We start from the raw sequence: 105272 nt of genomic DNA, 5'->3' as shown, positions 1-105272 counted from the left end.
GGTGGGAGAGGATTCTATACTTACTCCCAAAGTGCCTTAAATTATAGGGACTGTATTTATTTTAATTCATTTTTCTTGAATACCTAATACATTCAAATGATTGAAATTTTAAAACCATTTAAAGTAATTTAAAACCATTTTGAACCATCTCCCCCAATCCTCATATCTTACCTTTTGTAGCAGGAAATGTTATCAGTTGTATATGTCCAGAGATAATCTATGCCTACTCAAACAAATACACATAGAAGTTTTTCTGTAAAAGAAAGTGTATTAAATCCACTTCATGTATCTCAATTATTTCACTTTATATAACTTGTAAATCATTTATCTGTAGACAGTTTCTCTATTCTTAGGGTTCTTTGAAATAGAGGTAGCTTAATTTAACCAGTTCTTTATTGGTGAGCACTAAAGTTGTTTCCAATATATTGAATTTCAAACAATGCTGCAGAGCACAACCTTGAATATATATCATTTTGCAAATCTGCAAATATATCTGTAGTATATATTTCTAGAAGTGAAATAGCTGAGTCAAAAGATGTGTACATTGGTAATCCTGGTAGATATTACCATGTTGTCACCAATAAAGGTTTTACTGATTCATACAACCTCCAGCAATGTTCCAGGGCCTTTTTCTCCTCTCCCTTCCTGAAAGCATTTTTTTTAAAATTTTTTTATTATTGTAAACAAATGGGATACATGTTGTTTCTCTGTTTGTACATGGCGTAAAGGCATACTGAAAGCATTTTTTAACCTTCTTGATTGTTGCCAATCTAATAAAAATACACATATTTTAAATTTTTTCCAAATAACACAACTAAACTTTTAAGACAGAATCCCAAATTTTGCCCATTTCTGCAAATTCCCAAATTATTTCTGGCTTCAAAGAGACCTCCAGATGTTTGCTACTTTTTCCTCTCCCCCAAGATTTCTCATTGCAAAACAATATTGTAGAGGAACTAACATGGGCTCAGAGTCACAATTAATGACCAATTAATGTTTGTAGAATAAATGGCCCTTCCTGGCTGCACTCTTGGACCTTGGGATTCATACCCAAGGGGTCTGGTTTTATCAGAGGATTTGGCAGTTGCACGTACTAGGCTGTTTTTTTTGTTGCTGCTGTTGTTTTACATTTTATTTAAAATCAGTTAAATTGTCTCCATTTGAAATTGTACCAGTGTTCAAAGTTCACATTTTTCAAGGAAAGAATATGATAGGCATAATTATTATTTAATTATGGTTGTTTCATCTTGCAGAAACTTGAAGGAAATGTTGCACTAAAGCATTTTCTTTCCCTCTCTTCCCAGTTGCCTATAAATTGTACTCTCATAGCAGACTTCTGATGGGTATCTTTACCTTCAACCTCTGTCCTTTCTAATTTTCATTGTTTTATTTATTCAGCAAGCACGTACTCTATATCAAGTACTATAAGAGTTGAAGACACAAATCTTGCTGGACGTTGTGGTGCATGCCTGTAATCCTAGCAACCTGGGAGGCTAACACAGGAGGATCTCAAGTTCAATACCAGCCTCGGCAACTTAGAGAGACTCTGACTCAAAATTTAAAAATAAATAAGTATGCTATCTCAAAACTTCCCCAGAAACCCAAAAAGCATTTTGATTTCTCAAAAATAGTACTTCAGTGCTATGTCATATAAGGTACACGTAGGATAGTATCAAAAGGCAACTAGCCAGGTCACATTAAGGAGTTTAGATTTATCTTATAAATATGGAACAATTTCAAGCAGGGTCCAAATTGAGAATTAGTGTGACAGCATGGTGGCAGCTGTGTGTAAGAAGGCAGGCTGATAGGGAGACTAGAGGCAGAAATGCAGGTGGGGTATTTCTGACCTCTTCCAGAACCTCAAACCCATGTATCCATATGCACTAATCCAGGCGTGGATAGTGAATGGAGTGGAAATGAATGTGTAGGAATGAGGACAGAGTCCAGAGAAATTTGGCAAACAGAATGACTTCTGGTGTCTGCTGAGATGGAGGGGATACAGAAGAGGGCCTGTCTCAGGTTACCAACTAGGGTAGACAGGGATGATGGAGATAGCACCAACTAAGAAAAGAATAGGAGGAAGGGGAGGTTTTTGCTTAGAGGTGATCAGTTTGGTTTGGAGCAGTTGAGTTTGAGACGCCTACAGGACCTGCGGGGGTAGTGGGGGCTGTCTAATAGGCAATTAGATAAATCAGACCAGAGCTCAGAAGAAAATGAAGACCTGAGACTGAGCAGCACAGAGATAGCACTTAAATCCACAGGCATGGATGAGCCCCCACAAGAATGTATATAGCACACAGAGGCAAAGGATCAAGCATAGAACCATAAGAAGCCCAGATCTGTGGGAAGGGTTAGCCCAAAGTACCCAGAGGAAGGAGGTGGAGAAAGAATGGGCCCAGTGAGGCAGAAGGGGCAGGAGGGAAACCAAAGGAGAAAGAACTTCAGAGGAACCATAAACATCAAATGCAGCACAGAAGTCCAGAAGCAAAGGGAGCGAAGAGTGTTCATGAGTTCAGAGGGAAGCCACAGGTGATGTCTGTAAGAGCAGGTGTAGGGGAAAAGTGAAGGCCCAAATCAGACTGTTAGGTAAGGAGGGAATGGGGAAGGCGAGGAAGAGCAGGGCAGGTAACTCTGAGGAGGTTTGTTGAAGGAAAGGAAGGAACTTTTAGCTGGAGCTCCTTAACACATGATTAAGAATTGATTTATTTTATTTTGTTGGTACTAGGCATTGAACCCAGGGCACTCTAGCACTGAGCCACATCTCTGGCCCTTTTTATTTATTTTTTTTTTGAGACAGGGTCTCACTAAGTTGCTTGGGGCATTGTTTAGTTGCTGAGGCTGGCCTCAAACTTGTGATCCTCCTTCCTCAGCCTCCCAAGTCTCTGAGATTACAGGTGTGCACCAACACGCCTGGCAAGTTTATTTTTTAAATTAATTTTTTGTTATTATAATAGTGAGATATGTAAGGTAATAATTTCAAATCTTATGGAAGAGCAAAATAAAAAGTCTAAATATCCCTTTCTTCCCTCCAACAGTAGTCTAACTTCCAAAAGGCAGTCATCAATAAGTTTGTTGTCTGGTATTTCAGAACATATAAAGTATGTATGAATGAGGGGAAGAGAGAAGGATGGGAATAGGAAAGACAGGAGAATGAATCAGACATAACTTTCCTTTGTTCATATATGAATACACGACCAGTGAAACTCCACATCATATACAATCACAAGAATGGGATCCTAATTAGAATAAGTTACACTCCGTGTATGTTCAGTATATCCAAACAGGGCTGGGGTTGTGGCTCAGTGGTAGAGTACTTGCCTAGAATGTGTGAGGTACTGGGTTCAATTATCAGCACCCCATATGAATAAATAAAAACTAAAGGTCCATTGACAACTAATAAAAAATATTTTTAAAGATATCCAAATATATTCTACTGTCATGTATATCTAAAAAGAACAAATAAAGAAAAAAAGTCTACATGTGTACACCTATATCTTTTTAATCACTATGATCACAAACCACTATGCTTGGTTTCTTAATCATTTTGACAATGTGTCCCCGTAGCCCTTCCTTATCTTTCTGTCCTTATCTCCTGCCTTTCTGTCATGGAGCTCATTCTATCCCTACTGCTTTGACCTCCTTGCGGTTCCTGGAACACGCAGACACACTTACACCTTAAGGCTTTTGCACTTGCTGTTCCCTTTGCCTGGAATGTTCTTCCTCCAGATATCCTCTTGGCTCACTCTCTCACTTCCTTTAGATCTCTGCTTAAATGTCTCCTCCTCAGAGGCCACCTCTGTCATTCATAATACCTCATCCCACTTCATTTTCTTCCACAGCACTTATTACTGCAGATTTGTTTAATATCAGTGTCTCCCATGTGGAAGCTCCACAAAGGGGGGGTCTTTTTCTGCTTCACTACTCAGCACCCAGAGTCTAGAACAGAAGGGGACCCTTAATAGATACTCAATCAAATATGCAGAAGCATGGAGAGCTGCCATAGTACAGTCTTAAGGATAACAACATAGTGATTAAGAGTGCAAGCTTGCCAGGAGTGGTGGCACACGCCTGTAATACTAGCATTCAGGAAGTTAAGACAAAAGGAGCTTAAGTTCAAGGCCAGCCTTGGCAATTTAGTAAGTCTGTAAGAAACTTAGCAAGACCCTGTCCCAAAATAAAAAATAAAAGGGATGGGGATGTTGCTCAGTGGTTCAATCCCTAGCACCAAAAAGAGAAAAGAAAAGAAATGCTCAAGCTGGGCGCGGTGGCACATGCCTGTAATCCCAGCGGCTTGGGAGACAAGGCAGGGGGATCTCAATATCAAAGCCAGCCTCTGCAAAAGGCAGGCACTAAGTAACTCAGTGAGACCCTGTCTCTAAATAAAATCCAAAATAGGGCTAGGGATGTGGCTCAGTGACTGAATGCCTCTGAGTTCAATCCCTGGTACCCAACCCCCCAAAAAGTGTTCATTGCTGTTATTGGTAGTATTCCTTCTTTTTTTCCTCCTTCCTCCGTCTTTCTTTCTTTCTTTCTTTCTTTCTTTCTTTCTTTCTTTCTTTCTTTCTTTCTTTCTTTCTTTCTTTCTTCTTTCTTTCTTTCTCTCTTTCTCTCTCTTTCTTCCTTTCTTTCTTTCCTTCCTTCCTTCCTTCCTTCCTTCCACTTATCTATTTATTTTGTTGTAACCCAGGACCTCACACGTGCTAGGTAAGTGCTTTACCACTGCACCACACCCACCAGTCCGATTGGTAGTTTTCTAGAAAAGCAACCTGGAAGCTTTCCATCCATGGCCCCACTCACCCAATTCTTCTTCACCTCTTGGATGCCTCCTTCTCAATTTTCTTTCTCTGTCCTTCAACCTTAGACACTGGTGTCTCCAGAGTGTTTGTCATTTCTCTCATTCTCTTAGAATGATCTCACAGTTTTAACTACTACCCAGGCTGCAGAGTGCCATAACTGCCACCCCAAACCACACTGCTCCCTGGGGCCTCAGACTCTTGCATCCAACTGCTCTGAGCATTTCCATTCTAATTACTTGGTAGGTTACATGACTCACTAAAGTGTGGGTTCCTCAGGGGCAGGAATAGTTTCTTGGTTATCTTTATCTCTGCTCCTCCAGGCAGGTGTTCTTGGTAGGTCCGCTTTGTAGGTGTTCACAGTCTAGTGAAGGGAAACAAACGATAAATAAATAACTAGATGAAATCAGCTGGAGATGAGTGCTATGTAGGTAGGATAAAAGTAAAGAGCTGAGAAAAACTGTGGGGTGCAGCTGATAAAAGCTGGCCATGCTTCGGGTTAAGGTGATATCTGAAAAGAGTATCGAAGGAAGTAAGAGAGTGAGCTAAATGATGTCTAAGAGAAGAGCATTCTAAGTGTAAATCAGCAAATGCAGAAGCCCTGAGGTGCAGCGTGTTTGGGGGAAGATTTGGGGGACAACAAAGAGGCCCAGTGTAGCTGGAGGAAGGGGAATGAAGTGGGTAGGGCCAGTGAGATATGGGGAGATGGTTTCAGATCATACAAGGACTTAAAATTAGGTTAGAAAGTCAGGTGGTGCAGGCCTATCATCCCAGTGACTCGGGAGCTGAGGCAGGAGGATCACAAGTTCACAACCCACCTTGGCAACTTAGAGAGGCCATGTCCCAAAATAAAAAATAAAAAGAACTGGGGAATGTAGCTCAGTGACACAGCATGTGCCTGGCATGCACAAGGCCTCTGGTTTCAATCCCCAATATCGCAAAAAAATAAAGTTGAGAAGCCATTGGAAGGTTTTGAATGAAGGAGTGATATAAAGTACAACTTTGTATTTGAAAGGATCACTCTGGTTATTGTTAAGAATAGATCCCAATGGTTCAGGAGGCTGAGGCAGGAGGATTGTGAGTTCAAAGCCAGCCTCAGAAAATTAGTCAGGCCCTAAGCAACTCAGAAAAAAATTGTCTCTAAATATTTTAAAAGGGCTGGGGATGTTGCTCAGTGGTAGGCGCCCTTGGGTTCAATTCCCAGTACCCATCCCCCCACACACAGGAAAAAGAATAGATGATAGAGTTGGGGATGTTGCTCAGTGGTAGACACTAGTCATGCATTTAGCCCTGAGTTCCATCCCAGGGTCATTACCAAGAATAGACCATAGAAAGACAAGGGTGACAGTGGAAAGAGCAGTCAGAAGTTTACTGCAGAGGTCTAGGTGAGAGCTGATGGTGCCTTTGCCTTGGGTAATCTTTTGGTAGAAACGAGAAACTGCCAGACTCAAGATCTATTTCAAGGACAGAGTAAAGATTTGCTGAGATATTAATTATAGGGCAAAAGAGAAAGACAGGAGGCAAGAACAACTGGATCAGTAAATGAATAAGTGCACTGAACACATGCACAACACACACACACACACACACACACACACGTATATGTATAGAGTGATATATTACCAGACTGCTGAGGTCAGGAAATAAATGGAAGGGAAGCATTGTAGAACCAATCTAAGAAAAAGGATTCAAAATTATTCTCACAACTTCCATCCACTGACAGGGATGAAGGGTAATGAAAGGTCACTAGCATGAGAATGAAGGGAAGGTTGTTGGTTTTTTTTAACTTTAAAGATAGAGAGAGTTGAGTCTATCTAGTAGCTTGGACCAATGAAAAGGGAAATATAAATGGCTTAATAAAGATGTAGCCGAGTTTTTAAAAAGAATAACTTATATTCACAGGTGACTCTTCTATATACTATCCAAGTCACTATGATCTGACTGCCGCCTCCATTGAAACTACTGTCACAAAAGACACTAATGAGGGGCTGGGGATATAGCTCAGTCGGTAGAGTGCTTGCCTGGGTTTGATCTCTGGCACCGCAAAAAAAAAAAAAAAAAAAATATATATATATATATATATATATATATATATATATATATATATTTATATGCAGTGCAGAGAATTGAACCCAGTTGCTAGGCAAGCTCTCTGCCACTGAGCCACAACCCTAGCCCACCAATGATTTTTTATTTACCAAAACTAGTGGATACTTTTCAGTTCATATTGTATGTGACCTTTTTGCAGCACGGCTAATCTTCTGGAAGCTCTTGGTTTCTGTGACCTCACTCACTCTCTCCTACCCTTCCTCCTACTTCTCTGACTTTCCATCTCAAACCCCTAAAATGATGATTTCTCAGAGTCAGTTGTCAGCCCTCTCTATTTTCATTATTTCATTCGTTTATTCAAATACTGAATGCTTACCACTGTCAGGCAGTGTTAGGTGCTGGGAAGATAGTAATAAACAAAACCTACAAAAAATGCCTGCCTTCTCTCAGTCTGGGGTTTCCTTCTAAGTAATCTCACCTATTCTTGGGTACTTGTGACTTCCAAAGGGACATCTCCTGCACTAACTCCTCTTTTGAATTTCAGACACATGTAACCAGTACTCCATTGAGCCTCTTCACTTGTATGTTCTTAAACTGAATTCTTCTTTATACTGAAATTTGTCTCTTTCTGCATTTCTTGTTCTTCTTCTCTCTATTTTTTTTCTTTTTTTGCAATACTAGAGATTAAACCCAGACCCTTGTGCATGATTGAAGTACATCCTCAGGACTTTTTATTTTTACTTATAGTCAGGGTCTTACTAAGTTACCCAGGCTGACCTCAAACTTGTGATCCTCCTGGCTCAGCCTTCCTCAGCTGGGGTTACAGACATATGCCACCATGCCCAGCCTGTATTCCTTCTTCTAATTATGCCTCCGAATACCCACACTGGCTTATTTCTCTTCTGGATTACTGCAATAGTTCTCAGTCTTATGCATAGATATAATATTGAACTTCCTAAAATGCAAATCTATTAATTCCATTCTTAAAATACTTTACTATTCCTGGGCTGGGGAGATAGCTCAGTTGGTAGAGTGCTTGCCTTGTAAGCACTAAGGCCCTGGGTTCTATCCCCAGTACCCAAAAAGAAAAAAAAAAAAAAAAAAAAAACCTTTACTATTCCTTATCACCTTCAAGATTCTTTATAATTTGTTCTAACTCTCCCTCATCCCTTGTCTCCAAAACACATGTATTCCTTGTGTCCTTACCTTATCGAACCAATTTTATTGATTTCCTTGACTTCTCTTGTCTGATCCTACTTTGGTGCATGTTCCCTCTGTCTAAAATGTTTCTCTTTCCCCTTTTAATCTTAGTTGACTTCTAGACCCAGCTCAGTGCTATCCCTCCACTCAAGCATTCCTCAGTCTTTCTTGTGTGTGCCACCCTAGCATAAGATGCGCGCTTCTACCCAGGTCTGGTGGCACACACCTGTAATCCCAGAAGCTCAGGAAGCTGAGGCAGGAGGATCCTGAGTTCAAAGCCAGCCTTAACAATGTTTCAAGGCCTTAAGTAACTCAGTGAGACCTTGTCTCTAAATAAAATATATATATATATATAAAAAGGGCTGGGGATGTGGTTCTATCATTAGGTGCCCCTTGGTTCAACCCCTGGTACCACAAAAAGATGCCACCTTCTCTTGTTGATCTTTACATACTGTATTGCACTGGTATGGTTTGTACTTTAAAAAAATTTGTTATAACCTCTTCCAGTAGACTATGAGCCCCTTAAAGACAGGAAACATGTCTTTTAAAATTTCAGAAACATAAGCAATTAATCTGATGTTTAACAAGAACACAATAAATGTTTGTTAAACATGTAAGTAAATGAACAAATGAATATGGGGAACAGATATAAAGAGATCACTGAAGAGTAGGAAGGAAGAGAATCAAGTGTAAATGTAGGATAGTTTGGGAAGGAATTTACAAGTTGTGTTCCTCTGGGGTAGGAGGAAGGAGGGAAGTGACAGTAGGAGGAGGGATAATCAGAAGTAGATCAGTTCAAGGTGAAGGGGAGAAAATTAAAGGAGTTCACACTGATGGTTTATATTCTCTTTAACATAGTAGGTGCCTATTTTTTTAAAGACATTGCACACCAGTGAAGGTACATAACAACTTCTTTGAATCTCAAATTTCATAACTTTAAAATTCTTGATTGTTCTCCCTCCCTCCCCTGCCTCTCTCTCTCTCTCTCTCTCTCTCTGTCTCTCTCTCTCTCTCTGTCTCTCTCTCTCTCCTTCTTCTTCTTCTTCTTCTTCAGTACTGAGGACCAAACCCAGGACCTCAGACATACTCCACAAAAGCTCTACTACTGAGCCACATCCCCAGTCCCTTGGTTCTACTCTCTAGCCCAACCAAGTTGTGAGAACCAAGATCATACAGAATAGGGCTTCGAGGTTTTTAGATAAGTAGGAATGGAACTTTCGATCATCACTTAAAACTGAATTTAAATCTATGCAATTGAAAACTGCTCCATTCCAAAGCTCTGTCCATGTTATCATTCCTTTTAATTCTTTCTATGTATTGTCAATGCTGCAGGTCCTGGAACTGGATACATTTTTTCCTCCAAATTACTCTGAAAGAATTCACTAGACCCTAGCATTACCAAGTGATGTCTGGTTTTTTTATTATAGGGAGAAAAAGGATAAAAACTGAGGAATATCATCCCCCACTAAGATGTTTAGCTTTGTGTAAGTCATGCTTAAGTCTAACTGTATGATCTAAAATTGGTTTAAGATTCCTTTGAACCATCAGTGCCAACTTATCTTAGGCTAACAGGACTAGAGTTCGGTTGATCTAATTTAGAACAAATTTTTATCCATAGACGGGATGGAAAATCTAGGTGAGGATTAAGGTCATATCCAAGGTACAAGAGGAGGAGGAAGTCTGAGTTAATTATAACCTAGGTTCTGCAGTCTTAATTCCAGGAAGCTGTCCCTTAGCTAGATGGACAACTTGTTGATTGAGGGATATTCTTAGAGGAACTAGAAGCTACCAGTTTCTGAGTTCTGATATGAATTTCCACAAGTGAAGGTGTCAGTATTGAAAGACTAGAAATTCTAAAACTATGTCACATGAAAAAAAAAAAATTTGAGTAAGGGTTTAGTTATTTCCTTTCCAATAATCATGACTGGCCTGAAAGACTTCCCAAAGGTTATATTTTTCCTAGACTTTAGAAGATATTAATATTAGCTGGGCACAGTGGTGCATACTTATAATCCCAGCTACTCAGGTGACTGAGGCAGGAAGATCATGAGCCTGAGGCTAGCCTGGGCAACTTGGTGAGACTCTGTCTCAAAATAAAAATAAAGTCAGTGACACATGCCTGCAATCCCAGTGACCTTGGAGGCTGAGGCAGAAGGATCACAAGTTCAAGGTCAGAGTCAGCAACTTAGCGAGATCCTTTCTCAAAATAAAAAGGGCTTGAGGTGTAGCTCACTAGTAGAGCACTTGTCTAGCATGTGTAAGGCCCTGAGTTCAATCTCCAGGACCATTAATAATAACATTGTACAATGTATATGTGCATCTGAACATTATGTAGTACTTCATAAATACTATAATTTTTATGTTTTTGCATATTGGTTAAGAATAAATTTTATCAAAAAATACAGCAGGGAACAACTGTACAAAAATAAGATACATCTTTTGGAAGATAATAAAAAATACATATAGAGGCTGGAGTTGTAGCTCAGTGGTAGATCGTTTGCCTAGCACATGAGGCCCTGGGTTTGATCCTCAGCACCACATAAAGATAAAGAAATAAAATAAAGGTATTATGTCCATCTAAAACTACAAAAAATATTTTAAAAAAAGAAAACCTACAAACAAAACCATGAGAACTTGACCATCACTGCACAAAGCGAAGACTTCATACTCTAGTATAAAAATGTAAGACAAATTAAAAGCTAAATTTTTATTGTCTTTCACATGTGAAGTTATATTAGCTATCAAGTTTTAAAACCTAGAATTTGGGCTGGGGATGTAGCTCAGTAGTAAAGTGTTTGCCTAGCACATGCAAGAACCTGGATTCAATCCCTAGCACCTCCAAATAAATAAAAACAGTAAAAACGGAATTTATTTTGAAACATTATAAATAGAGACTAGTAAATTATCACTGACTAATTAGGCTTAAAGTGTGTGAATTAGGCATTAACTTCTTCTATTTTGTTTTATTCCTGTCTCTATTCAGAGTCCTATCAATATATAGCCAATCCTATTAAGACCCAGGAAGTCATGGTATCCAAGGCTCTGATACATACTACATGTTGTGAGTCATCATCTGCTCTCACTAAAGTTGAAATGGAGTGTTTTATACATGGTTTAGAGTTCAAATGTAAGTTTCCCAATAGAAACATAAAAGGAAACCATCCCCTTCCTCATTCCCGTCCCCCGGTACAATAACCAACTTCCATATCCCAGAGTAGGGAGGATGTGGTTAGAAGTAGGAAACCAGGAATCAAGTCCTACATTCCAACCCTCTACCCTTGTTTCATTCACCCCAGGCAAATGGTTCCACTTCATTTCATTTTGTACTGAAAACGAGGAGGGTAACATTTTGCTTCATATCTTTTTAGATGAGTGACTTCTTCTAACCTGCAAGATGCCTTGGCTGTACTTGAAGTGGAAAAATGAAGGAAACGTGCAACTATAGACAGTGTTTTAAATGGGGCGGGAGAGAATTTTGTTGCTGATTTGTATTCTTAGGCCTTTCTGCAAATAACTTTGAGAGATTTACTACTCAGACCTTAGAGGCAACTTCCCTCTGGGATGGTGGCTACTGGGTAGTGGGGTCAGATGGTGATGGCAGAGCAAACAAACTCAAGAGTCCCAAATCAAGGACCATTTGGCTTCAGTGTTTACCTTTAGTGCAGTAGGGGTGAAATTTGAATCTTAGGGTAAAGTGGAAATTACTTCCATTGTAAGTTGTGGTAGTAACTTGGGTATCATATAATATATCAGCATATTCAAGGTAGATGAAATCATAACAGGGTTCAAGATAAGCAACCATAAGTTAATGTTTATTTGCTCATCATTGATTTCATTTTTCTGTTAGTCCTGGGTTTACACAGATTTCTTTCCTTTGCTCTACTGAAGGTCGCTAATACTGGCACTCACTCTTCTACCATCACATTATCATTTACTACATCTGAGAACTATATTCATACGTTTTATTGAGTTCCCTACCCTCCTGAGACCCAAAAATGAGATGACAATGCACCAAAGTGAGGTGGAAATGCAGGTTGTCCTTAGGGGAAACAGTAGCTGTTTTAACAAATAGGTTATAATTCAAAACCACATAATAATGCTTTGGTTGTTTTTGGATTTGATGGCACTGGAATGCATTAAAATTTGGAGCCTCTGAAGGTAACCTTTTTAACTTCATGCAAGAAGTTCAAGGTGTAATTCTCATCAAAACCCATCTATAAGCCAGGGTTATGGTACACTCCTGTAATCTTAGTAATTCAGGAGGCTGAGGCAGGAGGACCATAAATTCAAGGTCAGCCTTAACAATTTAGTGAGATCTTGTCTCAAAGTGAACAATAAAAAAGACTGTGGATGTAGCTCAGTGGCAGACCACCTCTGGGTTCTAAAAAAGATGTATAGGTTGCATGTGTAAAATCCATGGGGAACAGTGTGCTAAGGCTATTTATAATGTACCTCTTTCACCTGTACTGAGGATATATATTTTAAAATGTAGACTTGCAAAGAAAAAGGGAGATGGTAAGTTCCTAAGGAGTTCTTGGCATTCTCAGGTTTCTGACTGTTCCATAGAACTTCTGCCATGGATTGCTGAGTCAGGTGCGGTGGTGCATCCTTGTTCTCCCAGCTACTTAGAAGGCTGAGGCAGGAGGATCTCAAGATAGAGGTCATCATGGGTAACTTAGAGAGATCCTGCCTCAAAATAAAATAAAAAGGACTGGGGATGTGGCTCAAAGGTAGAGCACCCTTAGATTCAATCCTCAGGACCATAATAAATAAATTAAAATTAAAATTAAAATTAAAAAAGAACTGCTGTCCACCTCCTGGTTCTTCCCTCCTAGCTGTAAAGCAAAGGCAGTTACCATGCTGGGGAGAGAAGGACAGCTCATCAGGGATCCAAATCTCTGTTTCAGAGAGAGATTCAGATGCAGGAGTGACTCAGCTGGCATCAACTCAGAGCAGTCTCAGCCTACAGGACTTCAGGAAGTGAGTCCCCCAGGCGTGCATCTCCCTCTGTGGCAAACTGCCACTAAACCCTGCTGTTTATCAGCCCAGTACCAAACACAGTAAGTAGTCTGCTGTTTTGTTGTTTGAAAATTTACTATATACAAGCCAGTTAATGTGATAGGCTAAGATTATGAAGGTGAATTAGATACAATACCTTTCTTAAGAGGCTTATAGATTAGCAAGGGAAATAAATGTAAATATAGCATTAGAGTTCAATGATGTGTTCTGTAAGGGGTATCAATGGGAGGGCAAAGGGAAGCAGTTTAGGAACATCAGAAAAGACTTCTCAAAAGAGGTGATTAGGGTTGAATGTGGAGCTGAAATGTGGCAGGTAAAGGAGCCAGGAACAAAGGCACAGGAAACGGCATTTAGAAAGGTAGAGATTCATTAATGGACAAGTTAATTTTATTCGTCACATTTGCATTGAGCGACTTCTGTGTACTGGGAACTAGGGATCCAAATCATCTAGTTCCAATAAGGTATACTACTTACTGTATTTGGTATGAGGTTGGTAAACAGCAGCATTTAGTGGCAGTTTACCAGAGGGAGATGCAGGCCTAGGGGACTCACTGCCTGAAGGCCTCCAGGCTGAGACTGCTCTGAGTTGATGCCAGCTGAGTCACTACCACATCTCTATATATATGGGTGCAAACAGTGGTAGGCGCATAGATGATGTGGTGGAAGTTCTCCAATTGCTTACATTTTCTTAGTTAAGTAGGAAGTAAGATTATCCGTTGATGGAATATTCATGGCCCAAAGAAATACAGTATGACTGGCAAGTAGTATGAAATGCTCTCTTAAAGTTCTGATTCTGATCATAAAGTGAGACTGGTCACCTTGATTGTTTTCTCCAGCTACACTCAACTTCATGGGTGCAAGTACAGAGCAGGTAGAGCTGATTTATGCCAAGGATGTGATTTTGACAAATGAGTATCATGGTGATTGAGAGGCAAGGAAGCCGAAGACATATTCAAGAGAATGATCATGATTGACTATGGACTACAAATAAGTTGGGTAAGGAGGGAAAAGATCAATGGGGTGGTTGAGGGAGACTGTTGGATCAATTAAGTGATGGTTGTGGCAAAACCGAATTAATGTAGTCAGGATATTGAAGGGAAAGAGTTAGCAACGGAATTGGTGGTCAGATTGAGAGAGCATACTTTTGGTACTACATGGGAATCAGTGATCAAGAAGGGTGAAAGACATAATTGTTGGAGTTTTTAAAAGAACTGAGAGGTCAGGCTGTAGAAAGGATCATTTATGTCAACAGTTCTCAAGTTTAAGTATGCATCAGAATTACACGGAAAGCCAATTAGAACATAGATTGCAAGATTCCACCCCAGGCTTTCTGGGGTAGAACTTGAAAATTCTCATTTCTAAGATTTCTAGTGATGCTGATGCTGCTGTGGTCCAGGGATCACGCTTTTGAAACTACTGACCTATGTGTATGTTGAAATTGCCAAGAATTAAGATAGAATTGGTATTATAGAGAGAAAACCAGGAGACAAAAAAGCGGGGGTGGGGGTGGGGCAGAACCTGGTGATTGGTAGAAAACTACAACAATCAGGACCAGTGGGTATCTAATCTAATTACATAATAATTGTTTGTTTTTTTACGGGGGCTGGTTAGAAATTGTGTAGCTGAACCAATGTTTGGTAACAAAATGAGATTAAGGCACCCAAAGGCAGTCTGTCAAGAGCCCTGCATGGCAATGTTTTATGCATGGGAACATTTGTCTGACGAGTAGGTCTTGTATACATTTCCTGCCAAGGTATTATCTCAGGTAGAACTCTTACTATACTCATCACAAGAGTGATCACAATCGTACCAGTTCATGTGCAGGGGGAAATTAAAACCACACTAATTAGGAAATAGTAAGAAGTTCCACAAAATTAAATATTTTCTTATAGAAGATGATATATATATTATCATATATATGTATATGACTATATACATATGACTATATAATATATGGCAATAAGGGAGGCTTCCATCATTACATACAACCATACAACATACAACTATAATACACCAATAAAAGAGGCTGAAAAAAAATAGGGAGGCTGACATCTAAAGGGACAGTTAATCTTCAACATCTAGGGGCTGGAGATGTGGCTCAGTGGTAGAGTTCTTGCTTAGTATGCATAAGGCCCTGGTTTCAATACCCAGTTCCACAAATGAAAAAACCCCACAAAACTTAACTAACTTGGTAGTAGAGTAAGAGGACTGAGAATATGAGAAAAATAATATTGGATGAACTGTGTAAATACAAAGTAGGGAGGTCTACAAAGTGGTCATGAGTAAAGAGCACAAACATCAGGGATCATTATCCGGGCCCCACTTGTGCATCCACCACTTGTTACTCACTGGGTTCTAGCCAAATCATTAATATTTCTTTTGTTCAGTTCCTGACTTGTTAAATGGGTATATATCATTTATGCCATGCACTTCAGAGGAAAGTTGATGGCTAAATGAGATAGTGCATGTGTCTTGAAAATATAAAGAGCTATACAATATGAAATATTGAAAAAGAAAAAAACAGTGGGCTAGAAATACAGGCCAAAAGAATTTGTTATCGAACTAGAACAATGAGGAGATATATAGAGCCAAAGATTAAATATGCAATGTGAACAGTTTCACATTAACTTTTGCCCTATCATCTCTTTTTGTGGTGTTGGTGTTCAGACCCATGGTCTCATTTGTGCTAGGCAAGCACTCTCACACTGAATTGTACCCCCCTAGTCTTACCTATTAAATCCTGAAATGATGAAAGACTCAACAAAAAGCCTTTGCTGTTTATTAACACTTATGTTGAATGTTATTTTTATACTTTCCTTAGGAATCATACTTCTAGATCATAGTGACTAATATTTGTAACTATAATCTTCCTTTGCTTCATGTGTACTACTATACTTACGTTACTTACTGAGAAAAACACAGGACCATATGCTCTTGATTTATTTTTTATTTTTATTTTTTTTTGAGATGAGGTCTTGCTGTTGCCCAGATTGGTCTCAAACTCATGGGCTTAAGTGATCTTCCTGCCTGTCTTTTGAGTAGCTGACACTACAGGTATGCACTGCCACACCTGACTCACCCCATGAATTTTCTTTCCTAGCTTGATAGGTGGAATTGAATTGCCTGCTCACACCGCACATTTTAATGGCTTTTTCTTCATTGTGCTTAAGTTAGTCATACACACACACACACACACACATCTATTTTTTGCAGTGCTGGGGATTGAACCAGGGGTCTCTGGCACACTAGCAAAGTACTCTACCACTAAACTACAGCCCCAGCTCTTTTATTGAGACAGGGTCTCACTAAGTTGCCCAGACTGTCTTTGAGCTTGTGGTCCTCAGTTTCAGTCTCCCAGGTAGCTGGGATTACAGGTGTGTGCTACCTGGCTGGCTGACTTAATACTTTTTGCAGAGGTTGTTCCAACTGCCTAGTATATCTCACTCCATTCTTCTTGGCTCTTCTCTCCTGGTTTACTTTAAATACACATCTCTTCTGACAACCTCCCTTGAACCTTCTTCTCAAGCCTGCGTTAGCCTCTTTCAAGCATATCCCCCACTTCCTCATAGCACCAGACTAAACTCTGAACAGTAACAGTCTTATTCATGTTTCTACCATTTAGATAGTGCCCAGAATTAGGAGATATACACTGAACATCTGAGTCATACTTAAGTTGCCAATGACAAACACTTGGCATCCACATTGAGTGAAAGATTGCTTAAACAGTTCTCCACTAGGAGATAAGTTATGTGGAACTGATGAAGGCAAAAAAGAAACAAGACTGGTGAAGTTGTCGCCACTTCAAGGAGCCCACTGCTATTTTAACCTCCTAAGAAAATTCTGTACATGCATTATTAGTCATAAGGGAGATTAGAGGTGCTCTGTAGGGCAAAGGAGGAGGAAGTAGCAGTGAAGTGAGTAGTAATGTTTACTTTGAGGACTTTCTGGTGTGACTGTGGTTTAAAAAAGTAACATTATATATCATGAATCAACTAGGCCTGTGTGTGTCTAAGGAGAGCTAGCTGATTTCATACCTTTGTTTTTCTGTTTAATACTTCTGCACTACCTGAAACAGAGAAACACACATCATCATGGTTGTACTTCTGCAATCTTTTGCTCTGCATATTTTAAGTTACGGAATACTTTTTAAAAGGTTAGTTTCAGTTTTGATCATCTGTGTTTACTGCAGATGCAGTTAAGTTGGGCATTATTTTCAGGAGAAATCTCTATGGAAACTTCCTTTTTAAAAAAAATGTTTTTTTAGTTGTAGATGGATCTTTATTTTACATGTGGTGCTGAGAATCAAACCCAGTACCTCTCACGTTAGGCAAGCGCTCTATCACTGAGCTATAACCCTTATTAGGGTAAAGAAGCAGTGTTCTAAATGTGGTGGGTAAATTTGGGATTGACAGGATAAAGGCTAACACTATTAAAGGATTAATACTATATTGTAAGCCATTCTACTTTCACAATAAATATGCAACAACCTTTTGGCTATCATTAGATGGCACTGCATGTTTTGCTATGGTGAAGATTAGGAATAGACTAGAAACATCAATGAGTCGACCAAGGACTTTAAATTTCCCAGGCAAACACAATGATCAGTTATCTCCTATATCCCCAATAAAATGTTTCAAGACAGGGCTGGCAATATAGCTCAGTTGGTAGAGTGCTTACCTCACATGCACAAGGCCCTGGGTCCCAATCCCCAGAACCACACACAAACACAAAGGGCTCAAGACAGATTGACACTAATCACTTGCATTTATTTCAAGACACAATATACTAATTTAGACCCATGGATGATATTGTCATAAACTTGTGTAATTATCTGTGGGGGTCTCTATTTTTGCAAAAATAAGCTCTAAAAATCATAAAACCAGAAAGATTAATAATACATGTGAAAATTATACTTAAAAATATAGGTTACCACTCTGTATTACTTTTAAAGATGTTATGAACATTCATATTTAGAACACCATCACTGTTATTCTCTCTTGGGAAAGCAAATATTTTAGTAGACAAGTATTCCAACATTTACAGACACAACTGTTGTCAAAAGGGTCACTGATTATATAGCACAAACAATCCAAATTTTCTTTGTTAACATGTTTTCTTTTAAGACAGGATCTTATCATGTTACCCACGTGGGCGCTTCAAATTCCTGAGTTCAAGCAATCTTGCCTCACTCGAGTTGCTGGGACTGTAGGTGTGGCACCAACCCCAGCTTTTACCAATATGATTTAACTACATTACTCTGGCACTTGGTATTACTATTTCTCCTACTGTAGTGTTCCACTTTTCTCAAGACTTTTCCCCTTAAGTTTTCTGGAAATAAAGTTTAAATATCATTTTTTTTTTTCCTGTTGATATTGGGGGTGTAATCTAGGGATGCTTTACCACTGACCTACATCCCTAGTCCTTTTTAATTTTAATTTTGAGACAGGGTCTCACTAAGTTGCTTAGGGCCTTGCTAAGTTACTGAAGCTGGTCTTATACTTGTGATCCTCCTGCCTCAGCCTCCCAAATTGCTGGGAGTAGGTGTGTGCCACCACTTCCAGCTTTAAATATATTTTATATTTATATTTTAATTTATCAATTAATATGTAATCCTCATATATTCATGTACTAGGTTGGTATATTCACATATCTTTTCCAGTTTCAGCATAAATAGACATGTATTTAGAACTATATTAATATATCACCCAAACAACGAAACTGAATATCAAGAGAAACTGCTGGGTGCCAGTGGTGCAGACCTCTAATCCCAGTCACTCAGGAGGTTGAGGCAGGAGGATTACAAATTCACGGTCAGTTTCAGCAATTCAGCAAGACCCTGTTTCAAAAATATAAAAAAAGATTGGGGATGTAGCTCAGTGGTAGGGTGCCTCCCGGGTTCAAAGACCCCCTACCCTTCCCCTCCAAAAAAAGCCCCAAACAACCCCCCCCCAAAAAAAACAAAACCGTGACTTTTATATAGTATTTGACAGAGAAAATACTGATATCTGACACATCTTATTTTATTCAGATAGCAATCTGATCATATATGGTCCAAGAAAACTCAAACAATAAATCAAATATAATCAGATGTTAAAGATTGGTCTTCAAACGTTATAGCCAACGATGCCACGCTTGCCTATGATCTCTCCGATATAAAACCACATCCACACTTCAGTGGCCACCAAACCATTCAGCACAGCTTCCTGGAAAAAAAAAAATAACATTTTAAGGCACCCTTTTTTCTGTATATATTTAAAACTATTATTTTCCAGGATTAAGTGACAGAGAACATAAGGGCACTATTCAAACTAGAGGGCAATTTTAGTCAAAGCTGAGAATTTACTAATGTTAACTTTGCTTAACTGCTGAGAACACTTGAACTTTCAATTTTGTAAGTTAAGTAGTACAGAGCTTATAAATTCTTTCAAAGCATTCTTTAAAGACCTGAACTGACTTAACCCTTTCATTATTAGTTTATGAGACACTTTATGGGCCCTAAAATGACCCACATCCTGGAAATAGCTGACACATTTAGACAGGGTATTGATATGAGAGAATGGTTAGAAGAAAGCCAAATCTCTGAAAAGACATTTCTGTCTGGCTAAAGATAATCTGCTCGAAGATGGACTGTTTTTCCATTATATTTCCTTTTTATTCACATATTATTTGGTGTAACCCTTTCCAAACAGTCAGTACTTTCACAAATCAACATTTTATTGCCCTGAAGAAAAAAAATTATATGGTTCCAGAAAGCAATATCTCACACAAGCACAAATATGGACCTTGAAAGTGGTTGAGAAAAATAACTTTACAAAAATTGAGCCTTTTCCTTCTAGCGCTCTGGAAGTGAATTTTCCACTACAAAATTAGACCAGAGGTTTTTAGAATTCTTCTGATAAATAACCGTATTTCCCAGGATATAGGTTCTCAAGTCAATAGCTATTATTGAGGCTTTTTATATCCTGTGCTCATTTCACTTGTGAATGGCAAATTTAAGTGAACATAAAATTTAAGTTCTAGGCAGGGAAGGAGTAAGGGAAGAATGGAGGAACGTTGGATCATGTGGAGGGAACTGAGGGGTGGGGAGGGGACAGAGGGACGGAAAGATAATGGAATGAGAAAAACATTATTACCCTATGTACATGTATGATTACACAAATGGTGTGACTCTACATTGTGTACAACCAGAGAAATGAAAAGTTGTACCCTATTTTGTGTACAATGAATCAAAAACCAAACCAAACCAAAACAAAAACTATTTCCTGGAGGGGGGGTTTCAGTTCTAGTTTTTATGGTCTTTAACGTTCATGTAACATGATAACCCAGATTTTAGCATCCCCCCCCCACCTTTGTTTAAGTGTTAGCTTCCTAATACGGTTCAAGAGGTATTTTGGTTGAATGACTAAAGATGAATAAAAAAGTATAAATCAGCAAAGTAAGCAATCATTTTAGTATAGTAGCCAAAATTGGAAAGTTCTCCAGTTTTAAACGACACTTACTTTTCTGCTATAGTATAAGACTACTAGGAAACTAAGAAATAAAATAGCCAAATTATTTCTATATAGATAACAAAATTAGAAAAGTAAATATCTTCCAATGGGTGCGGTAGCGCACACCTGTTATCCCAGTGGCTTGGGAAGCTGAGGCAGGAGGATCTAGAGTTCAAAGCCAGCCTCAGCAACATCGAGGCACTAAGCAACTTAGTGAGACCCTGTCTCTAAATAAAATACAAAACAGGGCTGGGGACATGGCTCAGTGGTTGAGTGTCCCTCCTTGAGTTCAATCCTTGGTACCCCCCCCCCCAAAGTAAATATCTTCTTTGGCAGACAAAAAGAGATTATCTCTTATTATGTTGGATTCAGTCTCACTGAAAACACATATATTAATCAAAACAATCAGAAAAATCCCAAGGGAAGACATTTTCTGTTATGTACATACATTTTCACTTAGCCCATAGTTACCTTAACTGTGAGCTGTTTGAAGCTACCAGTTTGAGCACTATTGATTATTTTCTTCAGGCTCTGAATAGCTGTAGGGATCTCAGCAGGGGTTGGAGGAACGAGCTCAACCTTGGCATAATGCCAAAATGTGGCCAATCGAGGCTTCGAGTAAGTCACAGCAGCTGGAAAACAAAACAAAACAAAACAAAAAAACCAGGATGAACTCACTAGAGACTGAAAGAAGCAGATGTGTGGGTTGGACACAAAAATTTATTCATGCATCACATTCATTCACTGCTTGTACCAAATGTGCACCCGGTGTGAAAAGTCAAAGCTGCTCCCTGGTAACAAGAGGCTTTTAAAGATGCAGAACACCTGTGTCACAGGGAAGTTCAATCAGGCAGGAAACTATAAGCACATTCAATTATGCTGGGATTTCACTAGTGGCCAGCTAGTATGCTACTTCACTTATGAATGGCAAATCTAATTAACTGTAAAGGTACCAGTGTTTGGATTCAAACAGAAGAAAACAGCAGAAATTTATTCATATTTTATTGGTTAGAGAGATTAGAAAGTCAAGGGAAGAGGTCCAGAAGGGGAGGGAAGGAGCTACACAGAACAGCACCCTTAAGAACAAGATTAAAATTTATCATAATATTGGCTACAAATCCAGACAGAATTATACCAATTAGTATCCATTTTGGTATCCTCATCAATATGTGCTGGATTAGATCTTTCTTTAACAAAGGCACAGCTGCTCCCTTTCAAAAACACCACAAATATTAAAAGTAAAACCTACATGTATTGTTAAGAGCAGCCCTAACTAGACTGTTACTAAACTCAAATTCCTCAAGGCATCAATATTCAAAGAGAGAATTTTTTTTTTTTTAATTTGGTGCTAGGGATTAAACCTAAGGGCACTTTACCACTGAGCTATATCCCGAGTTCTTTTAATTTTTTATTATGAGGCAAGGTCTAGGTTACTCAGAGCCTCAATAAGTTGATGAGGCTGGCTTTGAACTGGTAGTCTTCCTGCCTCAGTCTCCTGGGTCATTGGGATTACAGGAGTGCACCACCATGCCTGGCAAGAAAAGAGAACTTTAATAACCAGGGTAGATGTTGAGACTAGGGACTCAAGCAAGGGGTGGGGGTGGAGGAATCAAGCCAAATGTGGGTGATGCATGCCTATGATTCCAGCAACTTGAGAGGCTGAAGTAGGAGGATAACAAGTTCGAGACCAGCCTCAGAAATTTAGTGAGACCTCAGCAATTTAGCCAAATCCTGTCTCAAAATAAAAAATAAGAAGGGCCTAGGATACAGATCAGTGGTAAAGCACCCCTGGGTTCCTGTATAAATAAAATAAAATCATAAGAGGAATACAAAAATAATAAGAGGTTGGGGGGTGTAGCTCGAAGAGTGCTTGCTTAACATGCATGAAGCCCTGGGTTTGAGCCCCAGTGCAAAAAAAAAAAAAAAAAAAAAAGACACAAATCCAAGGATATTCATAAAATGTCTAGTATTTAAAGATGGGTTATCCAAGGTCTTTGGTGCTTTTTCTATTAAATGCCTGTATTCACTATTTCACTATTTTCACTATGGGTATTTCACTATTCTTAGAATCACTATCTCCCTGCCGAATGAAGTGATGCTTGCCTCACACGCCTGAAATGCCAATAGTTCAGGACGCTGAGGTCCTAAGCAACTCTGTTTCAAAATAAAATATAAAAAGGGCTAGAGACGTGGGTCAGTGGTTAAGCACCTCTGGGTTCAATCCCTGGTACCAAAGTGGGGAAACAACAAAAAGAATCACTATCTTCCTTATCCTGTGTTTGGAGCCATGCAGTAACACTAGGTAGACACAAAGCACTACAAGACTGTTCTAAAGAGAACTGCCAGTATCTGCAAAATGGAACAATCAAAAAGTACAATGTCTTATGGAACAGTCAACCAACTTTTAAAAATTACCTTCAACGCAGATATTTTGTCCTTTAAAAACAAACAAAAACCCACACACAAACCCAAATAACTGGGGTCTGGGGATGTAGCTCAGAGGTAGAGCCCTTTGTTTAGCATATATGAGTCCCTGGGTTTGATCCCAGCACTGCTAACTGTACATAAACTACTACCTGAGTTGGTAAATGTTTCTTAGGAGCACAATAAGCTTGAAACTACATGTATATAAGGGAACAAAACAAATACATGAATGGTGATGGTGGATAGTTCAAACCAGATTTCTCACTGAAGGAAAGGGAATTTAGAGATGAGCAAAAAAAAGAAATAAGAATAGCCGGGGGTGGTGATGTACGCCTGTAGTTCCAGTGACTCTGAAGGCTGAGATAGGATGGTTGCTTGAACCCTGGAGTTCAGAGCAAGTCTAGGCAAAAAGTGAGACCCCCATCTTATATAAGAAAACAAAAAGTAAAAAACACAATAAAGTTGAGAGGTTATTTAGGGCTGGTGGCACACAGGGTAGAGCATCAAGTGCTTAGTGTGTATAAGGTCCTGGGTTCAAGCCCCAGCATAAAACAAACAAAAACAAACAGTGCTACTGGATTAAGAGTTAGAAAAATCCACATGAACTCATGTTCATTTTAATATCCATGTTCAGGTGGATACAGAAACAGTTGTGTGTATACATGGGGTTAGTATGTACCCCGCCCCATGGATTTGTATCTGTATCCCTGTCAACTGACAGGACCTAGAAGCACTGAGAGTCTAGTAGCAAGGAACAAACCAAGCACTTAGATCTGTTTCTAAATTCCATTATCCAAGAAAATAAACTAGGGTTCCTTGGAGAAATGGCCAGTACTAGGGTTGAGCAGAACAACAAAACAAAACTCAAGATGAGTCTGAAACACCAGATAAATCCGGACTGAGGGATATTCTTCAGGATAGAGATAGACACCCCAACATGGTCAAGGTCATGAAAGATGAGGAAAGACCGGAAACTTCAGAAAGTAAGGGGGCGTGTCAAAGGGACACAAGTGCCAACTGAAAACAGTTCCCAATGGCCAGGGCAGGAACAATTTGAGCAAAAACAAACACAACAACAACAACAAAAAAGAATATTGGATAGACAATGTATGAAATAAATGTAAATGTGTCAATACAATAAGTGATTGAATAAATAAGTCGAGAAGAGACAAATCTTTCTTACAGAAGAATTCCATTTAATATTTGCAGATATTCCCTCCTACAGAAGATGGACCACCCACCACCCTGGTTTCTGACTGAAAACCCTTCTGCTTCTAAAGACCAGGTAGGAGTGCCAGGCATGCCGTGGCACATGCTTGTAATTCTAGCTACTCAGGAGGCTGAAGCAGGACCTGAGTCACAAGTTCAAGGCCAGCCTGGACAACTTAGTGACACCCTTTTCAAATTAAAAATAAAAGGGGCTGGGGAGATAGCTCAGTTGGTAGAGTGCTTGCCTGGCAAGCACAAGACCCTGGGTTCAATCCCCAGTACCTCAAAATAAAATAAAATAAAATAAAATAAAATAAAATAAAAGGGGCTGGGGATGCAGCTCTGGGAAGACCAACCCTGGGCTCAATTCCCAGTACTGAAAAATAAGCAAAAAACCACTACCACAACAACAAAACCCAAAGATATGGAAAGGGAAAATAATAACCCTACAGAGGAGGAACATATAAAACTCTACCTTAATCAAGCAATGAAAGCTCTTATCAGCAATACCATATGGATACACCTCCTTATATATTACTAGGGCATCTCATCTCTATGGTATTCTTTCTCAAAATCCATAGTCCCAGACTAATCACAAGAGAAACACCAGATAAATCCAGATTGATTGAATAATATTCTTCAGGATACAGAGATAGTTACCTCAAGATAGTCAAGGTCATGGAAGACAAGAGAAGACCGGAAACTTCAAAAATCAGAGGAGACTAGGGAGACGTAACAACTAAATGTGATGTGATAACCTGAATTGGATCCTGGCATTACATTTAACATTCATATTTAACACACAGGCCTATGCTAAATAAAGCAAAAATATATTTTCATTTCAACATCTGGAGCCCAGTGAATTCCTCCTTTCTGAGTACTTTTGGAAGAATAAAAAGTTATTATTAAATTTTTCAAGATAATAGTGGAAAGGGATTTTCCTATTTTATGTGTGTGTATAATTTTTTTTTTTTTAAACACACACACACATTTTCCCTTTTCTTTGGTGGTACTGGGGATTGAACCCAGGGCACTCTACCACTGAGCTCCAGGGTCTTGGTAAGTTGCCAAAGTTGACCTCAAAGTTGTGATTCTTCATCCTCATCCTCTAGAGTTGCTGGGATTACAGGTATGCACACCATACTGGACACGAATTAAATATTTTGTAGCAAAAATTTATTTTGGTAATACTTTTCCTTTTGTATTTTATCATTAAAACTAGTTTATTCCCAAACATGTACCACCTAAGAGATGTGGAAGTCACCAAGAAAAAAAATTCATTTGAAATTATTAAAAATTGTGCCTCAAATTATCTACGAAGTTCAAAGATTGAAGCCTTTCCCCCCCTTTATATTTATACAAAAGTGCAGAGCTTTTTAAACAGATAACTCAAGGATCTCATTAAAGAAAACACTGCAAATAAATTGGGAAAATGTGTAACGAGTTTCACTAACAGACTGTGGGGTTCACAAACAGACCACAGGAAGAGGGAATCAAGTACACTATCTGGCACTGTAAGAGTTTCATTAACTGTTTGGTAATGCAGTGAAGAGAGAATGAATAAGAAACTCAAACAGCATAATAGGCTTAAAAATATCACAAGTGTTTTTCGAAATTCTGCTTTTCAGTCACATTTCATCACCAAATTTGAATGAAAACTATTTAGCAATCTGACCTTCAACCACTTACTACAATATACCACAACTGGTGAAGAAACGTCAATTTAACTCATCTCACTTTAGGAATAAAAATGAGTAATTTACAGAAAAGAGCTGAATGTTTACTGACAGAACGGACTATTACTCAGGGTTGTGAATATTCGGGATTGTTCTGAAATACAGGGGGCTACCAGTGAGGCTCTTGGAACTGAAAAGATGTCCATGAATGTTGTTATAATAACAAAGATTGCACTGTTTATATGAAAATCTTTTTACGTTTATCGGGAGGCGGATACTCCTCCGTAAAGTCTAATTCCGCCTAAAATTTCTCTCGAGTTAAAGCGGAAGTATTTAAAACACTGGCCAGGCCAGAAAGCAAAGGTACCGTTCAAAAGCTCATCCATGCTTAAACATTGCTATTGACTTTTCAATACTCTCCACTGAGAACCAAACCACCCGACGAGGTCTAATGTCTATATTTCTACACGTTTCTGCTCCTCCTTTTCCCACTCTAGTAGAGCCATCCCCTCTGCATTCCTGTTCTGGGGGACATAAAGGGGCGTAATGGCGATAGCAGGGGGGGACTCCAGGCTTCCTTCATACTATTCCTCTTCACTGTCGTAGTTAGAATTCAGCACCTTCTAAGTGGTAAAAAGTAACCAAGCTGCAGAGCAGGCGAGATGCGGGTTAGAGGGTCACAATCCTTTCACCCGCTTCCTGCACCGCCTGGCCGTCCCGCCCCGGTTCCTGCAGGTCCCTCGGGTCACCACAGCCCGCTTCCTCCCCTGGGGACCTCGCGAGCCTCCCCGTGGCCCGTGTACCCGCCCCGGCAGCCTTACACCGCGCTCACCATTCACCAGCCCCGGGGCCTTCTCTGCGAGGTTACGCACGAACTGGGCCATGGTTCTAGGGTAGAAGGTCCGTCGCCCCGAAAGGCCGGCTGAATGTCACCCCCCGGAAGGACCCACTGCAGGACCCCGTGCCACTTCCAATGTCAGGCCGCCCCTTTCCGCGCCGGTCCAAGATACTTAGGTGTTCTACAGCCTTTGCGGAATTTAGTCAGTCAATTTATTTTTTTCAGCCTAGTACACGGAAGTGGATATGAAAAGACGAGACTGGAGGACAACTGGGAAGTAAAGGGAATTTTCAGATAAATAGGCATTTCTTGGGGCAGCCACTAACGGAGGCCCGGAAGGCCGGCGAGGTGAGGAAGTGCGCATGCGCCCGTGCCTTTTTTTTTTTTTTTTTTTTTTGGCGCGGACCCGCACATTTTAGCTTTGGGTGCTTTGGCAGCTTTTCTGAGGATGTGGGAAGTCGGGGCTGGAAGGCATCGTTAATATGCTCCTAGATCTACAATGTCGTTTAGAGGCAGAGTCCAAGGCCAAACGTGCAAAAGTTAGGGGCCGAGCACACTACAAACCCGTCTCTGGACTCAGCCTTTCTTTAATGGGTGTTTTCTAATCTCATTGTCCCGCGTCTTGTATCTATATTGGAATCCGATTTCCCTAATTCTTTAACCAGCCACAAGGAGCAGTGCAGATAGGAGGGACAAAATCACGTTTATTGAGGGCCTCATGTATGGCAAGCATTTTTGAAATTTAACGAAAGCGTGGATGTGTTATGTATTGTCTTCATCGAGAATGCGATCGATAAATATTTAGGAAGTGCAGAGTCCGGATCTGAAGAGGTGGCAGTGTAAACGCAAAGAGGGGGAACATCAGTGTCAGATAGGCATGGTGCAGACCTAGAGATCCTTGAGTTAATGTATAACAACATCTGGGTAATACAGAGGGATGGTTGAAACATAATAGTTGAGTCCGATTGTAAGAAAAGGTGTATGTAGGCCTGAGGCCTGTGGTAAAGCGCTTGCCTAGCACGTGTGAGGCACTGGGTTCGATCCTCAGCACCACATATAAATAAGTAAAATAAAGCTCCATCGACAAAAAAAAAGTTAAAGATATAAGAATGTTATATTTGATGAGATGAACAGAACTATGAGTGATGTATCCAGGGGAAGCCTCAGCAAAAGTAAAACTGACCAATGAAATGGTTAGAGATACAAAGAAAAGGCTAACTTAGCATTGTGATAAATCTTTGACATTAAGTAGCCGTTTCAAAAACAGAATAGAAGCCAGTGAATGAGCAAAGAAATATGGCTATAAAGGAATACAAGTCAGAATATCAAAGTGGAACGGGGAACTCAAGGAAGAAAATGGAACATAGAGTAGGGGAATTGACAAGAGCCCTGAGGCAGGAAAGGAGGTGGATTAGCCTGGGAACAGTGGGACTTTTCCTACAGATGGGGTGACTGGAGAAAAGTGTGAAAGTGGAGACTCTGAAGTCTTATGTCCCCAGGGAAATAGAAAGCAACGTCATCTGGTAATGGGTAGGGTGAGAGAATTTGAGGAAAGAGGTTTAAAGACACAGGTTTGTCAGGAAATGCTAGAGACCACAAGTTTGTGGTTACATCACTCTAAAAAGATTGGGTTGGTTTTCATCCAACAGTGGTCTGTTTCTTGGATATTGGGAAGAAGGGAATGGCTGGATTAATCTAGGCTGAGGTCTTGCATGGACGGGTATAGAAAAAAAAAAGGGGGGGGGTAAGAAAGGGGAACATGGTAGCAAATGATTAAAATGAAAGACCTGAGGTTTAGGCTAGTTAAAGAAAAATGGAGTCAAACAGGAGCTAATTGAGAAAAAACATGTTTTGACACTCATTTTCTGAGGATAACCCCAGGTTCCCCCGCAAGAGGTCTAATGAAGCAGGTTAGGTCAGCCAGGTCACACATCCTTTGATAACACCTACCTAAAACACAGTGAAAGTCAGAGTCCTCTAGATTTTTAGAGGGATTTCTGAAAGTGCCACCAGCTTTTAATACTGTGTAATAAAATGACAACAAAGGTGTTAAGTCAGGTGTTCATTTATTAAATACAAGTTTGAACAAACACCCCCAGGCAAGTATGACAAGAAGTAACCTTCCTGGAATGTTTCAAAATAGTTATGTTGATCAAGTTTTTCTTTAGTCAACCATTTTGTTGTTTTGCTCTTCATTTTCTTTGTTTCTAGGTTCCTTTCCTGTTTTGCTGTTAAGAGCATGTACATTATTTCCTTGCATGACAACGCTGCATCATTAGCCTCTGGCTTGTAAAGGCACCCAGCAGACTTACACTCTGTGCAGTGGCTGCTTAGCAACCAGCATCAAATAAAGTCACGAAGCTTTTGTAGGGTGTGATACCAAACAGCAACAGGTGCCTTCACCTGCACCATTAAAACACCTCTAATTTCCTTCAGCTTTCACATATTAAAAACTATACTAAAAAAAAAAAATGCTTGATAAAACCTATTTAAATAAGTTTCCTTAGTATTAGCCTCTTGGTAAGTTATGAGCAATACCAGAGCTGATTTGAGTCTTCATTTTCCTATCATACACCAGCAAAACAAACACATAAAACTATGTATGTCACATATGTACTCTTTAAGATTTAGAGCTGCTGCTGAGTTCCAAAGCACCTCCTTACATTTCCAAATGCATATATGCACCATGTTGTACCAAGATGATAACTTTTAGTCTCAATTTTTTTGATGTCCTAAATTACTTCACAGAAAGAAAGAAGGCACAGAGGACACTTGGTTTCCTTACCAATAGTGGCCTTAAGCTACACACTTGCTTTTGTGATGAGTTTAAAGATATTCAGCAGCATTAATGGTGCCAAAGCCATTCGTAAAGAGGCTCAGGAAAAGAGTTTCATATATTGGGGGAAAAAAAAAAGTTTGCCAGAAAAGGCTTACAATCTGAAGGCTAAGTACAGAAGTACAATAAGATACTGGAGGCAGCATAGAGGTTGTTAGCGAGAAAGCTTCTGCAAACAACTGCATTCTGAGGTTTTGTGCCCATTTTCCTTTTTATTCTACAAAACTTTCCCCCCCTTCTTAAAATGAAAACATACTATTAGATTGGATTTGGAAGATAAATGCAAGTACATAGAAGCTTATTTTATACACAGGTCATTCTCAGAGAAGGAGAGGAGAATAAATACGAAATGAAACTGACTTTATAAGTCCTATCAACCCATACCTTAAAGACCCAGGAGCACAATGAAATAATCTTACATTCTGGCAATGGCAGGTGTCCCAGATTTCCTTTTCATTTGTAAGTGCAGCAACAGATGTTTAGTTTCTATCATGGGTGGTAGGCCTGCTCTGATTTGAGTTCTCTAGCTGATTATCAAAAACATATAAAGAACTCCTTATAGCAACTTGTGCTGGAATATCATAAAACTACTATCATATTTGGAAGAGGCTATAGTTAACAAGGTCCTCTAAAGAAAGCAATGATCCCTATTTCTAAATTGTATCACTTTTAATCTCCCTTATGATATCTCTGGGCTTAGATGGATACTAATATAAAGACAATCCATAGGGGAATGTGCCTCACTCAGCATATTAAGCTATACAATTAAGTAGGGAACTCTGGCCCAACTTGTAAAAGTGGGGTACGTTCACTTACTAACTACTTGGGCCTAAGTGGATATTAAATGGCTTGTGAACAAGGTTTTGCTCAAATTCCTACTTTATTAATTGATGACCCAAGGCTATGTTAGAAGCAGCTCTTAGAGGTCAGGTCACAAGCCCAAACAAACATTAACTATATACATTTTACAGTCTCAGAATTTTACCTGTCTAGAATGAGTATGTGAGTAAACATGGCCACACACTGCATACATCTTACTGTGGAAGAGACAACAGAAAGTGGCACTCAGTTTATATTACATCAATATAAAAAGTACAAGGTGTGTATGTGTGAGATATACTGTTGATATTAGTGTCTTATACGACGTTTTTTATGGTTACAATATTTGTTGCCTAACTCTTTTATTCAGGTCTAGTCTTTGTAACAACAGATTTTCATAAGAGAAAAAAGGTCTTTTTAATCCCCTCACCCAAGAATTTTTTTGACTAAAGTGTCAAAAATCCAAGTTTGCCCAATCACTAATCCTCATAAAAAGGCTGCAGGGCTGAGTTTTTGGTGGTGACAACCCCATGAGAGAGTGTGTGTTTGCGGTAATATCTTGCATTACAAGATAACACAAAGTTAAGAGCTACCAACAGAAGTTGCATAAGATTCCTTTTTTTAAAAAAATCTAACCTATCACCTTATTCAAAAGTGTACACAAATATCAAGGTATCTGCTTTTATGTGAAATGTTGTTTTGTAATAACATAGAGCTATAACAAGGGCGAGGACTTAAGTCTAGATCATGAGGACTAGTAAATATGCAGGATAATGCAGGATTTTCTGGTTATATCAACTGTCATTGAAACGTGTGACACCGAAGACTTAAGAAGTAGTGCTCAACTAAAAATGTCTGAGAATTACTTGGGGAGAAAAATAAGAGTGATAGGAAGTTTTAGCAGTTGAACTAATAAGGTAGGAAAAGGAAGAAGAAAAAATAGGAAGAGAGAACAAAGGCTGAAAATTAGTGATGATTTATAATCACTGGGTGATTATAAGAAATATAATTACCTGCAAGCCTGGGGGAGCATTGATAAGTTCTCAGAAATTTTAATTATCATAATTTGAGCAAAAGCAGTTCTCAACTTTAATAAAGGGAAAAAAGAAAAAGAAAGAAAAGGAAGGAAGAAAGAAGAAGGAAAGGAACAGAACAGAACTGGAAAGAGAGAAACCAATTGTTTATCTACACTCTGGGGTTGGTTTTTGGTTTGCTTAGTTCACAGTATTTATTCAAGTTGCTCCTTTTGCTGTTGTTTCCTCTCTGCGAGCCACCGCTGTATTTTTTCTTTCAGTTCAGTGTTGGGCCGAATCTGGTCCATGGTGAGGGGACTGCGGTTAAAAGGATCTGTTTGGTCACTGGGACAGAGAGAGAAAGGGAAAGGGGGTTACTTCTTTAAGTTCTGCATCCTATGCCAAAAACAGAACATCTTACTTGAATTTTGAAGCTAGTCATTCATTGTAACTGCAAGTCATATATTGACCTGGGGATTAGAAAGAGTGAGATGAGAAAAAGAATGATTCAGGAGTGTCTCTCTTCCTCTTAATAAACTTTATCTCAAAACTGCTTGTTCAGATGATATTTGATTCCAGTGGCTTGAAAAATGCTATCTTGCTGTTACCAAGACTTTAGATTGTGTAAGACAGAGACCCTATACATTCATGTCAATGTAAAACACTATTTGTAGCTTTTTTGTTATTGTTGTTTATTCCTTTTGGAGATGGGGGGTCTCACTATTGCCTAGGCTGGCCTCAAATGATCCTCCTGCCTTAACTTCCCTAGTAGCTGGGTCTACAGATGCATACTACCATGCCTGGCTAACTATTTGTAGTTTTAGTGACAGATGCAAAAAATAAGAAAAGATTCATGACATATATTAAGGGCTGATTTATCTTCTGTTTGTATTCTGAGACCACTATATCATAAAAATTTTCACTGACACTTTAGAAAACACATACCACCTCATCAGCATCATGCATACAGGGTAAGCTTAATGCCAAATACCATGAAGCAGAAAATTCATTTCATCAATTTTTTTTTCTTTTAGTGGTACTGGGAATTGAACTTAGTAACATTCTATCTCTGAGTTATATCTCAAGTCCTTTTTTTTTAAATTTTATTTTTAATTTTTGGTACTGGGGATTGAACTCAGGGGCACTCGACCACTGAGCCACATCCCCAGCCCTATTTTGTATTTCATTTAGAGACAGGCTCTCACTGAGTTGTTTAGTGCCTCGCTGATGCTGAGGCTGGCTTTGAACTTGAGATCCTTCTGCCTCAGCCTCCTGAGGCACTGGGGTTACAGGTGTGTGTCACCATGCCCAGTTTAAATTTTATTTTAAGTTGCTGAGGTTGGCCTTGAACTTGTGACCTTCCTGTCTCATCCTCTCAAGTATCTGGAATTATAGTTGTGTGCCACCATACCCAGTTATTTTTTCGGTATTTAAAAATTTCCTTAAATCTGGGTCAATTTACACAACTTAACTGTAAAACAGGAATAGTCTCTCAATATCCATTGCTATTTAATGCTGTACTTAAAAAAGTTAAGAGGCAGCAAGGGAAGTGGAATGTACTTGTAGTTCCAGCTACTCAGGAGGCTAAGGCAGGGCGGAAATCCTGCTTGAGGTTGGTTTGGGCAAAATGGTGAGACCCTGTCTCATAAAGGAAAAAAAAAAAGTTAAAGGGGCTGTTTGGTAGCAAATAAGCTACCTTTCTTACTTCCTGTCTTTTCTATAGGTATCAGGAGGCAACTATGCAAACAGCAGGCAAGCTGGAGAAAATTACCATGGTGGAGTCCAAAGAGAACAACAGAGTTAACTCATATAGTATAAAATCTGAATTAAAACAAAAAATAAAACTTCGTCTTTTATAATTTTTTATAACTTACATAAGTTCTGCTCCTGAGGCTGCTTTTGGGAATGGCTTACCTGAGCAAATGTCTGGCAATGGTGGACCTATCCACAGTGACTCTGGATGATGGCAGCACCACAGGGTCAGACATCAGTGTGCTCATGATAGGATCCAGGAACTCATCACAGGCATCTGCATAGGTCTCCTCTTCTTGTTGTTGGAGGTCTGCAAGAGACTGAGAACACAACACCTGTTAGTTAAAGTGAATTCACAGTGCAGCTGAATTCAAAATGCTAAAAGGCTATAACTTAATCTTAGTCATTAATAAATCTTGACAGTAATGACAAACCTTAGATTTATTATCATTATTTTTAATTATTATTATTATTTTTGGTACTAGAGATTGAGCCTGAGGGCGCTTTACCATTGAGTCACATCCCTAACCCTTTATATTTTTAATTTTGAGACAGGGTCTCCCTAAGTTTCTTAAGGCCTATGATGAGGCTGTGTTTGCACTTGCGATCCTCCTTCTTAAGCCTCCCGAGTTACTGGGATTATAGGCATGTGCCACCATGCCTAGGTTCTTTATTATTTTCAAATCAGTCAAAATTGATATTTCAGGAGCAAATTTACTATTGCACCCCAACTCTGAATTTCAAGTTGGGTCACCTGCTGGCAGTCATGACTGGAAACAGATTTAAGTATTAAATGCAGGAAAAGAACTATACCACATATAGCATCTTTCAGGCAACAATTCTGTTGTAAATGCCATAAGCAAAAGGGGATGGGCAGGAGGGTTATTATTTGCATAATTAGAGTTAGTCACACAACTGTATAAGAAAAACAGTTCTGGATTTTGATACAAACAGAGGAATTTAACAGCAGCTTAAACATTTGATTCCTATGCAACTCTAAATCCTCAGGGATTCATCTGGCTAAGCTCTAGGTTAAGAATGAAGTCCAACTCCAAAAATAAAGGAAATTCAGTGAGAGAAGAACTCGTATCAATAAGGATATTGATTTTCATTTCCTTTTCCCTCCCTCCCTCTTCTTTCTTTTCAGTACTGGGGATTGAATCTGGAGGTGCTCTACAATTGAGCTGAATTCTCTGAGACAGGGTCCCACTCAGTTGCCCAGACTGGTCTCAAACTTGCAATCTTTCTGCCTCAGCCTCTGGAGTGTAAGCATGCTCCTCCATGCCCAGCTCAATAAAAAAGGTTTTCTATGAGACTTCTGCGCCATGATTTTTCCCTTCTTCACCCCTTCTGAGGGAGCTCTATCACATTCCAACCAAAGGGAATAAGTGAATACAATGCAGTACTTTAATCTTTAAAATGTATGCCTATTTCAGTGTAATTTACCTATCAACTACAGAACAGAGAAGACAAAAATCAGTGACTACTATGCATTCTGAATTTCATCCTAAAAAGTTCTTCTGTACTAATATTCTAGATTTTCAAGTCTACCAGTAACTCTAGCAAGTTTTCATAAAAAGTCTCCAAAAATGTATATTCTTTTCTTCTAGAAGCAGCCTCTTTAATTTCTGTTCTTGTTCTTACGTGAAGAAGAGTAATTTTTTGGGTACACACACACATATATGCACATGTATAAAAATATATAAATACATATTATATACATTATATATAAATTTATACAAAATATTTATCATATATAAATATGTTATATATACTATATATATATTCATATATAAAATAAATATATATTTTTGGTAATGGGGATTGAACCCAGGGCTGCTTAATCATGAGTCGCAACCCTAACCCACTTTATTTTTTTTTTGAGATAGGTCCTAAGTTGCTGAGGCTGGCTTTGAACTTGCAATCCTCCTGCCTTAGCCTGTTGAATACGCACTGGGCAAAAAAGAGTAATATTCAAGAATGGAGGAAGGAAGGACTGTATAGAGGGAAAAGAGGGGTGGGAGGGGTGGGGGGAAGGGAAAAAAATAACAGAATGAATCAAACAACATTACCCTATGTAAATTTATGATTACACAAATGGTATGCCTTTACACCATGTACAAACAGAGAAACATCATGTATCCTATTTGTTTACAAAAAAAAAAAAAGAGTAATATTTAATAAGAAGATGGAAGCTCTAGTTATTGACTGACAAGGAAGAATCACCTATTTCTAGTTCCTTAAGGCAATATTCTTTTTCTTCCTGAGATAAGGCAAAACTAAGCATAGTTGAATTTTTGCAATCAACTTTTTTTTTTACAGTGCTGAGAATTGAACCTAGGGTTTACACATGCTAGGCAAGTGCTCTACCGTTGAGGTACAACTCCAGTCCCTGTCAAAGTGATCTTTTTTGAGTGTATGTGTGGTACTGGAGATTGAACACAGGGCCTCAAAGGATCTAGGCAAGTGCTCTACCATGAAGCCATGTCCCCAGTCCTTTTTATTTTATTTTGAGGTAGGGTCTCATTAAGTTCCAAGGCTGGCTTGGAATTTGGGATCTTCATGCCTCAGCCTCCCAATTAGCTGGTGTTACAGTTGTTTAGCCCCATGAGCTGTGACAACATGTTCTTTATTGAACATACGAGAAAACAAATTCTCCTCTTTCTCACCTTGATTCTCTCTGCCAAGTTACTAAAAGCCACAATCATATTCCCAGGCTTATTTATTTTCTTCAGGACTCGAACTGTCTGTGCAAAGAGAGTTGGGGAATAGGAACGTCCATCCTTGGGTACAGTGGCACAGAAATTCTCTTCATCCCTGGAAAGTCAGAATTAGAAAGAAACTAAGCATCAGAAGGTAGGTTGATGGGAAGATAGCAGATGGGTATGGAACAATCATTTTCATCACTTATCTTATAATGTACTTTTGACTTCTAATTTTCTAGGTAGGACATCTATCAAGTATCCCATGGCCGTAAAGGAATACTACTTTCCCAAACAATAGTACAACTAGTAAAGTTTATCTTAGCACAGATCAAGGCAGAATTGAAAATCCTCAACAATGTCCCACAGATCATACAAAATGTCATTTAAAATTATAGAGGATTCCTTCATCAACGAACTAGAAGTGAATGTTTCTTTTCTACTTCCATGCAATAGCCAACCAGTCATTCTATTATCAAAACATCAGCATCCCTTCTGCTTTCCCAATTGCAATCTCAGGTACCCAAGATTTAAGTAGATAGTGCAGATATCTGATACAAGCTGCTGGGGTTTGAAGTCAAATTCGCTGAAGTCCTTGACTTTTAAGGCACCCATCTTGGGTCCAACCAGGTGCTGCAGGAAGTAGTTCAGCATGGAGATGATGCGCTCAGCCAGAAAAGGATGCACAAAGAGTGATTTGATCTCTGGAAAAAAAGTCAGGGTTTCTGAAAACTCAATCCACTTAGTAATATTTTACTTATGTCTTGTTTACTTGGAGATCTGTGGGGATTACCATTTTTTAAATTACATAAGTAATATATTTTCACTACAGAAAGTAGTAGGTAAGAAAAATAAAAAACAAGCAAAAAGAAAAAAAAAAAAACCAAAAAAACTACCAACCAGAGACACTGTTAATATTTTGCTAGATATCCTAGTTTATCTGTCCATATTTATACTATAACATACAACGTACATTTTTAAAACAAAAAATGATTATATTGTATATATTCTGTAACCTTTTTCAATAACTACTTCAGAGGTATCTTATACATTTTAGTAAACACAGGTCCTTGTACAGTCCAATAGGGTACCAATTGGCCACAAGTACTTTTATAATTAATTAATTAATTTATTTATTTTTAGCTGTGGATGTGCTAGGCAATTGCTCTACCATGGACCCACAACCCTGGCCCATACTTTTGCAATTCAAATCAATTAAAATAAAATTAAAAATTCAACTTATCAGTTGCACTAGCCAAGTTTCAAGTGTTCAACAGTCATATGTGGTTGGTATGTGTAACACTGGGAAGTCCAGAATCATTTCCACCATCACAGACAGTTTTCTAGAATAACAATGATTTATATAATTTTTAAAGGCTACATAGTGTTCCAGTTTGTGATTGCACCATGAGCTATTATATATTTTGCAGTACTGGGGATGGACATAGGGCTTTTTGCACATGCTAGGCAAGTCCTCTACTGCTGAGCTACATCTCCAGCCCTTTCCATTGTTTACTCTGAGGCAGGGTCTTGCTGAGTTGCCCAGGTTGGTTTCAAACTTGTGATCCTCCCGCCTCAATCTCCTGAATAAACTGGATTAGAGGGGTGTGCTACTATGCCCACCTAGCATTGATCTTCTTTTTGAAGCTTCCTTAGTGATCTGTTTCCCTCTCAAACATAAAGGATACTGTCCCAGAGTGCACATTCTTAGTTGCCGGTGAAGCAGATCTTGTTAACTCCATTTTTTTTTGCAACAGCAAGCCTTAGTGTCCTTACCTGATGTTAGGAAGGCAAGGGTACCAATTGTTTCATTGGACATGATGTTATGAAAACGTGCCAGCTGCCCAAACATCTGCAGGCCAGCCTCTTTCTCTCGGCGGGCTTCTGGGGTCAGATTATCCCATTCACCTCGGTCCTTCTCAATCTGCTGAATCTTTATCTTGCTCAAATACTATAGAAACCAGAGTGATACATTAGAGAATAAAAGTGCAGTTGAAGGAACATGATGTTTAAGAGGTCTTATTTAAAATCCAGTCTTAGCTGGGAAAGCCAGAAACTATACAAGACATACAAGCGTTTACTTGTCACAAGTTCTGAAGCCTAAAAAGAACTTCTGATAGATGGTGTGGTGGCACATGTCTATAATTCCAGTGACTTGGGAGGCTAAGGCAGGAGGACTGCAAGTCTAAGGCCAGCCTCAGCAACTAAACAAGGCATTAGGCAACTTAGTGAGACTCTGTCTCAAAAAATAGAAAGGGGATGGGGATGTGGCTCAGTGGTAAAGCATCTCTGGGTTTAGTCCCCAGTGCCAAAAAATATAAAAGGAAGAAAAATGGCGTAATACAAGAAACCCAGGTCCAAACACTAGGCTACAGTGAAGAAACAATAAATCCTTACTAAAAGATGAAAAATTAAAAAAACACAAAAAACAAACCCCACAAACTAAAACCCATTTACTAAAAATGAAAGTTCTATCAAATATGCAAGATGTCTGGAAAGAGAACCACAATTATTTAAACTTGTACCTCTCATCATCCTTACTGTTTAAGCACACAAGTTAAACTTACATAGTGTCACTGAAAATGCCATCAGCTTCATTCTTTGTGCTCTACTACTCTTGCTTATTGGGGTCTGTTTATAATAGAACCTGTTCTCATTTTCTCAGAAAATCCATCTTAAATCTTAAGAGTATAGTTTTATGAAAAGAGCAAGAGATCAAACCTTTCTCATAAACCAAACACAAGTTACCCAGGGTCTGCTTATCAATTAGAGCTTGTGACTGTTCAATAGGCTTTACCTGTCTCATTTTCCTTTAAGTTACTATTGTAGCTTTCAGGGAAGGGAAATTTTTGTGTCATGCTTTTACTGGAGTAATGAACAGTTTCATATGGATGGTTCTGGAAAAGATACACTGCAGGAGCTGAGACACTCAGATGTATTTTACATTTCGAGAAACCCATGTTTCACAATATAGCCAAGGATTTAGGAGGCAAAACAAAAAACAAAAAACCCCCAAAACACAAACACAAACCAGAGACGTTTTAAGTAGAGATGAAAAAAATCTGAATCTTTTAGAACAGAGGATTAAAAATCATTGTCTAGTGTACCACTGTTAATGATGTCTTTGGATGGAAAATGGTTGAAACTTATAACCAAAAACAAGAGCCTCTGATTTTTTTTTCAGTGATGCTGGCCTGATGACTCTTGCTGGTATACCTTGGTTTGGCTTCATTGTACCATCTTCTTAACTCTGCCAAAGTACCCATCCTAGCCCATGAAGTTTCAATGAACTTGATCTTTTCTGTGATGGAACAATAACCTAGAAAGCTCCATAATGGGAAGCTCATAAATTTTTGTTGTTCAAGACTAGATACTCAGGGCATAGGATTGTAGGATTGGCCTATCATGATTCGAAGATCAAAAATATCTATGATTTGGTGGCGTAGGAGTAGCTAAATTTTTTTTTTTTTTTTTACCTGTATAGCTTCATCCAAAAGGAAGATGGCATCATTCATCAACAGGTTAAGAAAGCGGAGGAAAAGAGGGGGATTCATTGCTTCTAAATTCTGAGAGGCATAGTCAGCCAAATCCTATAAGTTCCAGCCCAAGAGAAAACTGTGTCAGTAATGAATCATATCACTGGGACTCATCTGAAGCAACTGGTTTCACCAAAAATTCTCTCACCTTAATGCTCTCCCGATATGTATCTGTTGCCCACATGTATCTTAGGATGGGATACATGGGCCTGCGGTAATTAAACTTCTGTTCAAATTGATGGGGGTCTCCTGGAGTTAGGCAAGAGCAAGGAATCAGCATGGGTGGTCTGTTTGAGAGTGGTTAGGAGTTTATGCCTGTGTGCAGTCACTTTCTTCTATTTTGAATGTGTCAAGGCTACTGACAAAATCTTCCCTGGGAGTTTCAAAAGGACTAGAGTTGGAACAAGTGTTTGCTCATTTGCTTACCAACAAAACAAAACAACAGGGAAACAGATGTAAAAGATATCTTACTCAGCAAGGGTGAAATAAAAGCCAAGGGAAACAGATGCTTCCTCACCTCAATGTGGAGTACACAAATGAGGCCTCTGGGCTGACTATGGTGTTGCTGAAAAGTCATGTGCAGAGTGGGACACTACATAATCCCCATATTCTTTCTAGACAAAACCCCAATTGTGTAGCCAATTAGTGCTTGATTATACTGAAATATCAGGTCAGGAGCCTATACTGCTTTTGAAGTACCAAAGTCTGGGTAATATAGTGAAGAGTGTAAGATTTGGAGTTCATTTATTTTGGCTCTGCTAAATGCAAGTCTCTTAACTTTTTTTTTTTTTTAATTTTTTTGGTTGTTGATGGACATTTTAATTTTTTAAATTTATTTATATGCAGTGCTGAGAATCGAACCCAGTGCCTTACACATGCTAGGCAAGTGCTCTACCACTGAGCCACAACCCCAGCCCTAAGTTTCTTAACATTAACTCCACTTACTCTGGGAAAAAAAAAAAAAAAATAGAAATCTTACTATATGACAACTCTTTGGTTATACGGTCACATAATGAGATAACCACAATGGTTTATTGTTCAGTTCCTTACGTATGATAGAGATTTACATGTACTATTTCACTGAATCATTGCTTTGACCCATTTTATATCTGAGGAAACTAAGACCCAGAGGTGAACAAGCAAAAGCCAGAAACCAAACACAGAAAGGTTGTTGAGCATGGTGACATATGCCTGTAATATCAGCAACTCGGGAGGCTGAGGCAGGAGGATTGCAAATTCAATGTCAACCTCAGTAACTCAGCAAGACTTTCAGCAACTTGGTGACACAATGTCTCAAAATAAAAAGTAAACAAAGGACTGGGATATAGCTCAGTGGTAAAGAGCCTCTGGAATCAATTTTCAATATCAAAACAACAACAAAACACCACAAAACCTCAGACACACAGAAAATATGGAAAGGTAGGCAGTAAAATATTAACAGTCCCTTTAAATATTAGCTGTATGTATCATTGTATGGTAGGACATTCCCTTGAAAGGGGTCTTATACAATTGTTTAATATATTTTGTCTACTAGTTGAAAGAGGAAACTGTTGAATCAAACACAGAGGTTCAGGGATTAAGAGAAAAGGAATGCTGCTTGCTGGTATTCTTAATCAAAGAAATCTCTCAATCATTACAGTCTCATTATATACTATTTTACCATTCTGAGGCAGAGAAAAATACAGTCAGGTTTTAATCAGACAGCCTAATGGGAGTATGATATGACTAGCAATATATGCTTGAAAAGAGTATATAGGGGGCTGGGGAGATAGCTCAGTCGGTAGAGTGCTTGCCTTATAAGCACAAGGCCCTGGGTTCGATCCCCAGCACCAAAAAAAAAAAAAAAAAAAAAAAAAAGAGTATATAGGCTTTTTTATTTTGGTGAGATGGACCTGGTTCTGTCACTTATTAGTTACATGATATGGACAAATAATGTAATCTTTTGGTCATTCATGTCCTCATGTGAAAAATGGGGATAATAAAGTCAAATGGTAACACATTAATAGTGTAAAATAAAAAAGCACTCAGTACCAAGCCTGGCACACAGAAGGTATTAAGTAAATGATGGCTTGACATTTCTCTGATGTTCAATAAATGATCAAGTTATGGAACTCTACTGGTATCAGTTCCACAGTTCTGGATCTGGTTGCCTGACTGCTTTACCTGTAAACTCGATGTCCACAAAAACCTTGATTAGAGCTTCTGCAAGTTGGGGTGCATGTGGAAAGTTGCAGAACACACGCTTCCGGTGGAACACACTGGATACCAAGGGATTTGGGGTCTGATCCAGGTGAGGCATCACTGCTTCTAGAACCTCAGCTAGTTTAGCCCTTAAGTGAGGATTCTTCATTCTGCAAAACAGGGCAGAAGGCAAGATGAGCACATAAACTTAACTCCCAAAGTTATTACTCCATTCTCTCCACAAGAGGTACCAACACATGCTATACTATCATTATAGGAAAAAAAGAGATGCACTTCTGCAGTTTTAAATTTGTCAATGTTGGGATGATGCAGGGTGCACCATTTAACTCTTGAGATGACTGCTTACCAAGTATGAGGATGAGTACTTAAGTTTCTATTTAATGCTTAGTCATTCAACTTTCTTCTCTGTAATAAGGCATTATTTAGTAAGTACAGTTTCATCTTGGATAAACTTGCCTTGTCAAGCCTTCTGAGGGTAAAGATTAGTTTATACTTATATTATCCACAATGCTATAATGGCTTATGACTAATTAGGTCTGCTCAGCTCAGGGAAGGGTTGGCTTCTACCTATTTCTCAGGGAATTTTGGGTCTTTCTTCATTATGAAGCAATGTGTACTTTTGTACATAGAATTTGTTTCCTTTAGCCTACATATCAGAAAATGAAGGAAGCAATCCTAGAAGCCATAGTATCTTCCTTTGGGAAAGAGGGTTGGAAGTTATAAGTGAGAATACTTGAGATAAGAAATAATATTAAGGGCTGGGGATATAGGTCAATTGGTAGAGTGCTTGTCTTACAAGCACAAAGCCCTGGGTTCAATCCCCAGCACTTCACAAACACACACACACACACAAAAAAAAACCAGAAAAAAAAAAAAAAAACAGAAATAACATTAACCTAAGTTTACTGCTCATCCAACTCTGAACAGCAAGTGCAAACTTTGTTACCATACAATTAGTAGAACATTAGCACCTGGCTGCCACTGGTAAGGTTTCTGGCAGTATGGTAATTATTTTAACCAGGGACTAGCAGTGGAATTCCCATCAGGTACCTTATATGCAGGTTCAAATTCTCTGTGGAAAAAATCCTTTGCTTATTGTGCCTCTCAACAGTGGGATTTTTGGCTACCCATAAGGATGCTCAGGTGATTCATTAATGTTAACATAACTTCTGAAGGCAACCCCTTATGATTCAGGCTTGTTTATTTCTTGATTTAGAAGTCTTCTGAATGTTTTGCAGCTCTAAACAGTGACAGAGCCAAGCTTTCAGCACTTCACCTTTCTATGCTCCCAGTGAAAATGGTGATAAAGTGAAGGACATGCTCCAGGGAATCTGCTGACGTCTCCAAGATGTCATCGGCAAAGCGGCGGAGAAAAATGAGGAAATCACCCAGGTTATCTGCAAAAAATTCTAAAAAAGACAATATTCACTGGAATTAGCCAAACATCTGTCTGCTGGAACTAAGCAACACCTCCTCTTAGTTCCTAATCTCTCCATGTATCTTAATGGGAATTGTCACTTTCTGTCTCATGTTGTGGCTTTTTATGCACCTGTCTGACCTCACCTATCAGACTGTTCAATTCTTTAGGACAAAGCCCATCTCAATCTCTTTCATGCTACTTAATGAAGGGTTAAAAAAAGAATTCAAAGGTCTTATTGGTCTTAGGATCTTCTTTAAATGTATGTCAATTTTTATTTTTATTTTTATTTTATTTTTTTGCGGTGCTGGGGATCGAACCCAGGGCCTTGTGCTTGCAAGGCGAGCACTCTACTGACTGAGCTATCTCCCCAACCCCAATTTTTATTTTTATCCAAGGAAATATATGAATAGTAATGACAAAGAATATTGTTAACTCATTAGTATGTGTTAACAGTACTAGGTTATAAGATTAATACAAGGTTAATCATAATTTAAACAACCCTATAGGTGTCTGAAGAATTGCTCCTCAAGACTTTTACATTAGATGACTATGGCAGCCAGCCTCTAGGATGATCCTCCAATGATCCTCATCTCCTGGTATTCATGCCCTTACACATTCCCTTCCTACATTCTTCCTACATTCTGCAGTAAACATAAGTGTTGGTATATCACTGCTCAGATTAGGTTATAAAAGCTTTTGGCGTTCACTGTGATCACTCACTCTGGGGGAAGCCAGCTGCCTCATCATTAGTGGTACTAAGGAGAGACGTGTGGGCCCTGGAGAACAGGCTGCTGGCCACAAGTGCAAGTAATTGAGGTCTGTCAACAACCACATGACTGGGCTTGTAAGCAGATCCTCTAGCCCTAGTTGGGTCCTCAGATTCCTATGGTGCTGATTGACAGCTTGGATACAAATCTCAGGAGATACTCTTGAGCCAGAATCATGCAGCTTAGTGTGCCGGAATTCCTGATCCATGGTAACTGAAATAATGTTTGTTGTTTTAAGCTGATATGTTTTGGGGTAATTTGTTACACAGCAATATTTGACCAATACAGTGATCAAGAGCATTTAACCTGATTTGATGGATAATAGTTGCTGACCCTCTCAATGACATATAAATACATACAATCTCCCTTCTGGATAGATATTTTTTTCTTTCTAAAAAAAGCACTGAGAGAATTAAAAGAGAAATTTGTAAGTTGAATGACAAAACATACTAATGACAGAAACTAACAGTTATGAGAATCCTGGCTTAATTTAATCTCTTTTTTTCCCTGGTACTGGGAACTGAACCAAAGGGTGCTTTACCACTGAGCTACATTCCCAGTTCTCCTTATTTTTTATTTTGAGACAGGGTCTCCCTAAGTTGCTGAGGCTGGCCTTGAATTTGCTATCCTCCTATCTCAGCTTCCCATGTTGCTGGGATTACAGGCATATGTGTGGCACCATGCTTGGCTTTGTTTAATCTTTTGAAGACTGTTTTCTGACATGCATAGCAGTAGAGTCACAAGGCCAGAGAACATACTGTTAGTAACTTCATACTTTGATCAGTAGATATTTATAAGCTTGAGCTGGTTTCTCCAAACACAAATGATAACTAAGGAAGGTATCTTGAGGACTAAACTTCCAAAGTGACCCAGTTAAACTTAGATGGCTAAAAATAGGAAGTTCCCAAGGGAGAGCCTACTTACCTGGCACATAAGCCAAAGAGCTGTAGCCATCTGGCAAAGGAAAAGTTAGCTCTATTGGCTGTGAGCCCTCATTGCCTATGGCCAGTTGAACCAGCAGAACAGCCATGGACACCTGCAAATTGAGGCAGTTTTGTAGCATCTGTGGCTCAGTCATGGCAGTCTTGGTTGAAAGATAGATGGTCATCAGTCGTTCAAACTGTTCACGGAGATTGTCAGCAGCAGGGCTAGAACTCTGCTGAGCATCCCGCCAGGCAACCTGTAGCCGATGCAGATTTTGGTTGATTTTTACCATCTGATCATGCAACCTGCCCCCAAGAAAGCAGAAGAGACTGGGTCAGAAAGGCTCATAGGGAGACAGTCTAATATAAAGCATTCTAGAGAAGCAAATCCTCATTTATTTGTTCTAGCATTCCCTTTAAGGATGTATGGAGTTGCAGTCTGAATGACACAAAAGGCACTCACAAGTTACTGAGAGGACAGAGGCAAGGTACAAAGCACTGGGAAAATGTTACCAAGTATTCAACACAACTGAAGCTAATTACAAATAGTTAGTAGCCTTCAGCTCAAGTGCACCATCCAAAGAGCTGCAGCTTAGATGAGCAGGGTATAAAGTGGGCTATTATGTAAAATAATAATTATTAGGCAAAGTACAAGAAGCCCAACAGGATACACAACACAACAAAAGTGTTTTTACACAACAAAAGTACAACAATCATGCTTTGATGGGGTTATGAGGATGGTCTTACAGTTAGTCTTCCGCTCTCTGATGTTTAAAATAAAATTAAACTGTTCTTCATGAACGTTCACCCAAATATTCTCTACTGAAAGGAAGACCTATAATTTAAAGCTATGGCTAACTGATTCTATGTGTACAATCCGAAATCATTTCTTTTGATTCTGTAGGTAATGTCTAGGGACAGTAAGAAACTAGATGACATTCATTTTCGTGTCTGAATTTAGATGGTTAAGTAGATTAAGCACATGCTGAAATTCTATATATTGTCTTATTTAAAATGTCAATGGTGGACTGAGGATACAGCTCAGTGGGCAGAGTGCTTGCCTTGCAAGCACAAGGCCCTGGGTTCGATCCCCAGTACCAAAAAAAAAAAAAAAAAAAAAAAAAAAAAATGTCAATGGTTGGAGCTGGGATTGTGGCTCAGTGGTAGAGTGCTTGCCTAGCATGTGTGAAGCACTGGGTTCGATTCTCGGCACCACATATAAACAAATGAATAAAATAAAGGTCTATTAACATCTAAGGAATTAAAAAAAATGTCAATGGTGGACATAGAAAACTCTCTAATAAGATAAAATTTTATTTTTTGATAATTTGCTGATTTTGAAAAATGCCCTGTATTAATTTAAGTATCCAGAGAAGACATTAAAAATTGCTATTCATTATACCCCGTCCTATAGACAAGAAATATGACTGAGCTGCTATTTTCCCACCTAAGCTAAAAGGTGGAAAAAATTACAGAGTGGCATAAGGTTAGTCAGAACTAGATCCCTTTGGGAAATTATAAACTCCAGTTCTCAAACTTTCACACTTCTAGAATCTTCTTTATCTTAGATACATAGACGGTCTTACTGAAATCCCTTATTAACATTTTCTTAAATTTTGCCAATTTTGTTTCTTTGCTATAGAGTAGAACTTGAATTTTTCATCAGGAGTAGTAAGTAATGAAAACTCAAGAGTAGAAAATGAAACAGAAAATGAAACAGAAAATTAAAATAATTCCTAGATGACAATAGGAAGATAATGATTTAAAAATTTGCAAAATGTAGAGAAAAATAGCATATCCTTAATTTAAAAGTTATTAAAGATAAATTTAACTGGACAAAGCTGATTCATGTAAACAAAAATAAACTCATACAGTGCTCTTTTCCTGCTAGATTTTCTAAAGCCAACCTTTAGAATAAGTCTCTTAAGACTCACTTTTCAACCTTCTGGTTGTAGATACAACTAAATAGTTCATTCCCAAAAAGTTCTTTTCTAGTGACAGTGAAAGAATTACCTGTGAAATCCCAAGTACAAAGTATACTCTGTCAGTGCAAGATTCTCTGTTACAAGGTTGTAGTTCTGGGGAAACTTTGGTTCCTGCACAGCTGGGATCAAACAGGTTTCTTTGTCCAAACCTCAAAGAAGTTAAAAGCAATGATAAATGGCTTGACACAGATATGAATCTTGGTCTCCAGTCTCCCCTTATTCTGGTTCAGTTTCCATACTACACCAGTGATAACTTCTTTAAAACAAATCCCATCATGTTACTTCCTTGTCTAAAAATATCTTTTTTTCTGTCTATGGAAAGAGTTAAATCTCCTGCTTAATCAATGAAATCATCAAAATACTGTAATTTTTCCAAGTGATAGGCAACAAACCAATTGTATTTATTTTTTGCTGTTCTGTATTTAAGGTTATTTGCTTTTGTGTAGTATCATTTTTATAATCACAAGAATTATAAAGCTGGAAAGAAATACATCAAAATTAAGAAGTGATTTGTTCTGAATGGCAGAATCATGAGTCATTTATTTTCTTCTTTTCATTTCTCTGAATTGTTCAAATTTTCTCCAATCTGGCCTTAACCTTCTTTTTCCCCAGATCCATTTTCTCCACTTCCTACCACCCACTTCTCATCCCCCCCTGCTCTAGACACATGGAATTTCTCATCATTCCTCAGTCATGACTTTCCACAGTTTTGTAATTCTATGCTTGCTATTCCCTTTGTTTAGACTCCCTTGCTCCTTTGCCTGGTAAAACCCAACTTGTCATTCAAGACACAGCTATGAAGACCTCCAACTTCTGCAGAATTGATTACTCACTCACTCTGTGCTTCCACAGCTTAGTTCTATGGCACATTATAATTATCTGCCTTTTTCTGGAGCCTCTGAGTTCAAAGAGGACAGCAGCTGTGTTTTATTCATTTTTATAAAGGATGAATGAATGAATAGTGAAGGCTGCCAAATCCAGAGAGGTCTCACTAAAGCACAACATTTAAAAGCTAAATTGTTGTTTTTAAAAATCTGCTTTTAAACAACAATAAATAGCTCTTCATTGCACCTCATCTTTTTTAAGAGCCACTTTATAAAAAAGGATAAGGGAGTGAATGCCTTAGAAAATTACAACATACACAGTTCTGAGAAGGCTAGTTCCCCCTACCTCTCATGTGTACATTTTTAATTTTTCGTTCTTCATCATTCAACTCCTTCAGGGCACAGTAAGTAGGATTAAAGGTGAGGAGCCGAGAGGACCTGGGTTTGCAAAATGGCTGGCATAGCTTCAGGAGAGCGGCACCCAGATTCAGAAAGAAGGCATCCGAGGCATACATTTGGAAGAAGATTTCTGGCATCTGATTGGCCCAAATCTTGGTGCGGCCTGCATTGGCATGCAAACAGTTTCCCAGCCAGGACAAGATACAGTGTTTGGTTTCTGGAGAGAGCTGGAGTAAGTTCTTCAGCATCTGGTAGATCTTTTCATGGAACTGAGCCATGAACTGTTTAACCAGAAAACACAACCACAGAACATTCCAGTTTCACATTCTATTATTTTCTTACTCCCAAACCTTAGTAACAGGCTGTTTCTAAAAATATGCTAATCCTAATCTTTCCCCTTACTCTCCTTGTGCATTATCCTCTGGATTTAATTTTTAAAAATATGTTTCTGGGCCTTTAGGAGAAATTTTCTGATAAGTAGCCAAACTGCAGAGAGCATTACTTAGTTTCATAGCAGTATTTGCTAAACTTTTTCTGCAAAGCACTAGATTATAGTTTTGGCTTTGCTTGTCATATGGTCCTTGAGACTGTTATTCAACTTTACCATGGTAGCATGAAATCAAGCCATAAATAATACATATATAAATGCACGTGGCTGTCTAATAAAATTTTATTTAAAAAAAAAAAAAAAAGCAGGTGACAGGTTGGGTTTGCCCACTGCTACAGTTTGCCAACATTTGTTTGACAAAGCTGTGATGATTAAATGGCAGACTTAAACTATCCCCACTTCAACTATTAAAATGCCTCATGTTGGCCAGATCTCTACTATAATTTATGGTAAGAGGCCCAAACAGAAAGGGCATATTTCAAGGGAAAGAAGGGGGTCATGGAGAAAGGGGGTTATAAGCTGAGGTTCAGTCAAAAGATTTTAGGAACTAAGTGGTAAGAAATAGTTTGGTGAGAAGAGCAAGGGCTGAGGGGAATGGCAGCGTTACCACATATGGCAAGAGTCACAGCAGTGTATTTTCGTTTTCTCCCTAAATGGTTTTACCTTCCGCTCTTAGTACATACTAAGAGGGCAATTTCTTTATATCATTATGGAAAAAGTCAACCATACCAATTTACTTTCCCAAAGAGGCTCAAGCAACCTTATGTGTATGTGGTTCTTAAGGACACTAATCTAAGATCAGGGGGCTAGGATATCCCAGGAAATAGTTCCACCTGATGGATGTTGGCCTCCTGTACTTTGATCTCCTGAGGACTGGACCGAGATGGATTCAGGAAGTAGCCATGATTTTCTACCACACCCGGAGTCTTTAATAAGCAGGAGATATTCAGAATGACTCCAAGCAAGGTCTTCTGGTACATCTGCCCATTGCTAGGGTCCTTGGGCTGAATGTACTCTACAAAAACCTGTAGGAGAAGATAAGTTCTATTGTCTGCATGGTAAGATAAAGAAATGAAATGAGAGGGCCTCAAAGAGTTAAATCTATACAACAACCAATCCAATTTTATCTTATTCTATGAGTAATATTATAGAATCCTCAAGACAAGGAAGCATTAAGTAGTAAATCTCTAACACACGAATACATACCACCTTTCAGACCTACCTTTGCCATATCCTTTTGCTTAGTGAAATAGAGAAGAATATCTAGATATGCATACAACAGGATCTGACACAGCTCCAGATCTTTTATTCGGCCCAATAAAATATCAAACACTGGAATCATGACTTCAGGAAATGTTCGAACTTCCTCATCTAGTATCAAGGCTTCAATGACCTCTTCTAGAAATTCAGTTACATCTTCAAAATCTAGGAGAACACATGAAAGAGAAAGGAGGCCATAGGAGTTTTTATATGCTTTACATGCTGGTGCTCTCTCTTCCTCTCCTTCTTGTTTGAGGTGCTGGGGACTAAACCCAGAGTTTTGTGCATGTGCTCTCCCACTGATCTACACACCTAGCCCCACACACTGACTCTTTCTTTTTCTGTTTTTTATACTATGGACTGAACCCAGGGGTACTTAACCACTGAGCTACATTCTCAGCCCTTTTTATTTTTAATTCTGAGACAGGATCTTGATAAGTTGCTGAGATTACAGACCTGTGCTACCACATCAGTTACACAATGGCTCTTTACTCTTCTGATACTCTTGGATAATTCTAATGTTATTCGATCCCAAAGATCAAAGTGTGAGCTTTCTTCCTTAATTTATACCAGAACCATAATGGCTCTGAGGCTTTCTAATGAAATTAGAGAAATTTTAAGTTTGGAAATTAAAATGCAGAAGCTCAAAGATCTTGCCTATGTACTCACGGGCTCCTTGGATGGCTTCCAACATCAAATCTACCAGTTGCTCATGGATGTTTTGGTCAACATATATCTCTGGGGTGAGGAGAACTGTTCGGGTATTGGACACCGTGAGGTTCCTGCACTGCACTGCAAAGGGTAGCAGGTTCTCTGGAACTTTGGTAATCTGCAAACATAATGAAGAGAAGAAAGAGTACATCTTTAGGACCTGGAACAAGAGTAGATATAAATAGAATGAAAATCACACTGTGTCCCAAAACAACTGGTCTTTTGTGGATGTCTGCAAATTCATGACAGACCTGTTCTTTGGCTTAAAATCACCTACCTGTTAAAATTCCAATCTGGAAGTGTCAAGTGCCTATTCTAAAGCTTACACCTCACTGGAAATGAATTCATCAGATTTTTTTTTTTTTTTAAGGGTGTGATATGTAAAGAAGTTTGTAGAGGGAATAGGAGGTATTGGTTAACTGGGGAGAGAGCCATAGAAAGGAGATTCAATTAGAAGACAAATTCATGGGGCCTCTCATAATCAGTTGCAGATATATTATAATGTATATAAATTGATATGAAAGACACTGAACCAACTCTGACTTATATGCTGAAGTCATAACCAAGAGGATAATATAGCAATGAATAGAATTATTCTTTTACCTCTTCCTTGGCTCTTTGGAAGCAGGAGTAAAGGTAACAAAAAATGTGCCTTTCTCCTGCATCTCTATCAGCAGACAAATTTAATGTTGTAGAAGAAGTCATGTTAATCAAGTGGTTTCCTGGATCTTGAAGTAATAAGCGAGCAAAGATGGCCTGTTAAGAAAAACAAATTAAACAAGTTCAAAGTTAAACTTAGAACACAAAAAGGTAAAAAGTAATTTTGACAATAGGTTATTGAAAGAATCACAGATCAGGTTTAGAGTAAAGGGGGAAAAGGACCCAGTATCTTACTACTTTAAAAAATGTTAGAAAATAATCATATATATGAAGTTATCCTGAATCAAGCCTCAAATGTTTGGCATAAAACCAGTGCAGAACAGGAAGTAAAGACCATTTGTTGAATGGTATTGAGAATCAGTGATTAAACCTATATGTGAAATCTATTATTCTATGTGATTTCTGGCTTCACTCAGAAGATACTTAAAATGTGTAAAGTTAAAGGGCAAGTTAAGTGTCTTCCCTATCAAACTTTTATCTCTTTAATGTTAATCGGGTACTTAAAAGGTAAAATGCACTTGCTATGGTGTGGATCCTCCAAAGGTCTGTATGTTAAAGACTTGATATCCAGGTTGGTGCTGTTGAGAGATGGTGGAAGCTTTTAGGAGGTGGGGCCTAGTGGGAGGTCCTTAGGTCATTGCCCTGCACCCTGAATGGGACTGTCAGACCCTAGTCTCTTCCTCTTTAATCAAAGGTTCATGATAAAAGTAGTTTTGCTCCACCACATGCTCCCACCATGATATACTGTCTCACCATAGGCCCAAACATTGGGGCCAATGGATTATGGACAGGAATCTTCAAAACTGGGAGTTAAATAAACTTTCTCTTTATAAGTTACCTCTCTTTGGCATTACATCAGAGTGATGGAAAGCTAACAGAACTCTTGATTTCGTAAGGATACAAAGAAGAAAGAGGGCTGGGGATATTGCACAGTGGTAGAGCACTTGCCTACCAGGGGTAAGGTCATGGGTTGGATCCCCAGCATCTCAAAATTGCCCCCACCAAAACAAAAACAAACAAAAAACAAAAACAAAACAAAACAACAACAACAAAAAACCCAAGAAGACAGAGATGGGCTTTGTCCTGAAGAACTGAACAGTCTAATAAGTAAGATCAGACACGTGCATATAAAACCACAACATGAGACAGAAAGTGACAATTCCCATTCATATACACAAAGAGGTTAGGAACAAAGAGGAGGGTGTAACAATTCCTATTTGGCAAGCTTTGCAAATAAGATGGCATTTTAACTGTTTGTAAATGAAGGGGTATATTTGGTATGTGGCCATAGTAGAGAGGATTCCTAAAGAAGAAACCAAAAACAATGTAAGAGATAGAGGTAAGCAATGTCATGGTTAGAGAACGGTGAGCACAGTTTGGCTGCCTGTTAATTTTTGCTGAGGGCACCTGTTAGGAACATAAGAATGGTACCTGCTCAATGTTGCTCATATCAAGCCAGTCTTGATCTTCCAGTTCTACTGCCATTTCTTCCAAATACACACAACGGCTAGGGATGCCATTCCCACTTTTCAAGCTTGGATCACCTGGGAAGTAGTTTTAACCTGATAGGTTAAGGACAATGGGACAATGCTCCTAGTCTTAAACAGACCACTATTTTTTTTTTTTTTTTTGGGTCTTTTTTTGAGACAGGACCTTGCTATGGTGCCAAGAATGGATTTAAACTCCTGGGTTTAAGGGATCTTCCTGACTCAGTCTCCTAAGTAGCTGGGACCTTAGGTGTAGGTAACACACCCAGTTCCAGATAATCTTGACAGCATTTCTCTTGAATCCAGGTTTGACTCAGGTTATACAGAGTGATCCTGATACACAAAGCAGTATCTAAAGATTTAAATCCTCTCTCCTTAGCTACTGGGTTTGTTATAAACCTATTATCATGAAATTTAAAGAGTAGATCCCAGGCATTGTGCTAACTTTGGGGTTTAACTATAGATACAGAACAGGTGGAAATTACTATCTAATGTCCTTTAGGGTTCCATGTGCAAAGAAAATATGTTTGGTTACTATTTCCATTTTCTTCTAAAGGTAGTAAAGACAAGTAGTTACATGGTCCAGTCATTAGCATAAAGGGAACAAAAATTAGATCTGTCTAAATACCATTTTTAGGTCATACCAAAAACTTTACAAAAAATAAAAACTGTGCTCCAGGGAGTACAGTGAGATAGTTTAACCTTAGATGCATAGGTTTCTAAGAGCCAAGGAAGTCCTTAGCCCAAGCTGGAAGGATAGAAGAATGAACATATTGGCTACAAGTCTATAACTTACTGTTATCCAGAGTAATGAGGAAGATCCTTTGGATCATGTGATTGATGTTGAGTTGCTCACATATCTCTTGCTGTGACCGGAATGAGCGGCTGATCTCAGCCACAGAGTAATCAAATTCATCCAGGCTCTCTGACACACTATTATCCGAATCATCTGGGCTAGCTGGGAGTTCATCTGCCAGAACATGTAAGCTGTTAAACACCATATCCCTTTCTTTTAGAGAGAACCAAGGATACTACCAAAAATGATAAATGTAATGAAGAGTAGGATAATTTCAGATATGAAACAAGTTAATTATCTAATTAGTGAACATCTCAAGTCAGGCAAGTTAAGTGCAGGATTCTGAAATTCCTTACCACATTTCTCAAAGCAAAAGTTTTATTACTTCTACCCATAATTGTATTTAACACTCCCCAAAAAAAGCAACATTACCTTCCTTACAGAATCCTAGTGAAGAAAGAATTACCTAACAGATCAAAATGCGTATAATTATTTTAAATGTCTGGCTTTTTCCTGGAGACACATTGTTTTAATAATTCAAAACCGTGCAGGGAAATACAGTATAGGAAGTCTCCTCTGGACCAATTCCCTTCAGTTAACCACTCAACTTAGCAGGGTTATAAACTTCTTTTTTCCTCTTGTGTTCATTACTGTGGTTTTTATTTTTTCTAAAAAATGGGATAAAGTAATACATAATGCTCTTTAGCTAGCCTTTTAATGTGTCCCTCCAGCAACCCCACTGAGGCAGGGTCTCACTATGTTGCCCAGATTGGTATTGAACTTGAGATTCTCCTGCCTCAGTCTCTCAGTAGCTAGGATTTTACAGGCATGTGCCACTGTGCCCAGTTCTCATTCCTTTCAGCAGCTGCACTATAATGCATTTTTTTAATGCACTGTAACGAATGGAGCTACTGAAACTACAGGTTTATTCATCACCTGATTTGGTTGTTTCCAATTTTTTTAATAATTTAAAATAATAGTGCATTGAATGTAACTTTTGCTCACTTGTATATTTCTATAAGATAAACTCATTCAGGCAGAACTGCTGGCTCAAAAAACTTGAACAACTTTTTTTTTTTCTTTTTTTGCAGTGTTGGGGATCAAACCCAGGGTCTCATTCATGCTATGTAAGTGCTTTACCAACTGAGCTACATCTCTAGCCTGAGCTTGACCATTTAAAAAGTTAACATATACTATTAAGTTGCCCTCAGAGATGCTCTGATTTACGTACCTACCCACTAGTATATGAGAGATTGTCTGGGCTGCAAAAGTAGATCAGTGCTAAGAGCCCCTGGGTTCAAGTCACAACACTGGGGGAAAAAAATTGATGATGTGTGTTTGAATCTCATAAATTTCGTTTTTCTTTTTCTTTCTTCTTTTTCTTCTTCTTTTTTCCCTCAGTGCTGAGGACTGAACCTGAGGGCTCTACCACTGAGTTATAACCCCAGCCCTTTTCATTTTTATTTTTAGATAGGGTCTTGCTAAATTGTCCCAACTGGCCTAGAACTTGCAATCCTCATGCCTCAGTTTCCTGAGTTGCTGGGATTACAGGCATGTGCCACTGTGCCCAATGAATCTTCATAAATTTCACAGATAAAAAAGGACCAAATTTAAGCCAGATAAGGTGATGCACACCTATAATCCCAACAATTCAGAAGGCTGGGACAGGAGGATCATAAGTTTGAGGTTAGCCCCAGTAACTTAGCAAGGCCCTAGGCAACTCAGACCCTGTCTCAAAATAAAAAAAATAAAAATAACTGGGAATGTAGCTCAGTGGCCAAGTGTCCTGGGTTAAATACGCAGTACCAAAAAATAAAATAAAATAAAAATGACATAATCATTGTTTTAGTAGGCTCAGCAGGTCATAGTGGCCTATACCAATGGCTCTTGTCCGTAATTTTAGCAATTTGTGAGGCTCAGGTCGGGGGATTACAAGTTTGAGATTGGCCTGGGCAACTTAGACCCTGTCTCAAATTGGGTGTGGTGGCACACGCCTGTAATGCCAGCAGCTTGGGAGGCTAAGGCAAGAGGATCGAGAATTCAGTCAGATTCAGCAACTTAGTGAAGCCCTAAGCAACTCAGTGAGACCCTGTCTCTAAATTTAAAAAAAATACAAAAAAGGGCTGGGGGCCTGGGGTTGTGGCTTAGTGGTAGAGCACTTGCCTAGCATGTGTAAGGCATTCGGTTCATTCTCAGCAGCACAATATAAATAAACGAATAAAATAAAGCTCTATCAACATCTAAAAACAATTAAAAAAAAGTGCTGGGGGGTTGGGGTTGTAGCTCAGAAGTTCAGCACTTGTCTAGCACATGTGAGGCACTGGGTTCACTCCTCAGCACTACATATAAGTATGTAAAATAAAGGTCCATTGACAACTAAAACACACACACACACACAGAGATATATATAAATAAATGATGCCTTTTAAAAAAAGGGTTGGGGATGTGGCTGTTTAAGTGCCCTTGGAATCACTCCCCAGTATCAAAAAAAAAAATCATCTCAAAAAACATTAAAAAGTGAGATTGGCACATGCCTGTAATCCCACTGTAATCCTAGCAACTCAGGAGGCTGAGGCGGCAGGGGGATCACAAGTTCAAAGCAATTTAGTGAGACCCTAAGAAACTTAGTGAGACCCTGTTTCAAAATAAAAAATGAGGGGCTGGGGAGATAGCTCAGTTGGTAGAGTGCTTGCCTTGTAAGCACAAGGCCCTGAGTTCGATCCCCAGCACCAAAAATAAATAAATAAATAAATAAATAAATAAATAAATAAATAAATAAATAAATAAATGAAAAAGGCTGGGGATATGGCTCAGTGGTTAAGCACCCCTGGGTTCAACCCCGATACTTTAAAAAAAAAAAAAAAAGTGAGATTGCATTTTTTTCTTCATTTGATTATCATATATAAGTTGTTTGTCACATCTTTTATTCTTTTTTTTCCTCCCTGGTTTTACTTTTTCCTACTGACTGAATCCCTTTGTTCATAAAGCAACTTAAAAGACTGCCTTCTTAGAATGGCACTCATATTGAATGATTATTAACAATAAGTGTTATTCACTAAAAGCCACATGAATCCATATTTGCTTTTCTCTTGACAGGATGGGTATTCAGAAAGTCCAGGCAAAACCCTCAAAGTATGAGTTGCTTCAGTACGGTAAGTTCTGAGTTTAGTAAAAGTGAAGTTCAATTTAGGAGGCCAAAGGTTTTGGCAGAGTCCTAAATGTTGGTGGCAAACAGGCCGGACCTAGTGGCACGATAAACTCAGTGTAAACAAACTAAAATGATGAGGTGCCAAAATAGTAACAGAAGGGCATGTGCCTCTGCCTTGTTCCCCATTGCCTGCCATTTGCAACACTCTCCACTCCAGTCAGCCTTATATCTGTCTATAGCCAGTTAAAAAGTTAGCATTGCACTCGTTGCCCTTGTTTCATCCATCACCCTGTCTACAACAGATCTGCCTTGCCGTTACCTCCTCTTTATTCAACTTTAATCACAAAGCAAGGACAACTCACCTATGAAACTGAACATTTTTAAAAAATAAAAAAAGAAAATATAAGCATTTCTCCTTTTCTCAAAAGAGAAATAGCATTATTCTTTCTGAACAGAGAAGGGGAGAAGTTTCTAGTTTAAAGATTGTAAATGTCCACAAGAGACTAAAGTGTTTAAGAAATATCCTAATTCTTCTAGTCTATGTCTTCTCATAGGAGAAGGAAGCTGGACTTGACTTAAATTTGATTTCAGATTTGGTAAGCCATTTTTCTGATAAGAGAGTGATTATTCTAATTTTGTTTCAAATTAGATTTTCTTACCAGTCTGTTCTAACAGTACTAAGCTACAAAAGAGAGAGGAATGGAAAAAGTACTTCATTGAGAGAGTCTCTAAAGTATTAAGCTTAAGAACAAATCTATTTGTAGGTCAAAAAGTTTTTATAACTTTTCCTTTACATTTGTGACTTGTTTTCCACACCTATACCTATCACCCTGGTTTTCTATGTCAAAAAGAAAATTTATTTTAAAAAAACTTTTACTAGGCCGGTTTTTTTTGTTTTTTGTTTTTTAAAATATTTTTGTAGTTGTCAATGGACCTTTATTTTATTTATTTATATATGGTGCTGAGAATCGAACCCAGTGCCTCACACATGCTAGGCAAGCGCTCTACCACTGAGCCACAACCCCAGCCCCTGTGTTTTTTTTTTTTTTTTTTTTAAATGAAACAGCTTGACAGCTTTAGGATTACAACTGGCATCTGTTCCTGTGTAACCACCTGTTATCTGGTTTCTTTTTAAGCAAGGAGGATAGGAGAAGGGAAGTCCTCCCAAACAAAAACCAGCAGCAAAAACACACTTCTGCCCTAAACAGACTGACAGACAAAAAGACAACTTCTGCCCAAACTTAAATTCCAACTGAAATTAAGTGCCCAAAGAATACTTAATTTGGGAAGACTCCATTCTAGGTCATCTCATCTGCTGCTATTGACTCTTTTACTTACCAGATTGCTGCTTCAGCTGCTCTTTTTGGATTGCTGCAAACTGCTTGGCATCAGCCAGGGAGCCAAAAAGAGCAGCAAAGGGGTTACTTGAGATGTTGTTGTTATTCTCCTGGTCTGTCATTTCACTTTAAGGTATCCTCCATCCAGACCTAGGGGGAGGGGCTATGCAAAGGACAGATGTTAGACTCAGAAGGACAGACAACACAGCAGCCATAACATACCTATGTTCCCCCTGTCCCCCACCCCCATTTAAAAAATACACTTGAAAAGGCTTTGGCTCAAGATTTTGTCAATTTCTGTTTGAAAACTCAAGATGTTTTTGGCAAGATGGTTACAAACCTGCCAAGTGAACATGATGGCCTGATCTGGGGACAGCTAAAACCAAAGTCTAAAAAAATGTTCAGCTGGAATGCATTTATCTGTCCACGTTTCCATCTGCTATACTTTTAAGAAAATAGGTTAAACAGAATTATTGAAGTGAAAAAGAGAATTCTCTATTAACTGTAACAACAATGTGGTACTTAGAAATAATGAGATCTATGGATTTCTGATAAGTCTCTGTGTTGGCAGACTAGTTTTCATTCACCATGGGAGGACAAGGTGCTTGAACCTGCTCAGACTTTCATGACTTCGGGTTGAAGCTGGGAGTTCCTCAGCTACAGAAAAACTCTTGGATTTGGAATGGCAAATCAGGATTGGAACTATATGAGCTATATGTTGAGAGTTTTTAATATATGTTAAGCAATTCATCTCTCTTAATAGGCCTAAAACATATATTTATTCAACAAAATGTAAAGGGTCTTTGCTTAATTTTTTTCTACATTTCATTATTTATCTGATTTTTTACACTACCATAGAAACACAAAATTTCAACTGTGAGGTGTACTGTGGAACATGAAATTGTTAGATACCTCAAAGGTGTTTAGAGGAGCTGACTGAGCCTGCATTTGCACTCTTCTGATTACATATCCTCATTCAAGGTCAAGTGGACTCAGTGGTACAATGGGATGAACAGAGCTCTCTGAAAGGCTTTTCCCCATAAAAATACAACACTGAAAAGGGTGGGAAGAGACATAGGGCATGAATATTCTGCTTATAAGGATGCTGCTACAAGGACAGAAGCCTTAGAAAGAACGTGGACAGGGGCATTAAAAAAAAAAAAAGCACTTGATCTACTCTTAGTTTATTGAGGAAAGACTCCTTATAGACTCACATTAACAAAAGCTAAGGTAAATCATAAAGTTACCCTTCATTACTGGAAGAAGAGCATTTATAACACTTCTTAACAATTCTGAGGCATCTCCACCAGTTGCTTCACATCTGCCATTTTTCTGCATAAGAGCTAATAGCTAATTAGGTATCACATTTAGGCAGAATGTCTAGTTTTCTTTCAGTATGGTACAGGAATTTACTACCTCAAGGAACTGAAATGTCAGATACTGCTCTCTATGTATTTTATTTTTTGCCATGTATATTTTAATTAGCTAATTAATTAATATTTGTGGTACTGGGGATTAAACCTAGGGCCTCTCTCCCACTGGACAACATTCCCATCCTTTTTACTTTTTACTTAGTGAGACAGGTCTTGCTAAGTTGCCTGGACTGGACTTGAATTTGTGATCCTCCTGCTTCAGTCTCCTGAATTGCTGGGATTACAGATATGCACCACTACATCCCACTTACCATGTATATTTTATTTGAAGTAAATGTAAAAAAGGATGTCTATTTAGTGTTGGAATTAATGACAGTCTTCAAGAGGGCTTTCCCCAATGTAATCACTGCACAGGCTTAATTATCACTTCTAATTCAAGTGGAGGTGGCATAAATTGTCTGTTAACTGGCTAATATCTGAGGTACTGTGAACTCCAAGGGAATGCAAAAAGTGTAGTAAGCATCTGCTATTTTTGGTCTCCAAAAACAATGTCCCCTTTTTTCAACATAAGACACTTAATTTTTTCTCTGGATATTAATTCTTCTCGGTTTATGGATTCCAAAGGGGTTGACCTCATTTATTAGCTCTGGGATGCACAAAGGAGTCTGGTCTTCTAAAAAGTATGGCAAAGTGACTGATCTAAGAGTTGGCATAAGACCTTATCAAGGCCTATAAGAGTCAGTGAACACCAGCTTCAGGCCTTTGACTGAACTTACAGAAAAGAGAACTCTTTCTTTCCTGTTTGGGTTGCTAGATTTTTAAGATAAAATCTAGAGTTGCTATCTTTATACTATCTAGAAAAGGCTTACCTTACTAAGTTAACAAATAGAAAAACAGTTGAGAGATGGAAAGAGAAAGTCTTCTACTTCTCAGTTATAAAAGTCAATAAATAAATTACTCTAAATTGCATAAGCCAGTTTGCACATTAAAAAAAAAAAAGCTGATGAGTCCAGATTACTGCAAAGGAGATGCATCAATGTGCAGAAAGGAATCTGAACGCCAGGAATATAGAACATATGGCACAGGCTTTCAACATCATAGAGACAGAGGATTATCACCATAAATGGCATTACTTCCTTCTTTCTCAACACTTCTCTGTCCCATTACATAAAAAAGCTAGTTTTCTATTACATTTTTATCTATATTTTTCCCTGTGAGTTTCGACTTTTTATATTGTATCTCTAAGCAGATTTTCTGCGTTACGGGTTCATATCTGATCATTCTTTCTTCATGTTTGGCATTACACTTCACACTCATAAAATCCTAAGTAGATATTTACTGAATGACTCAATTAGACATGTAGTTATTCCTGAACCCCTTGTCATCAATAGCATTACTTATGATCCTACTTCAAGGTAAGGGTTTTACTACTTGTCTTGGGAATGCAGTGGAAGGTCAAGCTACCAGACCAGGCACTGTGGCTCTTTGGTTTCTAAGTATGTGTAGAAATGAGAGTGGAAATATATCTGTTAACTCAAAAGTCTGCTGAAAACAAAAAAGTCCATGCCTAACTCTCTAAGCTCATCTCTCTCTTTTTTTTTTTTTTTTTTTTTTTTTTTTTGCGGTGCTGGGGATTGAACCCAGGGCCTTGTGCTTGCAAGGCAAACACTCTACAAACTGAGCTATATTCCCAGCCCTAAGCTCATCTCTTTTGTTTTGGTGGGGCATACTGGGGATTTACCCAGAGGCACCTCACTGAGCTACATTCCCCAGTCCTTGTTATTTTTCATTTTGAAACAGGATCTCACTAAATTTCTTAGGGTCTCACTAAGTTGCTGAGGCTGTCCTTGAACTTTCACTGCTCCTATCTCAGCATCCCAAGTTGGTGGGATCACAGGTATGTGCCACTGTGCCTGGAGAGTTCGTCTTCTTTTATGCACTTAATATCTATTCAAACTCTTCATAGAAAAAAAGGCTAAACTGCATAACCACTTACAGGAAAAAGGAGGACTGATCACTTAATGGGAACCTTTGCAGAGATGTCAGTTTAGATTGACTCAATGAACTTACAAAGCAAATAAGAGTACCTAGATATTACCCACTCCAAAAAAAGGTCTGATAAAATGGAACCTTGATATTTTGTTTTAGTATTCAATAATGTCCTATTTTAAACCCCTTATTTTCAATTTCCATACAGAGATACAACACTACCCTGTTGTCAGTCTTTGGGATGGTATAACCAATAATCTTTTTTTTTTTTTTTTTAACCAATAATCTTTGGAAGGGTTTGGATTTGATTCTTTCTGAATAAGTCCTCCTTGAAAACAAATTTTACACTGTATACCCACTGCAAGGGTCTACATCTATAAGAGATATCTACCTCTGGTTCTACAGAATTGTCTCACCTGGCCTGGGGATACAGCTCAATTGGTAGGGAGCTTGCCTTGCATTCACAAGACCCTGGGTTCAATCCCCAGCAACACACACACACACAGGAAAAGAAAAGAATTCTCTCACCCTCTTCAGAGTCAAGCTCCTGTTTATAAGCAGAGCTAGTCCTTTAATTGGGCACTGTCAGCTAAGTAGCCACAAAAATGTGCTAAAATCTGAGTTGACACTGTTTTTTAAACAGAAATATCTGAAACACTTTGTAAAACTTGAATTGTTAAAATCAAGTCTTGTGGGCTGCAGGTGTAGCTCAGAGGTACAGCGTTTGCCTAGCAGGTGTGAGACCTAGCAGGTTCAATCCCCAACACCACAAAATAAGTAAAAAAAAAATAAAAAAAATCACATTCTATCAAGTCATGCCCTTTAAAGTCTCTGACCTTACAAAGAATAAATGAAATACATCAAATAAAAATGGGAATAAAAATGCTACCAGTGTAATATATTCTACCCAATAATACTTTTAAGTCCATTAATGTAGCAACAAATCCTTTCGGCACATCTGTCTGCAAGCTAGAAGGATCTCACCAAGTAAGAAGGCAGACAGTCTTCCTCTTTGGGCCCTGTTTATCTCAGATGGGCTCCCCTGCAGTTAATAATGGTGAAACTAAACACATTCCTGCTCTGGATGTACAAAAACTGATTCCAAAGGGAATACCCATTAAATATAAGCTCCTGAGCTGTGATCAATTTTAGGAGTGTCTTCTGAACCCAAGAAAACATGAAGCAGAGTGCCAGAAGCTCATCACTTGCCTTAAGAACTGTCAACATCTTGCCATAAGCACTCAAATTATTTCATCACTATGACTCGTGCTTAATTTAACCCTCTTGGCATATGGCTACCTGTCGTCTAATCTATATTTTATCCCTCTGGATTCCGTAAGGGATTCACTGGGAGGAGGGAGATCCACCCGCCCGGAGCATGTTTTAGAGAAAAGAAGTCAAAAGATACACAAGGACAATATTCTGGCCTTTTCCAGGAGAGGTATAGCAAAGGGGAAGAGAAATGTACTGAGAAATTAGAAGCTGCAGCAATGTATGGGTTCCCGAATCAGACAGGGTTGAAGTTCATGAAGGAGAGAGGGTCCCTAGTTAGAAATGCACAGGAGAAGGCATTTTAAAGAGGCCAGTACTAGCATTAGACTAGGAGAAAAGCTGCCACTGTAGACCCAACAGTCCCCTCCCCTCAAGCTACATTCTCTCTTACCAGAGCCTGAAGGGCCAGCAGCGACGACACGACAGTCTCAGGGGCCAAAGGGTTCCCACTTCCGACTCAGCATGGCAACCGGAGCTGACATCATCACTAAGCGCCGGGGCGTGTGAACGCTAACCTCCGCGCCGGAAGTGGGATGCGTCCGCCCTTGTGGGCCAATGGCACGCAAACACCCCCACAGCGCACGCGCTAGTTTGCTTGAAGCCGGCTGGGGCGGGGCGGAAGTGGCCGGAACTGGGTCTGGTGGGCGAAGTGGTTTGGAAATTAGTGGAATATAAGACTGTCTCTGGAAATCGCAGCACCTAGGGCAGATATAACTTTGTGATCTCTGGCTCTGGTCGTAAACTCTGTGGGTTTCTGCTTTCAGTTTTTCCCACTTATACCATACCTTTCCGAAGCATCTTACATAACTTTTCGTAGATTATTATTTATGATGCAGTAACAATAACAGCAATAACAACGAATATTTGAGCATGTATTAGGTGCCGGCAATGTGCTATTTTTTTTATTGAATTTCACTTATCTGTACAATGGCAACAATATGTAACCTACAGGTTCGTTTTGAAATATGTGGAAGTAATGGAAGCAGCATACTTCTTAAAAAATATTTCTTTTTCAGTTGTAGATGGACACAATACTTTATTTCATTTATTTACTTTTATGTGGTGCCGAGGATTGAGCCCTGTGCCTCACGCATGGTAGGCAAGTGCTCTTCCACTGAACCACAACCCCAGGGCAGTGGCATACTTTTTAAAGAGAAGAACTGTGCAAGTGGAAAGACAATTTATGGAATGAGAAAAATTTTGTAAGCCATATATGTGATAAAGGATTAATATCAATATATAAAGAACTCATACAATACAATGACAATATCAGTCTAATTCACAGATGAGTGAAGGACTTGATGAGACATTGCTACAAAGAAGATACCCAACATCATTAGTCATTAAGGAAATGATCAAAACCGTAATAAGATACTGCTTCGCTCCTACTATTGATGACTTTTATAAAAAAAACAAAACAGGGTTGTTGGTAAAGATGTGGAGAAGTTGGAACCTTATGCAGTGCTGATGGGAATGTAAAACAATGCACCACTTTGAAAAAAAGTTTAATGGTTTCTCAAAAATTAAACAGTATTATCTTGTGACCCATCAATTCCACTTCAAAACAGATGCTTAAAAGAACTGAAAACAGGGGCCTGAACTGGCACTTGTACACCAGTGTCCTTAGTAGCATTATTCATAATAACAAAAAGAAACAACCCTGAATGTCTACCAACAGATGAATGGATACACAAATGTATGCATACAACAAATTATCATTTGACCTTTAAAAGGAATGAATACGTGCTACCACATGGGTGGACTTTGAAAACATCTTGCTATGTGAAATTAGTCAGATATAACAATTCTATATGATTCAACTTATGTGTAGTACCCATAACAGGCAAAATCATAGAGTCAGTCAGTAGAATAAAGATGACCAAGGGTTGGTGGAGAGGGGAGTGGGGAATTGTTTTCTAATGGGTATGGAATTTTTGTTCAGGATGATGAAAAAGTTCTGGAAATGTATATTGTTGATGACTGCACAACAATGCGAAGGTATTTAATGTCATTGAATAGTACACTTAAGACTTGTTAAAATGTTAAGTTTAATGACATACACATAAAAAAACTATGTAATCTTTAGAAAGCCTACTACTGTTCTGGTTCCTTGAGATAACATAGTGAACAAAAACCAGGTCTTTCCCTTCTTGAAACTTACAATCCTTTCCTGAACCTTATAATTCTTTGAGAGTAGAGTTGTAACATTATTTAACATTAATGAAGTGAATGGGGATGTAGCTGTAGTAGAACCCTTGTCTAACATGCACAGGGCTTTGGGTTCAATCACTAACACTGCAAAATAAAATAAATTAATGGGCACAAGATAAATAAATATTTCTGGAATAACTTGTTAGCTATCTATCTGACTTAAAAGTAGGTCAAGCTGGGTGCTGTGGCACATTCCTGTAATCCTGCTACTTGGGAAATTGATGTAGGAGGATTGCAAGTTTGAGGCTAGTATGGTCAATTTAGTGAGATTCTGCATCAAAATTAAAAATAAAAAAAGAGCTGGGGATTTCCAGCCACAGTGGCGAATGACTGAAATTCTAGTGACTTGGGAGGTTGAGGAAGGAGTATGGTGAGTTCAAAGCCAGTGTCAGCAATTTATCGAGATCCTCAGTAACTCAGTGAGACTTTGTCTCTAAATAAGTTATAAAAGGGCTGAGGATGTGGCTCAGTTGTTTAGGCCCCTGTGTTCAAACCCTGGTACCACAAAAAAAAAAAAAAAAAAAAAAAAAAAAAATAGAGCTAAAACAATAAAACGCCAAAAATTATAAAAAGAAGGCAGGAGAAAATCTTCGTGATCATGGATTTGACAAAGACTTCTTAAAGATGACATCATAAGTATGATCATTAGAATCGGGGGCCTAGCTCAACAGTAGAGTGCTTACCTATCACGTTCCAGGTTCAATCCTCAGTCCTTGGGGATGGGGGGAGTGCAACACAGCCAGGAGTAGTGGCACAGACCTGTAATCTCAGTTATTTAGGACATTGAAGCAGGAGGATTACAAATTCAAGGTCAGCCTAGGCGATTGAGACCCTACTTTAAAAAAGGGAGATGGGAAAGACTAGAGATATAACTCAAGAGTGTTGGCTTATACCAATATGTGTGAGGCCCTGGGTGTGATCTCTATTACTGCAAGAAAAAAGGTACAATATGTAAAATAAAAAGTTGATAAGATGAACTAAATCAAAATTTAAAATTTTTGCACTTAAAAAGACACCATGTAGGAAAGTGAGAAGTGCTGGATTTGATGGTGTAAACCTGTAATCTCAGATAATTGGAAGACTGAGGAGGAAGACTGTAAAATTGCCTGGGCATCTTGACAGACTCCATCTCAAAATTTTTTTAAAAAGGGCTGGGAGTGTAGCTCAGTGGCAGAGTTCCTGGGATCAATTTCCAGTGCCAAAAAAAAAAAAAAAGGACAAACTACAGAAAATATTTCCAAATTATATATCTGGTAAATAATTTGTATCCAAAAATATGTAAAGAACATTTTCAATTGAACAGTAAGAAGACAAACAACCCAATTTAAAAATGGGCAAAAGATTTGAATAGACATTTCACTAAAGACACATGAACGGCTAGTAAATTAAGGAATACATGTTCATTAACTATTAAGGAAATGCATATTAAAACTATGATATTGTGTGCATGCCTGTAATCCCAGTGGCTCAGGAGACTGAGGCAGGAGGATTGTGAGTTCAAAGCCAGCCTCAGCTACAGCGTGGTGCTAAGCAACTCAGTGAGACCCTGTCTCTAAATAAATTATACAAAAAAAAAAAAAAAAAGAAAAAAGGACTGGGGATGTGGTTCACTGGTTGAGTGCCCCTGAGTTCAATCCCCAGTATTCCCCCACCACACACACAAAAAATATGATATTATTTTACACCCACTAAAATGACTATTTTATTTATTTATTTATTTTTGGTACCAGGGATTGAACTCAGGGGCACTTTACCACTGAACCACATCCCCAGTCCTATTTTGTCTTTTATTTAGAGACAGGGTCTCACTGAGTTGCTTAGCACCTCACCATTGCCGAGGCTAGCTTTGAACTCACAATCCTCCCAGGCTGCTGGGATTACAGGCGTGTGCCACCGCCCCTAGTTTAAAATGGCTATTTTAAAATGGACAGTGATAAATATTGGTGAGGATGCAGAAAAATAGTGGGCCTTATACATTGTTGATAGGAAGGTAAGATAGTATGGCCAGTTTGGAAAAAAACTTGGCAGTTTCTTAAAAAGTTAAATATGAATTTGACATATGTTCTAGCAATTCTTCACTTCTAGTTATCTAACCCCAGAAAAATGAAAACATATCTGTCTACACAAAGAATTGCCTGAGAATGTTCATATTAGCACTATTTATAATAGGCAAAAATAGAAACAATCTAAATGTCCATTTACTGGTGAATGGATAAACAAAATGTGGAGTATCCATAAAATGAATTGCTATTCAGCAACAAAAGTTAACAAAATATTGACATATGTTACAATGTGGACGAACCCTGGAAACATACTAAAAGATATAAAGATCTCATTCTGTATGATTCCATTTGTATGAAATGTCCAGAAAAAGCAAGCCTAAAGAGAAAGAAAAGCTGGGTGTGGTGGTGTACACTGTAAACCCAGCAACTCGGGAGGCTGAGACAAGAGGGTGGTACCTTAGCGAGGCCCTAAGCAACTTAGAGAGACCTTGTCTCAAAAAAAAAAAAGGGGGGGCCTGGGGGTGTAGCTCGGTGGTTAATGATCCCTGGGTTCAGTACCGGGTAACAAACAAACAAAAACAAAACAAAACAAAACAAAACAAATCAGAAAAGATTTGTGGTTACTTAGGGCTGAGGGTGAGAACAGAGAGATGGCAAAACAGCACATCTTAAGCAAGAAGTAAGACTGAATTATGGTAATGGTGTGAAGGGTAAATTGGTTAAAAATTCTAAGAACAGGTGAATCACTTAAAATAGGTGAATTTTGTGGTGCACAAATTTCAGTTCAATGCAGTTATCTTAAAATGACATTTATATGTTAGTCATTGTAGCATTATTGTAAGAGGGAAAGACTGGAACCAACTTAAATGTCCATCAATAAATGACTGGTGAGGTAACTTAAAATGAATCTGTACAACGTGGCTGCATTTTATAAAGTTATTTATATACTGGAATATATAATCTTCAGGTTTTATTGGGGAAGTGAAATATGAATAGTATGATATCATTTGTGTGAAAAATAGGGGAAGGGAGAATAATGTGTATTTGAGAATTTGTTAATGCCCAGAGTACCTTCAGGAAGATATATAAGAAACTGGTTTACAGCTGGAGAAGGCAACTGGTGGCTTGAAATGTAGGTGGACATTGCATGTTTGAACCATGTGAATTATGACCTATACAAAAACTCAGTAAAAATTAAAACTTAAAAAAAAATTCTGTTCTAGTAGAGGGTTTATTTGACCTTTTTATTTTTCATTTACATTTTTACCAATAGGTGGCGCTCGTGAAACACCATGTTCTTATGTTTACCACCCCCAGGATTGAACCCAGGGCCTCACATATCTCCCACATCCTCGGCAGCTAGACAAGTGCTCTGCTGTTGAGATATATCCCCAGCCCTGACTTTTATTTTGAGAAAAACCCAAATTTGCTCTGGTGGCCCCCTCTTCTCCATTTGTCATCTCTGCAAACCTGGAGTTTAGAATTGGGGCTGCAAATCTCTCTTCTGAGAGCTTTCCAAAATAAATTGCTTTGATTCTGAGAAGTAGATAGAAGGGAGAACACCTGGATCGAAAAAAGAAAAAATGCAATTGGTTGGAAAACCAAATAATGCTTTCCGTAAGCCCCAAATAATAATGGGGCTACTACTGGCATCTGGTAGATAGAGGCTAAGGACCCTGCTATAACTGCTGTCATGTACAGCACAACCCAAACAATCAACTACCTCAAAGTGCTAATAGTGTGGATATGGAGACACCCTAATAAAGTTAATATTCAGCATCTTTATGGCCTGAGACCCTGCTCTAAGAGGATTTAGATATAACATTCATATTTTCTTAGGTCAAGGCAACCAGTACTGGTCCCAGTATTTGTAGAAAAGGGACTACACAATCAACCACTTCTCATCTCTCTGTCTACACACACACACACACACACACACACACACACACTGATCCTTGTCCTTTGGGGAAGAGAGACAGACTTGGTAGCATTTGGGGGAGAGGAGATGTAAAGGTACTTACTCTGAACTGGTGTTGAAGAACCACCTGCTCTGACTCCTGAGCTCACTTCTTCCTCAGGTGGTTTCCTTGAAGACGGCTGTACTGGTCATCTTCCCGATCTCTGAGGGGCTGAAGAGGACAGCAAAGTAGTAAACCTATCTTTCCCACCCCCTTTTGATTAATTTGGTGCATACTGATTGAATTATTTTTCCTTCCTCTTTTGTCTTCTTCTCCTTCTTCTCCTCCCCTCCTTTTTATTTTTTCTAAACAGGGAATTTAATCCAGGGGTGCTCAACCACTGGGCCACATCCCCGGCATTTTTATTTTTTACTTTGAGACAGGCTCTAAGTTGCTTCTGGCCTCCATAAGTTGCTGAGGCTGGCTTTGAACTTCTACCTAGGCCTTCAGAGCTGCTGGGATTACAGGTGTGTACCACCGCACCTGGCCTATTTCCTCTCTCTCTCTCTCTCTCTCTCTCTCTCTCTCTTTTCTTTCTTTCATCCTGGGACTTGAAGTCAGTGGCACACTACCTCTGAGCTATATCCCATTCCTTTTTGTTGATCTTGCTAAATTGCTGAGACTGACCCCAAACTGGGATCCTCCTGACTCAGCCTCCTGAGTCACTTGGATTACAGGTGTGTGCCACCATGCCTGGCTGACTGAATGCTTTTTATTGTGCAAGGATTTAGAGTGGGTGCTTTATGGTTCTAGGGACCAAAAGAAGATGAGGAGAGGGAAGCTCTGTGTATAGCTTCCCTGTGTGTCCCTCTCAGTGTGTTCTTCAACTTTTCCTCAATAGATCCTGATCCCAGTCTCTTTCTTTTCTCCTTCTCTTTATTTTTCTTATTCTGCCTGATAGTACAACCATCTTATCATTTGGTATGCTATAAGCAGTTCCTTATCTTATAGTAGTTTTCAAATGACTTGCTCCTATCTCCAAGTTTCACCCTTCCTTGGCATTGTGTCTTTCATTCCTCATCTCTTACCTGGTAAAGCTGGTCATTGGGCAACAGAGTCTGCTTGTCTGAAGCTACACGAAAAATAAACAAAATACACATACATAAGATATAATGAATGATAAATTGACATTGATATTTTGATAAGTTATTCAATCTCATATTATTTTTCATTCCTTGGAAGAATAAAAACAAAAGGCATATTGAGTATTTTAAAAAATGGTCCAGCCATGCATGGTGGTGCATTCCTGTAATCCCAGTGGCTCAGGAGACTGAGGCAGAAGGATCGTGAGTTCAAAGCCAGCCTCAGCAACTTAGTGAGGCCCTAAGTAACTGAGCGAGACCCTGTCTCTAAATAAAATTTAAAAAAGGGCTGGGGATGCGGCACAGTGGTTAAGTGCCCCTGGATTCAATCTCCTGTACAAAAAAAAAAAAAAAAAAAAAGACCATATTGGCACAATGGAATACTAATTAGTATAAGACTCAACTATACACATGAACATGGATAAATCTCATAAGCATATTGTCAAGTGAGAGAAACCATACAAAAGAATTCTTACTGCATGAGTCCGTTTGCCTAAAGAACAACCACAATGAAACAGGATATATTGATCTCTGTTGTTAGAAGTTAGGATAGTGTGTATATATATGAGTACATGAATAGTGTGAATCTACATTGTGTACGACCATAGAAGTGAAAAGTTGTATCCCATTTGTGTACAATGAATCAAAATGCAGTCTGTAAAAATAAAAACTAAATTAAAAAATTAAAAAAAAAGAAGTCAGGATATTGCTTACTTTGGGGGATGGGTAGTGACTGAAAGGGCTTCTAAGGTGATGTTAATATTTTCTTTCTTCAACTGGGTGCTGGATGGTTGTTTTGTTGAATGTTTTCAGTTGTAACCTTGTGATTCACTTTTTGATATGTAGGTTTTACTTCAATAAAGAGTTTTCAAAATATAGAACAAATCATAGGGAGTTGGATCTTGGAACAGGTAAATATGCTGGGATAAAACCAAATGTGTCTCTTTCCTGCCTCACAGAGGCAGAGCCTCACCCAAGTCTGCACATTAGCAACAGATGCCAGCACAGTCTCAGCTACTGGGCTTCTTTTGGTAGGAAGGAAGGTTAAGGTCTTGGGTGGTTCCATATCTCAGTTAAGAACATTCTCCTCATTTTATGTGGTACAGGGGATCTAACCCAGGGACCATGCATGCTAGCTAGGTGCTCTACCACTGAGCCATACCCTCAGCCCTCTTACCTCTTGACTGGCGAACTCCATCCTGTCCAGCAATGAAGTAGACTCCAACAGCAAGGAAGAATATGCTGATGATTTCAGCAAAGACAAGGCCAGATATGGTGGCTGCATTTAGCTCAATGCAGTTCTGACACACTGGAGAAAAGCAGGCAGGGTGAGGATGAGCCTCCCACAGGGTGTGAATGTTGTAGGCAAAATCTTTTTCTCCTGCCTACCAGCAACAATGCCTCTGTCCAGGGCAGCAGGCTCCTCCCTCTTAGGGGTATGGTAAGGGGAGATCCTTGGACCAAGAACTCAATGTTCCTCACTGAGAAGTCCTGGGGAGACCCAGGTCCTGTTCTCCCCACTCAACTGTACCCTTCTCTTCACAGCTGCTCACCTTGTAATCTTCCCTGCATTCTCTCTCCCTGCCAACTCAGTTTACCAGAGTTGCTGAACTTCTTCAATCCATAGGGCCCACCCAAAAGTAAGCCAGAGTTTACAGCACTAATTATGCTTTTTCAAAAAGATGAGGAAACTGTCTTGTTAAAAAAGCAAGAAGCAGGGTGCTGGGGATATAGCTCAGCTGGTAGAGTGCTTGCCTCATATGATCAAGACCCTGGGGTTCAATCCCCAGCATGCCCCACCCTGCCACACACAAAAAGCAGCACGCTGAGATGAAGAGAACTGGCTATTAATGTAGTCATGGCTTAGCATCTATTTCTACCTTCACCCTAGACAGTAATCTCACCAGAAAAGTAAGCACCACTTAATCTCACAACGAACAAACCAAAGGGGATTACATACTTCTGTAATATACTTGGAGAGGCCTTGAAGTGTCCTTTGCTCCTTGACACCAATACATCCCTCGAGGGTCCTTGGCACTACTTCCTATATTCCATGTGTTTTTACTTGTATTTTGGAGAGCTGTATTTGGAGAATCTTTAAACCATCCTATGTATTTGTCTTTCAAGTCACAAATCAGAAGTACTGAACCATCTTCTTGATTGTCATTCACTCGTACCAGATGTTTTCCTGAAAGGGAAAAGCTTGTGGTTCTGTTAAGGATCTTGCCTCTGAAATTCTCCCCACCTCAGGGTACCAGGAGAAGACCATTAGTGTATAGTGCCTCAGACTTTAATGTGTAGTCCTGGTGAGGAGAGATTCTGCATTCCAAACATACTCCTAGGTGATGCCAATGCTGCTGGCTCACAGATCACAGTTTGAGACTTGTCTGTTTACCAGGATCCTATTTCTCCTGCAAGGACCAGATGGTCCTTAGCTATAGGAAAGCTGCCAAGAACAGGTTGCAGCAGGACTGATTAGGTTGATAATGGAAATAGCAGCTATCTCTCACTCTTCATCTCATCCTTTCTAAACTCTTTCCTCCTGAGGATTAAATCCAGGGATGCTATACTACTGAGCCACATCCCTTTTTATTTTATTTTTTATTTTGAGACAGGGTCTCACTAAGTTGCTTAGGGTCTTACTAAGTTGCTGAGGCTGATCTTAAACTTGTAATCCTCCTGCCTTAGTCTCCAAGGAGTTGAGTTTAGAGGTGCGTACTCCTTTTGTAGAAAGCCATATTTCTATGAATTTCCTCAGAATTTGAGGACAGAAAGAAGTCATTTTTCCTACCTTGCTTCGACTGGGCCACAGTACCTGTAGAGACAAAAGAGAGAGGATCAGGTGGGCGTGGAGCTGTTGTGATGCCCTGAAGTATTCCCATGGTCCTTTTAGGTCAAGATCAAGAGAGATTCTAACCCATGGGAATGAGAGAATCTGTATCTAAATTCCTGGATGTAGCCTAAATCACCAAATCAGAGTCAAAATTGTAATGAATAATTTTTTGGTTTTTGTCCCAGCTTCCGGATGGGAGTTTCTACACCCTTGAAATTCATAAGTGATGCAGTACATTTGTTATTCTTGGTGTACCCTTGGATGTACTTGAGTTCATGCTAAGGAGATGACTCAGGATGGGCCTGGTCAAGGTCAACCATATGGCTAGAGGATTGGGGTTTTGAAGTCATTGCTGCCAACCCTGGGAGGGGAGTGGCTGAGACTGAATTCAGTTAACTAGACAATGAATCCATGAACCGCACTGTGTGGTGGTACCTCGAGAACAACATGGTGGAGCTTCCTGGTTGGTGAACACTTTGAGGTACTGGGAGCATGATGTGTTCTAATTCCCTAGGGAGAGACCATAGACACTCTGTGTTCAGGACTCCCCAAGACCTTGCCCTGTTTCTTCATTTAGCTGACCCTCATTTTTTTTTTTCAATATTAAAGCTGTAATACCTTCCTGAGTTCTGTGAGTCATTCTAGTACATGATCAGACATGAGGGATCATGGGAACCCTCTGGACAATTAGCTGACAGCTAATTTGTCAGCTAGTAAGGTCTGGGGACTCCTGCTTTTGTGGGATGATCTTTACAGTGAGGACAATTTTGTTAAGGGCTATATCCTTAACTTGTGAGATCTGCCACTAACTCTGGAGGATTATCAGTCAAATTGTTTTGCAGTATATATAAAAGTATTGGTTATACAGTCCAGAATGTTCTGCTCTGTTAGAAACTAAAACCCTATCAAGAGATGAGTATGTCCAAAGCCTTTGGAGTTGACTTATTTCTAAAATCTTCAGTCTTGGCAATCTATTTCTTATAGAAACCCTGACTGTCCCAGAAAAGTGAGCTATTCAATTAGCCCTCATATCTCTCTCTAGTAAAAGGGTTGCATGGTAGTGTACTACAGAGACCTAATACTGGAATTAATTCAATTGGGTTTAATTCAAGCATTTACTGAGCACTATGACGACCTAACACGATTAAGTATTGTGAAAGAAAAGGGTGGTGACATACAGAACCAGTTATTCTTCCAAAGAATTTAAGATGAGTGGAAAAATATGCACATGTAATTAATGTAATAGAACTTACAACTTTTAGTACTAGTATGAATGCAGATGAAAAGAAATAGAAGGTGTTGATTTTGCCCAAGGGTGAAGTTCAGGAAAAGCTTAATTGAGGAGATGAAATTTGGCTGAACCCTGAAGAATGAATAAGAATTCATCAGACAAAGACATTTAGGGTAGAAAAAAACTGATGAATGAAGATACAGATTTGGAAAAGGACAGGAGAAGCAGTGTGGCTAGAGGTAGACTGTGTGATGGGGAGACCTGGTCAGGAGTCAAAATACAATAGAAATTACTGGAAGGAATCAACTGTCTTAGAACTTTGTGCAGGCTGACTATTTATGAGTGGTACCCAAAACAATGCCTAGACCCAGTAGGAGCTTCATATTGTTGGACAAATGCCTGAATGCATAAAGGAGTAAATGCAGAAAAAAGGCATAACAGTTAAATAGATTTCTTAGTGGCCCTTCTCCCCAAGTACTGGTCACCAGGGGAGGGCAAAGAAACTCTTGCTTCAAACTCAGATTCCAAAGGAAAAAAATGGAACTAATTGCTGACATCTTTTAATTGTACATGCCTGAGTGCTGCTTTCTTTCAGAACTTGAGAGTTGCCGTAGCTAAATTTCTGGATTGATTGTTATGAAAACTGAGCCCAGAAGGTTAGAGACCTTGTTCCAGATCCCTCAGCTCATTGGTGTCTGAGTTGAACCCAGAACTCAGGTTTCTATGCTTGATCCAAAGCTCTTTTCACTATATCCAGCTGGCTCCCTCCAGCTCCAGCATTACCCTCTAACCTGTGTTGCCTCGCTGTTTATCCCTTTTCTCTTAGAAATAATCCCACATTCTCCCTGTCTTCTTCAAGTTTCCCACTTGGCCATCACCAGCTCAGTTTTAGCAGTTGGTATTGCCTCCCACCTAGTTTTTTGAGCACACACGTGTTGTTATGGCTCTTTCTCCAGCTTCTTTCTCCTTACAAGCTTACCTATGGCCAAGCTATCTGCATTTCCTTTCTGCTAGTCTCAGCAGGTCATATTGCCCTCCCTGACGTGCCCTTGTCTCCTCTTCTAGCTCCTTCCTTCTGACATCAACCTCGCTCTGCTTACCATCTTCTCCTTGAGCCCAAAATGTGTTCAAGTTTCTCTTACCCTCAAAAACTTCTTCTTAGACTCTACTTTCACCTCTGCCTCCCACTCCATCTCTCCTGCCTTTTCATCCAAGTTTCTTTCAAGAGTAGTCTATACTTACTGGTCTTTGTCTTCTGCCCTCATCCATTCAGCTGTCAGATTATTCCATCAAAACTGTTCTGAATTAATTACCCATGACTTATTTGCTAGATCCCACAAACTTAAATTTTAAATATGTTCTTATGTGGGTGGACTCTCTTTAACATTTTATACTCTTGGTAATTCTCTCCTTCTGGAAGCTCTCTATTCCATGCATTGCACTCATGTGATTATTTCAGATCTTTGACATTCTTTCATTGTTTTCTTGAGTTTTTTTTCTCTAACTACCCCATAAAAGTTGGTCTCTCACAGTTCCATCCTCACATATCACATGGTACTTGTGCGATTTCAACAACCTTGATCGTTTTGGCTTCCTTCCATATGTTCAGACTCTAGGTGTCAACCCAGTTATCTACTTCCTGTTGGATATTTTAAACTGGACATTCATACAGGCAACCCTGACTGCACCTTACACTCAGTGTGGCAACAATAAAATTTACTTCTCCAATTAGACCATGAGCTCTTTAGAGCAGAAGCATTTTATTCATCTTTTTATCCTTCTGGATTATCCGCATATACGATCTTACCCATGCTTGTTGACCAGTTGGCCAACTTACCAAGCAAATGAGTGAATGCTTCACAGGTCTACTGCTAAGCCCAGCTCTGAATCAGAGAACATGAACCTTTCCCTTTCAGTTTCCTTGCCTGTGCCCTTTTGGGCTACATTCAAGCCTAAGATGGCGGCAACAGGGTCTTCTCAGTTATGTCCTCTGTTCTGATTTCTCAGAAACAAGAACCCCTAAGGGAACATTGCTTCTCTCCAGCTCAGAACAGTAAGAGGTTTCACTTTTGCCTTTCCTTCTTTGAATGTGAAAAGGTGACCGCTGGGGTAGTTCAAGGTTATGGGTAGGTTCGAGGTTAGGATTCCAATATCCCTGTCTTCCTGGTGATGGCCTCTTCTAGTGAGCCCTTCCCCAGGGTAGCAGACCCCCTAGTGGCTCTTACCTTGAAGAAGAATGAGAGCCAGGATGAAACGAGTCAGACCCTTTCCTTGTTCCATGTCAATTTCTACCCTTCTTCAGCAGAAGTGTGGAGCAAGCCTTAGCAGCCAGCCAGCCTGAGCAGCCACTGGTTTGGCTCCACCCAGCAACCCAGGGCCCCTGTACAAAGGCAAGAACCTGGTGTCTCCACCCTCTGCTTCAAGTGTGGGTAGCAGGGGCTTCCTCAGGGCTGCAGGTGCAGATAGATGCCTCTTGTTTTTCTGTTAAGGAGTACAAAGGAGGTGGGAAGGAGGGAGTGGGAGAGAGAACTGAATTTCCACTCAGAGGCTTGGCTTGCCCTGAGAACCCCTTTGGATGCTAGGTTGTGGGCTCAATCCTAACCTCCTTTCTTCATGAGAGAGATAAACATCCTGCTTCCTGTGTTGCTAGTATTGCAGCCAGTTGTCAATTGATGCTATAACTAATGAATTTAGGTAGGATTCTCAGGTGCTTGGAGTTGGAACTCCACGTGCAAAAGCACCTCTATCTAGGCCTTCGTTCAGGGATTTTTGTCACTGTTCTTTTGAGAACATCAAAGCTGCCTGCCTGGAAAAGAGTAGGTGGGACAATTTCGACAGGATGGTCAGCGTATTTCTAGGGGTAAGTCCTGGATTGTGCTTCCAGAATGTGAGGCCCCTGTCTCCCTCATTTAGTCAATCAGTGAGCCAACAGAAATTTGCAGAGATCTGTTAGGTGCCTGTCATGAGATCCTAGCAGTGAGCAAGACAGCCATGGCTCTGTCCTCAGATAAATGACAGTCCTATCATGGAAGTATGGAGTTTCAGATCCCTACAGGTCACAAGGGAAAAAAAGCACATTGTCTCCTGGGAAGGCTCAATTCTGGCAGTGAGTCAATTATATTGTTACTAATAACTACCTCTTACTGAGCACATCTGATATGGCAGACCCCATACAAACACCTTTTTTCAAATCCTATAATGATACTAAGGGAATGAGGCTCTGAAGAATTCTATGCCTGGCTCTGTGAGTACCAAGTAGTGGAACTGGGGTTCAAGTCTCTGGCTGGTGATGCTCTGAAGTCCAATTTCCCACTGGTTAGGAGCTGTTCCATCTAATGTCCCAGTCTGCCCAGTGAAGGGTCCTGAGAAAGACCAGGAATGGAAGGAACCTAGCTGATAGGATTGTGCAATGGGAGTCCTACCTTCTCTCAAGGGACTGTGAGAGGTGGCAGTTTTTAGCTGGTAAGTAAATGTAGTTAGGTTGTCAACAGGGACTGTGAAGTTCTCAGTTTTCACCATTGACTCAGGAGAGGCTATCCTAAATCTCCATTTACCTCCTAGATGTACAGGCAATCTTCTTCATATTCTCTGCTCTGACTTCCGCCCCCAACCCCAAGCTCCCTGCTCAGAGAAAGAGCAGTTTGCAACTGCTTCCTTCTTACCCCACCCCTGACCTACTCCTGTCTTGACGTTTCTCATCATCAAAGGCAGAGAGCAGAGAGGCAGACATCTTATAGTTCCTCCCCCACTCTACTTTTTCTGTATACCCGTGAATCATTTGGGGGGAGGTAGCTCTCACTCTGGCTGATAGTTCCTTGACCTGGTTCTATCTGCTGGATGAATTCCACCAAAAAATGAAACACAGCAGGTTCCTGGCCCATCTGATACTTGCTGCCCTTCTCTATCAAGGTAAGTAAGGCTTCTCCAGGTAGGTGGAGGAAGGGACATTACTACTGGGAATGAGGTCCACTGGAAAGTGCTTCTCAATGCTGTTCCAATTTGCCAGGCACCCCAGGTGTCAGGAGGGCAGGGTTGAGATGTAGGAAAGAGGTGCTTAGCTTCCACTTACTCTAGCCAGGGCATATGTTGGCCCTGAATCTTTCTCTTCAAAGACCTTGTGCCTTTGTAGGCAATGGTTCAGTATGTATGCGTGCCTGAGCCTAGTGCTGGTAAGGGGAGCAGAGCTATATGTACTCCTTCAGGGCTCTTATTTCACCATCGTTATGCCACTTGGAGTCATGTTCCAGGACTCAAGGGAATGCTTTAAGATAAAAATTGATTTTAGCTTGAGAAAGAGGAAGGGCAGATTGGTGTGTGTGGAGAAAATTACATGGTCAGTATTATGCTAATACATCCCGGTCTATCGTGGTGCTGGGGATTGAATCCAGAGGTGATCTAACACTGAGCTACATTCACAGCCCTTTTTTATTTTTATTTATCTTAAGAGAGGGTCCTGCTGGGTGCAATGGCACATGCCTATAATCCCCTTGGCTTGGGAGGCTGAGGCAAGAGGATCACAAGTTCAAAGCCAGCCTCAGCAAAAGTGAGGTGCTAAGCAACTCATTGAGACCCTGTCTCTAAATAAAATACAAAATAGGGCTAGGGATGTGGCTCAGTGGTTGAGTGCCCCTGAGTTCAATCCCTAGTACCCGCCCCCCCCAAAAAAGAGAAGGTCCCATTAAATTGTAGAGACTGATTTTGAACTTGCCGTCCTTCTGCCTCAGTCTCTGTAGCAGCTGGGATTACAGGTGTGTATCACTGCACCCAGCAAAATCAAACTCATCCCAGTTTGGTTTTAAAACAGAATCACAACTACTCAGGAGGCTAAGGTGGGAGAATCCCTTGAACCCAGGAGTTCAACACCAGCCTGGGGAACATAGTGAGAACGTGTCTCAAAAAAAAAAAAAAAAAGAAAGAAAAATTAAAACTGAAAATGGAGCTGGGAATGTAGCTCAGTGACAGAGCACTAGGCTAGCATGTGTGAGGCCCTGGGTTTAATCCCCAGCACCACCAAACAAAAGAAAACAAAACAAGAAAACTGGGAAAATTCCATGTCCCAGAATCCTCTTACTCTCAGGAGACTGGGTCAAATGGTCACCCTAATTCTCAGCAATCCTAGAACGCCCAGCATTTCCAATGGAAACAATTTCAAGGAAGACATGACTGTAGCAGGCGAAGTATTTGATGTACATGTGTCTTCCTAAGTGTGCACACATATACTCCTTACTTGCTTCAGATGTAAGAGAAATAGCTATTTGGGAGTTTTCTAGAGAATTTTCTTGTATCCAAATCCCTGTATATGAAACTAAGGGAGAACATACATTTCACTTTTCCCTGGGATGGGTGTTATAGATCCCAGTGCCTCTGTAGGCTGTGGAGTTGCTCTCAGGCTGTCAAAGAAATTCAGGGAATCTAGAAAGATGCTGGACTTACCTCTGACCCTTAAACTCCCACAAGACTTGTATGTGAAGCCTCAAGAACAAATTTGACATTTTTTTTTTTTCTGTCCCTCTCCTCATAAGCAAGTGTGAAACAACTGAAAATCTTTACATGGGATTTGCTCTGGTAATTCTGAACCACTGGGCTGGTAGTTCATATCAGCAACTCCCTTCTCCAGCCATCATCTAAAGCCTGGGAAAAGCTTAAGGAGTGAGCATCTCATTCCCCTGGTGGATTCTGGGACAGAGGTCATGGGGAGGGAAGAGGATGAGACATCGAAGTGATAGTGTGGTAGTTGATTGGGGAGTAGAATTACAAGACTTCTAGTAGAAAAATTGCAGACCTGCCCAACCTAGGAACATTCTTGTTCCTTTCCATGTCTCCTGGGGGCTGCAGCAGTCTATTCCCTCCTTCTTCTCATCAGTGGTCTGAACGCATTCTTGCATCAACCCAGCTTCATGGCTTCTTCTTTTGCCCCAAGTCCCTCAGGACCTTCTCTCAGCTTCGACTACAGCTTCATGTCCTTCCTGACCCGCACTTCACTTTCTGAACCCTTTCTCTTATCACTTCTGCTTCTCTCACTAGAAACCATGACTGTCCCGCACTCCTACAATCATCCTCAGCAGAACAAGGATGTGGTGTAGACCAAACAGCTGTCTCTGATTATGGTATTTTTCTTTCCCTTAGTGAACTCCTCAAATATAACTGTGGAGGAAATGGAGAACAAAGTGTTTTTGCATTGCAATGCCAGTGTCGTGAGGCTAGAAGGCACAGTGGGAATAGAGTTACCAGTCAATAAATATCTGGACTTGGGAAAACGCGTCCTGGACCCGCGAGGAATGTATATGTGTAAGGGGGAAAATGAACCGACCAAGAATCCGTTCACAGTGCAAATATATTATCGAAGTATGTGCCTCCTGGGCCCATTGAGTTGGAATGGGGGGCCTCTGAAATGAAACTTTCTGAGAACCAATCTTTTCTCTAAATAAGCTAGGGTCACCCTTAGTCTGAGCCAAATTTGGGGGTCTTCCAAAAGGGAAAGAAAGCTTGACCCAGCAAGGCAGAGTGGTAGGGGCCTTGTTACCATAGGCTTGGTTGGCCGAGGAATTTCGCCCATCACCTAGTTTAAGGTTCCGCCAATCTGAGATTACTTCCTGGGTCTCTTTAGGGATTCCCTGGGATAGGGTAGAGGTGGATATAGCAAGGCCCTCAGTAGGATCTCACTGAAGTTTGGGTGTTGACATGAGAGATCCTAGGACTTCCCCAGGAGGCAGAGATGGTTCCTGACCTTGGAAACTTTCTATGCATCCTCCTCTGCAGTGTGCCAGAACTGTGTGGAGCTGGACCCAGGCACCCTGGCTGGCATTCTCATTGCTGACATCATTGCCACTCTGCTCCTTTCTTTGGGAGTCTACTGCTTTACAGGCCATGAGACTACTGGAAGGCTGTCTGGAGGTTAGTGGAGAGAGAGAGAGAGAGAGAGAGAGAGAGAGAGAGAGAGAGAGAGAGAGAGAGAGAGATTGATTCTGAAGAATGGGGCTGGTGGTAGGTTTGGTCTCATCTTGGAGTCATTCTTGCAGTGTCCTACCACTGGATGTTGAAAGAACTTGTGTACCCATGTTGCTCATGCAGACTTTTGAGGGCATGAGATGGTGTGACCAGCTGCAGACCCCTCTGTAGCATTCATGGGTATCATTATCCCCTCCTTCCTGGCCCCTAATGACACTCCTTCCCTTGTTTTTCTAGCTGCAGACACTCAAACTCTACTGAGGAATGAGCAGCTCTATCAGGTGAGCCCTGAGGGGAAGGACACATGATCAGGAGGAGGGGTGAGTGGGCACGGGGAAGCTGACATTATGTGTTGTGTGCATTTGGGGAAGGTTCTAGAGGGCAAGTCATCACTGAGGGTGTCTGCAGAGGGCAGGCATAAACTCCCTTCCCCAGAAGAGCTTTGACCCTATCTCACTGTCTCTCTTTTCATCTCTTAGCCCCTCCGAGACCATGATGATGGTCAGTACAGCCGTCTAGGAGGAAACTGGGCTCGGAACAAGTGACCCTGAGACTGGTGGCTTCTAGAAACCTCACTATTAACGGTGCCTTCTGCCTGTGCTCAACCAATAAAGATGTCGTCTTTAACTCAGAAGGTGTCTGTGCTTTTCAAGGCACTTGGGCAGGGGATGGGAGTTGTCCTGACTTGGCTGGGATTTTATCCTCCCTGCCCAACTGTGCGTCACTGCACCTTGGTCTCTTCCCTTTGTCCCACACGGACAATGTGAAGTGCCATCTCCCACCACATCTCAGGGAGCCATTCTGTTTCTAGTCCATGGTGCTTCCCGGGTGGGAGTTCTGTCCTACCACCCTCCTCTGCCACTCAGTTCCTTATCACAAGCCTTCCACTGTTTCAGCTGCTTCACCACAGATGAGGGTTGGTTGCTGTGTTTAGGAGCCAGCCACAAAGACGTTTCCATGATGTCACAAGTGTGGGTGGCAGAGATATCAAGGGACTCACTTCTCACCAAGACTCAGAGTATGTGTCACAAAGTCCCAGTGCTCCTAAGGGTCTGCTGGCTTTAGGGCCCTGTGGAGTGGTTGCCAGACCTATGAGGAGGGAGGTCTGGCCTAGGTTCCTTCAGTCCCCCTTCCCAGCATACATATCTTTTCTTCCTCAAGACCCATCCCCGCCCTGCCTTCTTCATGATAAACTGGATCAGAAACCCTTCATCAATTAAAACACACTGTCCCTCTCTCCCTGCTGGATTGAGACTGGGTCGGGGTTTGGGAAATTTTCAATAGGTGTCATCTTCAGTCAGTGGGGTAGGGGTGGTTCTCAAATTTTTGGAGCCTGAGAGATTTATTGAAAAATATGGATTCTTGGGCCCCACTTTAGGAATGGGGTTCCTGGGTGATTTTGAAGCAGCCCAAATCCAGAATCTCTGGTTTAGAGGAAGAATAGAGAACACTTACACTCTTGTTTCCTTTATACCTGTTCCTGGATTCCAGAGCTGGGGTACTGTCTTTTTTGTTCTCTGAGTACACAAGTAATTTAGGGAACTGCAGAACAGTTTAATGACAGTAGGAGTCTTCTAGACCAGGGTTTCCAAAGGAGAAGAGGACCAACAACCACTTAGCCAGAAACCTAGATGATTCTGCTCGTTATTTCCTCAAGATATTTGCAGACCTTAATTTCATGAGAGACAGAATGAAGTTTAAATTTACACATGCTTCATTTGTAGTTGTGCTTTTTTCCTACTTTTAAATTCTGCCACTATAATTCTCCCTAGATCCTCCTTTCCCATTCAACAACTCTACCTTGGGCATCCCTTCCACTTCGAATCCTTTTCATCCCCTGCATGCTTCCTTACACCTTGCATTCCTCAAATTTGCTTATATCCCACATCCACCAGTTCTCAACACCAACTGCATGATGGAATCTCCTAGGGAGTTAAACAAATATGGATGCCACCCTCAGAGATTCTGAATTTACACGTCTGGGGTGCAGATGGGCCCTAGGACTTTAAAAATTAAAAAAAAATTAATTGTCATAATAATTGTAAAATTTGGATACAGTATGTTTCAATGCATGTAGGCAGAGTGTACCAATCAAATGAAGGTAACTGGTTTACTTATAGCCTCAAATGTTTATCATTTCTTTGTGTTGTGAACATTCAAAATCCTATTAGCGCTGGGCACGGTGGCTCTTGTCTGTAATCCCAGCAGCTCGGGAGGTTGAGACAAGAAGATCCTGAGTTCAAAGCCAGCCTCAGCAACAGCTAAGCACTAAGCAACCCAGTGAGAGCCTGTCTCTAAATAAAATATAAAAAAGGGCTGGGGATGTGGCTCAGTGGTTGAGTGCCACTGAGTTCAATCCCGGGTACCAAAAAAAAAAAAATCCTATTAGCTATTTTAAAATATATAATTAAGTACTGTCAACTGTAGTTATCCTGCTGTGCTATAGGACATTAGAAATGATTCCCTTTATCCAACTGCAACCATTAACCATTCTCACTCCATCTCTGCCCTCACTGCCACATGGGCCCCAGGTCTTTTAAAGCTGCTACAGTGATTCTGATGTGAAGCCAAGGTTTAGAAACCCTCACTACCCTCCATCTGAGCTTTTTGGAAATTTGTGTCCCTTTTGTGTTTGCTCTCTCTCTCTCTGTTTCCTTTTAAACAACAGAAAACAAACTGACAAGAATAAATTGTCCTAATTTCAAACATGAATTGCATTTTTGTGTGTGCTGGGGATTCAACCCAGGGCCTCATGCATGCTAAAAATGAGCTCTACCACTGAACAGTAACCCTAGCCCCAAATATGATACATTTTGACATATGTATGTACTTGTGAAATATCAACAATCAAGATAAAGAAACATATTTAGCATCCTGAAAGGATCCTTCTCCTCACCCCTCTATCCCCAGGCACCACTGATCTGCTTTCAGTCATGGCAGTTTTCATTTTCCTAGTGTTTTATATAAATGAAATAATGTATGTAGCCTTTTTTTCTGGCTTCTTACACTTGGCATAATTATTTAGAAAAATCATGCGTTTTGTCACATGCATTAATTGTTCATTCCTTTTTATTGTTCAGGGGTATTCATTGTATGGATATACCACAATTTGTTTACCCTGGCATCTATTGATAGTTTTTTAGTTGTTTCTTGGTTTGGGCTACTGCAAATAAAATTGCCATGAACCCTCATGTGCTAGTCAATGTACAAAATATATGCTTTTATTTCTTTTGTATAAATTCTCAGGAGTAGAATGACAAGGACATTCTTTTTAAAATTTTTTAAAAAATTTTGTTGCCAATGGACCTTTATTTTATTTATTTATATGTGGTGCTGAGAATCGAACTCAGTGCCTTACACATGGTAGGCAAGTGCTCTACCACTGAGCTATATCCCCAGCCTCTACATTCTTTTTTAAAGAACGTTGTTTTGACTGTTCTAGATTCTTAGCTCTTGCATTTGATTTGGATTTTCAATTATTACAAAAATGCCTATCTGGATTTTGATCAGGATTGCACTGAATTTATAGATTGATTTGGGGAAAATTAACATTTTAATAATATCGAGTCTTCCAATCCATGTTCATATCTTTTGTCAGATTTATTACTAAGTATTTTATATTTTTCAAGCTGTTGTATATGGTATTTGAAAATTTTCAATTTCTAATTGTTCATTGCTAGTGGTTATTCACTAAATTGATTTTTGTGTATTGATCTTGGACCTTGAAAACTTGCTGAACTCACTCATTAATTCTAGTTGCTTTTCCTATTGGGCTCTATTGGGTATACCACATGGATGACCATGTCCTCTGTTAATAAAGATGGTCTAACTTTTCCCTTTGTGACTGCATGTGATTTTTGTCTGTATCTTGGCTTACTGGGCTGACTACACACTCCAGCAGCACTGGAACAGAGGTGGAGAGAAGACATCCTTTCTTTGTTGGCCAATGTAATGGAAAGCAGAATCCTTCATCATTAAGCATGCTAGCTTCAGGTTTTTCTTAGACATCCTTTAACAGATTGAGGAAGTTCTTTTCTCTTTCTACTTTGCTGAGAATTTTGTCAAAAAATAAATGTGGGGAACTAAAAAGCTTCTTCACGGGAAAGGAAGCAATCAATAACACGAAGAGAGAGCCTGCAGAAAGGGAAAAAAATCTTTGCCACATGCACCTCAGACAGAGCATTAATCTCCAGGATATATAAAGAACTCAAAAAAGTTAACACTAAAAAGACAAGTAACCCAATCAATAAATGGATTAAGGAACTGAACAGTCACTTCACAGAAGAAGAAATACAATCAACAAATATACGAAAAAATGTTTAACATCTCTAGCAATTACAGAAATGTAAATCAAAACTACACTGAGATCCCATCTTACTCCAGTCAGAATGATAATCATCAAGAATATAAGCAACAATAAATGTTGGCAAGGATGTGGGGAAAAAGGTATCATACATTGCTGGTGGGACTGCAAATTGGTGCAACCACTGTGGAAAGCAGCATGGAGATTCCTAAGAAAACTTGGAATGGCACCACCATTTGATTCAGTCGTCCCACTCCTAGGGTTATACCCAAAGGACTTAAAATCAGCAAACTATAGTGATGCAGCCACATTAATGTTTATAGCAGTTCAATTCACAATAGCTAAACTATGGAACCAAACTAGGTGCCCTCAAACATTTGAATAGATAAAAAAACTGTACGCAATGGGATATTACTCAGCCTTAAAGAATGAAATTATGGCATTTACGGGTAAATGAATGGAACTGGAGAATATTATGCTAAGTGAAATAAGCCAAACCCAAAGAACAAAAGGCCAAATGTTTTCTCTGACACGCAGATGCTAATTCACAATAAAGAGGCAGGGAGGAGAAAAGTGATATTTTGAACTAAGCTGAGGGGAGTGAAGGGAGGGGAGGGAGCAGGTGGGTAGGAAAGACAGTGGAATGAATCAGATATTATTACCCTGTGTACACATATGATTACATGACCTGTGTAAGTCTACATCATGTACAATCAGACAAATGAGAAGTTATACTCCTTTTATGTATGATGTGTCAAATGCATTCTACTGTCATGTATAACTAATTGGAACAAATAAAAAAATAAATTAAAAAATAGAAAGCAAAACAAACAAACAAAAAAAACCAGATGTGGGGAATGGTCAAGTGTTTCTTATGCATCCGTAGGGTTGATTTTATGATTTTACTTTTTGTAATCTGTTCATATGATAAATTATTTTGATAGCATGATCTGTTAAACCAATCTTGCTTTCCTGAGAAAAGTTCTTCTCAGTTATTATGTATTATTCTTTTTTATACTATTGAATTAAATTTGCTAAAGTTGTGATGAGAACTTTTGTTAAACTCCTGGGACCAGCTGGATGTGGTGGCACATGCCTGTCATCCCAGTGACTCAGGAGGCTGAGGCAGGAGGATGGTAAGTTCAAGACTAGCCTCAGTGGGCTGGGGACATAGCTCAGTTGGTAGAGTGCCTGCCTTGCAAGCACAAGGCCCTGGGTTCAATCCCCAGCACTAAAAAAAAAAAGACCAGCCTCAGCAACTTAGCGAGACCCTGTATCAGAATAAAAAATGAAAAGGGCTGGAGCTGCCTGATGTTTGCCTCTTGCCAGCTCCTCTCTCCTGCTCGCAGACTCTATACTGCCTGTGTTAAAGCTGTGGCTCTGAGAAAGGGAGCTGATTTCCTGGTGGATGGGTTTTGATGAAGAGATGAGGCGGTTTTGCCCATTTGGATAATGGAGAATGCTCACCACATTTGCATTTGCTTTACTTATTGGATACAGATTGCACCGAGATAATGTGAAAGTTGGTGAGGATTGAGAGAGAAATTGCAAACCCCACTTATAGACAGATTAATGACATATTTTTTAGGAATTAAGAATCAACACCAGGTTCCTTTCTAAGGTTAAACCATGAAAGCCCACTTGGAAACTGTAGCAGGGGAGCACAGCCATTCACACACTTGGACATGAAAGTTGATCTTCCGTCAGAGAGCTCTCCCTCTTCAGCTAAACCTTCAAAAGTGGCGAGAAGAGATCCTTCCCACTGGAACTCATCTGGATGAATCAAACCAGCTCTTTGGAGCAAGAAAAGGAGCTGCACCAGAATGGCCAAGTTGCCATCTTCTGCCAACACTACTATGAGCAACACCCTCCAGGACTGCCACTGCCCACAGGTCATGCCCTACACAGTGGCACCTGAAGTCGGGGCTCAAATCCTTCCCAGGTGCCACTCAACAAGTAGTGTGAATTGATGTGTGGCTGTGTTTACCCAGAGGATGTGACTCCTTTCTTTAATTTGCACCAAAGCACCTTGCATGGACTAGTGCCCCCTCTGACCATCCTGTTCCCAGACCTCAGGTACTCCAGTCTTATCCAGGATTATATTCCTTTACCTTGGATGGAGTAACAATTCTCATGAACAAATTAAGTATTGTGAAAGGTGAAATGTGAGGCCTAGATTGAATTAATTTCATAGATAAAACTCAAAATATTATTACCATGTATGTAAATCAAGTAAGCATGTATAACTATACATGCATATATAGTTATAGCTATACCTTTCTATGCATCAGAAGTTAGAATACTTAAAAAAATAAAAAGAAGCTAGATTCGGGCCTGATGGTACATAACTGTAAATCCCAGCTACTCAGGAATCTGAGGCAGGAGGATCACAAGTTCAAGGTCAACTTGTAACTTAGATCCTGTCTCAAAACACAAAGTAAAATGGACTGGGAATGGGACCCATTGCTAGAGCACTTGCATAGCATGCATAAGGCCCGGTATTGAAAAAAAAAGTTAAGACAATTTATATTTGGTATTTAAAATAAAACTATTTTGGATTTTGGAATCAATTTTATATGTGGATTTTTGGCTTTCACAGAAATATGTACTATTTAATTCCATTTCAAGAGATGCATATCAAGTGCCAGACACTATGCTAAATAATGAAAAGTAAAACAAATGCCCTGCCTCTGAATAGTTATAATCTAGTAATGGAGTCAAATGATAAGGTCAGGAATAAACTTACAATTATAAAATAAGACAAAGACTAAGACAGAAATGCCAAGATGGAGAATAGTAAGGCACATCTATTTCAGATTAAGTGACTAGAAAAAGGCTCTCTGTGGAAATGGCATTTCTGTTGAGACCTGAAGATAAGTTGGAAGGTGTCTATACCATGCCATTTAAGGTTAGAAGCACTTGAATTCAGAATAGCAACATAGCATTGCACAGAATAGAACAGACAGAATAGACTCAAGGGAAAGCACAGAATAAAGTGAATAACTAAGAAAGGAGAGGTTAGAGGCCAAATTCATAGTTTTAAAGTTTAAATTCTCTGGGTAATCAATGAAGTTACATCCATTAATTTGTCATTTCCTTTTTAAAAATTTTTTGTTAAAGCATTATACTTATACATAGTAGTTGGGTTCCTGTTGACAAAATTATACATCCACAGTGTCATTTCCTTTTGCATTGTGAGTATTCTTTCTTTCTTCCTTCCTCATCTTCGTCCATCTTTTTGCCTCTTTCTTCAAATTCTGGCTTAATACTCAATATCTTCAAAGAATTAGTCTTTGAGTGACTCTTCAGCCATCGCACCTCATTTAATGAACACATCTTTACAATACTTATTTTCATTTGTGCATCGTTGGTCACTGTTGGAGATTTTTTCATGTGTGCAGGCTGCATGTGTGTGAGACAGTAAGCTCCACAAAGGCAGAGATTGCACGTCCTTCTTTGGTCATCCTGCTAAGTCCAGTTTTCACAACACAGTGATCAGCCTAAGTCAATAAATGCTGCTGACTGGCAAGGAAAAAAAATGGGGGGTGGATCTATATTCACAAGGGATTTGGGTCTGTGGTTTTCTTATGTCTTTGTCTCCTTTAGCTCTCAGGGTATATTAGGGTTCTCCAAAGAACAGGCAACTACATATATTCACCTCCTACTGGTTCTGTTTCCTGGAGAAATTGGATCATGTATTTGTAGAGGCTGGCATGTCCGTAATCTGCAGAGTATACTGGCAGGCTGGAGATCCAGGAAAGAGCTGATGTCCTAGCTGTCCAAAGAGAGTCTAGAAGCAGAATTTCCTCTTTTCAGAGGCCCTCAGTCTGTTTTCTCTTAAGGCCTTTGACCAATTGGATGAGGTCCATTTACATTATGGAGGGTCATCTGCTTTACACAAAATTTGCTGATTAGAATTGTTAATCTCATCTAAAAACAAACACCTCATAGCAACATCCAGATATTTATTTTTTCCTGCTTTTTTTTATTGGTGCATTATAGTTGTATATACTGATGAGATTTGTTGTTACATGTTTGTACATGAATACAATACACAAAATAACAAAATAATTTGGCCAATATCACTCCCCAGCATTTCTCTCTCCCTCCCCATCTTCCACCCCTTGGGCCCTTTCCTCTACTGATCTCCCTTTGATTTTCATGAGCTCTACCCCATTTTTCTTTTCCTTTTTCCTCTCTAACTTCCACATATGAGAAAACATGTGACCCTTAATCTTCTGAATTTGACTTATTTCACTTAATGTAATGGTCTCTAGTTCCATCTGTTTTCCTGCAAATGACATAATTTCATTTTTCTTTATGGTTGAACAAAACTCCAATGTGTTCATATACCCCATTTTCTTTATCCATTTATTCATTGGTGGACATCTAGGTTGGTTCCATAGTTTGGCTGTTGTGAATTGTGCTGATATAAACATGGGTATGCACGTATACTGTAGTGTAGTATGATGACTTTAATTCTTCAGGATAAATACTGAGAAGTGGTATACCTGGATCATATAAAATTATTTTTATTAAAATTATTTTTATTAGTTGTTGATGGACCTTTATTTTATTTACTTATGTATATGTGGTGCTGAGTATCGAACCCAGTGCCTCACCCATGCTAGGCAAGCGCTCTATCACTGAGCCACAACCCCAGCCCCTCATGTGGTGGTTCTTTAAGAGGAACTTTTGAGGAATCTCCAAATGATTTCCATCGTAGTTGTACTAACTTACAATCCCAACAGTGTAAAAGTGTTCCTTTTTTTCCACATTCTCTCCAGCACTTACTATTATTTGCGTTCTTGATGACTGCCACTCTGATTGGTGTGAGATGAAATCTAGTGTAGTTTTTTTGATTTGCATTTCCTTAATTGCTAATGATGTTGAACATTTTTTCATGTATTTTTGACCATTTTATTTCTTCTTTTTAGAAGTATCTGTTTAATTCATTTATTAATTGAGTTATTTGATTTTTTGGTGTAAAGTTGTTGAGCTCTTCGTGTATTCTCCATATGAATCCTCTGTCGGGAGAGTAGCTAGCAAAGACTTTCTGCTATTCTGCAGGTTCTGTCTTCATATTTTGAATTGTTTCCTTTGCTGAGCAGAAATTTTTAATTTGATGCCATCCCATTTTTTAACTCTTGGCGTTATTTCCTGAACTTTGAGGATCCTATTGAGAAAGTTATTTCCTGCATCCATGTATATTTGATGAAATATCTGGGCACTGTGGCCTCCCCAAGTTGACACATAAAATCAACTTAGTTAATCGATACAGGTAAGTCTGGTTTCCATAGGATGAATTAGAAGTATTACCTCTTCAATTATCTGCATGAGTTTGCATAGAATTCATATTATTTCTTCCTTAAAGTTCTGATAGATTTCCCCAGTTAACCATTTGGGTCGGGAATTTGTTTTGTGTGTGGGAAGGTTTTTAACCACAAATTCAAACTTATTAAATAAATAAAGGGCTACTCAGGATATCTATTTCATCTTCAAGGAGCTTTCTCAAGGAGTGTGTCAATTTCATATAAGCTGTTTAATTTATTGGCATATAATTATTCATAAATATATGGCCTGGATGTTGTGTCGCCCCTGCCTCCCCATCCCCCTGCAATTCAGATGTTGAAATTCTGAGCACTGAGATGATGTTGTTAGTGTTAGGAGGTGGAACCTTTGGAGGTGAGTCGGTCATAAACAGGATTAGTGACCTTATAGAAGAGACTCTAGAGACATCGCTTGCCTCTTCTGTCATGTGAGCCACAGTTCTTGCTAATGTCCCTTGAGTTATGAGATCATAGCAACTACTTCCAGCTCTGTGTGAGAACATGCCTCTAATTATTTCAACCTCTTGCGGTTTCCTCTCTGGCATGTATTGATCACTATTCGGATGAAGACCGCAGGGGGTCCTCTTGAGGTCTCTGGTGTTCTTGTTATGCATTCTTCTTCTCCTATACTCTCTCCTGCAAACTCCAGACTCTGGCCTCCCATCTTCCTCAGCGGCTGTCAGGGAGATCTCTGGCTCTGCTTAGGTTCTTCCTTCCTGTGCCACACAGACTGGAAACTATCTCTAGGCCATAAATTGGAGCAATCCTAGGATTCACCTTGTTTCCTATCTCTCAGGGATCATTGTCCACTGTTGCCTATTGTCCAATGCCTTTAAAACTGTTTTATTTATTTATTTATTTTTCATCTCATTTCAGTTGTTTCAGGAAGAAGGGTAAATTCAATTCTTGTTACTCCATCTTGGCCAGTGATAGAAATTGATCTTCTCTCCTTTAAATCTTTCCCTTATTCTATGTTACCTCTATCCACTGTGCCCCACTGATACCGAGCATCCTATTGCAATCTGTGGTCCTTCTAAAAAGCATATCCCTTCTATCTTCTGCAACCCTGACATCCCACTTATCTTCCTTACCTCAACCCTTATCCTGTTTTACTCTGTCTCTACCCCAAGTAAGAATCCTGCTCTTGATTTTAATTTCACATGCAATCTGTTCATCTATCTTTCCAAGGACATTTGACAGGATGGAGAGCAATTCTTATGATTGTAGTCAGGACTAGGTGGATATTGAGAGCATTGTAGTTGGACAGCCCTGGCTGCTGATTCCAGAACTGCCCTTCACTAACTGTGACTTGAGCTAATGACCTAACCTCTCTTAGCCTCACTATCTTCATTTTTTTTTTTAAATATATTTTTTAGTTGTAGGTGGACACAATACCTTTATTTTATTTTTATGTGGTGCTGAGGATTGAGACTGGGGCCTCACACATGCTACATGTGTGTTCCACCACAACCTCAGCCTATTTTTTTTTTTAATGCATTTTTTAGTTGTATCTATTTTGTGGAGTCATTCTAAAGATTGAATGAGATAACAGCAGCTGGGACTATAGCTCAGTTGGTAAAATGCTTGCCTCACATGCACAAGGCCCTGGGTTCAATCCCCTGCACCACACACACGAAAAAAAAAAAAAAAAAAAAAAAAAAAAGAGAGAGAGATAACAGCTATGAAGGGCTAAGCCCAGTGTTCTGGAGTATAGTAAGTGCTCAGTAAATATGAGCTGTTATTATTGTCTTCATCATACTGAGCTATGTCCTCCATTGACTGTGCACAACCAAGTATACCTGGGACAACACCTGCCATCCCTGGACCAGCCTGCTGATAAATGTCTAGTGATGGGCAACATCAAGACTTTGAACCCGAATGCTGATGCTTACAGGGAAAGCAGTGACACTCAACAGGGGCCAGCAATCAGAACCTGCAGCCACAGCCCAAGGCTGAGCATGTGCAGTATGCTCATGCTTTTGTGCTAATCACCAAAGGTATTTTTGGCTGTGGTCATACTTGCAATTAGCTGTTTGGTCAATGGAGGTTTCTGAGTGCAGAGGGAGAGAAGAGCATGCTGGCTTGAGCTGGACTAGCACAGTTTATTCATGCTCTGGCTTCCTCTCAGCAAGCTGAGGGTGAGCCAGGGGAGACTGAGGATGACGCCCTCCCACACTGGCCTCGGGCCCCTGGCTGTTGCCCTCCTCCCTTCCCAGTGCAGACCACATCCTGTGCAGTGGCTTAACCGCAGTGCTTCTAACTGCAGGCAGCTGTCTCTAGAGCAGGAGGGAGGGGTGCCTCCTTCCTCCACTGCCCCCAGCCCAGCTCAGCGACTCTTCCTGGCAGCGTGTGGAAGCCTGTGTCCCATCCTCAAGGCCCCCTTACACTGCCACTGTTCTCTTCCACTACCTCCATCTGCCTTTTTACGGACTGTTTTTTTGTTTTGTTTTGTTTTGGTACCAGGTATTGAACCCAGGGGTGCCTAATCACTGAACCACATCCCCAGTCCTTTTTTTATATTTTATTTAGAGAAGAATCTCACTGAGTTGCTTAGGGTCTTGCTAAGTTGCTGAGGCTGGCTTTGAACTCATGATCCTCCTGCCTCAGTCTCCCAAGCTGCTGGGATTACTTTTACCTTGCCCATTTTAGGACCCGACTGCTTCATCAGCGATCCATCAGTCACTCTCTGCCACCTTTGGCGTTTTCCTCCAGGAGGTATTAAACTTTCTGTATCCGTGCCTCTGCACCCCTGACCCCATTGCCCTCTTCAAAGAGTTTCAGGTAATACCTTTACCAGCTGGAAAAACAGTACTTGCACTTACAGTGCGTACTAAATGGAGCTAAAAGTGGGGAGCACCTGATTTGTCCTAGGAAGCAAGGTGACCTCTGAGGACATCCCAGAAAAGTGAGACAGCAACTCTTTCAGGCAAACACACTTTATTGGTTTTCTCTGTCAGTGGAGAGGAGCCTACATGCATTCATGGAGATGCAAATGACTATCCAGTGGCCTGCAGTAAAAACCAGGGAAGGGGGCTCAGGGGTGGCTGTGGACTAGGATCTGTGAATGGGACAGGGCCTCTGCCAACATTTGCCCTGTCCATTCCCAAAGAAGGCTGCAGAAGAGAGAGCTGGGAAAACAAAGTTATATGGAACTGTTAGGAATGAGGGACTTTGTCTATGTACATATAGTTGACAATGGATCTTTATTTTTTATTTATTTATTTATTTATTTTGGGTGCTGGGGATCAAACCCAGGGCCTTGTGCTTACAAGGCAAGCACTCTACTGACTGAGCTATCTCCCCAGCCCCTTGGATCTTTATTTTATTTTACTTATATAAGGTGCTGAGTATCAAACCCAGGGCCTCACTCATGCCAGGCAAATGCTCTACCACTGAGACACAACTCCAGCCCAGGGACAATTTTTTTTGGTAGTGGGGATTGAACCCAGAGGCGCTTAACCACTGAGTCACATCCCCAGGCCTTTTATATATTTTATTTAGAGACAGGGTCTCCCTGAGTTGCTTAGGCCCTTGCTAAATTGTTGAGGCTGGCTCTGAACTTGAGATCCTCCTGCCTCAGCCTCCCAAGCTGCTGGGATTACAGGATGAGGGACAATTTTATGCAGAGGAAGGAGGGAATTGAAGGCAGAAATATCTGTGTGGGGTGGGGAGGAAGGGAGGAATTGGCAGGGAGTGAATAACAGAAATAAATATCCTGACAAGAGGGCAGGCTGACTAGCCGTGATGTTTCAAAGGACAACGAAGCAGCAAAATCCTAGAACCGGGCAACAGGTAGAGATGGCAGGAAGGAGCGTGCCAGGGACAAGTCTGCAGGATTTTGTGAGTTCTCTGTGGGACTGAGGAACAATTCTCTTGTGGGGTCCAAAACTTGTCCAGGGAACAAGGAACTGCAGAGTGCCCAGGGAGAGGCAGACATAGGCAATCCTCCAGAGCAGTCAGACTCCTCTCTGATTCAGGCCGGAATACAGGTCCCGCTGGCCTTTCCGGATAGGCTAGGGGTGGAACAGAGAGGGGGTGGTTAGTAGGGTGGAGGAAGTAGTTCATAAAGTAGAAGGGCCCTGGAGATCTAGATGTAGTGCAATGGAAATATGCTGGGTTTGGAGTCAGGGGGCACCTGGGGATTCCAAGTTGACTCTGACAGGTAGTAGACTGGCCTGGATTCCGTACTTCCGTGAGCCTCATCTTTCCTATCTCAAAAATGGGAGTCTAAAGACTCACCTCTCAGGTGTGTGTGTGTGTGTGTGTGTGTGTGTGTGTGTGTGTGTGTGTGATACTGGGTTTTGAACCCAGGCCCTTGCTCATGCTAGGCAAGTGCTCTACCACTGAGCCCCAATCCCAGCCTTCTCAGGGTTTTTGCAGGGTTAAATGAAGTCACTCATGGGAAAGTAAATATCACCTGCTTGACTGGTGCTCAATAAATATTTGTAGAATTGGTCCAGGTGTGACAGTGAAAATATGTGCTAACTATTAGCACACACCCACCAACCAATGAGAACAATACTGGTGGTCCTCCCCTGTGCCAGGCATTAACTGCTAAGTTACCAAATCAAGAGGCAGCGGGATGGGCTGTGGTGTCTGACAGTGTATGCGCAGGAGCGATGGGGGAGGCTGGGGCTATTTACCAAGGAATCATTTTCCTATTTTAATAACTGGTTGACTACATTGGTATGTGCTGGTGCAACATCAGTCCTGCATTTATCATGTTAGACTCTGCATATGTGATGTTCTCCAGGGCTGTACCCAGAGAGAGGGGTGTATTCCCACCCTCCTGCCTCTTCATGGTTGCGAAAGCCAACAGCCTCTGAGCCTGTTCTGCCATAAAAGAGGCAGAGGTGGCCACATGGTGGGTTGTCCTAGGAACCCTGAGTAAGGACCTTCAGAGTATCTGGCAGATGAGAAGGACAGGACAGACAGTCCTGTTCCCATCTGCCCTAGAAGGGCATGCTCTTCCTTCCCACCCCTTCCTGTTCACTCTATCCCTGTTACCTCGTAGTCCGGGTTGGGAACAGGTGGTGGCCTCTCCTTCTTTTGCCCTACAGAGGAGGGAAAGGAGAAGTATTCATTTCCAGGGGGAACACCGATGTTGCAGTGCTGACTGCCCCAATAAGACCTGGCTCAAGGTTGACAGTCCCCTTTGTCCTCTTTTCCACATCTCTCTTTTTCCATCCAGGGCCCTTTTCATTTTCTTACTTCAGTCCCATCCCTAAGGACCCTCACACTGTTGTCAGCATTTTGTGACTTTCCTTAGCCCTGTCCTCCCGTTGTTTTTTCCCATGGGAGAACAGAAAGGAAAAGGCAGGAGCACCCCAAAGTCTCTCCTCTCACAGCTCGAGGGCGGAATCTGATTACTGATGAGCATTTGAGGAAGCCCTTCATTTTCATAAGTGTGGTCACACATTTCTAGGTGGGAAGGAGAGGAGTGGTCTTGGATGGGGAGACCTCGGAAGCACCTCGGTAGTACATGTTCTGAGGAAACCATTTCAACCTTCCCCTGAACTTGCCCACCCTGCCCCAGGCTGGATGCCCCCCTGGAGGCAATGTTGTCTGACCCAGCTTGGTGGTCTTACCCCTGGGCCTGCCACCAGCACCTGCTCCACGTGTCACAGGTTTGGATTTGGCCTTTCTATTCTTGCTCCAGCAATACACCAGCATCAGCAAACCCAGAGTAAAGAGGATGTCGACTATGACGATAGTGACAACCGCCGCCAGATCCACCTCTATGCAGTTCTCACACACTACAGGGGCCGGGGGTGGAGAGAAGAGAAATGACAGAGAAGGGAAGACATCAGGGCACAGGGGAAAAGGAAGGAACAAATGAAGGCGATTCTCCCCTCAACACTCACACACTTGCCACAGGCCAGAGCCCTGCCCTTCAATATGTTTATAACAACAACGATAATAACTAGCAAACTGTAGTCCAACGGTCCTGGGTTCGAGTCTTAGCTTCATTACTCACTAGTTATGGGAATTGTGCAATGTGTTTTTGACCCATAGAGTCTCTGTTGCTTCATCTACAAAATGGAAATAAAGTAGTACTTAATTCATACAGCTTCTGGGAGGAATACATGAAAAAATCCCTGGCAAGGACAGGGATTTGGGGTAGAGTGCTTGAAATTTTATAAGCACTTGATAAATGTTAGCTCTCCTTATGATTTCATTATTATACTCCAGTTTAGACCGTTTAAAAATAGCAATTTTGGTTTTCTTTGCAAGTCTCTCTAAAGAATGTATCTCTGGATAAAGTATCAGATAAACTCATATTGTAATTCTGGGTGTGACCCAATCTAAATGACCCCAGCCTGTCTCTTGGGAAGTTGCTCTTTTAAGACTAGAGCTGACTGAGGTTATCCAGAGAGACCCATGTTGATTTTTTATCTGTGTTCCAGGAAATAATGATGCTGTGTGGCCTTGGACAGTCCCAGGATTGAGTAGAAGGAAGCCCTGTGACAGCAGAGGACTCTGAGTTGGGTTGGAGAGGTCACTGAGAATGCCCTTTTGAAATGACCCTCCTGTGTTACCCCTAGCTCTCAGGTAGAGATAATGGTTCCTCTTGTCCTGGGCGTTTGCGTAGCACGCATAATAACCACTGTTCTCCATTTCTGAAAAATTCTTCAGGAATAGTTGTTCCTCATTTTCATCAGTTATTTGTTGGCCATTCTTTTCCCAATGTATTTGTCCCTGCACCATCGGAGGACACGTTAGCACCACATCAGTTCCTGAGATGGAGACTTTGTATTCTGAGGAATGGGAGAGAAGAGAAGGGAAATTGGAGGGAGAAAACAGGAAAATTCCTGAAAAGGCAAATTAATGACAAAAGAATCAACCAAACATGAGCACTCACATCCTGGTTTTAGGTTTGTTCATCAGAATAGAGGCCTACTGGCTAGAGGATGTGAGAGGAGGGGACAAGAGAACTCTCTGAAAGGTGGTTTCAGTTATAGGCAGGAATGTTGGACCTTGGGGAGGGAAGGATGGAAGTAAAGAAAATCCCACAAAAATCCCTATTTGGAACTTCTCTAAAATGGGGGTTGGGCATGTAATGTTTGAGAGGTCCTCAGTTCTTGGGTCTAATCTCTCTTGATTACTCTCTTCACTATTTACCAAACTGCATCCTTAGACAAAATAAATAAAGGACCATAAACTCACGCTTCTGGGTCAGGTCATCTGCAAATAGAAAGAAGAAAGATTGGTAAGAAAAGAATCCTGGTTTAAGTTTTTTTTTTGTTGTTTTTTTTTTTTTGGTATTAGGGATTGAACCACTATTTACCAAACTGCATCCTTAGACAAAAATAAATAAAGGACCATAAACTCACGCTTCTGGGTCAGGTCATCTGCAAATAGAAAGAAGAAAGATTGGTAAGAAAAGAATCCTGGTTTAAGTTTTTTTTTTTGTTGTTTTTTTTTTTTTGGTATTAGGGATTGAACCCAGGGGTGTTCTACCAATGAGCTATACTCCCAGTCCTTTTTATTTTTCATTCTGAGACAGGGTCTCCCTAAGTTACTAAGGCTGGCTTTGAACTCATGATCTTCCTGCCTCAGGCTCCCAGCCACTGGGATTATAAGCGTGTGCCACCGTGCCCAGCCAGAAATTCTTTCTTATAACAGAATCCCTTGTAATAGAGATCAAATATCTTTCTTCTTATTCCATATACATTCTCTGTTGTTGCCTTTAGATGATGTGAATCACTCTATACATTTTAAGGACATTGTTCTTCCAATAAAAAGTGACTTTATGTTATCTCTGAGTATAATCAACTCCCAATTATTTTTGTTGGAGGGAGGGACCATTGGTGTGGACAACTGAAATCCACTAATGTAATTTGGGGATCTAGTCACATTCCTCACAGCAGGAAGTTTTGCCTGGGGGTGGTGTAGGACTGGCGGCTATCTTTCCTTATTTCCTGGAAGAGTATGGGTAGGACACTGGGCAGTACTAGGCTGTGCTAGACTGGCACATGACAACCAGAAGAGAGGAGCGGTGGGGTGCTCAGAGACAGTGTGGTACTGGAGAAAGAACACTGGGCTCTGAGACAAAAATCTTGTGTCCGAATCTCAGATCTGCCCTAGCTGTGTGAGCAAGGGAAAGTCATTTAACCTCTCTGAACCTGTTTCTTCATCAGGGAAATAGAGATAAATGCCCACCTCATAGGGTTTTCATAAGAATTAAATGGATTCTGAAGGTGAAAGTGAATGCCACATATCAGGTGCTCAAGAAAAATGTTGATTTCAGGGCTGTGGCTATAGCTCAGTGGCAGAGCACTTGCCTAACATGTGTGAGGCACTGGGTTTGATCTTCAGCATCATATAAAAATAAGTAAATAAAATAAAGGTATTCTGTTCATCTACTACTAAAAAAAATAAAGATAAACTAAAAAAAAAAAAAAGAAAAATTTTAGTTGTTTTTCTCCTCTTTTCTTAGGGTCCTGCTACCGTAGAGAACAGAATTGAGCTCTGACCCCACCATTCAGATAGTCATTTGGGGGCTGGGGAGATAGCTCAGCTGGTAGAGTGCTTGCCTCGCAAGCACAAGGCCCTGAGTTCGATCCCCAGTACGGCAAAAAAAAAAAAAAAAAAAGATAGTCATTTGACTGAGACTGTATCTAACATAAACAAATCCTTCTCCATCTACTGATAATTGAAAGTTGAATATAATGACAATAGATGATATTGTTTTGATTTAATAATTTTTCAGCACTGATGTTTTTAGAAATATCACATAAATTCAGTAGCACAGCTTAGACTTACATGTGCTCATACATGGGTCTAGATGTCTATGTCTACAAATAGGTGTGTTCACAAAGATTGTATACACATTCATGGTATTTCATAATGGTTAAGAAAATGAACTGCAATATCTTATAAATTTATACTTATGGGCTACCTATTTATTTTTTAAGTCTTTGTTTTCTTATCTGTAGAGTAGGAATGTTAGAAGAACTGAATGAGGAAATTCAGGTAAGATATTTAGGGCAATACCAAGAACATACATGTTCAATAAACTTTAATGCTTATAACTATAGTAATGTACTTTCTGTATAATAATACTAAAATTCACCTACTGCCTTCTATAGGTCAGATAATGTTTAAGAATTTAAAAGAATCACTCTTTCAACCCTCATAATAACATACACATGGGTATCATTATTATTTCCATTTTATACATGACGATATACAAAGAGAAGTTAACTATTCAGTCATGTAGCAACTAGGGAGTTGGATCAGGATTCAAACATGGCCGTCTAGCTTCAGAGTTAGACCTTTAACCTCACACTGTACGCCCTTCTCTCTTCTGCCTAAAGAATCTCTCTTCTTCAAAATACAAGTTCATCCTCTAAAACTCAGCTCAAGAATTACCTCCCCCAGGGAACCTTCTTCAACTGTGTTTTGTAGTGTTGACCATTCCTTTCTTTATATTTCATTTTACTCTGCATTTACCCATATCATGGCTTGCCACACTCTATATTATCAATTATTTGGCTCCCACAAGACAGGTGGATCCTCCAGGAGACAGAATCAGCAAAGCATTTATATTTTTGTTCATTTATGCATTCAAAAAATATTCACTGAGCACCTTCTATGGGCCAGACACCAGACCAGGTAAATGAATGTCACTGTTTGTAGAAAAACACATGGATGCTCCAACCCACACCCAGATGTGTGCTTTTCTGTAGCAGTAAGTTCAGGGAGGATACATGCATGCACAGCTATTATAATCAAGCGCGACAGCTAGCAACAAATACAGGAACATGTTATACAGATCCCATTGAAAGGTAATTATATTTTCCTGCTAATGGTTCTGGTTCTCACTGTTTACTACTGGAAGTGTCCTCTATGACTATGTTGTTTCACATTTGAAGAGGGGTTGTACAAAAGGAAAATGTCCTTACCAGTTTCTTCATTATCTGAAAAAGAAACAATAAGAAACCATGAGCAACATTCCAATCAGCAACTAAGATAAGCCCCTCCCTCAAGGGTTAAGACTCTTCCCTCAATCTTAGAAAACAATGGATCTTCAAGTCCCTTGGCTGTGTATCATAAGCTGTCTTGGATCTTACATTCTACCTTAAATACCTCATGGCCATTTTATATTTCATTTTACTCTGCATTTACCCATATCATGGCATGCCACACTCTATATTATCAATTATTTGGCTCCCACAAAATTTGTAAAAATGGCTGCCACCAGTCAGGCAGCACAGTGGAAAGCAGACTGGCACAGCTGCTGCTTTTGAACACAGTAGTGGTTCCCTCAGTTTGGAGGAGCTACTGAATAGAGTTTTCCAGTACTGGGACACTCTGGACTCTAATGCTGTGGTTGAGAAGGTAAGTCCAGGCCTGCTACACTTAGATGCATGTACAGACACGTTCAGAGTATTCAGATGTGATTCTGAATGTGCAGCAAAATGCTGCCCTGAGGTTCATCCAGGCAATCCTGGGCATGCATTCTGGCCCGTCACACATTCTCTACAAAATTACACATCAAATAGGAGAGGCAAGCGAAAGAAAACTGTTGTCACTTTCAAATTTTAACAGTCTCAATTCTCCTTTGGAATCAATACTAGTTTCTTACTATAATCTCTGATTCCCTATTCTGGGCTAGATTTATCAGGAAAAGGCAAAGGAGAATAGTAGAAACCCCTTTCACTGGTCTCTAAGAAAGCTCTGTGGGAGGCCAAGAGAGAGCGCTCCCCTCACAAATATAATCAGTTTCTGAGATATATGATGTTAGGTGATTTTGTCATCGTGTGAATGTCATAGAGTGTATTCACACAAATCTAGGTGGTATAGCTACTACACATCTAGGTTATATGGTGTGGCCTATTGCTTCTAGGTTACACACCTATAGCATGTTACTCTATTGAATACTCTAGGCAGCTGCAACACAATGGTATTTGTGTATCTAAACACATCTAAACAGGAAGTGTACAGTAAAAATACTAGGTGATAGGGAATTTTCAGCTCCATTATAATCTTATGGAACCACTATTGTATATTCTGTTAGTTGTTGACTGAAACATTGTTTTTCAGCATGTTGCTCTACCAAGAATCCCAGATGGATTTCATAGCAAAGAAAGCATATCTTAAGCACAAGGCCTTGGGTTCAAGTCCCCAGCACCGCAAAAAAAAAAAAAAAAAAAAAAAAAAAGAAAAAAAGAAAGAAAGAAAAAAAGCATATCTTACCTTCTTGCCCCCAAGCACCAACTGGAAAATAGTTAAAAAAAAAAAAAAAAAAAAGTTAGAAAATATTGTGAAAGCATGCGGTTCTAAATAATGAATTATATTAATGAGCATCTAAAGTTCTTTCCAGTCACTGCCTGATCGTAGTTGTTTCTATTCCTTAGAAAAGTGCCATTTATTGCTGGGGATTGATCCAGTCAATTTGGGAAGAAACAGAGAAAGGAAACATCTAGCATTAAATATGAGAACACGATATTCAACAAACAGAAGTTAGAATAAGTTGGGGCTGCTTTTTGCCTGGCTAGAGAAATAGAAAAAGAATTTTGCAAACAAGCCTCCATTTTGAAAACTGGTCTCTGACTGTGGAAGAAAAACAAGCTCCTTGTTGGGTATAAATGTTGGGATTCTTGTTACATCTCTGGCTTCTGTTTGTTGGATGGTTCAGTTTTTCCATTTATTTTCTACTTGAGATAAGAGGAAATATTTGAAACCCTGATTACTCATAAACTAGAGCCCATGTGTTGAAGAGCCTGATCACATTTCCTCTGGACCCTCCCAAATCCCCTCAATCAACTAAGACTTGAATTCATTACAGTGACCAATTTCCCTGGTGTTGCCGGAGAGTTTCCTGTTTACCAACAACCTTTACATTGGGTGAGATATTCTTTCATCCCTAGAGAATAACAGGTACTTAAATAGGTTGCCTTTCCTAAAAAGTACCAACTCTTTACTTGGTGCTGCAGATACCCTATCGGTAACTAAAAGTTACCTTCATTTTGTATCTTTTTTTTTTTTTTTTTTTTGGTACCAGGGATTGAACTCAGGGGTACTTGACCACTGAGCCATATCCCCAGCCCTATTTTGTATTTTATTTAGAGACAGGGTGTCACTGAGTTGCTTAGTGCCTCGCTTTTGCTGAGGGTGGCTTTGAACTCGTGATCCTCCTGCCTCAGCCTCCCGAGCTATTGGAATTAACAGGCAGGCTCCACTGCATTTGGCTCCAGTCTTATTTATTAAACTTTGTGTTAGACTCCTACTCAATTTTGCACATAGGTATGTTAATCATTTAAGGAGTGTTCATCTAAAACTGGCATTCTGTCCCCTTCAAGGCTGAAGATAAAGGAAACTAAAGTATTTTCAAGATTTTCAGGGACATTCAACTACTAGCTTTTAACAATATCCTGTTCTAGACTCCCTGGAGCAATGCCTAGAAGTCTTCAGTCATTCTTCTATTCTTTCCAGGAACAAGTAGAAACTTAAAGGCAGATAGTTCCCTGATGAAACCAGCCCCCTACTCCAAAGCAAGAGCAATCATTTCCTGGGAGCTGAGTTGTCCCCACCCCCATCCAGGATCATGGTCTGATAAACATGCTGTGAAGCAAAGGAGATTGTCTCTTCAAAGGACAAGGACTTCTCTGGAGCCACCTTGTAGAACCAGAACTGAGATAATAATCAACCAGAACGCAGTTTGACCAAGACTATTTAATTATGCATACTGCTTGCCCCCTGTCTCACTTTTTCTCTATTTAAACCTAACACTCATGTCAATACCCCAAAGACAGGGCTGAGAAGCTTGATCTCATTTGCTTTCCCAATATGGTCATATTGATTAAAGTTCCTTTCCTGCTATTCATCATAACTTTTTCCATTTGGTTTTTGGGGCAGGTGGCCAGAACTGATTTGTTGGGAGTTAGGCCTCTGGCTAGCAGTCCAGTAACAAGAGCAGTTTGGGCACATTCTCACGATACCAAATTTCTAGGGGTGCTTGGATCTTTAACACTGCTTTTTTCTTTTCTTAGGAAGAATAGAGTTTATACCATAGGCCTCTAGGAAAATGCCTAATCAATCACTGCAGAAGTCACATTCTACACCTTGGGACTCAGAGTATGTTCTTTGGACCAGTCACAGATTAATAAACCTGGAGCTTATTAGGAATGTGGACTCTTTAGTCTCCATTTCAGGGCTCTTGAAGTAAAAGCTACATTTTAACAGGGTTCCCCAGGTGATTTTTGTGTTCAAGTTTAAGAAAACAACCCAAGGCGAAGCAGGAAGCGAAGATACCATGGCTGTGGCTCTGAGACAGGAGCCCCACCTGCGACAGCATTTCCTAGGCCTTTGAAATAAAGCCATCAGAAGCCATTTTGCCTCATGCAGTGTGGCCATTCTGAGCGCAGGCCCTGTAGATGGACAGCCCAGATTTCTCTCGGATCAACTTCTGCAATTACTAACTGTATGGTTTTAAATGATAGTAAACTTTTTGAGTATTAATTTCTTCATAAAATAGAGGATATAACATCTTTCTTCCAAGGTGGAGGTAAGGATTAAATCAGTTCACACATACAAAGGATTTTTCTTTGTATAGTACAGGCACTCAATAAATGGCAATCTTTTTTTTTAATCTCATGAGATATGCAAATGCTCTTAGTTATTTATCAGTTCATGTCCTGCCTTGCTTTAGAAAGGACTAATCTAATTGAAAGTTCTTGGGCATCTGAAAAGGACTGAAAATTATGAGGTGCTTGTTTCAAAGATACTAAATTTGTTGTACTCTGTGCAGACTTTAGGTTCAATTGTCTGATCTTCCCAAAACAAAGACTGGGGCTTAGCTCTTCTGATCTCTTGTGCTAGTTCTTAAGGGCTTAGTAAGAACTAAGGTGGGTTTCTTGGTGGTAGAGAGACTTTTTGCTCTCGGTCGATATGATCCTGCCATCTATTTCTCTTTGGCTGTTCCCTGAATGATGTCCTAGGCACCTGGGGGCACATTTCTTTTGTTTGTTTCCAACCTTAATCCCCGAACCTAACGGTAGCACAGTTCCTTATATCTTCTGGTAAATGAGGCTCTTTGGTATAACCGGGCTACATGAGGTAAGTTGTGAGGCTTCCGATGGACGGGAGAAACACCACCCTTCCTTATTCTATCCTACTCACCTGATAGGAGGCAGAGTCCCAGAACTTTCCAGAGAGTGCTCGATTGCATCCTTCTCTCACTGGATGCTCACTCGACTACGATGGTGAAGAGTCGGCTTATTACTTCTGAAAAGGAAACCAGAGGATGTCTTCAAAACATCTGCTGGATATAAGAACACTGGAGCCATTGTTCCCAATGCCAGGATGAAAAAGGGAGGCACTATACGAGGAGACTCACCATTTTCTGAAGCAGGCACCTGAGGTTGAGAGGGGAGGCGGGTTTCTGAACACCACACAGGAAGCACAGAGGGGCCTCTGGGTCTGTGGGTTCTACGTCACTTGGAAATGTTCAAGGCAGAGGCCTCCACCTGAATTGGCTGAGGAAAGATGGGCCCCACAGACTTCTCCAAAGGATGAGCAAGAGGACTCTGGGCAAACCCTGAAGGAGCTGTGAGAAACACCTGCCATTTAGTTGCCTGGACCATGCACAATGTTCCTCTACATCCAAGGTTCCTTTCTCAGATAGCCGTCCCACCCACCTACCAACTGTTACAGGAAGAGAGAGAAGCTGAACATTTGCTTTCTTGATGGTGTCCCTGGCATGGAGTAGCAGGATGGAGCCATCCATTATTAACAAGAGCTTTAGGCTTGAAAAAAACATGTTGGTTTGAAATCATGAGACGCCCTGTTTCCCTGTATAACCTTTACAAAAATAAACATAATACTCAAATTAGAAAGAGGGAAGAGTGGCAGCTTCAAAATCTGCTTGTTCAAGGGTGAGTCGTTTTTAAGCATTCATTAATCAAATGCTCACTACATCCTGGCACTATGCTAAGGACTTTACTGATACATCTCATTTAATCTTCACTATGACCCTTTAACCAGGTGCAGGGGCACACATCTGTAACCCCAGTGATTTGGGAGACTGAAGCAGGAGGATTGCAAGTTTGAGGCCAGCCTGGGAAACTTA

General features: G+C 40.0%; 5 protein-coding genes across 8 annotated transcripts; 1 reads left to right on the top strand and 4 right to left on the bottom strand.

Moving 5' to 3' along the window:
* Window positions 1-19065: 19065 nt before the first annotated feature.
* On the bottom strand, window positions 19066-26844 carry Atp5mg (ATP synthase membrane subunit g). Its single transcript, XM_047516911.1, has 3 exons — window positions 26693-26844; window positions 21023-21183; window positions 19066-19264 (listed from the first exon to the last, which is right to left on the bottom strand). Exons 1-3 carry the CDS (start codon window positions 26742-26744, stop codon window positions 19166-19168), a joined length of 312 nt encoding a protein of 103 aa, XP_047372867.1. The 5' UTR covers window positions 26745-26844; the 3' UTR covers window positions 19066-19165.
* A 1901-nt stretch (window positions 26845-28745) lies between these two features.
* Ube4a (ubiquitination factor E4A) lies at window positions 28746-62842 on the bottom strand. Of its 3 annotated transcripts, XM_047516909.1 has the most exons (21): window positions 62689-62781; window positions 58576-58716; window positions 57665-57826; window positions 53179-53352; window positions 52327-52439; window positions 50839-50991; window positions 50182-50353; window positions 49487-49689; window positions 49098-49289; window positions 47824-48157; window positions 46682-46802; window positions 44670-44974; window positions 42835-42967; window positions 41520-41707; window positions 39505-39605; window positions 39297-39410; window positions 37597-37771; window positions 36344-36524; window positions 35788-35935; window positions 33281-33438; window positions 28746-31711 (listed from the first exon to the last, which is right to left on the bottom strand). In XM_047516909.1, the coding sequence occupies exons 3-21, from the start codon at window positions 57783-57785 to the stop codon at window positions 31582-31584; spliced, it is 3216 nt and encodes a 1071-aa protein (XP_047372865.1). In that variant the 5' UTR covers window positions 57786-57826; window positions 58576-58716; window positions 62689-62781; the 3' UTR covers window positions 28746-31581. The 3 variants fall into 3 exon arrangements, with proteins under 3 accessions (XP_047372865.1, XP_047372864.1, XP_047372866.1); XM_047516908.1 differs by lacking the exon at window positions 58576-58716 and having other exon boundaries at window positions 62689-62842; XM_047516910.1 differs by lacking the exon at window positions 58576-58716 and having other exon boundaries at window positions 50194-50353; window positions 62689-62842.
* A 4881-nt stretch (window positions 62843-67723) lies between these two features.
* On the bottom strand, window positions 67724-75978 carry LOC124958812 (T-cell surface glycoprotein CD3 gamma chain). Its single transcript, XM_047517299.1, has 7 exons — window positions 75841-75978; window positions 72343-72366; window positions 71512-71739; window positions 70729-70860; window positions 69498-69541; window positions 68533-68640; window positions 67724-68074 (listed from the first exon to the last, which is right to left on the bottom strand). The coding sequence occupies exons 1-6, from the start codon at window positions 75893-75895 to the stop codon at window positions 68575-68577; spliced, it is 549 nt and encodes a 182-aa protein (XP_047373255.1). The 5' UTR covers window positions 75896-75978; the 3' UTR covers window positions 67724-68074; window positions 68533-68574.
* A 1321-nt stretch (window positions 75979-77299) lies between these two features.
* On the top strand, window positions 77300-81189 carry LOC124958813 (T-cell surface glycoprotein CD3 delta chain). The gene is made up of 5 exons (XM_047517301.1): window positions 77300-77524; window positions 79742-79960; window positions 80375-80509; window positions 80801-80844; window positions 81043-81189. Exons 1-5 carry the CDS (start codon window positions 77470-77472, stop codon window positions 81106-81108), a joined length of 519 nt encoding a protein of 172 aa, XP_047373257.1. The 5' UTR covers window positions 77300-77469; the 3' UTR covers window positions 81109-81189.
* A 12594-nt stretch (window positions 81190-93783) lies between these two features.
* Window positions 93784-104667, bottom strand: LOC124959811 (T-cell surface glycoprotein CD3 epsilon chain). Of its 2 annotated transcripts, none has more exons than XM_047518228.1 (9): window positions 104541-104667; window positions 104324-104428; window positions 101399-101419; window positions 100105-100119; window positions 97364-97381; window positions 96736-96954; window positions 95785-95952; window positions 95204-95250; window positions 93784-94209 (listed from the first exon to the last, which is right to left on the bottom strand). In XM_047518228.1, the coding sequence occupies exons 2-9, from the start codon at window positions 104370-104372 to the stop codon at window positions 94153-94155; spliced, it is 594 nt and encodes a 197-aa protein (XP_047374184.1). In that variant the 5' UTR covers window positions 104373-104428; window positions 104541-104667; the 3' UTR covers window positions 93784-94152. The 2 variants fall into 2 exon arrangements, with proteins under 2 accessions (XP_047374184.1, XP_047374183.1); XM_047518227.1 differs by lacking the exon at window positions 97364-97381 and adding an exon at window positions 97531-97548 and having other exon boundaries at window positions 104541-104662.
* Between the last annotated feature and the right edge of the window lie 605 nt (window positions 104668-105272).

The sequence above is a fragment of the Sciurus carolinensis genome, chromosome 11, assembly GCF_902686445.1.
Source record: "Sciurus carolinensis chromosome 11, mSciCar1.2, whole genome shotgun sequence".
Taxonomy (NCBI): domain Eukaryota; kingdom Metazoa; phylum Chordata; class Mammalia; order Rodentia; family Sciuridae; genus Sciurus; species Sciurus carolinensis.
Note: the sequence above shows the minus strand (reverse complement) of the source record. Positions and strands in the feature narration are given on the sequence as shown.

Coding starts and splice junctions, on each gene's coding strand:
- LOC124958813 (XM_047517301.1), top strand. CDS start 77,470: ATGAAACACAGCAGGTTCCTGGCCCATCTGATACTTGCTGCCCTTCTC. Junction 77,525..79,741: donor TGCTGCCCTTCTCTATCAAG/GTAAGTAAGGCT, acceptor TCTTTCCCTTAG/TGAACTCCTCAAATATAACT. Junction 79,961..80,374: donor AGTGCAAATATATTATCGAA/GTATGTGCCTCC, acceptor CCTCCTCTGCAG/TGTGCCAGAACTGTGTGGAG.
- LOC124959811 (XM_047518228.1), bottom strand. CDS start 104,372: ATGCAATCGAGCACTCTCTGGAAAGTTCTGGGACTCTGCCTCCTATCA. Junction 101,420..104,323: donor GGGACTCTGCCTCCTATCAG/GTGAGTAGGATA, acceptor ACTATTTTCCAG/TTGGTGCTTGGGGGCAAGAA. Junction 95,251..95,784: donor TGCTGGTGGCAGGCCCAGGG/GTAAGACCACCA, acceptor CCTCCTCTGTAG/GGCAAAAGAAGGAGAGGCCA.
- Atp5mg (XM_047516911.1), bottom strand. CDS start 26,744: ATGGCCCAGTTCGTGCGTAACCTCGCAGAGAAGGCCCCGGGGCTGGTG. Junction 21,184..26,692: donor GGCCCCGGGGCTGGTGAATG/GTGAGCGCGGTG, acceptor TTTGTTTTCCAG/CTGCTGTGACTTACTCGAAG. Junction 19,265..21,022: donor TCAAACAGCTCACAGTTAAG/GTAACTATGGGC, acceptor TTTTTTTTCCAG/GAAGCTGTGCTGAATGGTTT.
- Ube4a (XM_047516908.1), bottom strand. CDS start 57,785: ATGACAGACCAGGAGAATAACAACAACATCTCAAGTAACCCCTTTGCT. Junction 46,803..47,823: donor TAAAAATGTACACATGAGAG/GTAGGGGGAACT, acceptor AACTTCTTTGAG/GTTTGGACAAAGAAACCTGT. Junction 44,975..46,681: donor TTGTACTTGGGATTTCACAG/GTAATTCTTTCA, acceptor TCTTGGGGGCAG/GTTGCATGATCAGATGGTAA.
- LOC124958812 (XM_047517299.1), bottom strand. CDS start 75,895: ATGGAACAAGGAAAGGGTCTGACTCGTTTCATCCTGGCTCTCATTCTT. Junction 72,367..75,840: donor GGCTCTCATTCTTCTTCAAG/GTAAGAGCCACT, acceptor TTGTCTCTACAG/GTACTGTGGCCCAGTCGAAG. Junction 71,740..72,342: donor TGTGGCCCAGTCGAAGCAAG/GTAGGAAAAATG, acceptor TTTCCCTTTCAG/GAAAACATCTGGTACGAGTG.